This window comes from Puma concolor, chromosome A1 (assembly GCF_028749965.1).
Source record: "Puma concolor isolate L17-30 chromosome A1, mPumCon1.1.hap2, whole genome shotgun sequence".
NCBI lineage: Eukaryota > Metazoa > Chordata > Mammalia > Carnivora > Felidae > Puma > Puma concolor.
In genome coordinates, this window is record NC_141667.1 from 188,481,737 (window position 1) to 188,625,915 (window position 144,179).

Below are 144,179 nucleotides of genomic sequence, written 5' to 3' on the forward strand. Positions count from 1 at the left end.
TAGGTTGCCTTTTCATTTCACTGATCATTTCTTTTGCTAGCAAAAGCTTTTAGTTTGATGTAATCTCACTTGTTGATTTTTGTTTTTGTTGCTTTCACTTTTGGTGTCATATCCAAAAAACCTTTCACAAGACCAATGTCAAGATCTTTTCCCCTAAGTTTTCTTGTAGGGGTTTTACAGTTTCAGGTCTTATAGACCTTAAGTCCTTAATCTATTTCAGTTTAGTTTTTGTGAGTGGTTTAAGATGGGGGTCCAATTTCATTCATTGTTTTGCATGCTTTCCCAATACCATTTATTGAAGAGACTATCATTTTCTCATTGATTCTTGGCCCCCTTGTCAAATATTATTTGATCATATATGCATGGGTTTATTTCTGGGTTCTTAATTGTTTCATTGGTCTGTATGTCTGATTTTATGTCAGTACCATGCTGTTTTGATTACTATAAGTTTGTAACAGAATTTGAAATCAGGAAGTGTAATGCCTCCAGCTTTGTTTTTTCTCAGTATTGTTTTGGCTACTTGGGGTCTTTTGTGATTCCATACTAATTTTAGGCTTACCTTTTCTATTTATGTGAAAAATGCCATTGGAATTTTTATAAGGATTGCACTGGACCTGTAGATAGCTTAGGGTAGTATTTTAACAATAATTTTAACAATATTAACTTTTCCAATTCAGAAAACTGGAACATTGTTCCATTTGTTTGTGTCTTCTTCAATTTTTTTCTTATAGTTTTCAGTGTATAGATCTTTACCTACCTTGGTTAAATTTATTCCTAAGTATTTTATTATTTTTGATACTATTGCAAATGGGACTGTTTTGTTTCTTTTTGTTGTGTATAGAAATGCAACTAATATTTGTATGTTGATTTTGTATCCTGCAAATTTACTGAATTCATTTATTAGTTGCCATGATTTTTTGGTGAAGTCATTAGGATGCTATACTCTATTGGCAGTCTTGGAACATTTTGCTACCCATCTGGAAAAATGAAGTTGGTTCCATAATTCACATTGTACTTCAGAATACAGTTCAAATCCAAAAATCGATTAAAAAAAAAAAACCCATAAAATTATTGGAAGAAAACATGGGAGAATTCTTTATAACCTGGGAGTGGGTATGGATTTTCTAATTGTGACTCAAAATCTAAAAGGCTGTAAACAAGATTGATAAATTTGACTATGTAAATATGGAAATTTCTGCATGCTAAATATATACCATAAATCAAAAGACAACAAAGTGGCAACACATATCACAAAGGGCTAATTGCCCTAATAAGAAGAGAATGCAATGTAATAAGGACCAACAAACCAACAGAAAAATGAGCAAAAGATTATGAACAGTAAGGTCATGAGAAAGAAATACAAATGGCTCTGGCACTGATGTTCTATTCACTCATAATAAGAGAAATGTACATTATACCTAGATACATGTCATCTATCAGATTGGCAAAATTCAGAAGTTTGATAACATTCAGTTGACAAATATTGTTATGAAATAGGTACACTGGTCCTGAGAGAATATAAATTGATAAAAATCTTCATATATGGTAACTTGGCAATATCCATCAATATAATAAACTCATATGTCCTTTTACCTAGCAATCCCATTTTTGGGATTTTATCCTTCAGGTATACTCTTTACATATACAACTTGGTACATGTATATAAGGTTATTATTGAATAATTATTTGCAATAGAAAAATATCAGAACCAACTCAAAATGTTCCACCAAATGGGAACATATAAATAAATTGTGATATATTCATAAAACGCTTGCTATCCACTATACAAATGTTTTAAAAAATGATTAAGTTCTCAATTGTAGACTATGGAAAGGTTTCCAAGATATATTAGTGATAAAACCAAGATACAGAATAGGGTGTATGAAATGCTACTTATTGGGGCGCCTGGGTGGCGCAGTTGGTTAAGCGTCCGACTTCAGCCAGGTCACGATCTCGCGGTCCGTGAGTTCGAGCCCCGCGTCGGGCTTTGGGCTGATGGCTCAGAGCCTGGAGCCTGTTTCCGATTCTGTGTCTCCCTCTCTCTCTGCCCCTCCCCCGTTCATGCTCTGTCTCTCTCTGTCCCAAAAATAAATAAACGTTGAAAAAAAAAAAAATTAAAAAAAAAAAAAAAAGAAAGAAATGCTACTTATTGTATAGGAAAAAGTGCATTAGAATGAGACTTTATATTCATATGTGTCTGTGTATTCATAAATAAATTCTGGAAGGATACTTACAAAAATAATAACGAATGGTGTTTATGTATGTGGAGGAGCTGAGAAATGAGTGAATGGGAATATGTTCCTGTTTTATTACATATACAAGAATTAAAATGTGTCATATTTTATCTACCATGTTTAATGTTTATAGCTGGAAAGTTTCCATTTTAGTTTCGTCCACCTTACCAGAACCAGAAATCTTGGTTAGAAAAATTTTTTGGAAGTGCAGGCTATTGGAAAAAGTAAATGGAAAGAATGTAATTTCAATTGCCTGACATTTCTAAATAAACTAAGTGATATTGATGTCTTCTATGTGAATATATTTTTAACTGAAAGACTTTTTATGAACACATTTTATTATTTAAATGATAACTACATATTTTTGAGAATCTAACACCTTTTAAAAGAGAAAATATTTTCAATAGTAAGTTAAAAAACATAGCAAAAATGTTTGAGCTCCCTCTGCCGGCTCTGTAGTAGCATATCAGAGTGTATTTTGGTTTTATTTAGAAACAGACTAGCACATGGTTAATGCCATTAATTCATTTGCCAATATTAAAGAGAGTAGTTTTAAACTGTGTGTTTTCCATAATCTTATATACGTTAAGTTCTGCTAATATACCACTAATATTAGCAAGTAAGATGAGCATTTCAACATAAATATTAAAGTTTTATTCAATATGTCCCTGTTCCTCTTAATACATCTTTAAATATGGTACCACATAAGTGGATTGTACAACAAAAAATCTCTACATGCACAATATATACACGAAGGAGTATTTTAGCTTTTTAATTTATTATGGCTTTCAAACTACAGTGAACATAAATGTTACTGTTGTGTTAGTATATTAATGTTTAATAGATTAAAAATATCATATGCATATTTTGAAGCTAAGAGGAATATAAAATATTTGCATAGCTAAAAAATAATTTACATGACAATTCTGAGTATCTATAGTTTTTTGTCATGGCAGCACAATCAATGATGTACTAAACTACGATGTGCTTTGCAAAATTACAAGTTACCTCTTCTCTTTTTATGATTTCTATTTTTATCTTCCAGATCATTGATTAATGTCTCAGTGGTGACCATCTTATCCTTCTCTTTATCTACTAAATTCTTTAATTTTGAGAGGGGTTGAACTGAAATCTCTTTAAGGATGCGTTTTAGAAAAAACAATTCAGGGGGAGCCCGGGTGGCTCAGTCGGTTGAGCATCCAATTTCAGCTTAGGTCATGATCTCACAGCTTGTGAGTTCAAGCCCTGCGTGGGGCACTGTGCTGATAGCTCGGAGCCTGGAGCCTGCTTCAGATACTGTGTCTCCCTCTCTCTGCCCCTAACCCACTTTCTCTGTCTCTCTCAAAGATAAATAAACATTAAAAAAAATTTTTTTAATAAAACAAAAAAAAATTCAGGTTTTCATCCCTCTTTTTTATCAGTTTCATTTTTCTCTTGTTTGTTCTGACCGATATTACTCTCTTAAACTACTTGTGCTTCTTGTTTCATGTGTTCAATTCTGGTTGCTGAAAAATTGAGAATACCTCATGTAGTGGAAGGTAAAGGTGTTTCCAGTCAATGGTGTGCTGGAGCTGGCTGTTAGCACCCTGTAAGAGCTTATTTTCAAGAATTTTACAAGCTAGAGGTTTATACAACTTGTATTAAAAACTAAGCTTAAAATTACATCAGTTGTATTTTAAAAGGCAATAAATACTAAAAATTTATCACTTCTTATTTACTCTATTTTATTATTATTTGTACACCTTAGGTTATTTACAGCTATTGTATCTTCATGGTAGAAATACTACTGTATAATGATGTGTTCCTGTGAATCTCTTTCTAACTCTGCATTCAGTGATATGTTGATAACCCAAAATTGGCTATTTTGGGAGCATTTACACCATGGAAATTGGCAATTGCTACAGAGCTGGGCTTGATTTTTTGTTTCGTTGATTGTCTAGATGTAAAAAAATGATGCATAAAATGTTACAGATACAAGCATTTGGTAAAAATCAGCAAAAACATGGTCAGAACTGATTTGTTATATGGAATTCATAATAAAGAGTATTATATATTTTATCATTTGTTGTGTGCTACATATCTTTTACAGCAGTAAAACTTATATACATACATATGTATCCATATATTCTATTTTCTAGAAAGCCAGTTGCTAAATATTAACCAGCACACCACCAGTCTCTATCTGCAAAGGTAGTATACGCAGGCAAACAGTCAATTCTCTGCCAGGGTTCCTGGAGGAATCACTGATGTCCTACTCACCCAGCCTCATTAGAAGTGCTGTGGTTTTCAAATATGTCCACACATTCTTTGATGCACCTCCTTTCTAAAGATGAGGCCTAATTCTCCTCCCCACCAAATGTGGGCTGTATGGTGACTCTAAAGAATGGAATGTGGTGAAAGTGACAGTGTTAGATTTCCCATCCTAATTCATAAAAGACACTGTGACTTCTGACTTGCTCTCTCTTGCATTGCCTGTCTTGGGGAAAACCCACTGCCATATGATAGAGGACACTTAAACATCTATGCAAAGAGGCCCATGTGGTGTAGAACTTAAGACTCCTACCAACAACCATTTTGGAAGAAGATTCTTCAGCCCCAGTCAAGGTTTCAAAGACTGAGGCCCCAGTAGCCATCCTGACTGCAACTTCATGAGAGACCCTGAGCCAGAACCTATCAGCTAAGCAGCTCTCATTGATCATTACTACTTCTTCAGCTCCAAGAATAGAAATTTCTATTGGTTTTGTTTGGGGGTATTTGTGAGCCTGAGTGTTTTATTTGTGATTTGAATTTGCCTTTTGGACATCAGCTCTCAAATTAAATTAATATCCACCTTCTGGAAAATTATATGCAAAGAAGATCATTTATTGAAGGAAAAGACTCAGAATTTTAATCTTGTTAGTGTTACTGTTTTAAAGTTGCAACTTTTAACATGCCAACTGTGATAACATGCTTTGTTCTACAACTTACGTTGGAAGTAAAATCGCTCATTGGGTGAAAAGATAGGAATATAATCAAGCTAAGTCAATTAGCTTCTCTATACCTATTATTCGTGTCTTGAACAGAGAAGCTCAGAGTGGGTGGTTGTTATTGTGTCATTGGAATGCAGGAGCATTCAATAGAAAAGGTCCAAGAAGGAACAAATTGGCTGGTACGATTCTTAGAGGTGTGCTGGTTCTGTTGCTTGGGAGGCTTGTTGTTAAACATTTTTTGATGCCATGAGTTACCTTAATTTTGTTTTAAAAAATCTCCTTGATATACATAAATCAACTATGAATATTGGTTGAATGAATGATGGAATGAAAGTTAAGTCTGTGTCAAAAGAAGAGTATATGTTGATAGAGAGTATAGGCCTCAGTGTACATTGGCGTTTGTAACAATTAATGTTTATATAACTAGCCAACTCAAACTAACCACCACCTAGTGGCTTAAAGGCATTTATTATTTCTCATCATTCTGTGAGTTGCAACTCACATTATGAGCATGATACCATGATAATTACCACGCAGAAGACCACCAAAAAACAATAAATGACAATTTTAAAATGTATCATCTTATTACTCCCATTTTAGAAATGAAGAATGTAAGTTGCAGAAAGCTTAAGTAACTTGTCCAAAATAAGCCAAGGCATCATGATTCAGACTCTGGTGGCCTAACTACAATTCAGGCTCTCATTGGCCACACTATATACCACTGCCCCTAGTAGGAACAAATATAGGGCAAAGGGACCAGGTCATTCTTAGGTTAAGTTAACCAGTTGATACAACTAATCCACAAGCACACTCTATAGAAAAAAAAAAAGATAGTTTCCTTCATTTTCAAAATGTGCAGTTGAGGGCTCATTAGCTGTTGCCACCACTTTTCCCTGATGCTGTGAAGACCCTGAATGCCATAACAAAAATTGACACAGATCATCACTTGTCCAGAGTCTGCAAAGATCTTTCTGTGGTCACAGCTCCTGATTGAGAGCACCTGTCATTAGTTAAATAAGCAAATCACTAGGTTGTAACAAAAAGGTCAATACAAATATATCTGCTAACTGGTTGATGCACCCATGTTCCAACAAACCTGATTGAAGCTCCGCCGCCCAAGCGCAATCAGCATTTCGGTTCTTAGCTTTTTGGATTATCTCTTGCTGTCCAAGGAGTAACACTGGCTGAGGACACTATTTTAAACCAATGAATCCCAGTGATGCATGCAAACAGGGGCAGGTCTGATGCAGAAAGGGGCAGGGATGGATAAAGCTCTGTCAAGTCCCCTCCTCTTGGCCCTGGCACTGCCCTCTCTCTCTACACTGCTAGCTCTCCAGACATCTGACTGCCTGCTCTGTTTGGGATGTTCTGTACTTCCACAAGCTAAAAGATCTCAGACTCCTTAAGGCCATGTGGTAGAACAGGCTCTGAAATCAGGCAAATTGGGTTGAAAATTTGGCTCTACCACCTCCCACTGTGCTATGGGCCCAAATCCCTGCAGTCCTCTCTGCCTTGGTTTCCTCATCTCTACAGTTGAGGAATGAATAGTATCTACCTTATGGGATTGATGTGAAGAATAAATGCGTGTCAGCTCCCAGAACCCCATAAATAAAAGCTCCTATTCAGGAACCTGGATTGATTGAAGATGATGACATATTTTTTCTTTAATTTACAAGGACATAGACATTCAAATGGGCCTTATGCTCTACAAAGCAATTGCTTTAAGAATATCTCTAAGCAGCATTTTTTCCCTAAAGGTCTCTTTGCTTAACACATTCTTGGAACTTTTCTTCTGAAGTTGCCTCCAGCATGAATATCTTTACTGGTGACAAATCTCTTTCCTTTGGGGATGCATTATGACCAGAATGGTCAATCAGAACCAAGTTCAGTATTTTTTTTTTTATTTTATTTATTTTATTTTTTTTTTCAACGTTTATTTATTTTTGGGACAGAGAGAGACAGAGCATGAACGGGCGAGGGGCAGAGAGAGAGGGAGACACAGAATCGGAAACAGGCTCCAGGCTCCGAGCCATTAGCCCAGAGCCCGACGCGGGGCTCGAACTCACGGACCGCGAGATCGTGACCTGGCTGAAGTCGGACGCTTAACCGACTGCGCCACCCAGGCGCCCCCAAGTTCAGTATTAAGAGGGGAATCCTTTTGGTTAAATGGGGGCAGGGGACGGGCAACTGTAAAGTCCTAATCTGGTCCCAATACATGTGTCCAGCTCTATTCAGCTGCCACAACTCCTCACTCAAGGCACTCAGAATTTCTCAAACCTCACCATTTCCTGAACAAGCGGAGCTTTCCTGCTCCCAGGGCTCCACACCAGCTATTCTTCCTGAATAAAATGGCATAGCCTTCTCTCTCTGATCCATCTGGAAGTATCCTGCTTAAAACTGTCCTGCTCCAGCCCACAGTCAACTCTTTTGTAAAGCTTCTCCTCTACCAATGAGGCACATCAGCACAGCGGTTAAGTAAAAAGATGTGAGAGCCCAAGAACAGGGCTCAAGAGAAGCAGCAAAGTGGCCTGGGCTTGAATCCTGCCTCTACAATGTAGTCACAAGCTCTGTGATCTTAGATGAGTTACTTTATTTCCTCATGAATCAGTTTCGTCAACAGTGAAATAGGATAAAGAGTGGTAGCTACTTCAAAGGTCTGTTTTGGAGATTAGATAAGCACCTAGAACAGTTCCAGCAAATATTTGTCTAATGAAGTCCTAGATCTATAACATCTTAGCTAGGTTAACCATTTTGCATCTCAATTTCTTGACTTTAAAATGAGGATAAGAGAAATAACATCAATTTCATAGGATTTTTGAGGATTAAATAATGTATGTAACTTGCCTAGTACATTATCATATATAGAGCTTTACATATGGCAGGATTTCAATAAATGGTAGTTAAAAAAAAAAAAAGTTGGCTGTTTCTTCTGAACTCCATAATGCTTTATTCATATCTCTATTATATCAAGTTATAATAGCCTAGACTGGGAACTTCTTTAGAGGACAGGAGCTTTGTCATTATTCTTTAGATAAAGGGAAAAACTAGTTAAGCTGGCAACCAGGATGTGAAAAGGGAACTAAAAGTTGAAACAGAAACCACAACTTGCAAAACTGTATTGTCACTCACAAAATAGCAAAACTGTATAAATCCATGACATGCACCACAAACTATCTTCGGACCCTTAATACCAACTCATTAGACCCATGGTATTCTGAATAAGACCACAGGCAAACAAACTAACCTAACAAAGTCATGTGTCCTAAAGATAAGACCACTGATGGTTCTAGCAACTTTCTAATTTACAAATTTTGACCAATTCCTGCCAAGGCCATCCTGACTAATTCTGGTTCTTCAAACTCTATAGGTATTCTTTCATAACTGCCACCTGTTGAAATTTGAACTCTCCATGGTGTACACTCTCCCTTGCAGCAGCCAACTAGTAAACCTAAATATGAAGAAAAATAAAGGAAAGGAAAGGAGAGGAAAGAAAGGAAAGAAAAAAGAAAAATACTGTCTATTATACATTAGATATTTGGAATAAAACAGTGAATGGTAAAAAAGCTTTTGCCTTCAAGGAACATAATCCTTCAATGTGGTAGACAGACAACTATTAACCATACAAGGTGATATAATTATAACAGGAATAAATACTGTGAACACTCAGCCCAGTCAGAAAAGGTATCCCAGAGGCAGTGGTTTTTAAGTTAAACACTGAAGTGTGATTAGGAGCTAAATACAGAATAGAGTTGGGCATGGTAAATGCTCTAAACAGCAGGGGCTCCTTGTGCAAAGGACAGAATAAAGGGCAGTGTGTTTTGGAACAGAATAAAGGACAGCTAGGAATAGACTGAGGATTTTATAGGCCCAATGCATCAAGAATATTATAATGCTTTGCCATTTGAAATTCAAAATAAAAATAATGCTAATGATAAAATACATGCAGAAAATTCCTTCTGTCTGGTTTTTCTTATCATGTTCAGTTTGATACTTTAAAAGAAATCCCTTGGATGCCTGAGTGGCTCAGTCGGTTGAGTGTCTAACTCTTGATTTCAGCTTGAGTCATGATCTCACGGTTTGTGGGTTCAAGCCCTGCATCAGGCTCTATGCTGACGTTGTGGAGCCTGCTTGGGATTCTCTCTCCCTCTTTCTCTCTCTGCCCCTCCCCCATGTTTTCTCACTTGTGCTCTCTTTCAAAATAAACATTAAAAGAAAGAAAAGAAATTCCAAATTCTCTAAAAAATATATTCATGTTCCTGTTTTGATGTTTTCTTCAGAATATACCAGTTCATTTATTGCAGAATGCAGTATTGTTTATTTGGGGAACTACAAATACTTTGGTAAGGCAGTACTGTAGAGTGTGAAAGGTGAAGAAGTGAGATGAAGCTGGAGAGCTAGACAGATACCAATTAATGAAAAATTTAGTAAAATGTGGTTAAAGATGTGGTCTTTGTTGTTTAGTGATCTGAGTTCAAGCTCTACCATGCTTGAGCACTCACTGAATATATTTAGGCAACTCAAGACTTTAATTTCATCAGCTATAAAATGGGAATGCTCAATTGTGAGGATTAACATTCTCTCTCCCTCTCCCTCTTTCTCCCTCTGATATTCTGTCTCTCACACACTCTGCCTCTCTATGGCACTTAGCATGGTGTTTAATACCATAAAACACGCTAAATTTCAATTAGGTATTATTATGAATAAATTTGTACTTCAGCCTGGTAAATGGGGAGTCAATAAAGGATTTTAAGTAGTAACATGATTAGCATGGGTTTTTATGGATTTCTTTGGCTTCGGTGTATAGCCTGGGTTGAATGACAATGAGTAGATTCTAGGTGTACTTATGAGGAAGACTCAATAAATACTAAAGATTGATTGGATGGAGAGTGAAGAGATATATGCAGACATGCAGGTATATACATTACATATTCATACACACATAAGCACACATTTACAAAGTTCTTGTACAAACTGCTATAGATGATGACAGGTATAAATCTCCAGTATCCAGACGGGGAAAATGTGTAATATTAAAACCATCTGTCAAGGAAATCATATGATATGATGTTTACGCTATCAAAATAATTTGAAATGGAGTAAGAGGAGAGGATGGAGTATCAATGAAATAAGATTGATCATGAGTTGATTATTGTTGAAACTGAATAAGAAAGATTATACTCTTTTCTGCTTCTGTGTATGTTTAATTTTTTCCAAAATAAAAATAAAAAGCATTAAAAAAAATCTATTGAGGTAGGGACCTCACCTGTCTTGTTTATATCTATATTTCCAGGACCTTGATATATATATATATATATATATATATGATGAATATATATTTGTTGAATGAATTAACACTGGAGAACAATTCCTATAACCTAAGTGAGAGTCTGACAACTTAGGTTGACAGCCAAGACTCCTGGGGTTCCCTTTATCTTCATGCTACATATAGCATTCCATTAGCTATTGTAAAGATGAATGCCTGAAAACAAACAAACAAACAAACAAACAAACAAACAAAAACATCCAAAGAGAAAGCAAAGCAGATCGACAAAGTTCATTTTGGAATTCCATGAGAAGTAGGTATTTACATGCTTATATGCATAAGATCCCCAGAGAGCTTCTGTGGGGACTCTGCCATATCATTTCATTTCATTGCTTTTTATCCAACAAATATTTACTGTGGAGATGTGTTTGTCCTTCAAGCCAAGAATCAGAAGAAAATTGTATATACTCTATTGTCCCTTCCCTTCTCATTCTCCACCTGAAATAAGGGGAGGAACAGTCTTTTGGAGAAAGTTCACCTAGATGCTTTGTTTTTGTTTCCATAGTAGCCCTAGGACAAAATTGTCTATTATAAAAGTAATGATGTAGAACCTTAATTAGGGCTTTTGAAATTCAAGCCCACTTTTATTGAAGGCCAGTACCTGACCAGAGGAAAATGACCAATGACACTGAAACAACAGACATCAGCCACAATTAAATACCCACATGAGACACTCTCTAAAGTTTGAAAGCTGCGCTGTCCAATAGAGAGCCACTAGCAATGTGTGGCTATTGAGCACTTGTGATGTGGCGTTGAGGTGAGCTGTAATTGTAAAGTATACACTAGATATCAAAGACTTAGTAAACAAAAGAAGTAAAATATCAATAAATTTTATATTAATCACACATTGAAATGACACTATTTTAGACACTATAGGTAAAATAATATATATTAAAATTAATTTCACCATTCTTTTAACTTTTAAAAAAATATGGCCACCAGGAAATGTAAAATTACACATGTGGCTCCTATTATATTTTTATTGGATAGTGCTTGTCTAAAATGGAAGAACTTTTCCTCTTCTTTTAAAAAAATCTTTTTATGTTTATTCATTTTTGTGAAACAGAGACAGAGTGCAAGCAGAGAGAGAGGGAGACACAGAATCTGAAGCAGGCTCCAGGCTCTGAGCTGTCAGAACAGAGCCCAATGCAGGGCTTGAACCCACTAGCCATGAATTCATGACCTGAGCTGAAGTCAGACATTCAACCAACTAAGCCACCCAGGCACCCCTGGTTGTTTGTTTGTTTGTTTGTTTGTTTTTTAAGTGGAGAGAGGAGGTAGAGAAAAAGAATTATACAGAAAAGATCCTGAGCAATGGTAAGAAGGTGAGAGAAAACAATATATGTCAAAACTCAAGGAATTTCAACACAGGGCTCTAACCTACAACCCATGACATCATGACCTGAGCCGTAGTTGGATGCTTAACCGACTGAGCCACCAGGGGCCCCTCCTCTTCTTACAAAGAGTTCAGTGTACTAGTAGCACAACTTCTAGTCCTCTTACTCTGTACTGCTCTGCTAGGTTTTAGATCCGTTCCATTAAAGTACTGCTATAGGGAGTCATTATAATCAATTATGGGTATAAATGGAGTGTCCACTAAAGAATTGGTGATTGTCCTTCAAATTCTTTTATTGTCACCAGAAGTACTCTGATCTTATTAAGGGGGAAATGATAGTATGTCCTCTGCTCCTAGTTTACACTATTAGCAACTGCTGAAGGGTTTCCTCTTGAATTACCTAAGGACATACTTCACCACGGCACAAAGCATTATTTCTCTTTCCAAGTTATTGGTTTCTAGTCTCAGATGAGAAAACCATATTCCCTTTATTAACATGATCTTGATTCTACTTCCAGGGAAATAAAAATCCTAGCATTACATTAAAAGTGATTTGCCTCCTTGTTTTTATTTAAAACTCCAAAATTTGAAAGGGGACCCCCTCTTGCACTGTTGGGGATGCAAACCATTCAGTGCTGGAAAACACTGTGGAGGTTCCTCAAAATATTAAAAGTAGAACTACCCTATGACCCAACAATAGCACTACTAGGAATTTATCCAAAGGATACAGGAGTGTTGATTCATAGGGCACATGTACCCTAATGTTTATAGCAGAGCTTTCAACAATAGCCAAATTATGGAAAGAGCCTAAATGTCCATGAACTGATGAATGGATAAAGAAGATGTGGTTCATATATACAATAGAATATTACTTGGCAATGAGAAAGAATGAAATCCTGCCATTTGCAGCAATGTGGGTGGAACTGGAGGGTATTATCCTAAGTGAAATAAGTCAGAGAAAGAGAGATATCATATGTTTTCACTCATATGTGGAACTTGAGAAAACAGAAGATGATGGGGGAAGGGTGGGGGAAAAATAGTTACAGAGAGGGAGGTAGACAAACCATAAGAGACTCGTAAATACATAGAACAAACTGAGGGTTGATGGAGAGGTGCGGGGGTAAGGGGAAAATGGATGATGGGCATTGAGGAGGGCACTTGTTGGGATGAGCACTGTGTTGTATGTAAGCGATGAATCATGGGAATCTACCCCCAAAACCAAGAGTACACACAATAAATAATATTAAAAAAATAAGTTAAATTAAAAAAATAGATTAAAAAACTCCAAAATTTAATTAAGCTTTCTCTTATGAGATGTTCAAGTTTTCAATTCATCCTGCCACATTGAAACCTTCTCAATGGCTTCTCGTCATATTTTAAATGAAATCTTGTTTAAAAATCTTAACCTAATTTACCTAATTTGACCCACAGCTATGTTTACCTAATTTGTTTACCTAATTTGACCCACAGCTATGTTTCCTCCTCATTCAACATGCTTTCACCTCTCTGGCCTTTAAGATGCTGGCCCTTCCTTACCTTGAACATCCCACAAGCTATCATGTAGGCTTGGAATGTTCATCTCTATTTTGTTTTACATGGCTAACCTGTATTCATAATTCACTTTCCTAAACCATTTAAATAACATACCCTCAGAGAAGCCATGTTTGAGCATTTCCAGTCTAAATTGCTCAAATGGTTCATATTTCCCTCCTTATAATACCTAACATAACTTGTAAGTATAAGTTTTTTCTTATATGATTATTTGTTAGAAGTCTGCCTTCTTTATTAACTTGTAAGCTCCTTAGGGCATGTATCATGTCTTTTTTATCTACCACTATATTCTCAGCAAGTAATGGCATGATGATATGGTATTGTCAGCAAGTAGAGCAGACCTTCAGGAAACGTTTGTTGAACATTGCCATTAGAAAGGCCCAGTAGAGTACAAGGGTTGAACACAGGAGATAAGGAAGTAACTGATCAAAGTACTCAAGGAGGCCACTGGGGATTACATTCAGAGCATTTGATGGAGGATAAAGTATATGTACACTAAAAAAATAAAATGACAGGTACTAAATCAATGATGGACAGAGCAAGTCAAAGGCTTGTTAGAATGTATGTTTTGGGAGACAGTGTATTTTTTTTTAATGTTTATTTATTCTTGAGCGAGCGAGAGAAAGACAGACAGAGCATAAGTGGGGGAAGAGCAGAGAGAGAAGGAGACACAGAATCCAAAGCAGGCTCTAGGCTCTGAGCTGTCAGCACAGAGCCCAGTGTGGGGCTGGAACTCATGAACCGTGAATCATGACCTGAGCCGAAGTCAGATGCTTAACCAACTGAGCCACCCAGGAGCCCCGGGAGAAAGTGTATTAAATTGAGTCAGGTAGGGATGGTTTCAAAGAAGTAATTGAGCCAGATAGTATGGTTAGATTTTGTTATTAACTATGAATGTTTTTACTTTATGAAAACAGAAATAGATGACTTAAGTTGTATCATAAGTTGGGCTCTCTGGGGAGATGCTGAGATGAGTTAGAAGTACAAAACATTTATTGCAGAGTGGCACTCGTGAAAGGGAGAGAACAGAAGCAGGACTGGGCAGGGGGAGCCATGTGACTGCCATGCAGGTCTGACAAAGCTTGTCTTCCTAATGTTGAGTAGGTCTTTATAATATGCTTGACTCAGTCTTTGGCTGAGGATGGGCATGGGGGAAGGGGCTGCCCTGAGAATAGTGTAACTTAAGCTTGAAATCTGAGGCAAACTCAAAGTTAACAGCCGGAGGCTATCAGCTAAGTACATGCCTTCAGCTGGGCAGTGAGTCCTTTCTCGAGGCAGAGCTGAAGTGTACCTGCGACTGCCATACATTATAGGATGCCAATTCAACCCAAATTAATCTATAAATTCAATAAAGGATTTTTTATTAATAAGCTCAACAATCTTCTTGTAGAAAGTATTTGGAAAAAGAAAGGTTTATGTTTAGCTAAGTAAAATTTCAGGGGAAAAAAGAGCAAAAAGGAGGGATTTGCTCTGTTAAGATAGTCTGTAAGATGATGGTAAATATAAACAACATGGCACTGGCGTAGTCATAGACAAAGAGACCAACTAAGTTCAGAACCAGAGCCATATATAAATAGAAATATGATATATGATAAAAGTGGCATCAAAAATAAGTGAGGAAGGGACAGACTATTGTGTATAATTACAGAGAAAAATTGGCTTGCCATCTGGAGAAAAAGAAGCTAGATCCCCACCTTACACCAAATAAAGGAATATATTCCAGAGAGAGTAACAATCTAAATGTGATTCTCTGGAGAGTAATGACAATAAAGAAATGGAAAATGTAGGCTATGTTTGTGAAGTCAAAATGCAGGCTGAGTTTTTAAATTTTTTTTTTTCAACGTTTATTTATTTTTGGGACAGAGAGAGACAGAGCATGAACGGGGGAGGGGCAGAGAGAGAGGGAGACACAGAATCGGAAACAGGCTCCAGGCTCTGAGCCATCAGCCCAGAGCCTGATGCGGGGCTGGAACTCACGGACCGCGAGATCGTGACCTGGTTGAAGTCGGACGCTTAACCGACTGCGCCACCCAGGCGCCCCTGGGCTGAGTTTTTAAACAAGAGCCCAAAGGCAACACTGAGAGTGATAAGATTGTATCCATCAGCTAGGAGAGAGAACTGGAAGAACCCAAGGAGGAGTTATGTACACTATACAGAATATTCCTAGGATGAGGGCAGCTAAGGAAACCACAAGGAGATATAAGTCTGTTAGGAAGTGTCATTATGACTTGCCTGTCCAAAATATTTTCCCCTGCCTCTACCTCTTTCCTATTTAAAATTAAGCACATATCCTTCAATAAACGTTTTTAAGCTCCAGACACTGTTAAGTATAGGAAGTACAAAGACGAATATGCTTGAGTTCTAGTCCTTAAAAAGTTCATAATCTAGTCAGGGAGACAGAGCAGAAAACTGAATGTTTTAACTCCTATCCTACAGGTAGAAACCAAGAGGCATCTACCTTCACCTAGGACATCAGTGAGAAGCTGTTTTGTTTTTTTTTTTTTTTAATTTTTAAAAAAATATTTTTTTATTTTTGAGAGAGAGACACACACAGAGTGAGAATAGGGGATGAGCAGAGAGGGAGACAGAATCCGAAGCAGGCTCCAGGCTCTGAGCTGTCAGCACAGATGTGGGGCTTGAACTCACAAGCCACAAGATGATGACCTGAGCTGAAGTTGGACGCTTAACCAACTGAGCCACCCAGGGACCCCGAAAAGCTGGTTTTTGAGCAATGAGGAAAGTCATTCCAGGCAACATCACTAACAAAGAAACAGGACTTTGAAAGTTTATTGGAAAATGTTAAGTACGTAACCTAATAATGGACATTCTGAAATGTTTGTTATTGAATGCAGAAAGTACTTTATGGAGGTTATTTTAGTCTTCCCTTAGCAGCACTGATAATCACACTAGCTAATTATCACCTTTGAAGGCACAGCCAAAGAAGTACTAAAGTGATAAGGGGTAAATGTTAATGGTTAAGAAAGAGAAGCATGCTGCAAAGCACTGCCGACTAAGTGTGGAGTAGTAACAACTGTATAATGGATTTAGAGGAGGAAGAGGTTGCTGTCAGCTTCATTGGTTAGGGAAGATCTCATGGAAGTGGCAAAGCTTCACTTAATCATTCAAGAATTGAGAACTGACTGTATATATCAGGAGCTGTGCTTGGAGCAGGAACTTCAAAACTCAAAACTATAGTTACTGAAGGACAGATAATCAGATGCTTGCAAAAAATAAAGCAATGAGTGTTATGACAGAGGCAAGCATAGGCTGATGTGAGAAAACCTCAGAGGGACTCTTGCTTTAGAGCAGGGAGGTCAGGGATGGCTTTCCAAAGGTGATGCTGTATGCACTGAATTATGATGGATGAGTAGGATTTCATCAAGTGAAAGGGAAGGAAAACCATTCCATTTAGTGAGAGTGGCTCCATTTAGTGAGAGAACACACCTCCCTCAAGGAACATGGAATAATAGCTCAAAGTAATGGCTGAAAGGCAGTGAAGGAAGTTTCTTTTCTTTTTTTTTTTTAATATTTATTTCTGAGAGGAGGGGAGGGGCAGACACACACACACAGAATCCAAAGCAGGCTCCAAGCTCTGAGCTGTCAGCACAGAGCCCCTTGCAGGGCTAGCTCAAACTTGTGAACTGTGAGATCATGACCTGAGCCCAAGTTGGATGCCCAACCAATTGAGCCACCCAGGCGCCCCTGTGAAGGAAATTTCTAAGGCAAATAGGTAGAGATTTGATTATGAAAGGCCTTTTATAGAATGTTAAAGAATTTGGAATTCTATCCTGAAGACAACGTGGGAGTTGATGAAGATTGTAAGCAGGGAAGTGACATGATTAGATTCAAGTTTTACAATGATTACTATTAAAGGCAATGATGATAAAGGCAATTGAAGATGAACTGATAATGGGGGCAGTCTAAGAGGCAGGGAGATTAAAAGGCTGTTGCTATTATTTATGGAAAATAAAAAAAGACTTCAAACATATACTAGCAGTGGTACTAAGAATGGGTAAGGTTTGAGCAGCCAGAGAAGGAAGTAGAGGCATTCCTCGTAGAAATGATAGGTATAAATGTTTGGAGAAGGGAAGGGTGAGCAGATCAGTTTGCGTGGAGTATACAGTATTTGACAGAAGAAAAATGATTGGAAGGCTGGAGCAGAAGGCCAGGTACGGAACAGTTGGTGATGAAGTTGAAAACAATGTTGGAGTCAGCCCGTGACAAACCTATCAAACAGGCTAAACAATTAGGATTTTGCTTTTCCCGTAGCAACATTAAATTAAAAAAATCACTTTTATTGTGGTAAAATATACATAAAATTTATGACTTTTATCATTTTTAAATGTACAATTCAATGACATTCAGTACATTTACATTGTTGTGCAACCATCAACAATGTTCCTCTCCAGAACTTTTTCCACATCCCAAACTGAAACATTTTACTCATTACAGAATAACTCCCCTACCCGCCCAGCACTGGCAACTACCATTCTACTTTGTATCTCTGAGAGTTTGGCTACTCTAGGTACCTCATAAGTGGAATCATACAATATTTGTCCTTTCGTTTCTGGCTTATTTCACTCCGCTAAATCACTTTAATCAACACTCTGATTATTCAGTGGTTGAATTCTAATTTCATTCTACTCTACATGCTATATTTTAAAACAAATGTCTAGCTTTCTTGATAATCTTTCCCACTTATTGCTTAAGGACACTTCAATCTAGCAAATTATAAAAAAGGGCTCCTAAGGGCAATTTTACTCTACCACTATCTATCAATAAAGAGCTTTTCATTGTCTACTTACTCTAAGCGTCTTTATATTGCAAATTATTTTCATTTCATTACAGTTTTACAGGTACTAGACCTTTTGCAAAATCCCACCTAGTACCTTTTTTTAAATTTTCTTTTATTTATTATTTTGAGAGAGAGCGCGTGCGGGAGCAGGGAAGGGGCAGGGAGAGAGACAGACAGACAGACAGACAGACACAGAATCTGAAGTAGGTTCTAGGCTCTGAGCTGTGAGCGCAAAACCCAACAGAGGCCTTAACTCGTGAACCGGGAGATCACGACGTGAGCCAAAGTCGGAGGCTCAACGACTGAGCCACCCAGGCGCCTCCTACCCCGTCCCCGCCCCCACCTCCACCTAGCACCTTAATGATAGAAAATAATAGCAAATAGACCAACTCAGGCAGGATCCAAACTTCCTCAGAAGGGAAGTTAATTTAGGATGCTGATATGAAGGCTCTGTCTTTTGATACTATTTATTTTCCCTGTGACTGAATCGGCTCTACATAAAGAGAATTAAAAACACACTGTTCTTATCTTTAGCCAGGGAAAAGTCTGAAGTTTCAGATGCTTGAAAACTATTAGAGAACTAATAAGATTATCTCACCTTTCTTTTGGGGCATCCCTAGATCATTACTGTTCTACCATCAAGTTGAGTAATTCTGGACAAAACACTAATCCTCTGGAAGTTTCACTGGGTTAGATTATACCAGCCTGTGCTTCCCAACCTTGTCCACACCACAGCACACACTATACGGTATTGCAGGACACTGAGATAAACGGAGGAGGCAGTACAGCACACCTGGAACCCACTGGCCGCCGTGCGTCCTCGCACAACGTGTAGACGCTCTCAAGGAGCGCTCCAGTCCGCAGGTTCGTTCCGGCTGATGCGCCACAGCCGTCTATACACAGGACGAGTGGGGCTCCCGCTGTTTCTGAAGTCAGAGGCCTTTCCCTCCGTGCATAAAAATAAAGTCTTTATTCCATAAGCGGACCAAAGCGTAAAAAGGCACAAAGGCCTCAAACGAGGTAAATACGCAAAATATCAAAGTACCGCACTCGCCCAGCGCGCTCTCCGCCGAGCTTACGTCTCCTCCCAGCAGGCTCCGGGAATCACCGCGAGACTTCATCAATTCTCGCGAGATTTATCGGCAGCCATCTTCTTGGGGGTGCTGGGAGCCGGGAAGACCCCCCGAATCGTTTCCATTGAGCTGCCCTTCGTTTTCGCTTTCTTCACTTTTGCCTGTTCTGCGTTGCCAACACCACCTGGTTCCGAGGCTGAGAGAAAGCTCGGATCTAGGCGCGTGTCGACCTCCCGGTCCAAGAAGATTTGCTTGGGTGGAGGGGAAGGGGAGGGCTCGGGCAAACCGTTGCTGCCTCAGCCCGGGCCGGGGTCCGGGGACGGAGAGCTCCTGGCACCCCGTGGATTCGCGGCCTGCGACGGTACCCGCAGAGCTGTTCGCCGATCCGGGCTCGCGGGAACCTGCCACCGGCGCCTCCCACCGCGGCCCACGCGGGCGGCGCGCGGAGGAGGGGGCGGGGGCAGCGGCGGCTGTAGCGGCCGAGACCTGGGCGGGCGGAGGAGTGTGACGGGCCTCGGGGCCGCTGTGGATGGTTTCTAAAATGATCATTGAAAACTTCGAGGCACTCAAGTCCTGGCTCAGCAAGACTCTCGAGCCCATGTGAGTATCCGGGGGCTATCTCCTTGCAGGGATGGAAGTGGGAGATAGGCGGACACATAGATCTGTGCAGTTTCCCCCAAGTGCCTGTGATGGAGGCCGAAGCGGTGAACGGAGGTCCCAGGGTTTTTTTGTTTTCTCCTTCTTTTCCACCGTCACTCCCAGGTTTAGGAGAGCCTGAGCTGACCTTTATCTTATCACCGAGTTGGTCCTTGAACTGGTATCTTCTCTTGTTTTCCCGTTATGTGTAGATCGACCCCAAGCCGCACACACATTAGACGAGGGCCCCCAAATCCGTTTCCTTTCGTTTAATGAATCCAATCATAACGTCTTGCCCACAGACTAATATACCTTGTTTCTTTAAGTGAAGTGAAATGGCCCTTATTAGGGATTAGGGCAGTTGTAGTGCAGGCCACTCACGTTTTACATAAATACAGTCCCTGAAAGAAAGGCCACGTTTCCCATGTGCTGTCTGGCTCATCCGCACCTCTTCTAACTGATTGAAGATGTAACAGGTGCTAAGGTACCCAGTAAGATTCCCTTTTCCCACCTACACGTTTGTTAAGTTGGAGAGGAGGAAGAAAATGTTATCTATCCATATGGAATATTTAGCAGTTTTAAGTGGGTTGCTGTAGATGGATTGTGTGTGTGTGTGTGTGTGTGTGTGTGTGTGTGGAGGTTTGTGTGTTCAGGGTGCCGGAATGTTTTAGATTGAAAAAATGAGTGTTTTAAGGATTTGTCTTTACAGTAATACATACAAAATATATCTTGATCCAGGTGCTTTATCAAGATTGGTTGATTTACAGTAAACAACTTAAAATATGGAAAATCCACTCATTTAATGAGTTTATCCAGTGCCTGCTATGTACTCTGGGAGGCTTTGGTAGAGCTTTTAAATTCCGAAGTTGACAAGACAATAATAAAGGAGTATTAAATAAGATAACTTCAGATAAAAATAGGAATGGCGGTTGTAATAATACAGGATCATATAAAAGGGTGATTAGAAGACTTCTCACAGGAGTTAGCGTTTGAACAACACTTAGGAGAAAACCATCTGTGTCAGAGTCTGGAGAAAGACTTTTCCTTGCAGAAGGAACAGCAGGTGCAAAGGCCCTTTAGCAGATATGATCACAGTGTGTTCCAGGAAGACAAAGAAGGCAATGTGACTGCAAGGAACCTTGTGATGGGGGTGGGAGAGAATGGAAGGACATGAAATTGGAGAAGTTGTTAGGGCAAATTATGTAGGATTTTCTAGGCCATGGTCAAGAGCTAGGATTTCATTTAAAATGAGAAGACCTTAGATACTTTAAAGCAGGCAGGGACTGGTTTGAACTCTTTTTTTTTTTTTTTAAATATGTTTATTTATTTTTGAGAGAGAGACAGAGCGTGAGCAAGGGAGGGAGGGTAGAGAGGGAGACACAGAATCTGAAGCAGGCTCCAGGCTCAGAACTGTCAGCACAAAGCCTGACGGGATCCTGACCTGAGCCACGAGATCATGACCTGAGCTGAAGTCAGATGCTTAACCAACTGAGCAACCCATGTGCCCCTCATTTGATCTTGTTTTTTTTTTTTTTTAATTTTAATTTAATTTTAATTTATTTTATTCTTGAGAGAGAGAGGGAGATACAGAATCCGAAGCAGGCTCCAGGCTCTGAGCTGTCAGCACAGAGCCCGATGTGGGGCTTGAACTCACAAACTGTGAGATCATGATCTGAGCCGAAGTCGGACGCTTAATGGACTGAGCCACCCAGGCCTGTTCTTGTTTTAATGCTGCCTGCTTTGTGGAGATTAAGGGGGCAGGCATTAATGTGAGGAGACTGTTCTGAGGGCATTGTAGGCAGAAATGTGAGTAGTTTGTATTAGAGTGGTAGTGGAAACAACAAAATATGTTTTATAAGTGGATCTGATAGAACTTGCTGATATTGATTGGATGTGGGAGATGAGGGAAAGGGAAATCAAGGATGATGACCAAGAAGTTAGCAACTGGATGGGTGATGATAGAGAATGGTGGGAGAACACATTGAGGGGAGGAGGAAAGATAGTTGGTTTTGATCAGTAAATATAAAGTGTTATACATCTGAGTTAGATGTCAAGTAAGTTGTTGGGTTATGAGTCTAGAACTCAGGTGAAGACTAGAGAAATTTGGAGTCATGCAGATAGTATTTGAAACTATGGAGTTGTGGGAGATTTCCTAATTAAGAATGTGTTGATAGGGAAGAAAGGAGGGCCAAGGTCTGAGGTAGAAGTTTGAGATTTATGTTACTAAAGAAACAAAAGAGGTGAGTTGTCAACTTGATGGGATGTTACATAATGGCCGAAAAGGATGAAGGCAGATAAGTGGCCCTTAAGTTTGGAATGGTAGAAGTCATTGGTAGCCTTAGCAAAACAGCTTCATTGAAGTGGGGTGCTCTAGATCCCTTATTTCAGCAAATGGAGAGAAAATACGCAGCAGTGTAGTGTGGTAGTTGAGAGGACAAACTCTGGAACCAGAATGGCTGGCTTTGAATATCGTCTCTGCCACTTTGCCAGCTGCTTAAAATTGGGTAAATTACTTAACTCAGTGCCTCCTGTTTCCTCATCTGTATGGGGGAAATAATGAATATGTATTAATCTTTGAACACTGCCTGGCTTGTAATTAGTGTTCAATAAGTACTAGGTGAACAGAAAACTTAAAATGTTTTAAGTTGAAATAGCATTCCTTTTTAAAAAAAACTTTTTTGAATATAGTTTACACATAATGTTACATTAGCTTTAGGTATACAATATGGTGATCCAGTATCTTTATATTTTATGCCATAATCTAAAAGAAGGTTATTTATAGTTACTTCATGTGTATGCTTGTGTTTTTATTCAGTTTTAATAAAGCATATAGTTACTTCATGTGTATGCTTGTGTTTTTATTCAGTTTCAGGTATCATATAGCTTACTCAGATGACTGTAGCACTGCAGTCATTACTGGTAGAGTAAATAAGGCACTGCTAGCTAGAGTACAGCCTAAACCCTGGTAGGAATTGGAATTGGTCCTTTCATAATGTACATTGCTGTGGTAAAATTGAGCCCTTATCCAAGTTCCTGTCCCTTTAATTGCATTTCAGATGAATTCTTGTAACTTTGAAAGCTAATTCCAATTATTTAAGATTTGTGGTTTCTAACCTTGGTTTTGTGAAACTTTAAGGTGTATTTGTTATCTGAAAGGATTTTTTTTTTTTTACTTTAAAACTATAATTGCCAAATAGCACCTGTTTGAAGGAGAACATTTGAAGGACCAAGGGTAAGATGCAACTCAGAACTTGTATGGAACTATCTAGCTACTCATGCTAGTAAAGCATCTCATGGTTTTGGACTTCCTCTGCATTTTGAGTATGTTAATTCAGCAAACATTGAGTACTTAATCTACTTTGTACTGAGCGGTGTGTTAGATATTGGGGATAGTGGGAAATGAGCAGAGAGGACTATCTTCGTATTGTTTACCGCTTAGCAGGGAAGACGTGTTGAACAAGTAATTACAAGGCCAGTGAGTGTTACTAAGCCCAGAATGCTGTCAAAATATATGTCTGGGAGGTCAGGAAAGGCTTTGCTGATATGGTAACATTTGATCTTAGCCTGCAAGGATGAAGAGCAGTTTGCTAGGCCAAAAAGATGGGAATGGAGAACTGTGAAAGCATCCTAGATTTTGAAAAACAGATTGTATGAAAGCCCAAAAATGGAAGAAAAAAAGTGTCTTGGGGAAATTGAAACAAGTTGGAAAAAATAAAAAAAAGCAAAGGGAAGAATAGCAGTGGATAGCTCAGAGAGAGAAGCAGGAACATTCAAGACTTTGTTGAGTCATGTTAAGGATTTTGGATGTTAATTGAAGGATAGTGGGAAGCCAGTGAAGGGTTTTAGAAGCCAGAGAGCTTTCAGATTGACATAAAAACAAACACGAAATCCAGCCTGGTTGCACTGTTTTGGCATGAAATGAAAGTTGGCAGATCTGCATTTAATGATTGTAAGGTCTGTAGATATGTCAGGGTTTTGAGTTTTGTGGGTTTTTCACATAAATTATTGAAAATGTAGGTGTTAAAATTGGCATCTTAAAATACTTAAGATTGATGCTATATTCTCAAACATTTGCTTAGTCATGCTTGCTAATAATAAAATGAAATTAGATGTTGGTCTTTAACATTCATTTCTTTTTGCTAATTTGAAGTCCTGGAAAAAATTTTAAGCTTTTTTTTTTTTTTTTTTGATGTTCGGTTTTTCTGTTTTTGTTTTCTAAACAGAAAAGATTTTCTGCTGTATTCAAAGACGTTTTTATGAGTTTACACATCACCAAGTGTGGTAATTTAATAAAATCATGGACTTTTTTTAGCTGGAGGGAAGCCTTAAAATCAAGTAAAAATAAAAAAAAAAACTCCTTAATTTTTCAAAAAATGGAGAGGCAGATAGACTTAATGATGTACCCTTATTTTGTGACCTTAGTAGTAAAGAACACAATGCCGCGTTTTGTCCTCCTGCTGCTGTGTAGTGCTGTGGAGGTAATGTGTAGTGGAAAGAAGCCAAGCTTTGATCCACGTGGACTGGTGTTCACATCTCAGTTCTGCCACTTAGTGAGTAATCTAAGCAAATGAACCTCCTCTTTCCTTACTGGTGTAATAGTAGAATTATACTTCTGTAGTTGAAAGAATTGAGACACATTTTTAAGAGTTTACCCCTTCGACCTTCCTTAAATACTGCTTGGTTAAACACAAATAGGTTACATTACTTGCTACTGTTACTATTATCACTACCACTGCTGCTGGCTACCCACCTGTATTTGCATATATTGTTGAAAGGTTTTGTATTACTTCCAAGTTCTATGAGGTAAGCACTGTTACCTCCATTTTGCAAGTGATGCCACTGGGGCACTGAAGCAGGAAGTTAAGGTACTTGTCCAGAGTCACACAGCTAGCTATAGCATGTGACTAAACAGTAATTTAAACTCAGACTTTTTTGATTGTAGAGCCATGTTCTTAATTTACTACTACACAATACCATGTATTCTTTCTTGTAACTGTATGCACTTTTTACTGTTACATTTTCATACTACTAGCTGCAATTATAAAGGAATAAAGTTCTAAAGTGTCATGGTTATCAGTGCTTTACAGTGTAAGAAAGAAACCTCTTCGGGAACTTTTGTAGTCTTTCTCCCTTCACTCACACTTGTTAACTATACCTTTCTCACCACGTTACAATTATTTTTGTTCCTGTTTTACAGGAAGAACTGAAAGGTGGTCTTTTTACTCCTGAACTTTATTCCTGTTTCCCTCCTTTGATCTTTCTCTTTTTACAGACCCTTTTGGGCTTAGAAACTCATTTTCCTGGTCTTTAAGGAAGAAAAACTCAGCAACAGTAGTAGTGAAAACAAAAAAATAAAATCATACTTCTAGTTACTTTCATACTAGCTTTAGCTTTCTTTTCCTTTTACTAGTAAATCTAGAAATAGTAGTCTTTATTTTTTCATTCCTTTGCCCCAACTATTTACTTCTTAATCCCTTGTCATGTAGTTTCTTTCTGTTTATATTCAAACCAAATTGCATATTTCAGTGTTACCAATTTATGCTAATGAAATGTAGAGATTTTTATATAAATTTTATATTCTTTGTCCTATATGTATAACATTTAACAATGTTGATGCTGCCTTTTTAACATCACATATCTTGAATCCCTAATGCATTGCTTCTCTTTCTTCGCAAATCAGCCCTACCCTTTTTAGTTATTTTTCTTGCCTTTTAATTGTATTTTTTCAAGTTCTGTTTCCATGCCTTTTTTTCCTCAACTGTTTCTACTCCTGTCCTCTCTTGCACATTCATTTCCATGGATGGTTTCTATTATAATCTGTGCCAGTGGTTCTTAAAAACCGTGTGTGTGTGTGTGTGTGTGTGTGTGTGTGTGTGTGTGTGTGTGTTGTAGAGTCTTTGAAAGTTTGATTAAAGACTTCCTTCCTTAGGATATTGCATATGCTATATACACATTTGCATTGAATTTCAGAGCTTTTCCAAGAGAACTTCTAGTTTCTGCATTACTTTTTCACATATGTACCTTTAGACTTGATCACTCTTCAAAGCCTTAACCTCTTATACCAGTTGCTAGCTAAATACCCACCTGGTTCTCCCATGAACTTCAAATTACATTTCTGAGAATAAATGTTCTCTGAATTCACTGATTTTCATTTCATTTCCTCAGATTTTCCAGGCTTGGAATTTTATTTTTTGGCTTTTCCTTACTTCATTCCTTTCCTGCATCAGTTAATCATTAGGTCTGTCTTTTTCTTTCCTGTTTTTTTTTTTCAACGTTTTTTCATTTTTTAGAAACAGAGCGAGACAGAGGGCACATGGGAGAGGGGCAGAGAGAGAGGAAGACGCAGAATCCAAAGCAGGCTCCAGGCTCTGAGTGGTCAGCACAGAGCCCAGTGCAGGGCTCGAACTCACGAACCGTGAGATCATGACCTGAGCTGAAGGTGCCCCGTCTCTTTCTTTTAATAATTCTTAATAATGACATTGCTCAGTAGGGGGCCTCGCACTCCTTACCTAAACTTTTGGGTTTTTTCTCCCCTCTAGTTCCATCCTGGATGCCCAGCCTTGTTTATATCTTCTTGTTCGATCAAAATCTTTAGCACTCGTAAATAAGTTGCGTACATTTAGACTTGGCTTTCAAACATATACAGTAATCTGCTTACCTTTCCAGTTTGTATCTTCCTATTTTTTGTGTGTGTCTTAATTTCAGCAAGGCTGAACTTTCATTGTGATTCTGTATCATCACATTTGTATCATGTGTACATTTGTGATACATTTGTGATACATTTGTATCATGTGTATCATGTATATCATGTATATGTGATTCTGTATCATCACATACTGTCCCCTTTTCCCAACTTTTAGAAGGTAACATTGAGCGCTTATCTTATGCTAATCATTGTGTATTCATTGAGTGTGAGCTAGATTCTGTTATCTCAGTTTTAAATATGAGGAGATTGGTCTTAGGAAGATTAAGTAATATGCTTCATTCATAGCTAATAAATGATGGAGACAAGATTTGAAACAAGACATTTTGATATCAGAGCCTTGTAGATTATGATATACTGCCTTTCTCTGTTTCACTTCTATATAAATTGAAATCAAAGGTCAAGGGTGATTCTAGTTCTTCCAGAAAGTTATTTATAAGATCCATCCATTTGGAAGGCATGACATGATTCTCCGCCTAGAACTAGTTTGTGTCGATTGTGACAGTCATCACTTGCACACTTGTTTAGTAATCCTTACTTATTTTAGCTTCATTATTAGAATCTCAGGTTCTTGAAAGTAGACTCCAAGTCTTAAATTTTAAATGTCTTCCTGTTGTCTACAGCACCCAGTACAATACCTTGTGTGTGGTATGTTTAAATGCACTGGTTGATATTTGTAGTTTATATAACTATAACCTAAGCAGAAACGAGTGTAAACTATAAAATCTGCCATACGTTAGGGGCACCTCGGCTTTCTCAGTTGATTAATGTTCCCGCTTAGAGGTCGTGATCTCACGGTTTGTCAATTCAAGCCCTGAATCGGGCTCTGTGCTGACAGTGCAGAGCCTCCTTGGGATTATCTCCCTCCCTCTCTCTGTGCCCCTCCCCCGCTTATTCTCATTCTCTCACTCTCTGTCTCAAAATAATAAATAAATAAACTTAAAAAAAAAGAATCTACCGTACTTTAGAATTTTATTTTAGAGCAGCAGATATATGAGCAGTTTGAAAAGTTATTAATTCCTGGGTCTCTTTCTCTTTATTTTTACTTCACAGCATCTTCAGATTATGTAAAGCTTAAGTGATTTTTTTTTTAGGGGGAAAGGACAGTGAAGAGTATTAATGACATTTACTCAAAGCATTTTTGAATACTGTTAGTGCAAGCTGCTGGCCTCCATGGAGCTGCCCGGAAAAGAATTAATATATGGTAATTCTAGTCTAATGAATTTTACAGCTGGTAGAAGAGTTTTTCTATAATTAATTATTGGCTAAAATATTTTTCATTGCCTTCTTCATCCCTTTAACATTTGTTGAGTTGACTCATCACCACATTTCACTGCTGCATAGCAACTTGGCTTTTCCATGTGAACGCTGACTAGTTAAAATGGATTTAGCATTTTCTATATGTTTTAGCACTTTCTTATCTTGGGCTTATAATGTTTTCAAATAAAATTATTCTATATGCATAAATCAAGAGACAGGGATAGTATTATTAGCAAAACAAAAAATAAGATATTCCAGTGTTTGGTGTCTAACATCTAGAATGACTAATTCAGGCGTGAGCTAAATGGTTTCTAGGAATTTTTTGTCTTCCTCCTGCTTCCTTAGCCCCAGAAACTAGAAAATGAGAGAAATGAGTGGACGGTATAAGCCCTCCCCTACCAGACTTACTTACTCCCATTACCTCTTCTCAGTGGAAAAATCTCAGTGGAAGAATCCTCAGTTAGTCTACAAATAATAACCTCAAATTGGTAAAAGTTTATTTTTAACTTGGGGTCATATTTACTATTGTATATGTGTATGAAATAATGAAATTCACTTGAAATCTGGTACTCAGTGATTCTTGAGCTATTTTACCAACATACAAGCAAATAAGTTAATGTATTCTTTCTGCTTCTTATATAATTAGTATCATATTTGGATGTCATTCTGTATAATACATAAAAGTGTTGTCTTTTGTTTAAGGCTGCATAGTATTTCAGTGGATATGCCATAATTTAACCATCTGTATTGATGAACTGAACAAATACTATTGTAGTGTGTACATTTATCACATGACGCACCCATATGTACCCATCACTTAGGTTCTGCTGTTAACATTTTAGTGTACGTGCCACTATCCTTTGATTTATTTCAAAGTAAATTGCAAATGTCAGTGAATTTACCCCTAAATACTTATCATGCATATCATAAGAGTTCAGTATTTGTAATTTTAAAAAAGTTGATATAATTTATATACAGATCTTAAAGTGTACTCTTTGATAACTTTGACAAATGCATACATCTTTGTAACTCAATTCCCTATTAAAATAAAGAACATTACCCTCATTCTGGAAAGTTTCCTCATTCTCTTCCCCATACTCCCATCTATCCATACAAACAATCACTATTCTGATTTTTTTAATTTACTATATATTAGTTTTGCCTATTATGGAACTTCATATAAATGGAATTTTAAAATGGGTACTCTTGAACAAGACTTGTTTTTACTACTCAAGATGTTCTTGAGATTTATCCATATTGTTGCATATATCTGTAGCTCCTTTTTATTGCTGTGTGGTATTCCATTGTCCAATGCGTGCTGTGTAGTTACAATAATGCCCATGCTATTTTTAGTTTTGACTAGTTAATTGGACACAGTTTTTGTTTTTAATTAAAAATAATACATATTTGTAATAAAATGTGAACAGTATAGAAATATAAACTAAAAGTGAGTCTTCCTAGCCCCTTCTTGATCCCTGTACATAAACACATAATTGTATATATATATATAAATATACATGTATTATGTTTATTTAGGTGTGTACAGTTGACCCTTGAACAACCCTGGTTTAAATTGCATGGGTCCATTTATACATGGATATTTTACAGCATTTTGGATGTATTTTCATAATAACTCAACATTTTCTTTTATCTAGCTTTATTGTAAGAATACAGTATGTAATCATATATAACATACAAAATGTGTGCTAAATGACTGTTTCTGCTCAGGTCATGATCTCACTGTCACATCCGTGGGTGGCTCATTCAGTTAAGTGTCCAATTCAGGTCAGGTCTTGAACTCAGGGTCATGAGTTCAAGCCCCACATTGGGCTTTTCCTGTGCATGGAGCCTACTTTAAAAAAAAAAAAAAAAAAAGAAGAAGAAGAAACAAAGATGTTTGCAGGAGTCAAAAGTTATACACAGATTTTTGACTGTGTGGGGTTGGTGCTTCTAACCCTTGTTAGTTCAAGAGCTGACTGTAATTTTTTAACATAGGATAATTTTATTCATTTTTACTGTAACTGATATTACAGGTAACAGACGTGCTACATATCCTCTCATATAAGTATATTCTTAAGTAGTTTCCTGTTTTTTTTTTTTCCCCCAGTGGTTCCATAGTATTATGTTATGGGAATATACTATAATTTGCTTTTTTTTTTTTTAATTTTTAATGTTTATTTTTGAGAGAGACAGAGTATGAGAGGGGGAGGGGAAGAGAGAGAGGAAGACACAGAATCTCAAGCAGGCTCCAGGTTCTGAGCTTTCAGCACAGAGCCCAATGTGGGGCTCAAACTCATGAACCGGAAGATCATGACTGGAGCTGAAGTCAGACACTTAACTGCCTGAGCCACCCAGGAACCCCTATAGTTTGTTTTAATAGTGCTTTATGTAAGACATGGTCATTACTTTTTAGGAAAAAAAAACACCTTAGTGGGGTGCCCTGGTGGCTCAGTCGGTTCAGTGTCTGACTTCACCTCAGGTCATGATCTCACGGTTTGTGAGTTGGAGCCCCTGCTTGGGATTCTCACTCTCCTCTCTCTCTGCCCCTTCCCCACTTGCACTTTCTGTCTCAAAATGAATAAACAAACTTAAAAAAAAAAAAGGAAGAAAAACATTAACTTATTTTCTTAAAGTATTAAATTCCTGCACATAGTTACAAGAAGGAAAACTTCCCAGAAGGCTTTGACATGAAAAGTTAAAGTCCTCTTCATATTTCCTACCCTAGCATTGTTAATATGTAGTGTTTATACTTTTAAAACAGCTGATTCCAGTTTTATTGAGTGATTCTTCCATAGTTTACTTAGCCATATTCTTGTCATTTAGTTCATGTCCTAGGTTTTTTTTACTTTATAAATAACTGCAATGAACATCTTCCTGTATTTAGTTTCTTTTCTCTTTCTCTCCCTTATTCTTTCCTTCCTTTCCCTCCCTCTCTTTCATTCTATATCTCTCTCCCCTTCCCTCCCTTCTCTTTTTTCTTTGTTTCTCCTCCTCACCCCCACTCCCAGTCTCATTAGAGAAGAATTCTTTTCCAAATGTCACCTAATGCTGCTGTTGGAGGCCTTTTTAACATTAAGAGATGTGTATTTGAAAGCTTAACCAGGTGTACTTTTGGTGGTGGTGGTTTAAATCCAGTAGTTCAGATGAACTTGTTTTATGAAGTTGCGTACCGCGTTGTGGCAAGTAATTTCTCTAGTTTTCTTGCCTCAGCCATTTAAAAAGTGACAGAAGGAGAGATAATATGTCTGTATAAATTCTGGTCTGTTTTTGCTTTGTAACTTTCTGTGTCCTGCTATTCCTACACTCCCTGCTTCTATGCCCATTCCCCAGTTACTACTTTTCCATTGCTTATGCAATTTCCATTGCTGGCAATTAAAAAGTTGTTATGAAAAAACTTCTATACAAACCTTAAATTTAAGATTCATACAAATCTTAAAAAGTTACTGCAAATGATAAATAATTGAATGATTACAAATTATGCATATAAGCATTAAAATATGCAGTTCAGCAGGTCATTTGTTGCTCTTTGTTAATAGTTTCTTTTAATTGAATAAATTTGCTGGGTAACTATGTAAGTTTAAGGTATAAAGCATGTTATTTTGATACATTTATATATTTTCATATGTATGATTGCCAGTGTAGTGATACTTATCACATAATTATAATACAATATTATTGTCAGTGTCCATTATGTTGTGAATCAGGTCTCCATGACCTATTTACTATTCATTACGAGTTGTACCCTTAAACACCATCACTCTTATCTCCCTTCTCCCCCCACCCCCACCCATTCCCTGGTAAGTATCATTTTACTCTGTCTTTAATAGAGTTAACTTTTTTAGAAACAGTGTAAATTTCAGTGTAATGTGCTAAAGGTCCATCCATGTTGTCAAAAAGGGAAGATATCTTCCTTTCTTGTGGCTGAATAATATTCCATTGTGTATATGTACCATATCTTTTTTATCCTTTTATCTGTGCACGGACATTTGAGTTCTTTTCCCATCTTGGCCATTGTGAATAGTGTTATGATTAAAATGGGAATTCATATATCTCATCAAAATCCTGTTTTCGTTTTCTTTGGGTATATACCCAGAAGTGGAATCATTGGCTTGAATGATAGATCTTTTAAAATTTTTTGAGGAACCTCCGTGTTACTTTTTGTAGTGGTTGGGCCAGTTTATGTTCCCACCAATAATGTAGAAGGGTTCTCTTTTCACTACATCCCTACCAGCATCTGTCATTTCTTGTCTTCTCAGTGGTAGCTATTCCAATATGTGTGAGGCAGTATCTTGTTGTTTCTGCATTTCCCTGATGATTAGTGCTATTTAGCATCTTTTCCATGTGTCTGTTGACCATTTTGATGTCCACTTTGGGCAAATGGCTGTTTAGTTCTCATTTTTTTTTTTTTTTTTTTTTAATTTTTTTTTTCAACGTTTATTTATTTTTGGGACAGAGAGAGACAGAGCATGAACGGGGGAGGGGCAGAGAGAGAGGGAGACACAGAATCAGAAACAGGCTCCAGGCTCCGAGCCATCAGCCCAGAGCCCGACGCGGGGCTCGAACTCACGGACCGCAAGATCGTGACCTGGCTGAAGTCGGACGCTTAACCGACTGCGCCACCCAGGCGCCCCTAGTTCTCATTTTTTAATTGGAATGTTTGGTTTTGTTTGTGTTTGAGTGACGGTGTTCTTATATCTTTTGGATATTAACTGCTTCCAATTTATGCTTTACAAAAATCTTCTCCCTTACTGCAGGTTGTCTTCATTTTGTTGACAGTTTTGGGGGCGCCTGGGTGGCGCAGTCGGTTAAGCGTCCGACTTCAGCCAGGTCACGATCTTGCGGTCCGTGAGTTCGAGCCCCGCGTCGGGCTCTGGGCTGATGGCTCGGAGCCTGGAGCCTGTTTCTGATTCTGTGTCTCCCTCTCTCTCTGCCCCTCCCCCGTTCATGCTCTGTCTCTCTCTGTCCGAAAAATAATAAACGTTAAAAAAAAATTAAAAAAAAAAAAAAAAAAAAAAGAATTCAACAGATTTGTAATTAGGAGCCTTCATTTTGTTTTCCAGAAGGTGGCACTATAGCACAAGTCTTTCGTTTCTCTTACCAGAACTAACTCATATTAAGGTTGTAAGCAGATGCATTAAAAGGAAAAAGAAAAAGGAGCAAAGGTGGCTGCAGAGCTTGAGGAGAGGTGTATATTTAGCACTTGGGGCTTTGGGTATGCCAGGGGCCTGCTGGGGAATCTTCAAGGTGGGGTGGGTACCAGACGTCCATGAGTTATTCTCTTACTCCCCCTTTCCCCCTCCTCCCCCTGGCAGATAGCAAGAGACACTTTCCTTCAGTTTTCTTTGCCTACTTCCCTTTCCTTCTGCTGTTCGCAGGCACTATGGTCTCTCTTCAGAGAGAGCAGCTGGGTTTTGCCGCTACTGCATGCATGGTCAGGTAGACAGACTCCTGGTCTCCCGCCTTTACCTTCCACCTCCTGTGCCAGAAAGGCTTGCTGGCTTGCTCCTGGACCAGCCAACACCTTCTTTGCTCTTGTTGCAGCCTCTCTGGTTCAGTCCACTGCTTTAAGGTGCACAGATGGATAGATCTCTCAGGTGTCCTGGTATCCCGTGTGGAGGTACTTTTTTTTCTCCTTTGGTTATGGATGTCCAATTAGTTGTAAAGCAAAGAGGAGAGAAAAAGGGAATGACTCAGGCCACTGTGATGCTGATGATTGTAATACAGTTTAAAATGTAATAAGTACTTTAAGATACGTAATTTAGGACTTCTTTGGGGCATTTTATAAGAAATTGTCTATGTGTTATGTGTTTGTACTATCTTTTAAATGATATCTCCAATTCTTTAAAAAAATTTTTTTTAATGTTTTTATTTATTTTTGAGACAGAGAGAGACAGAGCATGAGCAGGGGAGGTGCAGAGAGAGAGGGAGACACAGAATCTCAAACAGGCTCCAGGCTCTGAGCTGTCATTACAGAGCCTGACGCGGGCCTCGAACTCATGGACTGTGAGATCATGACCTGAGCCGAAGTCGGATGTTTAACCGACTGAGCCACCCAGGTTCCCCATGATATCTCTGTTTCTTATTTTACTTTTTCTTTTTTTTTTAATGTTTATTTATAATTGAGACAGAGAGAGACAGAGCATGAATGGGGGAGGGTCAGAGAGAGGGAGACACAGAATCCGAAGCAGGCTCCAGGCTCCAAGCTGTCAGCACAGAGCCAGACGCAGGGCTCGGACTCACGGACCGTGAGATCATGACCTGAGCCAAAGTCGGAAGCTCAACTGACTGAGCCACCCAGGCACCCCCTTATTTTACTTTTCATAAAGTTTAATTCTTTATAATAGGAGACAGTGCAAGACACAGATCTCATTTTGAAAACTGTTCATAAACTTTCAGTGACCTGTCTGTGAAGTTTTTCATGCACCTTCTCAAATTGGATTGTGTTAAAGTTTGATCTTCTGGTTACATTAAATAGCCAAAATTGGAAAAACCATTCTGCGAGGAATTATAACTATTCATTTTGGTTAGGAAGAGTCTTTTGAATCTAGCTAGCATTTGTTGGTTTCAGAGTAAAGAATAGGTTTTATTGCCGTGCTGAAATGTTTGGACATTTGGGGGACTAGGTTTTGGAATACTGGGGAAGATCAAGCTGGGGAGTAACTTAGTTAGATCTTTTTTTTAAAGAATGATACTGTGGTGTGTAGAGATTTGATTAGATTGTAGCATTTTGGAGACATAATATTAGTTAGCAGTTTTTTTCTTGTAGCTTTAAGAGTGAGTTGTGAATGCCTGAACTTGGACTTTGGCAGGAGGTACAAAGAGAGATGGTGATATTCTTGGGAGTTTCTGTACTAAATGTATATGAAGACCATATCAGCGGTGAGGGTATAGGAGGAAAAGGCAATGAGGAAGGACTTGTCAGTGTGCTAGGAGATGTTTTATTGACTTTTTTTGTATCTGTGACAGATCTTTAAACTTGTTAGTACACCTTTATATGTGTCATAATTGGTCTCGACCTAAACTGAGAGTTGTTTTTTGTGAGTTTTTGTTGATAATGCTCTCAATTTAGTATACCCTTACATAATGTGATAATCAGTAGATATTTCTCAACACATTGTGGTCGGGTCTGGGGTAAAGGTAGACATAGTTACCTAGAATCTCTGTAGGGGAAACAGACAAGCATACCAAGAGTAACAATTTAATAGTGATAGAAATATGTGTAGATCTTAAGGTCTGGCAATTTATAAAATGTTTCTACTTGGTTGAATTTTGTTATTACTTATCTCTCCCAAGGTGTTAAAATTTGCTCATGAGTGTTCAGAAAGGGGGATTCTATGACTGCTATTTCTATTGGATAATTCTGCTGCTTCTTGGTCATGAGAGAAAACACTTCCTAGCTTCTTCCTTCCTTAGTAACTGAAGGAATGAAGTACCTCAGATTTGGTTTATAAGTAGGTAGAATGTGAATGAGTAACTGAAGGGGATGCCTTTGGAGGCCAGAGTCCTTTCCCAGAAAACTCAACTTTTCCGTGAATTGGAATGTAAAACATGTACTGAAATGTGGGGTTTTATTGTGGGCTGCCGTATCAGCACCTCACTTCCGGTCCCCACTTTTCTTTTAAGAAAGAGTTCTGTGACAACATGCTATAACCACACGTGTCTGTGCTCAGTTTGCCATTTGGGTTATTTATTACTCTTTGCACTGAACAATATAGAGGTTTGTTTATTTTTTATTTTTTCTTTTTTTAAATCCAAGTTAGTTAACATATAGTGTAATAATGATTGCAGGAATAGAATTTAGTGGATTCATCGCTTACATGTGTTTATGTATAATACCTAGTGCTCATCCCAACAAGTGCCCTCCATAATGTCCATTGCCAGTTTAGCCCATCCCCCCACCCAATACCTCACCAGCAACCCTCAGTTCTCTGCATTTTAAGAGTCTCTTATGGTTTGTCTCCCTCTCTGTTTTTAACTTCTTTTTGCTACCCTTCACCTATGTTCATCTGTTTTGTTTCTTAAATTCCACATATGAGTGAAATTCTGTGATATTTATCTTTCGCTTATTTCGCATAGCATAATCCACTCTAGTTCCATCCACATTGTTGCAGATGGTAAGATTTCATTCTTTTTGATCGCTGAGTAATGGTTCCATGAACAATACAGTTTTACAATCTGAGTTAGTGGGTCTTATCTTTGAGAAGCTGAGGACTGACTTTGTCTTTGAATTAGATACTTAACAGATATTTTCTTTTTTTTTTTTTTATTTAAAAAATTTTTTTTTCAACGTTTATTTATTTTTGGGACAGAGAGAGAGCATGAATGGGGGAGGGGCAGAGAGAGAGGGAGACACAGAATCGGAAACAGGCTCCAGGCTCTGAGCCATCAGCCCAGAGCCCGACGCGGGGCTCGAACTCACGGACCGCGAGATCGTGACCTGGCTGAAGTCGGACGCCCAACCGACTGCGCCACCCAGGCGCCCCAACGGATACTTTCTAAATGAATTTTAAAGTTTATTTATTTTGAGAGAGAGGGAGAGAGTGCATGCGCAATAGCGTGAGCAGGGGGAGGAGCAGAGAAAGGGGGAAGGAGAGAATCCCAGGCAGGCTCCGTGCCCAGCACAGAGCCCTACTCAAGGTGGGCCCAATCTCAAGACTGAGACCATGACCTGAGCTGAAACCAAGAGTCAGATGCTCAGCTGACTGAGCCACCCAAGTGCCCCTCTAAATGAATTTTAAAACAGTGGTTCTCAAGTGTGGTGGGAGGACTCCTGGGCTTTCCTGAGACTAAGGTCTGTGAAGTCCTCACTTTTCCAACTACTCATCTGTTTGAGGTCAGATTTCTCTATGTATTTCAACCAGAATAGCATATCCCAACAGATTGAATATAAAAGTAGATATTAGAATTGGTCTGTTTTCTTTTAAGCCATACATTTAATGATGTTTCCAAAAATTGTGAAACATCATCAGTCCTCTCACTACATTTTTATTTTGTTGTGGAAATATAATTATCTTTTCATACAAAAATACCAAAAAAACAAAAACAGGGTATTTAGTTTCAGAGGAGGCTATTAGTCATGGAACTCTGCCCATCCCTGCCTTGTGTAGGGATAGGACCCAAACTGGAGAAGATTAGTTATTTTCAAGGACCAGGGGCAGCTGCCTTTCTCTGGATTCACTAGCTATCAGAATGCATAAGCCTGGAACTGCTTAGGGTCATCTCTGTTGCCACCTGGAGAGGGCCTGCCTTAAAATGAAGTGAATTCTGGGCAAAACAGAATGGAAAAGAGGGTCCTGGTGACATCATTTCAACTCCTGGATCCAGCTATGCCTACAGTTAGCTTTAGCTTTACACTTCCCATTTATTAAATTCCTCCTTTTGATTACCCCGCCCAAAGGGCTATTTATGTTAAATTGTAGATTTGTTATTTTTTGACTTATATTTATATAAATAATTGTTATACCTATTTTATGATTTGTTATTTTATACTAAATAATTTAAATTATTTTCAGTTTTAATTTCTAATTTGGTAAATACTGATAGATGTAACCCTTTTATTTTTTAAGTTTATTTATTTATTTTGAGAGAGAAAGGAAGTGCATGTACACACGAGCAGGGAAGGAGGGGCAGAGAGAGGGAGAGAGAGCCCAAGCAGGCTTGTGTGGCTTGAACCTACAAAACATAAGATCCAAAATCAAGAGTTAGACGCTCAACCAGCTGAACCACCCAGCAGCCCCAGATAGATGTACCCCTTTTAAATAAAAGCTCTTTGGAGTTCTCTATAATTTGTAACATGTAAAGGAATCCTGAGACCAAAATGTTTGAAAACTACCATTGTTAAGGTATTGCTGCTATTTCTTGGGGGTAATATAGGGAATGAAAGAACTGACTGAACAGTTTTCAGTGTTGTAATTATATATATTGTGATAAGTGTTTGCAGTGATAAGTGATTTGTATGATGCTCATGGATCGATCATGTTTAGATATGCTTATATTTTATATTGTAGAATGAAGTGGTGTGATAATTCTAAAGAATAACCTTTCTTTAGAGATTTTTTTCTCTGAAGGTTTTTGCGGTAGCTCATTACTGCATACAAATAATCTATTTTTGCCTCCTTACTTGAATTGAATGAAGCTGTATAATAAACTATGGCAATTGAGTTTTTCAATATATGCATTATGTTTGTTGCAATGGATTTGGATTTCTAAATGATAATCCTAAGCATAGAATAATAGAACTATGACTTTGATGCAAATTAGATATTTTTCTTGAATATAAAGTGAAAATTTGGTAGGAACAGATGTGGGTGTATATCCGTGTTCTAAAGTTACTGAGTTAACATATTTAAATTTAATTTTTAATTTCCACTGCCACCTCCAGCTACACCTTCTCAAGATTACCGAAAATGGAAGCTTGGGTTCAGTTCCTTCATTTATCTTCCACTGAGTTTCTAAAGCCTTGCTTGAGAAACTTGAGTAAAACAAAACAAACTTCTTTTTGAAAAAATGTACTAGAAGGGTACCTTTTTTAATTTTAATGTGCCATTACTATTTTGAAACTCCTAAATTAAAAGGTAAAAACTAATACGAAAAGTGTGTTAGGAGGATTAATTTACAATCATTGTAACTAGGGGCAATTTGATTCATGCTGTTTAAAGTATTACTTAATAAAAGTCTCTTCCTCTGGGGTATTTTATTACTTTTTTTAATGTTTATTTTGAGAGAGAGTGAGCCTGTGCCCACAGGAGAGGGGCAGAAAGAGGGAGAGAGAATCTCAAGCAGGCTCCATGCCCAGCACAGAGCCTGACATGGGGCTCCATCCCACAAACCGTGAGATCATGACCTGAGCCAAAACCAAGAGTTGGGATGCTCAACTAACTGAGCCACCCAGGCGCCCCTGGGAGATTTTATTTTAGCATTTGACTTTCTGAATTGCTTTGGCTTCTCCAACTTACTTAGTGTATGTACTTCCCTCCCCAGATACTGTTGGAAGAGAATGACCTTAGATGGTCACCCGTGCTAATGCTTTTCACTATTATTACTCTATCCTTAACAGAAATTCAAAGATTGTTAAAATTTTACTTTTATGTCTTTACAATTTTTGGTTTAAATGACTTCATAGTGATTTGGACTTTTAATTTGTCAAAGCTCACTGAAAGAGTTAATTTTAAATCTTTACAGAAGTGAGAGGTTAGAAATCCAGCTGTTCATGAATGCTGTCTTTGCTCCATTCCACTAGACTTCTGTGCCTCAAGTGTCAAATAAGCATCCACTCCAGGCCTTTTCTCTTGAGTTCCCTTGGTCTAGGCTGTCCTTTTTCCAGATAGCCCAAAGCTGGTTTGTACTCCATTTTGATCCCCGTTTAGATTCAGTTTAATGTTACTTCATCAGGGTCCTTCCCTGATGATCTTATCTAATATGTATTCATTCATTCCTCTCCTCTTTCCTGTTTCTTCCTCCTTCCTTTGCTTCATTCCTTTTACTCTGTTTTATCCCCATACTTTACCTCAGAGCACTTGTCTACATGACAGTATGTTGTGTATATCTATGTGTGTATTGTGTCTCCTCACTATACCCCTAATGTAAATTCTGTGAGAACAGGAACTTAAGTTTTTTCAAAGTTGTATCCTCAAGATCTAGAATAGCGCCTTACGTAGTACATGCTTAAATATTTTCAAAAGATGAATGTGATATTTGGAAGATAATCAGTAAATCATGTTATTTTCGGTACTTTATGAAGATGAAAAAGAAAGGATCCCTGAGAAAAGTGAGCGGTTGATCTAGTGAGATAGATTTGAATATATTTTCTTTCTCTGTCTCAGTATTTTGTCTTAGATGCTGTGTTAGGCCCAGAGGCTACATATGTGAGTAAGAAGTTTTATTTTTGGATTTTTGTATGTTTTTGGTAAAATTCTCTTATATAATAGTGTATATTTTGTTTATAATGCCAGGTAACTTAATTTTTCTTATTACTAATATTTACAAGTCCATAATTATAAACAATACTGTATTATCTTATATTTCATATATCTGCATGAACAAAATTAAACCTAAGGGATTAAACTCTTACAGTTTTGTGAGCAATTTACTATCCATTCCAGTGCTTATCTGCCAGGGGCTGTTCAGCTTATGCTCAAAACCATTCTGATGATGGAAAACTCCCTTTCTTCTAAGCAGTTTATTCTGCCTTTGGGAGGCTTCTGGTTATTAAAAAAAGTTCATCTCTATTTTAAGCCAAAATCTGTTGCTTCCACTTACTGGTTCTAATTATATCCCATGGAGGATGTATTGAATACGTGTAATCTTTTTTGTGATAGCCCTTCAATTATTTGAAAACTCACCAAGTTTTCTCTGACATTTCAATTTTCCAGGCTGAGAATCCCTAGTAAGCTATCTGGTAATGATAACCATTTACTATTCTGGTCATTTCCCAGGAATCCGTTTGAGTTTGCTTATGTAGTTATAAAAGGTGGTACCTAGAAATGAAAGCTTTGGCTCTCTTTACTGTATAGGAGAGCTGCACTGTCCTCTTTAGTACTTAGTTTTTTATTTTATTGCATCTTTATGATTTAAGTTTTTCCCCAAGCACTTCACACTTTATCTCATATGACTTAATAACTAAAATACCTAGTTGTTCCTCTTCCACTCCATCTTTCACAAGTGCTGTTGGCAAATCATGTCTTATGCCTGCTTTATTTTGTAGTTTATGGTTTCTTTGTGTTTTGCCCACCCAGCCCTCTTCAACCCCCCCCCCCCCCCCACACACACACACGCACGCACGCACGCACGCACAAGGGTAATTGGAGTTGGGGCACTCTGATGTTTTATTGGCAGATTATGTACTTGCTTGGTTGAGAAGTACTTAATGGAACTTAGATTCAGGGAATTTGGCCTGTTTTCTAAGGTAGGGATGAAGTTGGTCACTAAGTGTTCTTTGTACTGAAACTATTTTCAAAATCTGTTCTTTCTTTCGCTGTCTCTGGTGTGAAAGGAGATTTCAGTCTCATTTTTCTTTCACTGTTTCTAGAATGCTAGTAACATAGCATAGGGTAAAGTCTAGCTCTGACAAGATATATTCATTCAGTCTACAAACCCCTCATCAACAGTGGCAACTGGTGCAGTAAAGTACCACATGAACAATCTTGCTTGCCTTGGAGACTTTTTTAAATAGCCCCTTACTATTTTAATATGATTTTCTTTGGTTAGGTGATTTAAACGTTTTTACTGCATTAATTTTGCATAGCAGGTTATTGCAAGGTGTTCAGGTAATGTAGCATTGGCACATTTAATTAAGATAGAAAAGAGAATACATATTTTGCCTTCTTGATTTATGACATTGGGGCATATTACTTCTGTAGTTCAGATTTTTTTTACTGAACTGTAATTTTCAAGTACATACCTTTTTTATTTTTAAAAATAAATATGAAATCTTATAAGATTTAAGAAAAATTGCCTCTCAAGTATAAATTTACCCATTTTTCTGTTAAATGTGAAATTATAAACCTTGCTTCTACCATATAATTTACAGCCTAACAGATTTTAGAAAGTAATTTGCCCTTTCAGACAATTTCAAGCATTAAGAATATTTGTGTATGGTAGTTGATTTGCTGTGGTGGTTGTTATTTTTATTGGTTTTTGATTTGATTCAGTTGCTTCCTGTAGAAGATGTTGAGTAATCATTGTTCAGAAATGATTCCGTCTTGCTGTTTTATATAATTATAGTCTGTAAACCATATTATTACAGAAATCGCAAGGGGTTTTTTTCTAGATTTTTAGCTGGTAAAATTTTAATTGACTTACAGTGTCCTGTTTAGAAAAATAATGCAGCAACAATGAGATAGATTTGGTGTTTAGTTAAGAGAAATATAAAGTCACAGTTAAGTCATTAGAAAAGCCATTACTAAGTTGAAAATTCACCACAACAGTCAGACCAGTGTTGAATTAAATTGTAGCATTTGGACTCAGTGTAGAGAGTCTGAATTGGTTTATTAACAGCAGTGCAATAAAACAGTATAACAGTGATAGTATTATGTATCACAGTGATTTCCAACAAATTGAAGTTTGTTTAGCTTGATGTCTGGTGAAGTAAGTGTTTAGTCGACTGTGTTTATTCAGGTTACCTAACATGAATAGGTATTGTTTCAGGGTCTCTCATGCAGTATTACCAGATTGCTGGATCTAAGTAAAGCTATAGGTACATCATGAGATCATATTTGTCCCATTTCTTCATGCTTATTTTTATCACAGATGTAAATATTTCTATGCCCATTATGATAAAACATGAAAAAAATTGCCATAAATCATTTTGTCTCTTTTCTTTAAAGTGTGGGTTTAAGTACGTATATTGAAATAAATTTCAAAGGAAAAGTCTTAAAAAATTTTTTTCATGTACCGTTGGAACAGATTTCTTTTTTATTCTTGTTTAGGTAATAGCCCATTTCAAGTCTTTGTAAATAAATGGAAATAGATCTATGAGGAAAGTTGACTTATGATTACTAACAAATTACCCTGAAACTTAATTTAGTAGCACAGCAGACATTTATCACCTCATGACCTTTATCATTCCTGTGTCAGGAATTTAGAAGCAGGTTAGCTGAGTATTTCTGCCTTGGAATCACGAGATTGCAGTTAAGCTGTTGATCAGTTCTGTAGTCTTCTCAAGGTTCTACTGAGACTGTAGAATCGGCTTCCAAGCTCACTCACATGTGGTTATTGGCAAGAGACTCAGTCGTCTGGCTGTTGGCTAGAGCTCTCATTTCATTGCCACATGGTGCTTTCCATAAGGCTACTTGAGTGTCCTTGGAACATGGCAGCTGATTTCTCTAGAAGTGAATCCAGAAAGAGAGCATTCTTCTGCTGTTCTGTTTAGTTAAGCACCTAAATTGAGCCCTCTCTCAAAGGGTGGGGAATCAGGCTGTACCTTCTGAAGAGAAGAGTGAAGAATTTGAAGACAATACTTATCACAGCAATGTAGACTAGGAAGTCTTACAGTATATGATAAATGCTATATACTATTTTCTTAATAGAGTAGTTGTCAATTCTGACACTGTATTAGTTAGACTTAACCTGCAGCCTTTATGAAACATTGAAGCAAAACATAGATGGTTGTATTAGGCCTGTTGATTGACTTGCATTCAGGTTTTTCCATAGGTGTTTCTATTGTACAACCAAAGCTGTTCACTGTCTTTTTTTAAGATGTACTTTTTGATTCAGTGACATAGGTTATCGCTATACTTTTGTAGAACTGTTACAGAATAGAGCTAAATACAGTATGTACAGTTCATAGCACAAACTAGATTAGTAGATATTAATGCTTGGCTATTGCTAGTATTTTATTGTTATTCACCCTGACTTGTAAAATGGTCATTAATTAAATACGTAACAATCTTAGCTTAGTTGAAAAAGAGTTATCTGACTTTTTGTTAGGGTGGGCATGGCCCAGGCATCAAAAACTTTCTCCCCTCACTCTGTTCCTCCTTCACTTGTCCCCACTACCTGCTCCCCCCACTCAAAAAAAAGAAAAAAAAGAAAAAAAAAGAAAAAGAAAAAAACAACCAATAACCATAATTATTTGTTTATACTTTCACATATTTGTTACTCAAACATAAGCCAATCCAAATATATAATTTCTTCTCTTTTTCCCACACAAATGGTAACATACCTGGTTTTCTCTACCTTTTTAAACTTGCCTCTTAAATTTAACAAATTCATAGGGAACATTTCTGTAGTAGGAAAACTTCTTCATTCTTTTTTGCATTTTTTTGGTGTATCCCATTCCTTGTGTAGATTTACTATACTATAATTGCTTTTTCCAGTCCTCTGTAAATGGACATTTGCATTTTTATTTTCAATCAGTGTGACAGTGAATGACTTGTACATGTGTCATTTTGAGTATGTAAGTATGTCTGTGAGGCAACTTCAGAGAAGTAGAACTGCTGTCCGTTGTACTTGGGATTGTAAGCTGCCATACCTTAGGGGCTACTGCTTTCCTCACAGCAGCCACGGTGTTTGAGAAAAACTGCTTGTATGCTCATAGCCTTATCTCCAGAATATATTTTCATCTTTTTTAGATTTTTGCCAATTTTATAACCAAAAAAATAGAATTTCAGTATAGCTTAAGTTTGAATTTATCTTATGGATGAGGGTGTATTTTTACTCATATTCAGACTGACTTTTCTTTTTCTGTTCAGCATCTATTTGTATTCTTTGTCTTTTTTCTTTTATGGTTTTGGTCTTACTAATTGATAGAAACTCTGCATATTAGGAGAATTCACCTTTTGCAAAAAACAATTTGAGCTTTTTTTATTTGTCTTTTGACTCTTCATTCTGAAGTTTTGCCTTTTTTTTGTACAATCAAATTACTCTTGTGATAACTTGCCATAACTCAAAAAGTCTTCATTATTCCAGAGTTCTAAAGTAACTGTCTTATTTTTTTCCGGATACTTTAATGCCCTTTATAAAAGCTAAAGTTTCTGTTGTTAATGTACTATGTAGTGGGTTTTCAGGTTTTATTTTAGTGCCCTCTCTGTCTGGATTTTCTTAGCTAATTTAGTTATTGGGATGGAGGGGAAGCCTTTTTGGATTTTTATTGGTGCCGCACTAATACTACGTTTTTGATGTTTTGATACTGTTTTTACTTTGTTAAAACTTCTCTTTTAAATAATAGTAAAGCCTGCTGAGTTTTTAATACATATGTTAGTATATATGTGGAAGGATACTGAGTAATGGCCACATATATCATGTAAAATACATTACTATAAGAGAGAACTTCGATTTCTTCATTGCTTTATGGGCTAGGTGCTTTTTACATATATTAACTCACTTAACTACCATACTGACTGAGTCAGTTTTATAACTGGAGTTTTTAGAATGTGTAATTGCTTATGGTTAAATTTCCTTCAACATTGTTTTTTTCTTCAGCTGTGATGCAGATCCATCAGCCCTAGCAAAATATGTTCTCGCTTTGGTAAAGAAAGATAAAAGTGAAAAAGAGTTAAAGGCATTATGTATTGATCAACTGGATGTATTTCTTCAAAAAGGTAAAAAAAATCTTTGGTTTAAAAATACTAGTTTATTTCAATAAATCATTTAAAGGAAGATTTTCCACAATATGAAAGAAACTCAGAGAACAGGCTCTAATTGTCATAAACAGTATTATTACTGATGTTAGCCATATATGGAAGCTTTTTTTCCCTTAACATCTTTATTCTCTCTTTTAAAGCATGCTGATACTTTTCCTTAAAAGATTAAATGACTGAATGCTTGTTTATTTAAAAATAGTACTGCTTAAGAAACTGCTTTGAATGTTGTCTAGATAGTGCTTCTAACTTTTTTCATGTTGCCACCATCTAGATAATGATGATATTTATGTTTGGCACACAGGGCACGGGGTACATGGAGACAAGTCATGGCTGGAAGCAACTGGCCTAGAAGCCCTGGCCATCCTAGTCCCTCTACCCTGAAATTGAATGGATTAGTATTACCATAGGATTTGTGCCATGGCACACTGGTTGGAAAGCTCTTGGTGTTATAGTGTTCTAGATTTATGAAAGTCAGTGTATATTCCATCATATTGAACTCTGATGTGTAGAGGGGAAGAATTGATGTCTTAGCAAATCTCTTTAATCTGTGTTTTTTTTTTTTTTTTTTGGTTTTATTTGTAGAGACACAGATATTTGTGGAAAAACTTTTTGATGCTGTGAATACAAAGAGTTATCTACCTCCTCCAGAGCAGCCATCATCAGGAAGCTTAAAGGTAGAATTTTTTCAGCACCAAGAAAAAGATATAAAAAAAGAAGAGGTAAGGATTTGTGTTAAACCTTGGATGTTCTTTAAAAGCATATAAGGAGGGGCGCCTGGGTGGCTCAGTCGGTTAAGCGTCCGACTTCAGCTCAGGTCACAATCTCACGGTCCGTGAGTTCGAGCCCCGTGTCGGGCTCTGGGCTGATAGCTCAGAGCCTGGATCCTGCTTCCGATTCTGTGTCTCCCTCTCTCTCTGCCCCTCCCCCGTTCATGCTCTGTCTCTCTCTGTCTCAAAAATAAATAAATGTTTAAAAAAATTTTTTTTAAAGCATATAAGGAATTAGGGGTGCCTGGGTGGCTTAGTTGGTTAAATGTCCGACTTCGACTCAGGTCATGACCTTACGGTTCATGAACAAGTTTGAACCTTTCATCGGGTTCTGTGCTGACTGCTCAGAGCCTGGAGCCAACTTTAGATTCTTTGTCTCCCTGTCTCTCTCTCTCTCTGCTCCTCCCCCCACTCATGGTCTGTCTGTCTGTCTCTCTCTCTCTCAAAAATAAACATTAAAAAAATTTTTTTAAACATACATGGAATAATTAAACTGAATTTTACTTTTTGTATTTGTATTGAGATTTCTCAAGAACATCCCTTGGAGCAGTCATAGGATTTAGCCTGTTGTCATACTCACGGCTGTGATTTCTTACAGCAGAATCAGCATAGGGAAAAGGAAAAAGTGGGTGTTGCAAAGTCTGGGGGAAAATAGGCACAAGCTTCCATAGGCTTCTCCCAGTGGAATCACAGAAGATCTTAACAAGTAGTTCAACACATGTGAACCAGGGAAGCTCTTAGCGACTCAGTGCCCAGGGTTTCAATTTAGGGCTGGTCACACATGAACCTTCGGCCTAATATGTACCAACATTTCAAACTCCCAGAGGAGAGCATGTGTTCAGCCTAAAACCATATTGTTTACACAAACAATTCAGGCATATAGTGAGCTATTATTGTCAGGGAATGATGGGAACCCTTCAGAAATCAAAGTTCACAGATGCAAGCCAAGAGCTTACCTTACAAGAAGCAGGCCTTTCTGAGGCTAACAGTCTCAGGTTTACTTTTAACTCTTTTATGCATAGTATCTTACACTATGGACTCGCATTAAAAAAGGCTTTTAAGCAGTGTTTCTCGAAGTTTGGCCTAGTGATAGGATTTCCATTTTTCATCCAACATAGAACACTTTTGACAGTGAGAGGCTCCTCCCAGAGGGATATTGGAACAACTGGCATAAATGGACACAGTTATATTATCCTGTAGACTGCCTGCATCAGAATATCTTAGACTTCTTGTTAAAAATGGAAACTTCTTGTTAAAAAAGATATCAGAAATATCTTAGACTTCTTGAGCCCTGTCATATTTACAGAAGCCACATGTTCAATATTTCCTCTATTTGTTTATCCTCTAAATCCTGTTTTTCCTGGTAACACCTGTTAATGTCTTATGTAACCTGTGTTCTAGACAGTACAGCATGGAAAATTCTGGCCTCAGAAAAGTAGCATTGGTAAAGGGAATATTTTCCAGGGGTGCTTTCTATTAATAATGTAATATGAATGGAGGCCCCTTGTAGAAAGGAGGAATGTATAGCTGCTGTACTGCTATGAGAAACTTGAAGAACTGTTTCACCTTGTTTATTGTTTTTTCATATGTCTCTCTTTCTGACTTGGTTAGTTTTTTGTTTATTTTTGAAAAAAAATTTTTTAAATTGTTTTAAATGTTTATTTACTTTTGAGAGAGAGAGAGAGAGCGCGCACACACGCACACACAAGTGGGGAGGGACAGAAAGAGATAAGGAGACACGGAATCCGAAGTAGGCTCCAGGCTCTGAGCTGTCAGCACAGAGCCCAATGCGGGGTTCAAACTCAGGAACTGTGAGATCATGATCTGAGCGGAAGTCGGACGCTTACCCAAATGAGTCACCTAGTTGCCCTTTGACTTGGTTAGTTCTAATGCATTCTCCTATATTTATTAATGTGTTTGGTGCCAGACCAAATTCATGAAACCAAAACATGAATGTATGTTGGAATTTTGAAAGAAGGAATAAAAGTGGCTTTAGACTAATAATGTTAAAATGAGAACACTTGTCTAAATGTTTTTTCACAGCTGTTACTATCTAAGGTAAACATTTTTGAGTCTTGTTTGAATTTAACTTTCAACAAGCCTTTTTTCTATTGTTAAATGAAATGATTGTACTTCGAAATGTATATTTTTAATGCTTTTAGAAGAAAACACTTTTCTGTTTTAATATCAGTTAAGTCACTGAAATAGTAATATGGCAAGGAATAACTTGCTAAACTTAGCAAATTTTTCTTTGTATATCAGATCACAAAGGAGGAAGAGCGAGAGAAGAAGTTTTCCAGAAGGCTAAATCATAGTCCTCCCCAGTCAAGTTCCCGATACAGAGAAAATAGGTGATCGATTTATTGAACCATGTTCACTGTTCAGACATTGGATATCTTTTATATGAATGCTTAGACTGATTATCTTTTGTTTAGGGGCAAGTAGTGTGTACTCTTCTATTGGTCTAGGACAGTGCAACTCAGTCCTTTCTTACCAAGAGTATTTGTGTCAGATTTGTAGGTTCTGGAAGTGATGTTTAGAAAAGTGCTTGGCATGCATTAATTATTGCTGTTGTTTTTATTTCCATCTTCAAATTCCAGTGAAATCTTAGTGTGAGAACGTTTTCTGCATGAATTTTTCCCTTTAGTGTGAATAAATTATTTTTCCCCACTAAGGCTTCAAAAGCATTTAGAGGCCAATTATATGTGATACATGCCTGTAAGTATGAGTTATATGTACAAGATTGTATGTTCTATACGACAGGATGTACAGATGCTAAATATAAAAATGTCTTTGTGTATAAGACAAAGGACTGAGTTATTTGGGAGGTTTTTTTTTTCCTTTAAAGGGTTTTAGAGTTCTTGAGCAGATCATGTTCAGTTTTTTCAGTTTGAGTTTCCTATATTTGCGGTAGGTTAAAGAATCATAACATTATAAGAATTAAATAATACTTTTGCATTTAGTGATTCTTTTCCTGTATCCACTTAAAAATTATTTTCCTAAAAGCGATCATTTATTTCTTTAGAAGTCGTGATGAGAGGAAAAAAGATGATCGTTCTCGCAAAAGAGATTATGATCGAAACCCTCCTCGAAGAGATTCATACAGAGATCGGTACAATAGAAGACGAGGCCGAAGTCGCAGTTACAGCAGGAGTCGTAGTCGAAGTTGGAGTAAAGAGAGACTTCGTGACAGGGATAGGGATAGAAGTAGGACTAGAAGCAGAAGCAGAACACGAAGCCGGGGTAAATAATTCATATATATGTATATTCTGATTAGCATTCTTCTATTGTGAAAAAACTGTATTTGAGTGTTTTAAAAACAGTTTTAATTTTTGTTAGTGTTGTCTTCATTTTTTCCATTTTGATGTATTTTGTGGTCCAAGTGAATGGTTTTTTAAAAATTTCTTCTAAAATTTTTATTTCATGCACATTTTAACCACAGTGAATCACCACTGCATGCCTTTCAGAATGACTGAAAGTGAAAAGGCTGACTCTATCTAGTATTAGTAAGGATGGAGATAAACTGAACTCTTTGGAACATACTTTTATAGTATCTTAAAAATTAAATCTATACATACTGAATGACCCAGCTATCCTAACGCCTGAGTATTTATGTAAGAGAAACAGAAGTGTATTTCTACGGAGACTGTACGTGAGTGATCATGGTACGTTCGTTTGCAGCAGCCAAACAGTAGAAACAACTCGGATGTCATGTGAATGGATAAACTGATGCATCCGTACAGTGGATGAAAAGAACAGAACTTTGGATAATGTGTGTGACACAAGGATGGATCTCAAAATAATACTGCTGAGTGAAAGAAGCTAGACGAGAAAGAATATATTTATATATAAAATTTTAGAAAATGCAAATTAATCTATGGTGATAGGAAACAAATCCGTGGTCACCAGGCATGGAGTAAAGGACAGATGACTTATTAAGGAGCAAAGGGTACTTTTGGGGGGTGATGATTATGTATTAGTGTGTATATTATTTTGGTTACAGTGTTTGGTTTCACATGTGTATACATAGATATGATTCATTAAATTGTATAAATGTATTCAGTTTATACCTTAAAATTAAGAAAACAATTAAATTTCTCATTTCAGATGTGTGTATTTGCAAGAGCATGTCATTTCCAACATGTATAATTTTTCTTCCAGTGTGTGTTATTGAAAGGAAGAAACCATAGGAGATAAAAACAACTAAAACACCTTCAAATGAAACACCTTTACTCAAGCTTAGATTTTTTGCTACTCTTTCAGCCTATATTGTACAGTCACCTTTAGTTATTGGGAAACAATATTTATTTCTATTATACCAAGTCTGCGTATAAGCTTTATACTTCTCTGTTACTTTTTTCTTAGTGTTTTCCTCCTCTGTGATCTAGGTGTACTAGGCCTTTCCACATATCGCTTTACGTAACTAGTCTCCTTAATCCTTTTCTCTTTCCTTGGGACCATAGACAGCCTAGCTAATGTTTTTGTTCATGTTTAATATGAACTTTTTTTCCTTCCTCTTCGCTCATCCATTTCTATCTTCAATAAATAGCTTTCACCATTAATATTATTAATAATGTATGGTATTTATTAAAAAGGCATGCTAGGAACTTTAGGTAGATGACAAATGTTCATCACAGAAAAAATAACCATATTTTAGTTGTATGTTTTGTGGGCTGAAGTTATGCATACTAAGACTGTAGTGAAGAAAATAAATCTCTTTTTTTCTGTAAACAGAAAAAATGTTCATTAAGTATAGCAACATGATATGTAATTTTATAGTATAGGTCATATTGAAAAGAAACCGCTGATCTTGGAACATTGTATATTCATTTAGTAGTTTTCAAAAGAAAAGGAGGACTGTGTAAAATATGAACATTTTTTTCTGTTCAGCAAAATTACCACTGTTTTGTAGATCTGGGACTTCTTTTTAATAGAGTATAATTTTATAAGTCATTTATATTTTGTTGCAGAAAGGGATCTAGTAAAACCTAAATACGACCTGGATAGAACAGATCCACTAGAAAACAATTATACTCCAGTCTCTTCGGTACCCAATATATCATCTGGTCACTACCCTGTACCTACTTTGAGCAGCACTATTACGGTAATTGCTCCTACTCATCATGGTAATAACACTACCGAAAGTTGGTCTGAATTTCATGAAGACCAAGTGGACCATAACTCATATGTAAGACCACCCATGCCAAAGAAACGGTGTAGAGACTATGATGGTAAGTCTTTCTAATGTTTCATGATGTTCTGAGTCAGTATTTCCAGTTGACAGCATTCCATGAGTCTAGATTTTATAGTTACTCAAAGATAATTAATGTATTGGAAATGGTGGTAAATTAGTCTTAGGCACTTCTTGAATTCCTCATATTATTTAAACCTTCATTAGTCACCACTGACTGTTGTATACCAATTTAAAGATATTGCTTATTTACACATAAATCTTAATATATTTTTGAAGTTTACCAAACAAAAATATTTACTGAGTTATTTGAGAAGCTGCTACTGAAACATTCTTGACAAAACTTACTTCTTTAGAAGTAAATAGTTATTGGCATGTAAGCAGAACCTAGACATGTGACTCTCACCTGTATAAGAATTTTATTAATGAAGACTCTTAAAGTTTTACTGTAAAAGTTTTATAATTTGTATTAAGGCTGTAGTTGCAATAGTCTTAAAGTTTTTGGTGAGATTTAAATGAAATATTTCTAGTGACAAAAAGTATATGTACTATATAATATGTATATTATGTTATAAAAGTTATATATTATGTCTTGCTAGCTAAGTAGACTTATTTTAATTTGGTGATGTATTTTTTAATGTGTGTGTTAGCTATATTATCTACTTCAAAATTATATTACTGGAAATTAGCTCTTATATAGTTAAACTGGCCCAATATTAAAATTTTTTTATTTTTAAAGGTCTTGCCTTTGATAACTTATAGAAAATTTATATATCCAGCACTTAACCATATTTTTAATTATTCTTCCTTACAGAAAAAGGTTTCTGTATGAGAGGAGACATGTGCCCTTTTGACCACGGAAGTGACCCCGTAGTTGTAGAAGATGTGAATCTTCCTGGCATGCTGCCTTTCCCAGCACAGCCTCCAGTTGTTGAAGGACCGCCTCCTCCTGGACTTCCCCCACCTCCACCAATTCTTACACCCCCACCTGTGAATCTGAGACCCCCAGTGCCACCACCAGGCCCATTACCACCCAGCCTTCCACCTGTCACAGGTAAGTAACTACATTTGCTTGCTGGTGACTAATATCTGTTTCTTCATAGTCTTTACAAAGTTAATGGTTTGATGCTTGCTTTTGTTAAAAAATATCTAAAGTAATCCTATAGTTGCCTGCTAAAAACTAAGAGCAAGGTACTCTTACTTAGAATATACTCTGACTTCGCAGGCTTTGCCAGACCTATGGTTTACTGTGGTTTGGAGTGGCCCTGACTTAATGCATGTCCCTGATGAATCCCAGCTGCCAGTAGTCCTTTATAGCTTATAAGACAAACCTGTTTTTGGTATACATTAACAGGATATCTTACCTTAGAAAACTAATACAGTTGTAAGAACTTGGGAGTTTGTAGATATTATAATTGTGCTGATAAATGAGAATATCATGTTTGGATATATAGTAACTTATTTTATTTGTTTGCTTTCAGATGATATTTCTTATTCTTTGGTTTTGACAGGACCACCACCTCCACTTCCTCCTTTGCAGCCATCTGGCATGGATGCTCCCCCAAACTCTGCAACCAGTTCTGTTCCTACCGTAGTAACGACTGGCATCCATCACCAGCCTCCTCCTGCTCCACCCTCTCTTTTTACTGCAGGTGCAGTTTTGCCCCTCTTTGTATTCATAATGTAATGAAGTTTTAGAGCAGAGTTTTACGTAGGAATATAAAAACGTCTAGAGACTGACTAGCTCTATTAGGTTTATTTTTCTCACTAAAATCCTATAGAATAAGATGTAGATATAGCGAATGGATGTTAAATGCAAGTCCTCATTTATGATTTGTTTTAAAAACTGAGTTATATTTTGTTTAATAACATTTGCATTTTTATAAAACTAAATTTTCTTTTTGATACATACAGCATGTTAGCTGTATATTAGAATATGTTGTGTAATGTACTTTTTTTATGATCAATGTAAAAATATTACCAAGTGGCGTTTTATAATTGTTTTTTAATTACAGTTTTTGTATTACCAGATACATATGACACAGACGGCTACAATCCTGAAGCCCCCAGCATAACAAACACTTCCAGACCTATGTATAGACACAGAGTGCACGCACAGAGGCCTAACTTGATAGGACTGACATCAGGGGATATGGATTTGCCACCCAGAGGTACCCCGGTTAATCTTCTCTTCTTATCATTTTCATATCATGAATGGCAAGACATTTGTAAAGATTGTGGTCTTGCATTTATTGGGGTTGAGAAAGGGATGGTGATTAAGTTTATTCCTCTGATGCTTTGGTCTCTCTTAAGAGAAAAGGTAGTGTGTGATTCTCTATTTCTGTTACTGGTGCCACTTTATTCTGCCACCTAAGGGGAAAGGAATTTCCCAAAAGTACATATTTTCTAAGGTAGCTTTTTGGGGTATTTTCTATCATTTGCAGTCTTAATTGGTTCATTTAAACTCTTGAAAATAATGCTTAATTCCTGAAAATAGATACTTTTTTCATAGATTGAATAATGAAATCAGCTTTACAAACTTGTGGTTGATACGCATTTTACATGTGTTGAATTTGTTACGTTAAGCAAAAGGAATTATTTTTTAGGAAGTGACTCATTAGCTTCTAAAATTCTCTTAGAGGAGACAGACTATATGATAAGATTTCTAAATGAGAGAAGACGATAAGAGTTTTGATGATAAAGTCAGAAGCTGGGGGGACCTGTGTATAGACTGCTGGGAGCAAAACTGCTGTCCTGGGGGTGCAAACTGATAGGAAGGTTCAGAGGAGGGAGAGCACTGGTATTTGTTTGAAAGAGGGAGCGTTTGCTACAGATAGTATTTGACATCAGGGGATGAGGGATTGTTAGACATAATGGAAAATATTATGCAGGCCAATACTTATAGATCTTTTTCCTTAATTCAACTAATTTTTAAATCCCGTTTTCTTTCTAGTCTTGCCTTGCTGTCTTTTTTTTCTAGTCAAAAAAAAAAAAAAGTCATGCCTCATTAATCACAAATAAAATAACCCAACTTGTTAATTAACAGTCAATACCTAATGTGGTTTAGTAAGCTTGTGATTACTATACTTTGCATTTTTTGATTTGTTTGTTGAAACTATCGGATTCTGAGCATCTAACTTCAGTGTTCAAAGCACTTTTTATAATAGAGAGATGAGGAACATTATAATTTATATCCAGTTTAATTTATATCGTCTTTGACATCAGAGGAAAGCATTTCATGTGGATGCCACCTTTCCCTTCATACCTTTTAAATTCTCATTGAGGAATTCTAATAGCTATCATTAACAACTAGAGAAGAAAAGATTTTTTAACAGTTTTATATAAGGGACATAAGATTTCTCATAAATGAAAGTTATAAGCCACTTAAGATTGTGGCTCTTTATCCCTCAAATCTCTTACTTGACTAGTTCAGAGAAAACCCTTTTTTTCTTTGGTCACTCACTACTTAGCACGTATTTTCTTTTCATCATGCCAGTCAACACTTCTTGCTCTTACTGGAACCTCCCACGTGAAGTCATCTCTTAACTTGCTGCTTTGGAATGTCATAAATATATGCTACTACAGATCAGTCTTCACTAGACCCATTCCAATGCCAGGCAAACTTTTTTGTTGGTTATTAAGGAAAGGAAGAAGGACCACACTCCCTGCAAACAATCTTGCAACAATGTAGAAGTTGCACTGAGGGTAGTTTCAGCTCCACATGCATGTAGTTACAAGTTACAGGAAGTGGCCCTGTTGAGAGAGAAATGTCTAGTATATATGGTTAGAAATTTAAATGCCCTTTCCTATAGAATCATTGTACGTAGTGATTATTTTAGTACTGTTCTTCAGATACACCCTGTACTATTTTTGTGACCTGGTTTAGGAATATATTTTCCAGTAATAACATTGTTTCTCGGTACCACAGAACTGATTTAGCAGCCCATTTAAATTGAGTAGTACTTATACTTCTATTTTCTCAACTCTTGTCATTCTTTCTCCCCTTAAGAAGTTTTCATCTTTTGCCTATTTGGTTTGAAATTTATTGTCCTGGATGCATAATTAAAAGTTTTTAATATTGTTTATTATATAATACTGTATGTACATTTCTTATAGTCTGTAGATGGCCTTAATTTAAATTTGTCACAGACTATTATGTGATAATTATACCATTATGTTTCATACTTTAAACTTATGAGGAATTCTCATTATTAAACAAATGAAAAAATATAGGCGCATTGATGCCTTAGAATTCCTAGTATAAAAGGGACCGAGGGGCTCTGAGAATTGTTCTTTTCAGGTTTCTAAGGTGGTAGAGAATTTGATGGATGTTCCCTTCACTGGATATATATAGAAATAAGGGCTGAGTGGTTTTTCATTTGCTGTCGGCAAAAAAAAACCAATTCATTAAAAGGATATTGGGGGAAAAACTCAGTACATATAACTAATAGACACGTTTGCTAATTATATACCAAGAAGAATTTGCTTTTGTTTAACAGTCTTAAATAAATAACAATGAAAGAGAATCTGATAGAGAACATAGATGAGTTGGAACAAACACATCACAGTGTCTGGGGGGAAAACTTACTACTGTCTCTCTTAGTGAACCTTCAAGTAAAGAACATAATAAAGTAAAAAAGGATATTAGATAGCTCAAAGACTTCAAAAAATCTAGTGAGCCAGGCTTGGGAGACAGGAGTAAGGTCAAAAATCCTGTTGCAGAGTCCTGCAAATCGAGAGAAGATAGGAGAAGAAGGTGATCAACAGCATTTAATACTCTTGAGAGGTCAAATAAGAGAAGGATTGGGATTTATTTATAAGCTTAAGCAACAAGTTAGGACATCAGGGAATTTAGGATGAACAAGTTCAGTTCAGTAATGGAAGCAGCTGCCAATTTCCAGAGGAAATTGGTGGTAGGGAAGCAAGTTAGCAAATGTAGGCAGACACCTCTTAGGAAATAGCTGGGGGGGGGGGGGAGGGGGGGTTGGGAGGGAGGGGGAGAAAGAGAGAGAGGGAGAGAGAGAGCGGGAGACACCTGTGTCTGGAGAGGAAGTAGTTTTATGCAGTTTCTTTTAAAAATGGAGTAATTTGGGGGGCCTGGGTGGCTCAGTCGGTTGAACATCCAACTTCGGCTCAGGTCATGATCTCGCGGTTCGTAAGTTTGAGCCCCATGTTGGGCTCTGTGCTAAAAGCTCAGGGCCTGGAGCCTGCTTTGGATTCTGTGTCTCCCTCTTTCTCTGCTCCTCCCCTGCTCTCACTCTGTCTCTCTCTCAAAAATAAATAAAGATTAAAATAAATAAATAAATAAATAAATAAATATGGAGTAATTTGAGCTTGCTTCAATTTTTTTTTTTTAATGTTTTTATTTATTTATGAGAGAGACAGAGACAGAATGCAAGTGGGTTAGGGGCAGAGAGAGAGGGAGACACAGAATCCAAAGCAGGCTCCAGGTTCTGAGCTGTCAGCACACAGCCCAACGCGGGGCTCGAACTCACGAGCTGTGCGATCATGACCTGAGCCGAAGTCGGCCACTCAACCGACTGAGCCACCCAGGCGCCCCGAGCTTGCTTCAATGTTAATGGGAGGGAAGTGTCAGTTTAGAGGAAGAGGCTGAAGAGGGAGGAAGGCAGCAGAGCGGTGGGGCACTGATTTTGCCAGTTCTTTACGTAGGATAAATTTCTGGAAGGAGAATCCAGAAGCAGAAATCCAGTTAGTACAGTAGATTACGTGAAAAGTAATGCAAGTTTGTACTAAGATTGTCTCAGTGAGAAATGGGAGGGAATATATGCAAGATGAATTGAAGGGATATGGGCAGAGTCAGAAATCAATATGATTAGGAGAATGTTAGTTTCATTGATAGTAATGTTTAACAAAGATTTTAAAACATACATTTGATATAAAGATAATTTGTATTTTGTATATATTGTAGTGATTTTTGAGAAACCTGTAGGATTCCCAGAAGATGGCCAAAGAAAACCAACAAATTAAAAATTTAGGACTTATTCTTAGAGCAGAGCTTGTGTGTGGTAGAAAGATTGATACGATCTCCTGTGTGGAGATCATAGTTGTAGCCATCCACGAGAGAGATTGTGCTGAAAAATCCTCAGTTCCTTTGGTTAGCTATTTGTTCAAAAATACTAAGAATAGGATATATGCAATCAATGTATCCATTATATTTTTCTGTGTGGATTAAGGTTTGCATGTTTTAAGCTTTAGGCTCATTTGGGAATAACAGGTTAAATGTACTGTGCTTGTCAAATTCCAACAAAGTAAATGTAAAGTGTTGAAAGTAGCAGATATATATAGCTCTTCTGCACTGTATTTCAGTCTTGAATATTTACTTTTTAAAGTCAAGAATACTTTGTGTTACTATGTTGATACTTAAATAGACAACTCACTTCAGTCGCAACTCTGAGTTATCAGTTCTTAAAGAAAGGTCATTGGATTAATATTAAATTTTGAATCTTTTAGGTTGTGCATTTGATTTCAAAACTATGAACTCAAAGCCTCAAGATAGTTTATTTGTTGTTTATTTGTACATTTACTTATTTATGGCGAGGGTGATGGCAAATGGAAACAGTGATATGGATTTTACCCTCCACACCCCCAAAAAGTAGCTTACAAAGTCATATTTAACTTGACATGTAAGAATTACTGAGTCTTCTTTACTTATGTATGACATGAACTCAAAATAAGTTAAAATCCCTTAAATTACTATATGTGAACATACATTTAACTATTTCTTCCAAGAATGTATATTTGGACAAAAGCCAGAACTTTGTTTTCACTCTGCATTTAAGGAAATAGCTATGATAAACAGAAAATATTAATCTGTGCTCTCTTTTCTCTTCAAACAGAAAAGCCTCCTAATAAAAGCAGTATGAGGATAGTAGTGGATTCTGAATCAAGGAAAAGAACCATTGGTTCCGGGGAGCCTGGAGCGCCTACAAAGAAGACCTGGTTTGATAAGTAAGCTGGCAGGGAAAATTGAGGAATTTTATTATGCAGTGATTTTTAGAATACTGGAATATTATTATGACAGTATAGTATTCTCTTTTAAAATGACTCTCTCTAACTTTGTTCTATAGGCGATGCCACACTAGTGTGTACATTGGTTTCCAAAAGTTTTTTTTTTTTTTTTTTTTTTTTTTTTTTAAATTTTTTTTTTTTTTTTTTCAACGTTTATTTATTTTTGGGACAGAGAGAGACAGAGCATGAACGGGCGAGGGGCAGAGAGAGAGGGAGACACAGAATCGGAAAGAGGCTCCAGGCTCTGAGCCATCAGCCCAGAGCCCGACGCGGGGCTCGAACTCACAGACCGCGAGATCGCGACCTGGCTGAAGTCGGACGCTTAACCAACTGCGCCACCCAGGCGCCCCAAAAAAAGTTTTTAAGTTAATTGGCACTTGGGAGGCATTTTCAAATGGAATTGGTGTGGTAGTTGAGGACACAGTTTTTCCTCTTTCTGTCATCCTGCATCTCCCCAAAAAACACCCGTTCACTTAGAGATGTCACTGAAAACTACCTATATAAAGGATAGTCATGAGCCCATTAAGGAAGGAGGTTGGGTCTGGTTTGGGAGGAGGCTTTAGCATGTAGGGCAGTCCTGTTAAGAGCCAGAAAGTGATCTTTTGGGGAGCAGGGGAGGCTGGATAGACACAAATTGTCAGGGAAGGGCTTCAGAGAAAGAGGTAAGGAATCTGAATTTTGGGGTGCGTGTGATGATTCTCTTATGAATATTTGCAAGTTAAAGTAAAGGATCACACTTTCATACTTTAATATCATTTAATAATGGCTAATACCTAGTTCTGGCTCTGCCTGTAATTCTGTGATTTAAGGCAAGCAGTGTAACTTCCCTGGGCCACAGTTTTGTCCTTTATTCAATAGTCAAATTTATGGGCTATAGTTTTGACATTTTTTCTGAGTTGGAAAGTGGTTGAAACAGTCATTTCTTGTTTTTAATCAGTGTTTTAGAATAGGATACATTTCAGTAAGCTAGCTTTTGCAGAAGTACAACAAAAATTATATATGCAAATTTATTGAAAGAGGGTGCTGGATCTTTCCTGCTAAGAATTTTAAGTAGGAATGGATTTAAAGTGGAACATGATAAATGACAAGAACCCTTCTCATTTGGCTTCTATGAAAGATACATATACTACTAATGGAAATTTCAGTTTTTGGAAGAAATTTGAATTTTCTTTATCAACCAGTAATTTCAGTTTTGAAAAAAAAATTAAGCTTAAGTTGTAAAACCTCATTAATCTGTACTTGATAGGGGTCACGATTTACAAATGAATGTATTAATCAGCTTGATTTTTGTTACAGGCCAAATTTTAATAGAACAAACAGCCCAGGCTTCCAGAAAAAGGTTCAGTTTGGAAATGAAAATACCAAACTTGAACTTAGAAAAGTTCCTCCAGAATTAAATAATATCAGCAAACTTAATGAACATTTTAGTCGATTTGGAACCTTGGTTAACTTACAGGTAAGAGCTATGAAGTAATTTTGTGGTTTTTGCTTATTTTAGGAGGAAACTTAATACAGTAGAAGAATACTTTTATAAAGGAATATGGAAAATTTGCTTATGTTCTAAATTTGGAAAATTGGAAATGAAATGAAACTATATTTTTGAAATATTGTGTGATTTTGAGTAAGTTTTTTTACTTTCAAAAAGCAGGAGTTTGATCACATTTTATGTACTGTTTACCTGATAGAAGTTATCATAGAATTATAAAAACTTTAAATCGTGAAACTAGGAAAATCTAGTCTTTATAGTAGTGTTCATTTCCTTAGTTTCTCCACATTATTACTGCAGAAAGTTTCAGTCTGATTATTTTTGCTGCCTGTATGTGTTGGGAAGCATGTAACAGATACCTTTGGGGCCCAAATACCATGTAATCCATAATTAGTTTAAACATTTACTTTTTCCCCTATCACTTTTGAATGTCCTTCAAGATTAAATATCAATGTAATTTGTATTTGACTTCACCTAAAATCAGACCTTGGCTGGAGTGTATGTTAACTTGTAAGGTTATTCAGTATTAAGTTTACATTATTAGGTATACTGAAAGTGTTAAATAATGTAGGGCCTTTTTTCCCCCCATTTTTGTCAGCTAAAATAATTCTTTCCATTAATCTGATGAAAATAAGAATAAATTTTAGTACAGCTGATGTTATTTGGAAAATTTTGCTTTCTTGACATTTAAATTTTTCTTTTTTTAGTGTTTATTCATTTTTGAGAGAGAGAGAGAGAGAGAGAGAGAGCGTGAGCGGAGGAGGGGCAGAGTGAGGGAGACACAGAATCCGAAGCAGGCTCCAGGCTCTGAGTTGTCAGCACAGAGCCCAATGCGCGGGGCTTGAACCCACGAACCTCAAGGTCATGACTTGAGTCGAAGTTGGACACTTAATCAACTGAGCCACCCAGGCGCCCCTCTTAACATTTAAAAAATAATATAAAAGTAACATGAAAAAAATGAATGCTTTCTTGGTATGGGGCAATAGAGATTTATATAGAATATAAAGAAAGTGTTTCTCCTTCAGCTGTGTGTCCTTCTCAGTTCCCCTTACCATATATCCCCATAATTACATTATTAACAATTTATCATGTATTATTTTAGATTTTTTTTGTATTTCTGTGTCTACTTATCATTCAATCAGTACATCAAAAACATATATATATTAAAAAATATATGATCTCACACTTTGTGAGTCTGAGCCCCAGCTCAGAGCGTGGAGCCTGCTTCGGATTCTGTGTCTCCCTCTCTCTGTGCCATGCTTTGTCTCTCAAAAATGAATAAATGTTCGGAAAAAAATTTTTTAATAAATAAAAAATATATAGGCCCGTGGTATACGTATTACCCTGTAATTATCTAATCTTGAATGTCTCTGAATATCTTTTTACAGCAATACAATTGTATCTCCCACATTTAGATCCAGACACAAAAAGTTTTCAGAAGATTCTTTTCCTTGTGCAATTTAACTGCCCTGGTAAAATTAAATTTAAGAAATTTTTCAAAGCTGAGGAGCAAAACACGGTATCTCACTGTTGTTTCAGTTTGCATTTCCTCAGTTACTAGTGAGGTTAATATCTCATCTCTTTACTAGGCCTTTTGCTGTGTATGCATACGACCTGTATTATTATATGCAAAACATGTTTTTAAAAATCATTTAAAAATTAACTTTATTCTGATTAGGCCTATGGGTAAAATTGAAGTTTTAAATTCCAGTAAATGTATGATTATTAACATGCTACCTAAAATCACCCTTGTAAAAGTAAATATTTATTGAATACTTACTATATATTCTCTGTTCTATATAAATTATTATTTGATTCTTAACACTACAGAGTAAGGTATTGTTATCCCATTTTTGAAGAGGAAACAGTCACAGGTTAAATAACTTGCTCATGGTCTCCCATGAACATAGCAGTCAAGGTTTGAGTCATGCAATTTGATTTAGAGTCTGTGCTCTTAGTCCCTATTTTGTATTGCTTCACTACCAATGACTTGTGTACCACACTTTAGAAAACACTACTATTACTGAGAGAACAAGAAATTTGAAGTGAAAAGCCTTGGATCTGTTACCTGTTATTTGTATGGATCTGCAGACTCACATACTCTGAATCTCATTTTCTTTATGTGTAAAGTGTAATTGCTATTGTTATGTAAATCCCTTCCCCCCCTTAAATTTTCTCACACTCTTGGAAATATTTTTTGACAGCTGCGAATATGGAAATTTTTACAAATGGATTTTTCTGTAATTTTTAGTTAGAGTCACCTCTTTCAAGGTAGTTTACTGGCTTCTCCTGACTCTGGATCTTGGCCTCATCACTCATTGATATAGGGATTATTTCTCAGTATTAATATTGGGGGTAAAAAATGAAACGTTTTGATTGCTTGTATATAACATTTGTGCAATGAGCGTTCTTTACAAAGTATTACATAGAGGAGGCTCTGGTTCTATTCTGAACAGTATTCAGTTTACCTTTCTTCTGGAGTGAAAGTAAACCATGGTAAATAATCTAGCTTTAAAGAAAGGGTAAACAAAGAATAGTACCGGGAAGGACCAGAATCTCATCTCTTGAGGAATTTTATTGGATGAAGCACTGGATTCATTTGTAATTCAGTGTTCTTCATATTTTAAATCTTAGGTTGCTTATAATGGGGATCCTGAAGGTGCCCTTATCCAATTTGCAACATATGAAGAAGCAAAGAAAGCAATATCAAGTACAGAAGCAGTACTAAACAATCGCTTTATTAAGGTTTATTGGCACAGAGAAGGAAGTACCCAGCAGTTACAAACTACTTCTCCAAAGGTAGGAGAGAGATTTGTGTGAAATTCAGTGCTTTCCTTAGAAAGCTCTTAGCATAGTGTTTAAGAACAGAGTTACTGCAGTCAGGTAGACTTGAGTTCAGATTCTGGCTCTTCCACTGCTGGCTGTAGAGACTAAAGGAAGTTACTTAATGTCTCCAACCTGTTCTCTCATTTTATTATGAAGTGAATTCCTAGTTTAGACAATTATAGGATGCTAAGTTAGAGAAAGGTCCCTGGTAGGCAGTAGACACTCAGTATATGGCAGCTATACATTTTCCAGAAACTCAGACTGTGCGTTCATCTTGGAAATCCTTCCCTTCCTCTCTCCCTCCTTCCTTCCCTCTTTCTGTTTTTCAGTCATTGAGCCAATCAGTCTGTAAAGTTAGATCAATTGCTTGTAGGAGAGTTTTATAGCAATTTGTTTCTCGATTTAACTTTCTCCTTTTCATTTAAAAGATACAAAAGATACAGCGAAGGGTAGATTTTTAATTTTTTTCCCCTACTTTACAAATAATTTATGCAAAGAAAAGCGTTTATGGGTATGTTTGAAGGAATTTGGAAGACAGGTTTTGATTGTAAGCTGTGCTTTTAAAACTGTATCTGTGTGGGCAATTTAATAACAAACTAGCAAAAGTTACTTTCCAAGTTCATGAACTAATCCTCTTGGTTAACGTTTTTTTCTTGTTCTGAGGTAATGCAGCCCTTAGTCCAGCAGCCCATTTTGCCTGTTGTGAAGCAGTCAGTCAAAGAGCGGTTGGGTCCAGTACCTTCAAGTACTGTTGAACCGGCAGAAGCCCAAAGTGCCAGTTCAGACCTTCCTCAGGTAAATGAAAAGTCTTAACATTGTGTCTGTCACATAGCAGGTTCTCAGTAAATTAGTTTCCCTTGTGATTTGAATTATAGTTAATTGTATATATTTCATACAGAAATATCATAGTCTGTACATATTTGAACTCCACCTGTAAATTTTCTTTTTACCATTACCATAACATTTTCATATTCTACTTTTTCCTGTAGTATTCGAATTTTAAATTCCTCTCTCTCATTAATACTTATTTTTCTTTCACTTTGTGGAGGAGGTACTTTTCAAGCAAAACTGCCTGAAAAATGAAGTTCAGTGTAGTAAATCTTATTTTTCCTGTCATCTTTTACTTAACTAGAATTTTATTCCAGAGAAAATTGTACACCAAACTCAACCAAAAGCTTCTGGGAAGGGAAGGGATAAACCATCAAGTTTAAGCACGCTTTGATACTATCCTGTTTCCAGTTATATATGCAGCAGTCTCCGAACTTTGCATCACTTATTCCTAACTTTCAGATTTTCTTCTCCACATGTCATTCCCTTCCCCTCCCTTCCACACTTGAGTGGCAGTTTCTTGTTTCTACACCCTAAGCGTCTGAAACTTAGCTTTCTTTTGTCTCTAGATGTTTAAGCATTTGCTAGTAGGATGTTGATAGGATGCCACTTCCTTAAAATAGTGTTCCTAGATAATTCCTGAAGCATGAGGTATTGAGATTCTATGAAAACATGCAGAATGGAAATTGATAAATTCTTAGTTACTAAAAAAAAAAAAAAAAAAAAAAAAAAAAAAGCCCAGTCCTGTGATCTCAAATCATCACCAGATCCAGTATATTTGGCTACAAACCAAACATACTTTAGGAAAGAATGGCATTTACTTTTAAGCTCGAGAAGCAGTCATATATTTTAATTACTCATACTCACATCTAATATTTACAATGTTCAAACTTCCTACTTGTCAACATAGGATTCTAAGAATTTATGATTCTGTATTGATGGAGGGGGCTTTTAGTAAGTACCTTACTGCATCATTTTTTATGATTGAGTAATACTGCATACTGTTTGTTTTTCCATACACATTTTCTTTCTGTCACTTTGAAAATGGCCCAAGTTTTTGTTATTAACATCAAAATACTTAAAAGAGTCCGTATAAATTAGTAGAATCAGAATGTTCAAAATCCCAACAGACCTATATGTATGGGGAAACACTGAATATGTCCATTTTAATTTTTTTAGAATGTAACTAAATTATCTGTGAAGGACAGGTTGGGTTTTGTATCAAAGCCATCTGTTTCAGCAACTGAAAAGGTAAGAAGAATAGCATGATGTGTTTGTCTTGGCTTCGTAAATGTTTTCAGGTGGCATCTTAAGTTTTTAATTTTTTTCATAGTTCCAAACTCTTGCTTCTTAATAGTATCTGTACCTCTTACTCCTACCCTTTTGCTTTTCATTTGCTGAAAAAGAAAACTATTTGCCCGCCTTTGTTTACTTTTTGCATTAGCATTTTAATATCTGCCTTTCAGTATGTGTCCATGTGCTTCCTTCTTTTTGTTTTTTCTTTTTATTTACTATATTTTCTTTAGAGATATTGTGCATTTTGATTTGAAAACTCTGGCAGCCTAATAGAAAAGGCCACAAAGTAGGAATTTACCTGAGTTTGAGTTTCTGGCTCTTCACATACTAACAGCATGACATTGGGCAGTGCTCCTAACCTTTCTGATTCTTCTTCCTCATTGGTAAAATGATGATTGTAATATTTGTCTTGCTCATGGGGTTTGTGAGGATTAAATAAAATGATTGATTTAAAAGTATTTAACTGGACAGGATGATGTAAATGCAAGTTTTTTATTTATTACTAACAGCTATTGTGCATAGCCTGACAGTTTGTCATTTCTTTTTTTAAATGAGGATATAAACACTGATTAAATTAAGACTATTTATGTACCTAACAGTTCGGTGTAGATGTGTTGTTATTTTTTTATTTTTTTATTTTTTCTATTTAGGTATGAGTGAATGCTTTTGTTCTTTAGTCTTATTTGAGGTATGTGGAATTACAGAATAGAATTAGGTAGTCTTTCTCATTTCTATGTCCTCACCTTAAAAGGAAGGTAAGGCTCAGATAGATACATTAGGAATTTTGAGGCAGGACTGGAATGTGGGTCTCCTATTTCACATCCGTGGCTCTTTCCATTATTAAGATTATGTAGGAAGTTGACTTCATGTGTCCATAGACCAGCATCCCATGAGATGGCTGACTTTCTTTCTCCACTGGTTCTTCAGTGTATTCTTTTCCTTATTTACCATGTTAAACTAAGGCAATTGTAGAAATTTGAATCTGAATCTAATTTTGTATATCCGATTTTCATCTTGGGCACCTCAGCAATACTTCAGGCATGATGTGCCTGAAATGACCATTTCCCACATAAATGAATTTCTGGTACCCCAACCTGTGGAAGTTACATCAGCATTTTCTAAGTTGTACTGTCTCAAAAGCCCAAGAGTCATTCACTTGTGTTTGTCACCCACTTCTCTTTTTCTGCCACCCTCAGTTTCCAGCCTTTAGCTGTGGTGTCCTAGCTGCATGTTCCTCCTGTACTTTCTACTACCACCATCCTGCTCGGAGACTCACTTCAGTGTTAACTCTTGCAGAAACTTTCATTTCCCCGGCTAAATAACTGCTTGATTTATACTTCATCAGACCTCAGTTATTCTGGCGCAGTTACCTCTGCTCTAGTCCTTCCTTTCTACCTTAATGCTCCCTTTTCTGCTCATTGTTTCTCAGTCTTGCCTGCCTTTTTTTCCTTTTTTTGGTGGTGATTTTCCTGGATTGCATTTTCCTCTTAAGTGGATTCACATCATTCTTTTAAAGATTGAAAATCTCTTTATTCTATGAAGTCTTCAATTTTTTTCCATATCATGCCTCCTTATTTCTGTGAATTTGTCCATGTATTAATCTATTGTACTGAATTTAGCTGTATCTAAATATTTACTTTGATTAGGTTTATTTTCCTTGATAATAAGTAACTAAGGAATAAAGAAAATAAAGTCTGTTATACTTTGTGTAGTACTGAGCAATTCTGGAGAGGCCTAAAAACCTTATGCTTAACATCTGTTTATGTTAAGATTTCAACTCTGAAGTTGATGTGTACTTATTATAGGTTTTACAGAATCTTTCTGGTATGTTTGCATCTGCTTTTGTTTTTTTAAATGTGTTTTGTATAGCTTTAGGATAAAAGGGATATAAACTTGGAATCAATAGTATACATTTACTAATATAGATACCAAAAACTAAATTTGTGAAAAATCGCTAATAGTAGTGGGCTGTTTGTGAAAAAGAATTACTTAGGAAATACTGTAAAGACTCTTTTGAGGAAAGCCATAATGTACAAATGTGTAACTTTCAGTCATCTTCAGGGAACCCGTTTATAGAATAGCGTTTTGTTTTTGCTTATTCTTGGTTGTTCCTGTTCCCCAAGTCTATAGGGGTTTTCTCTGAAGAATCCTTAGAGGTTAGTATTTCAGAGAAGTCTTAGGAAGGTTAGAAGAATGTTTCCCGTCATCAAATATTGTTTAAATTCTTTTTTTATTCTTCTTAATTGAAGGCTGGGTAGTACTCAAAGCTAGTATTTATACAGTATTTCTGTCGTTATTAAACCAAAGAAGTACACATATACACAGATTTTCCCCTTTCTATGAACAACACTAAGTAAACCCTTGAGTGATTCTTTATTCTAGAATTCCATTTTTGTGAGAGGGTTGAGAGAGGAAACTTAAAACCTAATTGATAACTGTTAAATCCTAAGGTATTGCAGTAGCTGTTAAATAGGTATTATTTGGAAAGAGTGATCAGTGAAATGATGTTTGAGTACCTGTCAAGAGATAGAGCAATTTATCAAGAATAAGGTGGCACTTGTGTGTATCCCATCCTGGTTAGTCTAGAAAAAAGACTTCTTAGACTGTCCAGATTATCTCCCAAAGCTCTTCTAAAGACTAAGAAGCAAGTGATTAATCACTTGAATATTTAATGTTTGTATGTCAGACCAGTTTTAGGTGTATCAGACTTTTGTGATACAGGATGTTGTTGTTCCTTAGCAGTACTTTTTTTTGTTGTTGTTGCAATCTGAAAATATATCTTGGTCTCTGTGTTATGACATGTTAACATATGTACTATGGAACCTTTGAAAGGGAAATTGTGTGGTATTCTGAAGGAACATTGCATGTCTCTTGGAGAGTTCAGCTGTTTAATTAGCAGCTGACAGTCTATATGATCCTGCACAAGTCTTACCCTCTGTTTCATGAGCTATAAAATGCAGTCATCTAAGTGACCCTTTGATTTTTTTAATTTGCATTTGTTGTATAATTTTGCTGTTGTAAATATAAAGGTTAAGGGAATGTATGATCATTTCCTACTTTTGATTTTTTTTTTTTTTTAATTTTTAACATTTATTCACCTTTGAGAGACAGAGAGTGAGCAGGGGAATGGCAGAGAGAGACACAGAATCAGAAGTAGGCTCCAGGCTCTGAGCTGTCAGCACAGAGCCCGACGAGGGGCTTGAACCTATGAACCGTGGGACCATGACCTGAGCTGAAGTCGGACACTTACCCGACTGAGCCACCCAGGTGCCCCTGATTTTTTTTTTTTTTAATGCATTAACCTCTCTCAGGATTATTACCTAGATTATTTAGTTAGAATTATTACGATTATTTTTCTTATGGAGAAATAGGATCTCTATAAAATTATTTGCTATGCTGGATTTATTGGAAATCAAGCTGTTGCAGCAGCAATTGATTACTGACTACACATTTTTTTCTTTGACATTAAAATGTTTTTTGTAAGCTCTTTAATCCCTTTGTCTCTTAAGCTGCTTATATTCTTGGGGGAAAAAACTTGTTAATCCCTGAAAATATTTTATAAATGTAACTTTATTTTTTTAATATTTTTTTGATGTTTATTTTTGAGAGAGGGAGACAGAGTGTGTTCAGGGGAGGGGCAAAGAGAGAGGGAGACACAGAATCTGAAGCAGGCCACAGGCTCCGAGCTGTCAGTACAGACCTGACCCGGGGCTTGAACCCACGAATCATGAGATCATGACCTCAGCCGAAGTCGGACGCTCAACCAACTGAGCCATCCAGGCGCCCCTTATAAATGTAACTTTAAAGTAAAATGCTATTCTCGTTAGAATTCCCAATTCAGGTTGGTTTTTGCTATAGAAAAAAACACATCAGTTTGCTGCTTTATGAGAATATCATATTAATGTTTAGATTTGTTAAAATAATTTACTTATAATAAAAGTTGACCATACAATAATTGTATTAATAAGCTATATACACATAACTCCTCACATATTCTCTTTTTATTACATTTAAACAAGGCATTTCTGCTGTAGAAACCTGTTAGAGCTAGCTTAGTTTGATTGTCACAGTGAACCATAGTAACTGTTCCTTTTATATTTGATTCCAACTTGGACATTAGTTATTACAAAAATAACACTGATGACTTTAATATATAAGTCTTCTATTTTTAGTAATTTTTACAAAACACTTTTTTTTTCCCTTCCACTCTTATCCATGAGAAAAATCTGTTTTTCTCTTTCTTTACAAGTACTAATGGTAGTTATGGCTGGTAATATTTTACATTGGAAATAAGATAAAGAGGTATTAATGGATTTCAACTTCTTTCTTATTAGGGAATTGTTTTTTGTCTTGAAGTAAGAGGTATGAGTGATGTACATTTTAATAACGAAGCATATACTTTTCAGCTCACCTTTTGAATTCAACAGACCTTTGACACCAACCCTGACAAATATATTACAAGGAAGGAAAATTACAAGCCAATAGCTCATGAATGTAGACATAAAGATCCTAAGCTAAATATTACCAAATGTTTAGTGATATGAAAAAAGATAATACATCCTGGCCAGGTAGGATTTATTCCAGAAATGCAAGTTTGAATTAACATTTGAAAATTGGTTTAATTCACCTAGGGGGGAGAAGGGTGGGAAGAACCTCTTATGATTATTTCAGTAGAAAAAGCATATGATAAAATTTATTAGTCATAATAAACAATGTGCAAAGTAGGAATAGAAGGAAACTTCCTTAATTTTATCTACTAACATACTGAATGGTGAATTATTGGATACTTTTCCTCTTGAGATCAGGAACGAGAAAGGATATCCATTCTCCACTTTATTCAGTAGAGGTGGGGCCTAACCAGTTCAGTAAGGCAAGAAAATGAAATAAACAGTATAAAGGTGGCAAAAGAAGAAACAAAATTATATTTACTCACAGATGACATGATAGTATATGTGAAAAATCCAAAAGAATTTACAAATCTTTGGAATTCACAGGTGAATGCAGCAAGTTCAATATATAAAAATATAGCACATGAAGAAACTCATTTGGAAAATAGAGACAGTGTGGTTGTTTGAAAGGCCACAGCCTATGCTTTGACTTTGTTCTTCGGAATTGCAGCATCTTCTTTTCTGTTGGATTTGTTACTTCATTCCACTGGTTTCATTTTTAACAGATTTTCTTCTCTTTTATCACAACTCTGTTCTTTTGAAAATACAGATGTCCCTTGCTATTCATACTCTTACTTTCTAAACTCTGGAATCAAATAGATTCAAATACTGAGCAGTATTTGGATTCATATAGTTCATTGTTTCTAAGACATTTTGCTTTCACTTTTTAACACTTGAATATCTTACGGTATTGGTGCTCATGGTTATAATTGGCACCCTTTTTGTCTTTAATAGCGGTTTATTATCATAATGTGTTTCATAGTGTTGTCTTGAGCTCAATGAAATATGTTAGCTGATGTTCTGTTTGTACAGAAGGAAGTTTCTAGATAAAACAAGGAAGTGGGATACTTTTAAAGGAGGCTTGTCATATATTTTTATTTACTTTGAATCACCACTTCTTACTTAGCCTGATATTAGTTAATAAGTATACTTTGAAAAAGGAGTATACTGAAATTAAGGAATGCTGAATTAAACAGATTGCATTACATGGGTTTCTTTACTTCAGGCTCTCTCACAACTTTTATGGTAATAGACATTTTGAAACTAGAAGATAGGGTTATGATATTTGTTACTTCCAACTTATTTGAGTATAGAAATCTTTTTGGTCACAACTTTTCAACTTGTCTTGGAACCCTCGTGAAGAAAAGTTTAGGAGACACTCAAACTCTGTCTTTAGCATATAATGTTGTGTTTCTCTCTTTATGAAGTTACTGTCTAATCCTTGTACAATCCTGCAGTTTAACATTGTGTAGTATGGTAAGGTAGCATGGAAGAAATTTGCCTCTAGTGTTACAGAGAACAGTGACTGAAGTCAGACTGCAAAGTAACTCTAGATTTACTCCATATTTTACTGAATGCAACAATTTCATTATTTGTTAGTGATGTCAGGGTATTACTTTTCATTATATAAGAAAATTACCAGATTTGATATATGTCAAGTATTATAAAGAACTTTTACTTTTAAACATCATCTGCCTTGCATGCAACCAGTATAATAGTATTCTAAGCTTTTTTTTTTTTTTTTAAAGTTTATTTATTTTGAGGGGAGGGGGAGGAGAGAACAAGGTATGGGGGCAGAGAGAGAAAGGGGGAGAGAGAGAGAACCCCACGCAGGCTCCACACTGCCTGCAGAGTCCGATGCAGGGCTCAAACTCATAACTGTGAGATCATGACCTGAGCCAAAATCAGGAGTTGGTCACTGAGCCACCCAGGCACCCCAACAGTATTCTAGATTTCTGTTTCACATGGAGGCTAAAACATTCTTGACTACTTAGAACAGTGATGAATTGCCTATTCTTTGTGATGTTCCCTAGTCTAACTGTATGATAGATGATTAGAAAATAGTGTCTGCTTGTTACTTCTCTAATAGACCTGGATGTTTACATTTTACTAGCTAAAATGGTGGGCTCTTTTTCTCATTGATAATCTTGTTTGTGTAGTTCCTTTAACCTCTTTTAGGTCATGAACTCCCTTAACTCTTTGGAAACTTCTTTTCCTCTGGAAAGTTATACTGTTCACACATATGGTTCCATGTTTAGTTTTTATAACATTCATGGATTTCCCTTAAGGGATCTCTAAACTCCTAAGAACCAGTAACTAACCACTCCATTGAACCTACAACTTTTTGCTTTTGAAGGATAAAAAAGGTAGCCTGTACAGTTTATTTTCTTGAGTTGACCCTTGTGTAGAAAAGATTGTCCATCTTGATCTATCATCATTTCAGTTTAATTTGGTGCAGAAGTGTTCATTGAGTATTGACTACGTGCCCTGGCACTGTTTTAGGCACTGAAGATAGAGTGATAAACCAAGCCAAACATCCCTACCCTCATGGAATGAATTTTTGAATTTGTAAGGACGTTAGATGCCATCAACTTAAACATTCTCATTTTAGAGATGAGCAAGCTGAGGCCCCAAAAAAGTGCCTAAAGTTAACCAGGGTCTCATAATTATTGGTAATAAGGTTTAGGTACTAGAAAAAGCACAAAGAGGAGAAAAACATGGTTTTGTAGACAGGGAGAGAGACACATAAATTAATATACCATCAGATGATTTTTATTAAATATTTGAGTAACTGTAGGAATAAAATTTCATGGAAGGATCTGGGTAGAAGAAATAAATGATTAGGGCTTTGTGACTATATCACGTCAGTGTTTTTTTCTTGATTTGAAGTTTTTGTATGTTCTTTTTTTTCTATAGGTATATTCTGTTAATTTTTTTATTTTATAGTTTAAGCCTCATTCATACCCTTCCTTTCAAATCACTAAATGTGCTTTAGTTATTATATGTATATAATACATTTATTTCAATGTACTGAATTTTGACAAAAGTGTTTTAAAATTGAGTTTTATAGAAAACAAGATAGGTAATCATGAATGCTTGGTACATTTTTTAAGAAACTGAATTTGTATTGGTAGGTGTTGTCTACATCTACTGGCCTAACTAAAACAGTATATAATCCAGCTGCTTTGAAGGCTGCACAGAAAACCTTACTTGTTTCCACCTCTGCAGTTGATAATAATGAAGCACAGAAAAAAAAACAGGTAAATACAGTTAGCAGTGTACAAAATTTGCATGTAGGAAAGCTTTTCTGTGTGTGTGTGTGTGTGTGTGTGTGTGTGTGTATTTTTTTTTAAGGCTTATCACAAAATAGAGCTAAAAGAAAAGTGTATGTTGGCTGCCACTGAACTTTTATTTTTCATTGTATAGCAGTAAATATTAATTTGGGAAGGGGGACAAAAGGTTCTCTTGATTGGTCTTAGAAACTTACATACATAGTTAACTTTTGCATACCAAAACTTTGCATTTAATTGTTACTGCCAAGCTTCTGCATCCACAACCATTTGTCTCCTCTGGAATATCTGTTTATCAGAACAATAAACAGTAAGTATACTGGTGATATTTTGATATCTTTCTCTAGGAGGCACTGAAACTTCAGCAGGATGTAAGGAAAAGGAAACAAGAAATTTTAGAAAAGCACATTGAAACACAGAAGGTAAAATATTTAAGCTAGATTTGGCAAAATATAGATGTTATAATTTTAAGTAAATTTAATCTCACACTATATAGTTACTTTTAAGAAACTTTAAATTGATAAGGGTAACACTGAAATGTATATAAATGATAATGTGTATGTCAGTTGATTAATGTGTATTGGGGATGAAGAGCATACATTAAATGGTGAACTGGGGATTATATTGATTTAAAGGAACTGTGGTGGCCGGCGAAGTAGAAATAAGGAATGTTTATCCAGATACGCTGCTGCATAGTAGTTTGTCAACAGATAGTGAATTGGAAACTTTTTCTCAGTGTTGAGATATGTACCTTTCTTTAATTTTCTTGGGATCCTCTACTTTTGTGTTGTCCAGTGGGGTAGTAATAGCTACAACCAACTTTTGAGAACTTGAAATGTTCCAAGTTCAAACTGATATGTGCTGTAAGTATATAAAATATAGGGGCGCCTGGGTGGCCCAGTCAGTTGAGTGTCCAACTTTGGCTCAGGTCGTGATCTCACGGTTCGTGGGTTTGAGCCCCGCGTTGGGCTCTGTGCTGACAGCTCAGAGCCTGGAGCCTGTTTCAAATTCTGTGTCTCCCTCTCTCTCTGCCCCTCCCCTGTTCATTCTCTGTCTCTCTCTGTCTCAAAAATAAATAAACATTAAAAAATTTTTTTTTAAAAAAATACATACCGGATTTCAAAGACATAATACAAAGAAGAAAAGTAAAATGTCTCAATAATTTTTGTTGAAGCTTATAACATTTTAGATATACTGAGTTTAATACAGTATTAATTAACTTTACTGGTTGGGTGTTTTTTGTTTTATGTTTTTTTATCTTTTTAATGTGGCTGCTAGAAAATGTAAAATTACTTATGTGGCTTACAGTATTTCTTTTGTACATTGTTGCTCTAGGTTATGACATTTAATTAGTGCCAGTTCCTGATTATGTCTCGTAATAAAGGTTATGGCATCTCAAAATATTAAAAACACAGAAACTTTTTACATATTGGCTTAAAATGTATCTTTTCTAATTTAAATTTGGGTATACAGTACTTGATAAAGAAATCACAGTACTTGACACCAAAACCTGCAGCTACCTTGACTCATAAAACCTATAATATGTGGTATCTTTCACCCCATATTACCTTGTTTATCTTTTGTTTCCTGTCCACGTTGGCGATACCATTTATACGTTAGCCAGTTCCTATTCCCTGTGACAAAGAAAGTAATTAATTGTTTTAAGATCTCATTATGTGAAGGGAACCATAAAACTTCTGTGCGTCTCTCTGGGTTGTAGACTACATTTGGAGTGGGAATACTTAGAGACCATAATACCCACAAATACATTAGAAAGTAAAAGTATTACTTTTTGAAGTATTGCTTCAAATTGACAGCTTTTCAGTTGAATTTCTTAAGGTTGTATTCGTTGAACTTACATTCTGAGAGACCAGTGGCAATATAATTCTTCACAAAATGTGCCAAGATTAAGGCTTGAGTTGAGATAGCATCACCAAATCTGTTCTGCTGTCTTAGTGGTTGTAAGCCTTGCCATGAATATGTAAACTAAAACTAGTAGTTACTTATTTTTATATTTATTTTGCTATGTTTACTTTGTGTATCTTAGTTTTTCTCTTTTTAAAAATTTGGCAGATGTTAATTTCAAAACTAGAGAAAAACAAAGCAATGAAGTCTGAAGATAAAGCAGAAATAATGAAAACCTTAGAAGTTTTGACAAAAAATATTACCAAGTTGAAAGATGAGGTCAAAGCTGCTTCTCCTGGACGTTGTCTTCCAAAGAGTATAAAAACCAAGACTCAGGTATTTTAATTTATGTTGTTATTCATATTACTACTTACTGAAAACATTACAGTGCTGCATTGTTTAACATTGTTTTCCTTTTAGGTAATAACCTTTGCTTAAAATCTGACTATTACATGCTAACATGTTTCCCTCCATTAATTAATAGTAAATATATACAAACAAAACTCTATTCATCTTTTAAACTTTTTAGATTTCAGTTGGAAAAGTCCATAATTAGAATATTTATGGATAATAATAATAATAATAATTAAAAAGATATCTTGAGGGCAAAGTGATACAGGTACTTGAATGCTTGATGAATACTTGACTGAAGAGTTTGAACTTTGTAAGTTCATAGTCTAAAAGGTTAATAAACAAAAGTAACATTTTGACAGCATTATATAGAATTGATTAAAAGGAGGGAAATTTAGACAGATCAATCCATTAGATATAAATAAGGAAGGAAGATAATTTCACCTGATAAGCGATTTTTTAAAAACTTCAGAGTTATATAGTATTTATATTTGGTGTTGTGTGTATGTACATACATGTGTAGAATCATGAGTTCATATTGATATTTCTGATTCTAATCCAACACCCCAGGGTTCTTTTCCTCCTTATTCCATATTTTATCTTCGTGTTCCGTTCCCATAATGACAACTTGCTTCCCACTAACACCAGTACGGTACTCATTTGCACAGTCATTTAATACATTCCAAATAGTTCCAGAATTGCTACAAGAAGCCCACTTCCAACGACTAAGTAAAAGATTCAAAATTTATTTGTATTCTTTAAAAGTTCACTGTATATTCGACTAAGGATATAGAGTCAGAACTGTAGCCTAGGATTACTTTTTTTGTTTGTTTCTGCGGTTATGTTATCAATTTGGTAAAGTTAGGTGTATTTCTAATGATAGTCTGTTTTGAACCCCTTCCCTTCATTCTTGCTGATTTAATATTATTTTGAATAAATAAAACATAAACATGATTGAAAAGTTAAACTATATAAAAAGGTATATATAGAAGACCGTTTCCCTTTGATTCCTGCCACTCTGTTCCCATTCTTCCCTCTCTCTTGGCGTGTATGTATTCTTTCCTACATAAAAGCATACTGTATAGCGCTCATTAACACTTTGGGTTTTTTTGTTTTTCTTTTCCCAGTTATTTCCTGAAAATTAGTTCATATGAGTCCATAGAAACCTCACTTTGGCTTCTGTACGGAAAATGAATTATAGGGAAATCAGCGGAAGTAGGAACAAATTAGGAAGCTATTGTAGGAGTGTAGACCAGACATGATTGATGGCTTGGACTAGGGCTGTAGGACTGGATGGAGATAGAGAAGGAATGTATGGATTAAATGGGAATGTATAAAAGTTCTTCGTAAAAAAAAAAAAAAAAAAAATATATATATATATATATATGTATATATATACATATATACATATATATATAAAAATACAGAAACTATTATATATATAAGTAATATATATATTAAACATTTTTTATTAAACATTTTATAAATGTAGGATATGAATTATTGTCATTTAAATTATTAATTACCATTTTCTAGATGCAGAAAGAATTGCTTGATACGGAACTGGATTTATATAAGAAGATGCAAGCTGGAGAAGAAGTCACTGAACTTAGGAGAAAGTATACAGAATTACAGCTGGAAGTACGTTTCACCACAACTACCCAGTATGCTAAAGATGAACAGATGTAGTAGGCATGGTGGTCAATTTGAAAATGTATCCCCTCATCCTAATCAGTAATTGTTGGTAGTCTCTGACAAATACAGGAAAGAGAGAAGAAGTTAGCAAATGTTTCAGACCTGGTAGATAAAATCGTTCATTTAATGAGGGGTGGCAGCAGTTCTACCTCTACACCCAAGTCCCTCTACTTCTAGTAAGTTTGGTTCCTTTCTAGCTCTCCTCCCTGAGAACAAAATCTATTAAAGCCTTTTCAGGTATTCTTACAAGAGATCTTCTGTACATATATAGGCATATTATATTAAATTGCTATAAGGCCCAGACTTTTACTGGAGAACTGTATTGAAAACATGCTTACTTAAGTTTTGCCTATAGATGGTGCTGTGGATGTTTATAAAGGAAAATAAACTACTTTCTTCTCTAGTTTAGCTATATGATTATTTTTTGTAAGAAAAATCTAGTGACATTATGAAATTATTACAAATTAGCATTTTGTAACATTTAGCAAAAAGATGTTTAAAATTAAATGTAAAAATGTTTACATTTTGAAGTACAGAGACATTAATGCCATCAATGTAATTGGTACTTGCCTATATTTATCATCGTTTGATGCCACAGCATTTTTTTACGGTTCAGGTTATTTTGCTTCATCTGAGAATTATGGGGTTTTTTCCCAAATTTGTTAGCACCCTGGTGATTTTTTTTTCTGACCTAGGACAAATCTGAATTTAGCACTGGCGTCCAGGTATTAACGTTAACAGACTTCACATTTAGCAGCCACTTTGCTTGTATTAAGGCTCTGTCTTGTTTGTCATAGGAAATCATAGGATGGCCTCTAACCCTGTGTACATCTTACGTTCTCTGGAAAGTTGGTAGGGCTGCCTGTACATCTTAGACAAGATAACAGGTTTTGAAAAAGATGTGTTTCTTTTATGTTAATATAGAAATTGTGTTTTCTTTATTATGGAGGATACTTGCTTGTGTTGATGGGACTTAAGCTACCACATAAAAAGTTTTGGCGCATAAAATTTTAGTAAATAATAGTTCTACCAGTATTCTTTATTAGTCCATGCTTTGGTTCTCTATCATGATCTAGCTAAACACTGAATGGCATTTTCTGCTTTTCTTTTATGATCGCTAAACTTTATAGTTTGTAGTTACTATTAGCATATGCAGATATTATAATGCAGTATGTCCCAGAGTGTGTCATTTAACATGCCAGTTCCATTCTTTGTTAACAGATCTTAGTGCAAAAACTTCTAAGGCCAAATAAATTTGGAAAAGGTTAAACATTCTTTTTGCCATAGGATTTCTTAGAGGTTTTTAATTTGTTAATCCCTAAATATACATAATCAGTATTCCATATTGCTCAAATTTATTTGTCCATGGACCCCCTTTTTCAGGCAACATTTTGAGAGAGTATTCCTCAGAGCATACTTTTGTATATGCTACTCCCATTATGAACATTAATCCTTGACCTGTGAAGTTTATTATTTCGATTTTAGGTTATTACTTTAGCTAATGTTAATTAAGATGAATTGTTTTGAGATGAAGAAACAAATATTAATACTTGAAAAGATCTGTCGTTGGTGCCTGCTTGACATTTCCACTTGGATATCTCACATCCTCAGACTCCCACTTGTTCAGAATTGAGCTTATCTTGCCCCTAAATTCCATCTACACAGTTACACAAACCAGAAATCTGGGAATCTTCATTGTTTCCTCACTTTCCTTTATTATCCATATCTAAGTAGTTACCAAGTGTTATACGTGTTACTTCCAGTATGTCATAAATATATTTTTGTCTCTCTTACTTGTATTGCCACCAGTGTAGACATAGCTTCCATCCTCAGTTGTTGGGGCTACGTTAGTAGCCTACCAACTGCTTTCCCAGCTTATTCTCATCTTTCTTCTACTATGTTCTTAAAACTAGCAAGAATAACATTTTAAATACTGATTTATTGTATCACTCTACTTCTCTACTTAAAATGTTTTAACTGGTTTTCATGGCTCTTAGGACAAAAATAAAAATCTTTAATTTAGTGATCCTTAAAATTTTTCATGATCTGGTTCTGCTTATCTCTCTGTAGCCTCATTTCTTCATCCCACGTGGTCCAGCTACACTGGATTTCCTGTATTTTTGAGTACGGTGTTTATTTTAGCCTTGATTCCTTTGTTCATGTTGTAGCCCCTACCCCTCACCCTTACCTTGCTTGTTCTTTGTTTCTTCTTTGAGTCATTCAACACATACTAAATATCTACAGTCTGCCAGCTGCCATTGTAAGTGCTAGGAATCAGGTGGAGAATAAAACAAGGAAAAAATATCCTCATGGATATTGTAGCATATTTATTGCAGATCTTGAATGTTCTGTTCAAGTCTTTAAGTAAAGCATTTCCTTACTTTTTTAATTACTTCTCATTAATATAATTAAATAACTTGGTTGCCAAATGTCTCTTTACCCCTCTAGGATTTGAGTTTCAGGAAGGTAAGGACTCGAGCATAGGAAGTGCTCTTTAAATATTTGTGGAATGAAGGAACGGTGTGCTTTTCATGTGGAGCACTGTGGCGGAATAGAAGTTAAACATGCTACATTGGTTGTATGATGATGTTAGTGTAAGTGACCAAAGTGATAATTTGAGATAATTATACCTACTGAAGCCACCAGGCAAATAAATAGACACACTGTATTCAAAGGTCCTAAGTGGAAAAATTAATTTATTGTATATTAATTATGTATCTATGTATTAAACTGGTGAAGTAACATTTTCATACCGTGTATTATTTGGAAATCAAGAATTGCTGGTCATCTAATGATACAATCTGAGATCTTGGAAAATAACGAACTTAGTAGAAAAAGGCACATTTAACAATTTTAAACATGACTTAAATATTACTTTGTTTGTTTTCTAAATGCATTAGCTACCTAAGTTTACGCTCACTTTAAAAACTAAAGCCTTAACTTAAATTATGATACCCTTTTCTAAGCCAGTATTTGAATATGATATCAGATTGTATAAAAGTTTGATAGAGTATATATAACGTGTGGCTTGTGTTAGAAATTGTGGCATTTAACTTGTGTGTCTATAATCTCTTCAAGGCTGCAAAACGAGGGATTCTTTCATCTGGTCGGGGTAGAGGAATTCACTCAAGAGGTCGAGGTGCAGCTCACGGCCGAGGCAGGGGTCGAGGTCGAGGTCGAGGTGTGCCTGGTCATGCTGTGGTGGATCATCGTCCCAGGGCATTGGAAATTTCTGCATTTACAGAGAGTGATAGAGAAGATCTTCTTCCTCATTTTGCGGTACTTTCTTACTGTCCAACAAAACAAGTACTGATAGTCATTGTTGGGGATAATGATTAAAGGAGAAATTATGAAAATGATGAGTAATTTAATCCCATTAATCTGACCAAAGGGTTTGATTAATCTATAATTATCTTTTGTTAATTATTTAAAAAGCAGACATATTTTTGTTTGTTTATTATCTGGAAGAAACATTACCATTCTTAACACCTAGTAGGCCTTCAGATACTGTGAAATGAATGATTTAAACTTTGCTATTGCAGAGGGAAAAGTTCAGTAGTTTAGTGTCATTTAATACTTTTAAGGGAAAAGTTAACATATGTAAGCCATCCAGATTTTTTAAATTACGATGGAATTTTATTTGTTAATACTGTATTCTTGATCTAGCTGACCTTAGAAATGAAACAAGATGGAATTTTGATATATGATCTTGAAGTTGCCTTAGTCAGTGCCAGGGTATACAGTCTAATACAGACTGACTGACTTATGAGAAAGGAGAATGAGATTCTAGTCCTGGCTAAGCCATTATTTAACTTGGACTTCCTGGGATCCATTTGGCTCATGTGCAGAATGGAAATTATATTTGTTTAAAGGCCGTTTCAACTTAAATGTTGTGATTAGTGGTATCCCAAAGGTTAGTTACTAAGCATCAGTCATGCCCTCAGGCCTATAGTAATTGCTCTGGAGATATGTAGGAAATAACCAGTTCTTTACCTTCCAAGAATTTTATATATATTATTTTAACAGATGAGTTAAAGTAAATTATAAACATAATTTATGGCATAATCAAGTTACATTTATTAAAAACTGTAAGTAGTAACTTAGAGAAGTATCTTTTACACAGGCATATGATCGAAAAAGGATAGTAGAAAATTTCATAAGGCAGTAAAACTGGAACTTAGATCTTGAAGGATCAATAAGCTTACAGAAAAGATTAAATCTTTTTGCAAATTCAGATTTATATGTTTGACAGTCACATTCTAAGCTGTTAACAGAAGTTACAAAGGTGAAACTATACTTTGTTGGGACATAGAGAGTTACTGAAAAAAGTGATATGTTTATGAAATTACTAAAATTAATATTTAAGGAAGAGGAGTCTGGAAAGTCCAAATTTAGTAGTGGTAATGCACATTTAAAAATGATCAGTCTTTAAGAATGCAGGTTTAAAGCGTAGTTCTCTGTCTCAACCTGGAATTTGAACCTGTGGCAAGTAACAGAAAAGAACCTACATTTTCATAGGACTGTTGACTGTTACAAATTGTGATTAACGAAATGCTTTCTTTAGTTTACCCACTGGGCCCGGTGGTGGTGGTGGTGATGGTAGTAGTAGTGGTAGTAGAAGTAATAAAAATCATAGAGCATTTATTTCGTGTCAGATATTATTCTGAGTGCCTTATATAATTCAATATATTATGAATTATTTCAACAACTCTCTGAGGTAGGTGCCTTTATTATGCCCACTTTAGAGATGAAGATGAAGCATGAAGAGATTATGTAACTTGTTCAAGTTCACACAGCTAGTACCTGACAGAACAGATTCTAGAGTCCATTATCTTTATAGAAATTTTCGATACAGAGTGTGTGCGTGTGTATTTAATGAGATTATAATTATAATTTTATTTTGGGGTAAAAAAGAAGAAAGGTATTAGTGACGATATATAAAGGGCTAGAAATTTATATGATAAAGGTTGTTTGTAGAAAAATCTTTCTACATACGGAAAAAATAAAATCCAGCAAACCAGAAGCAAGCATTGTTTAACCTGTTTAACTCTTTATAAGAGTGTGGTGTACAGGAGTATGTGTTAAGAGTGAAAGCAGGGTCAGTTTGAATGTTAAACTTAAAAGACCTGGACTCTCCTGGTATTTAACTAAATTACTTTGGGAAAATTATTTAAATTCTGACTCTTTTTATTTGCACCATCTTTAAATTGAGAACGGCACACACAAAAATATGAATTCTGAGGATTAAATATTCTGTTTTAGAAAGAAGGTAGCACGTTACGGGATTGGAATAACGAGTGTACAAGGAAAGGCAATAAGGAAACCCAGTGTTTGACACTCTTTCATTGATTTAAAGCACAGTTCAATCAAGTATAAGTTTCCCTAATTCTAAAAAGTGTAGAATTGTAAACAGGACCACTCTTTATCTTGTAACATCAAGTACTAAATGAATTATTCATCTTTTTTTCTGTTAATCACCATGAATTGTTATATATTCTGGGTTACATTTATTGGTGTTTTAAAAACCATTAGGATTTTGGATGTTTCAAAATATTTATTTGGAGAAAATACTTCTTTTTAATTTAAAGCAATATGGTGAAATTGAAGATTGTCAGATTGATGACTCTTCACTTCATGCAGTAATTACATTCAAGACAAGAGCAGAAGCTGAAGCAGTAAGTATTAGAAATCTAATTTATTGAAAATTCAGATTTAAATGTTTTATAAATATTTCTTTTAAGTTTTAATATAAAGGAAAACATTTTAATTACTAGATAACTGCACTTTGACAGTAGATAGGTCATATGAATTGGAATTCATGGCCACAAAGAATGTCCTAAAGCAGTTAGGCAATTCTGTTTATAACATGATAGAATAGTTACCAAGTTGAATGTTAAGTTGTATTGTCTTGAGACACCAGCATTTCTCCTTCCTTTCTCTTTCACCTGGGATAGGGCCATCCCACTTTCCATTACCCTTTTTCTCAGCTGGCCCAGAACAAAGTCTGCTTTGGGAGAATGAGTGATGAGAGATAAGGTAGAAGCTAAGATACAATCCTGATGGCAGTCCTTGTAAGCCATCTCTCATCCGCCACTTACTAGTCCCAGTAAGCTGAACTCTAAAGAAGTGTCCCTAGCTTAGCATACCCCCCAACTAGGCCTCTACAACTTTTTGCAATGTATGATATATAGCTCTAGCTTTTAGGGTCTTTATAGTAATCTTAAACTATGTGTCTTGAATTGTCTTTACAAAGAATGGCCAAGTATATGCAACCTTGTCTTTCATCTGGGTTTAAAGGATTAAAAAAAAGGAAAATGTATATGAGGTGTGGGAGATTTATAGGAAATGTTTTTAGCCTTGTGTGTTCTTTCTTCAGGATTATAGAGAGATACATGTACCATTTTGTCCTTGGAAAAATGCTGTAAGAGTTCCAAACAGTTAACCTAATGTGAATGGAAGAGTGGTATGCCTTTAAGAAGTTTTAACTTGATTGTGGTCTAAATTAAAGTTTAAAAACACTTTCTAAATTGATTTATCTTCTTTATAGTGAATACTCCCTGACAACACAATGATACCTTATTGGGGACCTAACCTGGTAGGAGTTGCTCTTGGGGCATTATAACCAGTAAAAGAGTGTGGGTCTGAAAAATCTTAGTTAAGCATTCAGCTGGGGCCCTGGAATAACCAGTTTTAAGATCAGTGATGTAGGAGGTGGATCATTTTATAGAATAGGAATGGATCCTAGAGTTATGTTGTTTTAAATCTCGTTTAAGTAATCTTTTCACTTAAAGATCGTTTGTGAGAGTATTATTGATGAGAGTTTAAAACTTCTTAAAACTTGTATGTATATATGTTACATTAAAAACTAAACCCTTTTTAAAATACTTTATAAATTTTTTTTTTTTTTTTTTTTTTTGAGAGAGAGAGGAAGGAGTCAGGTACTTAACCAAAGTAAATCTTTGATCAGGTTTTTTCAAAAAGTATTATTGAGTATAATTTAAGAATAAGCTTCCTTTAATTGATGCTTTAGTGACAATTTTCGGTGTAATGTTAGGTAGCTTGAGTATGTCTCTTTATGTTCTATTTTCTAGGCAGTAGTCATAAAACAATGGTAGCTGTCGTTGTTAAAACTTCTCCTTGCTTATGTGACTGAGGAATAAAAACCTCTTACCCCTGAAATAAGTATTGGAAGTTTTGCTCTTAGAAGATTTATTGACATATACCTTTTTTCTTGGGTGTTGCTTTTTCCACCTCACGTGTGTGTGTGTGTGTGTGTGTGTGTGTGTGTGTGTGTGTGTGTGTGTGTGTGTAAAATACAATTCATGTTTTCCAAATGAATAGCAATCAATTCAAAAGACTAGGGATTAATGCATAAACAAGACTTTAACGCTGAATTATATGGAGTTTGAATATGTGACAAAGTAAGTTCGATATAATAAAGAATTACCTTTTCAGAGTAAATACCATTTTAGTTGGAATTATTCAATAGGCTGAAACGAAGAACTACCATTGCCATGATACACATTTGAAATTAAGTTAGGCAAGTTGTTAAATCATAATCATTTGCTTAAACCAAAAAATTCTTAAAATTTTGTAACCTTCCTATTGTAGAAGAGAATAGAAAATTAAGTTGAAGCTGATCTTCTACAAGCAGGATATATAGGCTAAGGCATTGGTTTTCAAACTTCTGGATATCCTGGATCATTAACGTTTAGGAATTTAAAAATTAATGTGTTGACATAGAGGTATCAGTTTTTAATTTTATCAAGGAAAATGCGTTAAAAGTACAAACCAAATTTCATGCACCATCATCATCATTTTATAAAATGAATAAAATTTTAACACCAAAAATATAAGCGGATGTAAACTCAAGGTAAGTGATAAGTCTTCCCAAGGGGAAAAAAAAAATTGTCAACCTTTTTCGGTGTTTATTTCCAAATATATCATTGTTCTTACTGAACCATTGTCCTAGATGAGTGAATGAATGTCTCTGTATTTTCTATAATCAGTAGATGCACAATATTTCAAAGTGAAAGTACAAAATAAGGTACATGAGACATTCAAATACGACTGAAAAGTGAGAGATTGTCCCCAAATGGATATACCAAACATAATCAACCATGTTAATGGACTTTAAGTTGTTTTTATTCTTTTACAGTGTAGCAGTGAATATTCTTGGTGAATATTTCTCTATGTATGTATGTGAATATGACTATAAGATATATTCTTGATAACGTTATTGCTGGATGAAAGGATATATTCATTTAAAAGTTCTGAAATTGCCCACCACCCACCACCCATATAGGTTGTACCACATTTGCTTGCCCACCAAAGATGTATGAGAGTGCCTTTTTGCCATACACTTGCCATATGTGTGTACTCTGCATGGTGGTTTGCTTATGTAAAATACATGGGTACATAAGCCATCGTGAGATATCAGACAATTTTATTTTGGTAAAAATAGCAACTCATTTTTAATACACTTTTATGATTGAAGTTGAACATTTTCATGTTTAAATACTCTATTTCTGTTTCTGTCAACTATTTGTGTCATTTGCCTATTATTTTGCTGAGTTGTCTATTCTACTGATTTTTTTTTCTGAATGAATTATGGGAATTCTTTATATACTAGAAAATTAGCTCATGAGTTCTAAACATTTTTATGAAAATTCATAAGAATTTTATTTGATGTAAGGGATAAACTAGGTGTCTACTTGATTTCATTGAGTAAAGCTAGTTTTCCCATAATTTCACCTGTAGGATGTAAGGGTACTCTTACTTAGTACTGTTCTCTTCCATTGATCAGTTTTCTTTCCATGTGCTTCTTCCTCACCTTTAATTAAGCTAAACTTTATAATATATTTTAATAGCTTTTCAAGGCTGTTGTTTGAATTCCCTCTTATTATGCCCAGCTATTATTATTCATTTTCAGAATCTTCGTGGTAGATGTTTATGTGTTTATTTTTCATATAAACTTTAGAAATTACTTACCTGGTTCTAAAAGAAGAATACTTTATAGTAGAATTAACATCTTTATGATACTAAATACTCCTCTAGCATATCATTGTATGTCAATCCTTTTTTATCCTCTGAGAGCATTTAAAGATTTTCTTTATATAGATTAGATATATATATATTTGTATGTATTTTATTTATATGTAAGATATAGGTAATATACATGTGTTGCAGATTATATAATATAAAATATATATAAACAATATGTATAATTTCTTTGTATAGGTAAATATATTAGTAGTTCTCCCCAGTCATTTAAAGTTACTTTAAACGAGGTATTTTTTCCATTGTATTTTCTCTTGATTGTTTGTATGTAGAAAAACTATTTGTTTTTATTAAATATGTAACTGTCGTTTTACCAAATTATCTTTTGATAGTTTTATATTTTGTTCTTTTGGTTTTGTCAAGTATTCATTCAATCATAACACTAAGTAATGGTAGTTTTACCTTCGTCTTTCATGTTTATAACTTCTTACTTTGTGTTGTTTAATTGTTAGTACCTTCAGAAAAATGTTATCCAATAGGGCCACCTGGGTGGCTCAGTTGGTTAAGTGTCTGACTTCAGTTCAGGTCATAATCTCACAGTTCGTGAGTTTGAGCCCTGCGTTGGGCTCTGTGCTGACAGCTCAGAGCCTGGAGCCTGCTTCGGATTTTGTGTCTTCTCTCTCTCTGTCCCTCTCCTGCGCTCACTCTCTCTCTCTCTCTCTCTCTCTCTCTCAAAAATAAACATTAAAAAAAAAAACCTTAAATAAAAAAAGAAAAATGTTAAATAACAGTAGTAGTAGTTGTGTATTTACTCATTTACTCACTCATGAAGTGTCATTCGTTGTTCATGAAATGAATGAAAATGGTAAATGAATGAAAACATTTTTAATACTTTTAGTAATATATATGATGCTGACTTTTTAGGTGAAGGTAGCATGCAAATGATTCCCATTTTTGAATGCTGTAGAGATTTTTGGGTTTTTATCAAAAACAGATTTTACATCATAACTTTTGTGTATTTGTTAGAAATTTGAGGGTTTTTGTTTTCTTTCATCTATTTATATTGTTTCCTAAAATTGAACTATTTGCTTCTGGTATAAATTCCCACAGTATTGTATTTCTTTGATAATTCCCTGAAATCTGAAGTCTCTTCTTTGGTTTTTTGTTTTTTGTTTTTGTTTTTGGTTTTGTTTCACTTTTTAAAAAAAATTATTGAGATATAGTTGACATACAGTGTTATATTAGTTCCAGGTGTACAGCATAGTGATTTGATAATTCTCTACATTATTCAGTACTCACCACAAGTGTAGTCACCATCTATCACCATGTACATTATTACAGTTTTAATATTTCCTGTATTATACTGTTCATTTTTGTGACTTTTTATTTTTAACCAGAAGTTTACCTTTTAATCTCCTATGTGTATTTCGCCATTCCCCTACCCTTTTCCTGGACTTTGGCAACCACCAGTTTGTTCTCTGAATTTAAGAGTGTTTGTTTTTGTTTTTTTAGATTCTGTATGTAAGTGAAGTCATGTGGTATTTGTCTTTTTCTGACTTGACTTAGCATAATAGTCTCCAGATTCATCCATGATTTTGCAAATGACAAGGTTTTATTCTTGTATTTATTTTTACTTTTAATTCAGTTTTCAAAAGTAAAATTGGTTTGTAGGTTGGGGGAGCGGATATTATTTTTTATCATTTATCCGTTTTACCTGACTTCATAGAAACTACTTGAAAAGTTTCCATCTTTTGCTTTGAGTTAATTTTAAGTAGCATTGGAGATATATTTTCTCAAAAGTTTAATAGAATTTATCTGTGAAATTATCAGGGTTTACTGATTTTAGACCGTGTAATCTTTTTTTTTTTTTTAAACGTTTATTCATTTTTAAGAGACGGAGGAAGACTGCGTGAGTGGGGGAGGGGCAGAGAGAGGGAGACACAGAATCTGAAGCAGGCTCCAAACTCTGAGCTGTTAGCACAGGGCTCCAACTCACAGACTGCGAGATCACCACCTGAGCTGAAGTCGGACGCTTAACTGACTGAGCCACCCAGCGCCCCCTAGACCATGTATCTTTTTAAAACCTTTTTCTTTAGAAAAGATTTGTTTATATATATATTTTCCTTTTCTGGCTTTACTTTGGTACTTTGGTAATTTTTCATTTGGATTATCAACTGTTTACATTGAGATGAGCAAATTTAATTTCTTCCTCTGACTCTTCCTCATATCTTTCTCTGAAGTTACTTGCTCCCACTTTCCTTTCTTTTGTATATTTTTATGTTGAGCCCCACTTCCACCTTTATGACCACTGCCACCTTGCTCAGATAAGCATCCCCTGGAATATATTTAAACATGTTTTTTTAGTAACATTTTATAAGTAGTTATGAAGTTCATTTTTTAATGTACATTTTAATAAAATGGTGGCAGAACTCTTGAAGCAGATGCCACAGAAATGAAAAGCACTGATCTAGCTGATACTATATTATTAAGCATCAGTAACACAGTATGATACTAGACTTGGCCAAAAGATTCCACAGGTCATAGGACAAAATAATGTCAGAATAACCAAAAATATTCTGAAAAGCATACCAAATTCATTATGAAATAAAGAATATAGTAATGGTATGGATAGAGACTAGGACAAAATTGATCTAGAAAAGACATAATAAGTATATATAAAAATTATAGAGGATTACAAGGAAATGCTTTATTTAAGTCAGGGAATTTAAATTTACTGAATAATCTGTAAAGAGTGTTAGGACAATGGACGGTTAGGAAAAAAATAGTACATTATTATGTCTTTATTTTTGGTATCAAAATCAAGATGAATAAAAGTTTTTTTTCTTTTTTTAATACATGTGACTAGTAAAAAGCTGGGGGATCTCTGAAAATAATCCTAGGTAGAAAAGGCTTTTTAAAGGACTGGCACAACATAGATAAATTACAGAACATGAAAATTTAAGCTTCTTTATGACAAATACAACAGCAGTAAAAACATGCATTATAAACAAAAATCCAGATCCATTTGAGAAAAGAGTATTTTGCCAAATATGACAAAATTCCATTCAAGAAATTAGTTTAAATATGATGTAAAGTATGTTCCCATGTGCATATCATACATATGTATATACACAAACCCTTTTAGTATGTGTACAGGACTTTTTTTAGTGTATTGCAGAGCTTTTTCCCAAATTCTTCATGGAATGGTGGTTATCTCTTTGGGAAGGATTAATCATGAATTACAATTTTTTATATTATGTGACCTGAAATTTTTGAATTTTTTAAATAATAAAATGGGTGGGTTGCAGAACTTTTTTTTTTTAACTTTAAAGATTTTATGTTGCAGATTATCTAAAATAAATTTGCCTCTTCACAAAGCAAGGACTCCGTTATCTCAAAAATTTATACAGCCAAATAGTCAAAAGTTTCTATTGGAGAACATTGATAAATGTTCTAACTAGTTCATCTAATTTTGAAAATCATCCTGTAAAATGTTAAAATTAAAACTTCAGAGAGTTGTAGACTCACCTTATAAATTTGAAGATGTATGTGCTAAATATAGAGATTTATAATACTAGGTCATCAGAAATGTTTGTCAAGAACCTATAGAAAATGTCAGTGAAATTTTTGGCCTTTTTTAACTAGATGAAAAGATGGACTTTCTGAGTAGACATTTTGCATGAGTCTATTCGAATTCCTTACGGTAATATGTGTATATATATGTACATATATTACTGTAGTATATTTTTATGTAATAGTTACAGGTTTAAAAACTTGCAAGTTGTTAAGTGGGATATCATATATAAGTACTTAAAAATTCTTTCAGTTACGTGACACTGTGATGAAGCCATGGACTAAAAACTCCTCCTGAGCTGCATTTTAATAGGCACAGAATCTTTTAAATTTATCATAGATTTTTATGTGCAGATTTAAAATTTATACCTAGAGACTTTAATGTCATACAACTTACGATCAGTTGTCATTGAACATGTAATTGTATCTAGATTTCACATTATGCTATACTTTGAGGTTGTACTATAAATCTTTTGTGACTATGAGTTATTTCAGTATGTTGCTAACATTGATTTATATTATTAGTTCATGTTACTTTAATTTGAATGGACGATTTCTTCACCAGCCACTTAATGTAACAAATACTAAGTTTAACTTATATCCTATGCAGTTCTGAAAGCTTTGTAGGAAGTACTTTAGTTTCAATAGAAACATTCAGGGTTTCTTTTCTCATGGAGATACTTACGTTTTGTAACAGTGATATGTCATACATCGTAAATTTAAAAATAATGTGACACTTTAAACTACTGTAATTTTAAAATAATATGATACTTTACGCATGCAAAATTATTATATTTGTTAAAGGTTTCCAGTTTGTAGTTACTACATATGTCATTTGTAAATTAACAAGAATTAAAATGCATTAAGATACATTTAGCCTTGTATTCTCATTGAGACTTCAGTTCAGAACCTACAGCCAAGATCTTGAAATGGTTTGAGATTGTTGCTTGAATAGCAGTTATCATTGTATTATAAACATGTAGACATAGTTCTCTAGTCAGATACCGGCCAGTAGTAAAGTAGTTTCGTTGAAGTATGAGAAAGTGTTCTTGTTTCCTGTTTAAAGGTATTTCCAATCACAAGACTGATTTTAGAAGTAAATAACCATAAAAAGTAAATTATAAATATAATAATAAATATTAAATGGAGAAATAACCACAAAGTAAACGGATAGCTGTCTTCACTTTTGTTTTACTGATTTAAATATTAAGTACTGTAACATTTCATTGTTTTCTTCAGAAATTATTAATGTTCTACATTCTAATGTTCTTAATTGTTTTAGGCTGCAGTTCATGGAGCTCGTTTCAAAGGGCAGGATCTAAAACTGGCATGGAATAAACCAATAACTAATATTTCAGCTGTTGAAACAGAAGAAGTTGAACCTGATGAAGAGGAAGTATGTTTTTTTTTTTAATTTGTCTTTGCCCTCAAATGTTCACATTTTTTATGAAATGTGATTTTATGGCTGTGATTTTAACATAAAACTTTTATTCCTGAGCCATATTCCAGGCAGGGGATGTCAGATAAATGCAGACAACTTTAAATTTTCTGGATTAATGAGAACTGTGGATTGCTAATCCAAAGAAAGAAAAGAAAAAGAAAATCATATATATATATATATGTATATATATATACATATATATATACATATATATATACATATACACACACATACTCAGTTTTCATTTACTCTTAGAAAACAATAATTATTCATTAGATTTTTATCCACAGGAACTCTTGTAATATTTTAAGTTTAGAGTATATATCCTACTCATTTGCTTTATTAACATTTCAGGTTTCCTTTATTTTAATTCATATTGTTTTAGTTCATTAGAGTGAATGCCTGCTAAATGGTAGATACTGTGATAGGCACAAAAATGAATAAGACACGGTCCCTATCCTCAAGGAGCTTATAATCTGGAAAGGGGGGTGGTGACAGACACATAAAAAATTAATTCTAATGAAAGGCAGAGTGATATGCTCAATAAAGATTTGAACAATACGCTGTGGGAACCCACGGGAAGGAGTGATTATTTCTGTCCAGAAGAATCTTGAAGAAGGTGGTGACAGTGGAGCTGAACCCTGAAGGATAAGAAAGCTTTCCATAACCAAGAGCTGGGACTGCGAATATAGTTGAGAGAGGCATTTTAGGTGTGGAAGAGGAATAGGTATGGAAGAGTCCCTTTTTCTTGGGTACAGCAATTAGTATGGTGGCTTAGAGGTGTAAGCACAAGGAACAATGAAATGGGAGAGCACTTTGAAACCATACACTTAAAAATAAGCAACTCTATCTTAATCATGAAATAAGCTGTAGGAAAAAGTTGAGGAAGTTAATAAATAAAGGTAAGGTGGGGAACTGATTCCATGTTTTACCTTTGTTAGATTCTTGTAATGGCACTTCATTTTGTTTGAAGAGCATTCGAGGCTGTTATACATATCCGTAGTCAAATGCAAGAATAAAATGTGTATTTTGAAACTCATATACATGATTTGTCATTTTATATTTTAGATTATACCTTTGTCCTTCCATGAGTTTGAATTGAATGGGGAGAAAAGCAGGAGAGCTCCTGGTATTAGGTATTTTGAAAAGTTTGAAAAGCAGTCTGAGAAGCTTTTATGAAGGGAATGGGGAAAAGCAAGGAATTCTATAAAAGAAATGTTTGTTACATATAGCAGAAAAGAAGTATAAATCTTGATAGACTTTTCTACAAGTTAATTGGTTGATTTAGTGTCCAGGGTTAGGGTAAGTCAGAGAAGATTTATTGATGTTTTTCTTTCTTTCTTTCTTTTTTCTTTTTTTTTCTTTTTTTTTTTTTTTCCAACAAAAGGTATTGAGCAATGTTTTGTAGGTGTAGAAGATGGCATAATTTGATTGAGTGAGGCAGGAGAAATGGCATGTACAAAAAGCTTACTTAGATATTTTTTTAGTGCCTGTTTGATAGAAGCAATAGAATAGATACTGTAGAGAAACCATTGAGTGGATAAAGGTTGCTTTTCTTTGTTTCTTGAATATTGTAGCTATAGAAATACCTTTTGTATTCGACTCTGTTGAGAGAAATCAGTATTTAAAAGTGTCACCTTTTTTCTTTTCTTTTTTTTTTTGGGTAAATTCCTAAATGCATTTTAACCTAAAGTTTCAGGAAGAGTCTTTGGTGGATGACTCATTACTTCAAGATGATGATGAAGAAGAAGAGGACAATGAATCTCGTTCTTGGAGAAGATGATTTGACTGATCATTGATCTGCATATGCTAGAACTCTACCTGTGTTTCATTAGTATTATCTAATGTACTTTTACATATTTGTAAAAACAATTTTTTGGTAAAATGTGATGAAGATGGATTTCACAAATAGACAAAAGAGAAGAAAACTACCTTCTGATCCTGTATTTTGAAAGATTGATGTTTGCATTTTATTTCAGTAAACAATTGCTAAAGACATCACACTAGAAACATATGCAATGTTTTTATTACATACTTCTACTGAACATTACAGAATTCTTTGGGTTCTTTGTAATTTAATGAATAGGTCTAAAAACTTATGACCAATACTTGTTATAACTTAGAGGATTTTGTTTTACTCCAAATAAGGAATGAATTTGCATTTAAAATCTTAATGAATGTTTTCAAAAATGAATAGATAACATAGTACTCTAACTAAAGTCTCCAAGTTATGTATTCATAATATTACATAGTAGTATGCTTAGGCTTTACTATGTATTAGCCTTTTGTTGGACTTGTGTATGTATTTTACCATATGGGTTTTAATGATAACGGTGTATGACTGCTTTGCATATGAGTCCTTATACATTCAGATGTTAAAAATAAAGCGGAATGGTCTCTTGAAAAGAACAGAAAAGAGAAGAAAAGAAAATGACAAAAAAAAAAAAAACCCCACAAAGACCAAGACAATGTTCCTTGATTTTAAAAAAGAAAAAAAAAAAAAAAAAAAGAAAGAAAAGAAAAAAAATTAAAATAAATAGACCATTCCAGATGGTGATCTACCCTTCCCCCCAATTATCACAAAAGGAGCTATAATCACTAACTTATTAATAATGATTATTGGTACCTTTACAAATAATGTACAATCCAATGTTAAAAATTTATACCACTTCAGTTTGGTTTGATCCTATAAATTTTCAACAGCTGTCTTAAAATTTAAAAGCAGGCTGATTAGTTTGGAACCAGACTTCAAGTAGAGCTAACATTTGGTGAATAAGAAAACATCACATTACATTTTGGATGTATGAAAGAAAACTTGACCATTTGAAGATGTATGAATAAAGAAATGTACTATAGATACTACTTTAGGAAAACACTGTTTGGTAAGTGTTCCAGTCTGATATTTTAAGTGTGCATTTCCTATACTTTGTATAAAAATCTTTGACATTTGACACAATATTGTGATTTTTAAGTGGATTTCTCTGGCAAATGAACGTGATCATTGAAAGTTGATAAAACAGCAGTTTCAGGAAATAAATGCATTCTTTGTAGATTGAGGGGGTGGGAGATTACCTATTTATCTTTTAAAATTCATCGTTTCAGTTGCAAGTGTTCCTGCCCCTCCTGAGATTATAGTGATTATATTAAATGTCACATTAAAAAAAAAAAAATCACTTTCTTCCCATACTGGGATCCTCACAGTCACAACTGTAATTCCAAACACCATAATCTTCTGTCAGTGGGGTAAATAATGGATGCTTTTCCTCTTTTTTTTTTTTTTTTTTCCTCCCACACTTAGGGTTAAAGTTGTATATATGTTCCTGATGATAATGCTATTTCATAGGAATGTTTGGGCTTGCAGTTGGTACACGTGTTAATATTTAAAATTTCAAAATCAATTTCTTTTGTCAAAATAGTGACTTTACTCAAAAACTTCTTTACTTAGATCTGTGATATATTTTTATGTAGTCTCTTGTATGTTGACTATGTGCTATTCTGATTCATTAGGTAAGTTTGTTTTCTTTTCTTTTTAGTAGTCGTGAAAGGTGCCAAATTGGCAGAGGCTCACGTTTCTTCTCTTTACACCAAACAGGTATTATAAAGAAAGAAAATCTTTCAAAGGCCAGTTAAATCTCCATGCTGATTTTTGGCTTTATAATTTGATTAATACATTTTAGCCTGATATTTTAAAAATTATTGTAGAATAATTACTTCCTACTTATTTAAATCCATAAATAGCTTATCAGTTTCCCTAGTCTTAAATTCTCTAGTAACCCAAAATTAAAATGTTTTCTTAAGCCATATTGCTTTGAATGAATCAGAAAACAAGCGTTTCAGTTTGGTCCCAAAGTATGGGGATTAAACATTACACACATTCATTAGGGTCACAATTATTCTCATTAATAAGATCTTAGCTATAAATATTACTTAGTATTTAATGATTGGGTTTTTAAAATTAATGTTTGTAAATACTAGTACTCTGTATGTACTATCATGTTTCTGATTTAAAACTTAAGATATCCCTTTGAAGTAGTTGCTGATTCCCATTTTACAGATAAGGAAACTTAGGCTAATAGAGTTGGAGTGACTTGCCCAAAGTCACAGCTAGTGAGTGAAAGGACTAGATTTAAATGCCGGCATTCTGATTTCAGTGCCAATTTTTTTTTTTTTTTTTTACTTCTACATTGTTACTCCTTCCTAATTATTGATTGAGCATGAGATTGTGTTTGCAGTAAATGTGGTAGTTCTTGCACAAAATTAGTAGACTTCCTGGTCATTAGTTAGTTCATACCTTTACACTCCCTTCTAATACAGCACTTTGTTCATATCTCTGTTACAGTACTTATGTTGTAATATAATTTATCTGGTTTATATGTCTGTCTTCCCCACTAAATTACAAGCTCCTCTAGGAAGGGGACCATGTCTTATTCATCTTTTTATCTCTAGTGATTATCACAAAGCCTGGCTCATAGTGGGCACTCAGATGTTTGTTGGATGAATTAACGAATGAATGCATATTTAAATCTCCAATAATGGAGTGACAATTACCACCCTTGTTAATTCTTATCAATTTTTCAAAAGTCTCTCCTGAAGGTCTTCTCCGTTATTGAGACTATTTTGCTAAACAAGTGATACAGTTAAGTATTGCAACAGTGGGGTTACAAATACTGTTGGAGGAATGTACATGTAGTCTTAGTGGAATTTCCACAGCAATTAAGTAAGACATTAATAATTTGGAGTATTAAATGTTGTCAGTTTCAGGAGTAAAACAGCTTTTGGTTTCTGTCAGTGTATAAGAATAGAAATACCAAGAGCCACCAATCTAGTCCATCCCACTAATTTTCTTTATATCCAAAGATGACCTCGCATAGAGTACCAGATAAGAGATTTAGCTTATGGTCCCAGCTCTGCAACTAACTCTCTGGCCTTAAGCAAGTGTCAACCAGGAGTGTTTCCTTGTCTGTAAAATGAAAAGGCTTGGACTAGATGATCTGTAAGGTCCCTTGCACATCTACAGTTTCCTTGGTGGTATATTAGTATTTGATCTAAAACAATTTAATATATCTGTACCAGTTCTCCCTATCTGTTGCCATTATTTCTGTCATCAATGGAAGCAACTTAGATTTGGTTATGATAATCTGTATAACATGTCTTGGTACAGTTTTATATATAAGTCTTCCCAAATGCTCACCGTTGGTTGGTGCAAAATTCATTTAACCTTTAAAGTATAGATAAACTTCCAAATTCACTAGACTTTTCCTACCTATAACTTTTCCTTTTGCTTCTAAACTCAAAGGCTAAAACACTTTTGCTATTACAATATGCTACCTAAAACTTGAAACACATTTTAAATTCTACAGTTCTCCCAACAAGTTCTTTGTTTTAGTATAGATCTGGGCTGAATTTGAAGTCAAAAAGGATTGAGAACAATGTAGTAGTCACTGCTTACAGGAAAAAATTGAGAGAAATTATATATTATTGGTTAAAAGATTGATTAGGATTACTTCAAGGGATGGTTGAGTTGTCATTTTACATATTTCACTCAATATATTATGTCTACTTAAGCAGTGTTGTTTAAATGTTACTGGATAATTGTAAGATTTAAAAAATTAATTTTAGTATTTAACTGATGCCCAACCATTTAATGAAATCATGTTGCAGGAATGGGAGAGTATTCCATAGCTCTTGTTTTACTGTAATATGATCAAGTGTATCAACCAGTAGTTTACTATAAAGATGAGACTTTAGTGTTTTAGCTGATGACCTGTAGAAAGTATGGCTGAGCTTAAATGTAGGAAATTTCCTGTGACTAGAACTGTTTATGGGAACTGTATTTCCAATCTTACTTGGAACACTAATCATTGACTCTAAGGGTTACTTAAGAAAGCAAAAACAGTTGCTTGTTTGATATGTGGAAATATGAATGGTTATTTTAGAGTGTTATACAAACTTTATCAATCTATATATTCTTTTTTTTCCTTCCCCTTACACATGATGTGAACCAGTTGTAGAATATTAGTTTTAGTCCTTCTAGAATTTGTATAAATATTTGTAAGCTTTTTTCCTTCTCTTCCCTTCCCTTTTAGCCTTTTAAAACAAAGGCTGCATGAAATTCTGCATGAAATTCTGGCTAATTAAATTAGTTCACTTTTTGGTCTTTTCTCTCAGGGCTTCTCTTACTCTTCTAAAGCCCTATAAATAAAAATGAAAATTCAATCTAGGATTAAACCATCAGGGAATGATGTGTGTAAGGCAGAGAGGAAAATTTCCTTTTCCCAGATCTCAGGAACTACCTTGTTCTTGTTAACTTCCTGAACTGGCTAGTTATTCTAAGGTATGTATACAGGCTTTTAGAGAAGAGTAGTTTTTTTTTTTTTTTTTTTTCTCTCTCTCTCTGATCATTATACACCTATCAGATGACAGATTATCTTCCAGATTAGCTACCTAAAAGTTCTAAGAAAGAAATAAATCTTGGTGAAATGACTGCCATTCTCAGTAATTTCTAATTGAAAACGTCATACTTGGTTAGTAGAAAAATTCTTAATTTGGTAAATAACTTTCTTGCAGTTTATCAGTAATATGTACTCATTACTTAGTGTAACTGAAAGCATTTTTTGCATTTTTTTGTATCAATTTAAGATTACTTGTTTCTTTCTAATTACTCCTCCCTATTAACTTTATTTCATCCATCCACTTATCTTCCCATCATCCAAAGTTAGTCTTCTTTTGTATACCAAGCACTGTCTCATTCTGATGTGTTCTTTTTATTTTTGGTTGTTAATCATTGTGTTTAGTATAGAATTTTATGTCCTATATTAATTAAAGAATGAAGTCATTATCATATGGAGCTTAAGGAAAGTAGATCCAACTCACAATTACTTTGAAATCTTTGGGAAATTTAAGAAGATTGTTCTTTAATTTTTATATACAGTGTCTTGGAATTTGTTCATAATTTCTTAAAACTACTTTGCCTACCCATACTTCTATAACAGTTTACTATTTTGTCAGTTACTGCATTTCCTAAGCAGAAATTGTAGACCACAGCCATGCTGTAGTGCTGAGATCTTTGTGGCTTAATGTTTTAAGGAAGCATGATGCAGAGAGGTTTTGTTAAAATCATTAACCCAAAGCTGATTCTTTGTGGAATTTGTTTCAACTTTGATTTTGATTCCTTTCTGAAATAGATTTTTTTTTTTAATGTTTAGAAAAGTTGGCGATCAATTTATGGTGTGATTCAGTTTTTAGATTTACTTACTATTTTCAAAGTTTTTTTAATAGTCTTCTCTTTTTCCAGCAGAGAGAGATCATCATTGCCTGAATTTAGCTTTGTGACTACAACAGCAAGACCTGTTCCTGTCTGGAGACGACTGTTAAAATATCATCCTATCATTTTATGTTTGCTCTTTCTCAATTTGAATAGATGTTTACATGTACTATAATTGGCATTTTGTCTCTTCACAGTTCTCTAATTGGTACATCCGAGTCCAGAAGTATGTCTGAGTGTGTGCTTTGTCTGACCTTATTCTTAAACGTCTTCTCCCCTTACTTTATATCCATTTATTTTTTAAACACTAAGAAGGAAAAAGACCTTTTGGTTTCCTAATATGAGATAAGTTCAGTCTCAGCCACGTTGAAAATTGTGTCTAAGAAAGCTATAAAGCCATGATATTGTGTTCATTAGCATGAACAATTTAGAATGAAGAAAATGATTAAAAAGTTAAGCATGGGTTTGGTTTTAATTTTTCTGGGTTTTAGGATACATTTCTGGGGGTAAGGTAGTCACTTAAATGATTTTGAACAGATGCTAAAATACTTTTTTATACACTATAATAACTTGCCTATTTCTTCTAAATACACTTACTGAGGTTGTTGCCAAGGCCACTTACCCAAATAATATTTTTAAAAAATTTCTTAGCTCTTCAAAACCAACAAGGAGAATAATTTTCTTTCTTTTCAAGTAATACAGGATGATCTGTGGATTATAAATATTGAGAAATTTCTATTAAATGTCTGGTTTACACAGTTTGTCCATATTTTCCTCACTTGCAATCAAGACATCAAAGACAATCTTAAAAGCAAGGGGAAATTGTGTTGTGTGTCTAACATTGTTAAAGATTATAGTTTTCCTGTCTTAAAAGGTGTATGTCCATATTTATTTATAAGCAGTGTGGCTTAAAATTATTTATAAAGAGTGTGATTAAATCTTATCCTAAGTATTCACCCAAAATACCATTTTTTTGTAATGGGCACCATATAAAGAAGTTTTCAGAAAATTAATTTCTGAGTATTTCTTCATAGATTCTCATGAGGCATTTGAGAAGTTTGGAAGTTGTTCTTAGTAGCAGCTCTTTATTAGAAAAGTGGAAATTACACTTGATTCTATTTGCCCTTGTTTTTTTTTTAGTTTCATTCAGCCGTGCTCATATTTTCATATTTTTTGTGCCAAGTTGACTATTCTGCAAACACTTCTTTTTGAGTATTCAATGCATTTGTCTTCGTGAAAAATAAAAAGAATGAACACATCAATCATAATGTAAATTATCTATTTTGATCCACATTAGTTGACAACAGCTTCCTGAATATTAGGCTTGATTTAAGGGAAAAGTACATGTTTCAGAAAGTCTTCTAATATAATTATGACTTGGTAGCCTGCAGGGCATTTTTAAAATTAGACTTTTGTTTTAGTTCACATTTGCAAACTAGCATATAGCCACAAGGAGTTCAGAGATATTTTCCCAGATTAGTTCAGTATTTTTTCTTTTTAAGGAAAGAAAATTCTCTTCCCCTGTGATAGTGATTTACTTGCTAGGTTAGAAGCCCAAAGAACATAGTCTGAAGAGACCATACTTGTTAACAGTTTCAGTTGGTTTTTAGATGTGGACCACATACCAGCCCCCTCAACTTTACTTTGTCATCTTTCTTTTTTCTTTCCCTTGCTTTTAAATTAAAAACAAAATAAAGCAAAACAAAATTGAATATGCCATTGGGAATCAGAAAGGGAGATGATTTGATTCTCATTAAGATCATTGTGCTTTTTGAAACTTTCTGTGAGAGCCAATAGGTCATTACATATTTAAATTCTTATATGTTGATTAATTAAAGATGAGGATTTTCATTATTTCATTTTCCTAAATAGGATTCTCATGGAGCTATGTGTAGATAACTGTACAGAATCACTTTTGTGTAATTGATTGAAGCAGTTTACCTCTGCATGATTGCATTATGGAAGCCTTTTATATATCTTTATATTTTTCAATATTCTTAGATTTTACACTATTAGCGGCTCTAGTCATGCTATATTTGTTTTTTTTAAATAGAGTTTATAAATATTTATGCTCAAAATACAGATCAACTGAATATTTTTTGATCTTGTTTACAAGATAAATAATACTTTAAAGTGATGCAGCCCCTCAAGTGTCTTAGGAAAAAGTTATTGGTGCTACAAAACCTTTCAATATCATTTTTGAACCTGTTATCTAGACTTCGCTAGGCTTTAATGTATGATCACTTGTGACTTACTCTAATCTAGCAGCATAATTATAAAAGTGGTCTGTGGTGAGTCAGGAAAAGAGCCCAGTCCATTAGAAACACCCCATAATTTAAAGATACGATACAGAATGACAGTATGCTTATTTGTGCCCAGCTTCCAAAAAAGAAAATAGTCTCTTCAGTTTGTCATTAGCTCTTTTGATAAGAGGAATTTAATCTGGCTAGAATAAAAACAACAATACATTCAGCATGGCTCAGTTTTCCCATATTTCACATGGAAAATTTTTCTAATCCTAAATATGGTGTAATCCTGCTCTGCTTCAAATTCCCATCTATCTTTGCTGAACAGGAGGCAGGGTAATTCTTAAATATTTATAGAACATTTGATGAAAAGAGATGTATTATTTACATTGTACAAGTTTTGCGTTGGTTGTGTAGATTGTTTTCTACATCTATAAGACTCATTCCAGCACCTTAGTGAATGTTCTAAAGATACAATTTTTAAGTATCAGCAAAGCATTCATAGATACTTACTTTTGATTCTCAGAATCCTGAACCTGTTTTGGGTGTGTTATTACTTCAGAACATGTTATCTGGCACAAGATTTCCTTTAATAAGTGGTTTAGTTGTACTCAAGTTCTGTGGATTGTTGAACCTAAAAACACCAAAGGAGTCTTTTCTTGTCTGGAGACTGGGTTGTTCCAGTTTTTAATACCTGTGCCCATAAGTATCCCATTTCACGAATGTGTGTTGGCATGGGGAAAAAATTCCCTGCTCTTTGAGTGGAGCGAAAGTAATTGGTTAAGCTGTAGCAGCTTTTTTTTTGTTTATTTTTCAAAATGATAATAAAACTTGAACTGAAAAAGGTAAAACTTGAACTAGAAAACTACTCTTGTATGCTTAGAATGTTTATAGTGTTACATGTTTATGTGGGGTTGTCAACATTTTTATTATTTATAGTTGAATTATGTTGTTTTGTTTGTTAAATATCCATAATGTTTATTATTTTTATATTTTGAAAATTTTTAAATAAAATAGTCTTACTAAAAACAGTTGTTAACTTTTTAAAATTGTCCTGCATCTTGCATCAGTTATATGACCTAGTAGAAAGAAAAATTTGCAGCCCTCAGGCATTGTACAGTTGAGAATTCTGAAAATGTTTATGTATCTATACAAATGGCTCCAGGTTGCCTCTTCCCCTCTCTACCCTCCATTCCCACTTTAAATTGTTCTGTCACCTTTGGTACCTGTGTGTTGTTGGCCTGATGACTCCTTTTCTCAGACATCTACAAATCCTCCATACCCTTCTTCCAATTCCTGCCTCTTTTCTGCTAGAATTGATTTCTATTCTGTTTGAAGGCCACAGTGCTTCTCCTTATCATTATCATGAGTAATAACGGTAGAGTACTATTGTGATGTCAAAGAAAGACTGCCATATATTCTGAAGTGAAACTAGATGTAAAGTGCTTATACTGTCAGCCTCTAAAGCCATTGAAACTTTTTGGAACATCCCTCCGTAATGTTCAGTTTTCATCTCAACATTTATTCTCCTGGTCTGATTTGACCTGCTTTTCCAGCATTCAGCATGTTCATTTCATATTTAATTGCATTGAGTGATAAATATTGCCATATTCTTTTGTGTTCATTGCAGATAATACCTTCTATCACCTATAACGTGGGTTAAATAAGCTTGGTAATCATCTGTCTTACACTTGTGACACTGCTTCTACAAGAAAATACATTATCAATCTCAAAGTGCATAAGTCTCGATAAAAATCTAGTTAAAGAAGTCTGGTTATGCAATAGTAGAGGATTCTGGCTTGAAATAGTAGAGGACTTTGGTTAATAAATAATGATGTACTTAGTAAAATTGTTCTTAAAACATACTTTATGTAATATATACTTTACATATACAGCCCCTGTGGAATATTTGCAGATTGAGTGTGTTGTCAGCCTTCACTTAACCTGAAAAAATAGTTCTGCATGAAATATGAATTTGGTCTTTAAATTTTTTTTTAAATCACATGTCATACCTGTTAGGTAGAAAAGCTAGAAATTAAAAAGGATGATTGAAAGCCTGTTATTTATAAGTGATCACAGAGCATTTAAAAATGGGGTTATATAATGTATACTGTTTTGTAGTCTTTTTTCATTTATGATACTAGGTTTATACCATTTTTAAAGCCCTTCCAGTTTGTAGATAAAGCCTAATGTATTGAGTCAATCCTCATTTTAGGCATGTAAGGCCTTTCTTTTCATTTTTTATTTTAACATAAATGATACTGTATCCTTGAACATCTTTGATTATTCCTTCAAGATGATTCTCAAAACTTTTGGGCCAAAGTATACTTGTTTTTAAAACTCGTGAGACTTTGTCAGATGATCTTTTACAAAGGACATAATGTGTAAACGCCTAGATACTTTAGTATTCTAGCTTTGGAGAACTCTGTAAATTCAGTTCTTTGCACGTGTTAAAATTTCTTGAATTTATATTCATGTTTTAGCAGGAACCAAATTATGCCTGATACAGTAGTTCAGCTCGGATGCATTAGTTGACACTATTATTAGTATTTTCTACAATATGTCATTGCCAAGATTTTGTATACCATAGCAAATTTTTTTCCCTTAAATACAGATTTTTATAATTTTGTTATGGCATTTTATAAATTTTTAAGAACTTTTGCAGTCTTGTAACTAGTCTTTTGAAAGGTAGAATGATAATCTTTACTAAATAAGATTTTAAGAATGGCAGAATCAGGACTGGAATTTCCATTTCTCAATACCACATCCACTAGAATACACGAAGACCATGTAATTTATAGCAACAATAAACTCCCCATATTTTTTATCTCTCTAAATTCCTTTTCTCCAGAAAAAACAATTTTCCCCATGAAATTCATGAACATTTGTTTCTGAAACATAAAGCATGAAATAGGCTGAAAGAAAATTATAAAGAAGTGGGAGGATGAGTTCCATATGTATTTTATTTCTATGTCCTAAGCCAAAAAAAAAAAAAAAAAAAAAACCTTTTTGAAACGATAATCCAGATTCTTGAGAAAAATAAAAGTCCTTGCAAACCATGAACATTTTCCTGAGCTATTTATGTAATGATGTTTTATCTAATATTTAATATGCTGTATCATATGACATTAAATTCTAGTATTTGAGGGTTTGGAATGTGGCAGAGTTCTCTCGCCAGTATTTGATCCACTTTTTTTTAAAACCTAAAATGTGTTATGAAGTGTACAAGAATGCACTTTGTATTCAGTGCTAAAGAGAATCATGATTCTGATTATTTAAAATACAGTATGCAATGTATTTTGAAGATTTTGAATTTAGGATGTGGAATTAATGAAAAGACTTCTGACTTCAAGGAGGCTAGAGTGCAAATTGCAAAGTAAGCCTTTAAAGTCTTCCACATTTTGGAACATTTTTAATGTTGAAATGTTACTTATTCCAAAGGTCTTATTTAAATAAAATATTTTAGGGACATGACCATCCCCCGCCCCCCCCCCTTTTTTTTTTAGAAATTGGTGTTAGGAAGAAATAGAAATTGTAGAGGTATGATATTTTGGAGTAGAAATGGTTAGCAGTCATATTGGCACTAAGTTTAATGTAGTAGTATTTTTGTGTTCTAAGTCTAGTAGGTGATATGTCAATTTCACATTTTTTTTATCAAGTTAATATTCAGAGTTAACAAATTAAAGAAATGATAGAAAAGAAGATCTCTGGCGCTTAGCAATTGTCATGTCTGAATGAGGTAAGAATTTAAGCACCCAAACAGGTAACTTTTAACAAAAATATTCTTTGAGTACTGATCTGATTGTTAGCCATGACAGCCCTCACATATGTCATATTTGTAAATACTAAATGAATGAAAACTACATATATTAAAAATGAAATAGAATCATAACCAACCGTTCTTTGATTAACCTAGAGTGGGTTTTTAAATTTTGTTTTATCAAGATTTCCATTGAAAAATAGGAGAGACTCCTCAAATTGGCGGTACTCACAAAAGAACAGAGCCTTCTAAGGTGCTGAAGATGGGAAGACCAGATTTAATCTTGAATTTGCTAAAGTTCTAATGGAAGGAAAGCATCCTATAAGCAAGTAATACATTTTTATTTTTGTCCCCCCCACAACTGATAAACTTTACTGAGTACCAAATGTATAAAAATTACATTAACACGCATCCAAGAATACATTAATTCAGGGTTCCTCTTCCGTTCCTTATGGGAAGCACTCAATATAGGTGTGATGATAGCAACCTGAGTGAGTTCCAAGTTATCCCACCACCACCACCACCACCAAAAAAGACACCCTTTTAATCTGCCGCAAGAGCACCTCAGCACAATTTATATTCCCACATGAAGTCATAGGCCAAACCATTCAGATATAATGTCCAACCAACTTCAATTTCCTAAGATTTCCACGGCTATATTCTGTGCCATAATTGTGACCGCTCTTGCCTGGGAATTTTCCAAAATGTGAACACTTCAGGCCTTCCTATGTGCAGTTCTAGCTATGGCTTACTACAAATAAACATAAAAATTGTATTTTTATATACTAACATTGAGCACTTGGGAGAGTGAAATTAGATACACAATGGTAGGTACACCCATACATGGAAAAAAAAAGATCTACCTAAATGTAAATCTAACAAACCGTGGACAGGGCTTGTGTGCTGAAAACTACAGAATGCCCATAAAGAAGACCTCAGTAAACGGAGAGATGCTTCATGGATTGGGAAATCCAACATAATAAGTGTCAATTCTCCAAATTCATATGCAGGTTTAATGCTTATCAAAATCCCAAGAAGTGTGTGTGTGTGTGTGTGTAACAAGATTCTCCTAAAATTTATATGGAAAAGCACTAGAATACAATAATTTTGAAAAAGACAATGTGGAAGGAGTCCAATTCCAAGACTTACAGCTACAGTAATTGAGACTGTTTATGATGGATGGATCTTGATGGGAAGGATAAACACATGGATCAAGGAGACAGAACACAGATCTCATAAAGATGCACGCGAATATGCCCAACTGATTTTTGGCAAGGTAAAAACAATTGTAGAAAATAAACCTTTTCAAGTGATCCTGGAACAATCACCATTGGCAAAAAAACAAAATGCCCTGTTCCCAGACCTAAGACTCAATGGATTCAACAATTAACTCTAAATGGATCAATGACTTAAATGTAAAACTACAGAACTTGAAGGAAATAGGATAAAGGAGAAATTCTTTGGGATCTAGGACTAGGCAAAAGTTTAGACTTGATACCAAAAGTATGATCCATAACAGCATGATAAATTGGACTTAATCAAAATTTAAAAACTTGCTCTGTGAAAGAATCTGTTAAGAGGATAGATAGTAACATAGGCTACAAAAGTGGGAGAAATTATTTACAATCCACATCTAGTATGTGTCAGCACTGGATACAGAATATATAATTATTTTTTAATACATGTTTACTTTGAGAGAGCAAGCAAGGGAGGAGCAAAGAGAGGGAGAGAGAATCCCAAGCATGCTCCACATTGTCAGCACATAGCCTGATGCAGGGCTCGAACTCACGATCATGGCCTGAGCTGAAACCAAGAGTCAGATGCTCAACCGACTGCACCACACAGGTGCCCCAGAATATATAATTCTTAAAGTTCAACAATAAAAAGCAAACAATCCAACTAGAACATGGGCAAAAGACAAACATTTTACTGAAGGTAATGTTCAGGTGACAAGCACTGAAAAGATATTTGACATCTGCCATTAGGGAAGTGGAAATTAAAACCACAATGAGATATCCTTACATATTATCAGAATGGCCAAAGAAAAAATAGTGACAAAACCAAATGCTGGCAAGGATGCAGAGAAACTGGATCACTCGTAGATTGCTTGTGGGAACGTTAAATTGTATAGCCAGTCTGGAAAACAGTGTTTTCTTAAATAGCTAAACACTGCAGCTATCATATCCACCAATAATTGTACGCCTGGGCATTTAACTTTTTTTTTCACACAAATACCTGTACATAACTGTTCGTAATAAAAACCAGGAAACAACCCATATGACTTCCAATGAGTGAGTGATTAATCTGATACATTCATTCCATGAAGTACTACTCAGCAAAAAAAGAAATATTGATACATGCCACACCTGGATGAATTTCCAAATTCATTCAACTATGCTGAATGAAAAGAAGCCAATCCCCAAAGGTTACATAGTGTGTGGTTCCATTTATATAACATTCTTGAAATGACATAATTATAAAGATGGGAACATAGTAGTTGCCAGGGGATTATGGAGGTGGTGGGTGTGACAACCTGAGGGATCCTTAAGGTAATGGAAATGTTCTGTCTCTTGACTACCAATGTCAGTAAGCTGGTTGTGATCTTATACTATAGTTTTGCAAGATATTACCATGAGAGGAAATTTGGTAAAGGATACATGAGATCTTTATTTCTTGCAACTGCATGTGGATTTAAATTATCTCAAAAAGCTTAATTTGAGAAAAACATAAAGGCAGAGTAACATCTACTTCCATTTTAGGGCACAATCTGGGGAAATGTCTTGGAAAGATGTGTGTTCCTCATAAAGAATAAGGTCCGGAGAGCAAGTATTTGAGGTATATTTGTAAGAAGAGTCAATTGAGTTTGCATGCTTGAGAATTTCTGGAAGTACTGCAGATTTACTTCTCCCACTGGTTACACTACACCCAGTGCCAGTAAGTGAAGTAGTTCTACATACATGTTGACCTTTTATTCTTCCAGTCAGCACTGCTGCCTAAAAGAGACTTCATACTGAGGAAGGGCAGAGTTCGCCTATGCAAAGGTGGGTGAAGATGAAAACAACTGATACTTACCTTGCTTTTCCTGCCCTTTACCATAATTCAGGGGTTGGGGGGGTGGGCAGGGAGCACGTTGAAATCATTCAAAAGAGAAAAGAAACATAGAACAAAAGCAAAATTATAAATTAAATTCTCTGAAGGAAAGAAGCAGAGTTTTATGGAGTATAAAGTGAATGAACCTGACCTTTGATGTCAGGAAAGTCTTCCCACAAAAAGTGACCTTTTGGGGCGCCTGGGTGGCGCAGTCGGTTAAGCGTCCGACTTCAGCCAGGTCACGATCTCGCGGTCCGTGAGTTCGAGCCCCGCGTCAGGCTCTGGGCTGATGGCTCAGAGCCTGGAGCCTGTTTCCGATTCTGTGTCTCCCTCTCTCTCTGCCCCTCCCCCGTTCATGCTCTGTCTCTGTCCCAAAAATAAATAAACGTTGAAAAAAAAAAAATTAAAAAAAAAAAAAAAAAGTGACCTTTTAGTTGAGATCTGAAAGCTGAGTAGGAGCTTAATAGAGGGGGAGCATATTCTTGAAGAATGAACAATTTTGTACAAAAATACTATACAGGGACCAAGTATGGTATATTTGAAGAACAGAAGGAAGCCCAGTGTGACTGCAATGCAGAGATACACAATTTGAGAATTATTTAGCATAGAAATCTTAATCTATAAGATTGAGATTCCTAGAGATCACATATAGAATGAAGAACTTCTGTGATATAGGCAGATTCTGCAAAGAATTAGGACAGCCAAAGAGGTGGGAAGAAAACCAGGATGGTAATTACAAACAGGGGCCAAAACAACAACAAAAATTTGTTTTAGGGAGGAGGGAGTGATAAAAGTGTCAAATGTTACAAGGCAAAGTAAGATGAAATATGAAAAATGTCCATTGGATTTTTAGGATAAGGAAGTCATTAATGACTCTGGAATGTTTCTGTTTTGATTATTTTTTTAATGTTTATTTTTGAGAGCGTGAGTGGGGGAGGGACAGAGAGAGGGAGGGAGACACAGAATCCGAAGCAGGCTCCAGGCTCTGAGCTGTCAGCACAGAGCCCGACATGGGGCTCGAATTCACGAGCTGGGAGATCATGACCTGAGCCGAAGTCAGACACTTAACTGACTGAGCCACCCAGGTGCCCCTTGCTTATTTGCTTTTTAATGACGGATATGGGAGCCAAAATGAATAGGCTAAAGATTAAAAGGAAGATAAGGATATAGAAACAGAGTACAGGCAGGTTTTTTTTTTTTTTTTTTTTTTTTATTTATTTATTTATTTTTTTCAACGATTATTTATTTTTGGGACAGAGAGAGACAGAGCATGAACGGGGGAGGGGCAGAGAGAGAGAGGGAGACACAGAATCGGAAACAGGCTCCAGGCTCTGAGCCATCAGCCCAGAGCCCGACGCGGGGCTCGAACTCACGGACCGCGAGATCGTGACCTGGCTGAAGTCGGATGCTTAACCGACTGCGCCACCCAGGCGCCCCAAGGCAGGTTTTTAAAGAAGAGTTTTAAAGGTGGAAGAGAGAGAGATTAGTAGTTTGCAAGGCAGGTAGGATAATAGAAGGCCAGACAATCATGTTCAAAGCTTTACAGAGGGGCCCCTGGGTGACTCAGTAGGTTAAGCATTCGACTCTTGGTTTTGGCTCAGGTCATGATCTCATGAGTCGTGAGTTCGAGCCAGTGTGGAGCCTGCTTGGGATCCTCTCTCTCTCTCTCTCTCTCTCTCTCTCTGTCTCTCTCTCCCTCCTCTCTGCCCCTCCCCTGCTCATGCTTTCTCTGTCTCTCAAAAAACAAACAAACAAACAAACAAAAACAAGACAAAAAACACTTTAAGATCTTTACAGAAAGGAGTTCTAATAAGATAGAATGAACAATAATGGTAGTTTAAAAACATAGGATAAGAAAAGATCCAAAGCACATTTAGAAAGAGTGTCCTTAGATAGTAGTAGACACAAGTCCTCCATTTTAACTGGCAGCAAGGAGGGGAAGAAAATTTCGTGTTCTGGGAAAGTTTGGTAGTAGAACTCAGAGTTTCCGCTAGATGACTTCAGTTTTCTTTGCATCTGGTGGGAATATCATTTGCTGCATGGTCTCCCCACCCCCCGTACAACTGCTGAATAGTGCCCCCTCTGCTTTACCTTCTTTCCCAGTTACACCTGAGCATTCCCTGAATATCTGCCTTAACTAGTCCCCTCACATTCTTCCCCACCAGATTCAACTGGACCCTTCACCACAGCCTCTATGGCCAATCACAGTGGTCTCTGTTAAAACACTGCTTTACTGGGTGCACCCAGACTTCACAGTGCCTCTCCCCTACCCACACCACCCCTTCAGGGTGGCAGTGCTGCACTGCAGTCTGAAGAAGCCACTGACCCCTCTCCAGCTCCGTCAGTCTTTGTTCCTGGGACACAATGTGTAGCATCTGTTCTTTCTTGAACACAGCTCCTTTTACTTATTGCCCTAAACCTCTCAAGCCAGTGAGTCAACAAATATCTTGCCATCTCTTTTATAATCCTTTTCCGCTCTATCTACTCTCTTTCCTGATATGTAGGGGGAAAAATTCCCATAAATATCAATTTATGAAAATAAACTTTCATACATTGTGCTGGCAACTTGGAGCCTAGAGCCTGCTTCAGATTTTGTGTCTCCCTCTCTCTCTGTCCCTCCCCCGCTTGTGCTCTGTCTCTCTCCGTCTCAAAAAATAAACATTTAAAAATTAAAAAAAAGAAAAGTACTGAGAGAAGTGGCCAGGAGCATGAAGCAATTGGAATGTAAAGGGTTTTAAAAGAAATGGAAGCTAGAATAGAAAGAGTCTGGAAAGAAACATGGTTCAGAGCATGGTAAGAACATTGAATTTCACCATACTAAGGTGTCGGGGAGGCATGGACAGGTTTGAAAGTTTAGAAGAAAGAAGGGGATGGAGTGGAAGACAGAGATGAGGGCAGAGGAATGTGAAGTGATTATATTTGCAGTTCATTTTTTACAGTGATGAGGAGGATGTACTAGAAGCAAGGGAGACACTGGGCATAATAGGGGCAGGGAGACTCCTGGATTCTAGGCTGAGCAACAAAGTTTGGCTGTGTCATACCCTGAGATGGGCCTGTGGGATTGGGAGAAAGTTTGTAGAACAAGAAAAGGAGTTGAATTCATGTCTGACATGTTGAGCTTCAGGGCCTCATGGGATATCAAGACAGAAATATCCTGTAGGCAGATGTCTGCTATCCAAAGTATAGGAGAGAAGTCTGGGACGGAGATACAAGCCTAAGAACCAGAGACACTATATGAATGAGATTTCCCAGTTAGGACATGTAGCATGCAAAGCAGGAAAACTAGGGATGGTAAACCCCAATATGTGCAAGGGCCAGAGGAGTAGATGAAAATGAGTTGCTAGGAAAAAAAAGAAGACGTAATTGAAAGGATGTCACAAAAGCCAATGAAGACGAGAACATCACAAATGGGGGCTTGATAAAATAAGACGTAAGATCAGGACAGCAAGGACCCGTGGATTTGCCAATTCAAAAGGCCATGGGCAGTTTCATGGAAGGAGGAGTCAGACTGATGTTTGGTAGAGAATGAATGTAGGAAATTCAGAATGGAAGGCAAAATTTAGGATGGTAGCTTGAAGACTTTGCTGGGTAAAGGAAAGGAAAGGTCTGTATTTTACAGACTGAAGGAAGAGAGTCAATGGGAAGGAGGGAAGAATGTAAGAGAATTTGTAACTGATAGACATTTCAGGGTGCACGGTGGAAAGGATGGCAGAATGAGTTGTGAGAAGAGTGACAGAGCACATGAGAACATGGTCATCACAGCCCCATCATTTGAGGACTGCCCAAGTGTGATACGGCAGAAAGAAATGCATGGAACTAATGGAATTCTGTGTTTCAAGTCAGTTTGGATAGAAAGTTCTTTTGCTCAGAACTGAGGCAGCTGTGAGGTGTTAGGATATGTGGATTACTGTTTTCACCCAATCCCTAGAAATCTTAACATTGCTGGAATATTGTAATTGTCCATTACAAAATGTAAGTAACTTGCTGATAGTAATAAGCACCCAAATGTTTGTAAAATAAATGGATTAGGCTACCCTGGATTTTTCTGGGGAAAGGGAGAAGGGAAATTATATTTTATTTATTTAATTTTTTTTAGAGAGAGAAAGAGAGAGAGAGAGAACACAAGTAGGGGGGAGGGGCAAAGGCAGAGGAAAAGAAAATCTTGAGCAGGCTCCACACTCAGCATGGAACCCGAAGTGGGGCTCGATCCCATGAAGCTGGGATCATGACCTCAGCCTAAATCGAGTCCAGTGTTCAACCAACTGAGCCATTCAGGCCACTCAGAAGAAGGGAAATTATAAAATAAAAAAGGTGTAGGAAGGACTATTGAGGAGGGGGAGAATCCCAGGGAAGGAAGACAGAATAACAAGGCCTAGTGCCAGAATAAAAACACCCAGTGTAAGGGAAAAATGTGTTTGTTTATGCTTGCTGTGAGTAAAAGAAAAAGATTCCCTCCCACCCCCCTGAACTGTTTGCTTCTTTCAAGGACTGTATCTTGATGATTAGGGTAATGAAAATCTTTCCAGGGCAAGAGTTGGTACTTTGGTTCCTGCCACTACTTCCTAAAAACAACCGGTATAAGATGACTGGAGAATGGAGGTGGAACACCTGGGGTTTAGTCACTATGTGACCTCAAGCAACTAATTTACAGTGTCCATCTCAGTCTCCTCATATGTAAAATGGAAGTAAAAAAAATACCACCTTCTCACTGAACTATTGAGAAAATCTGACGAAATTATGTGGATTAAGGATTTTCTTGGAATATGGTAATGGCTTAATGTATTTTTACTTATCTGAAAGGCTCAGAGAATAGAAAATACTTCCTATGGGCTCCATGTCTTAGGGAAAAGGAAAGGCCCACATAGTTATAAGGAAAATGGATGCAGGCTAGTTCTACCATTTACTCCCAGTGCCTTATTCAGAAGGATGAATTGGATTTGCCCTCAGACCTGGTCTGCTTCAGATATAGAGAATGCTATGGAAAGTCTCATCATTTCTCTTTCTCCCCTCCATCTGCTTCTAATATACTCTGAAGCCCTGATCTTAGGAGGCTTGGAAGCTGTGGAATAGTGAGAGTTGAACTCTTTGTGTTGCAGAGAACTCAGGCTGCTTCAGGTACCTCTTGTGGGCTCAATGTCTTGGAGAAAACTGGCTTCAGAGGTATATATGACCTGGAATTCCAAAATTAGTCAAGGTTGGTAACATTACTCTGTGCCTCTTTTTCCATAATATCTCATCCTTTTCTGTGTCTCTACTCCATTCTGATCTTTCCACTAGCTAAAAACTCTTTTCTGTATTTTCCAATATACATTTTTGGAGGGATTTTCTAATTGGCTAAATGCACTCTGTTGTCCTACATCAATCAACAATTGCAAAAACAACAGCAACAATGACAACAAACAAAAAAACTACATATGTGTAGGAAAACATCCAAAAAAACCAGTAGCTTACAATAAGGCTTTATTCTTCTGCCTGTCTATAGGTTGACAGTGATTCAGCTGATCTAGAACTGGAGTCAACTGAGAAGCTTTGCTTGAGGCTACGGGTTGGCTTCAGTTATGTTTCATATATGTTCATTCTGGGGCATTCTCTTCTCATGGAAGATAATCGAATAAGTCATGCTTCTTGAGACATCAGTCTGGTACATTGTCACATCTACCCATATTGCATCAGCTCAAGCAAGGCACAGTCAAAGCCACCAATATGGTAAAAATATACTCTTCTTACTCTAATAAAGCAATGTCTCATGGGAAAGAGCATGGGTGTAAAATTCTAAAACAGGAAATTATGGAGAATTGTAAACAGTGACTCAAACTTTGTCCCAGACAACTGTAATCTATGTGTGTATCAGGTACCCACTCTCATGTAATCGTTGGCTGTGCTTAACAAAAGTCTGCTGAGTAGAGCATCCCAGTGAAAATAGGCCAATGGGCATGAGCCACCATGACTCATGTGTAGTGTGTGAACTCTAGGAAAGGTGTCAATAGAATGAGGGAATAAAGAATAGGAGGAAATGGATAACCCTCGTTTGAAAATTTTCCATGAATTTGCTTCAAAAGTAAACGTTAGTCAGGTCTGTTTGGAGGTACATTTGTTGAAATGGATAAATTGTGATTCAAAAGAAATTAAGTTATGAACCCCCAAATACTTGTCTTTTAAAAAAACTTTTTAATGATTGTTTATTTTTGAGAGAGAGAGAGTGCGAACACGGGAGGGGCAGAGAGAGAGGGAAACACAGAATCTGGAGCAGGCTCTAGGCTCTGAGCTGTAAGCATAGAGCCCTATGCAGGGCTGGAACTCAAGAACAATGAGATCATGACATGAGCTGACGTCAGACACTTAACCAACTGAGCCATTCAGGAGCCCCCAAATAGTTGAGTCTTAATACAAATAACTACAGGCAGTCTTTGCTCTAGACTACCCCAATGTACATGAATTTTACTTACCACAGTTTTAATAACACCAGTCCCACACACTACGATTCACAATCAGTTACCATAGTGTATTAACTGTGAGTGTTTAAAGTACTAACTTCATCACTATCTCCACAAATGACTGCGTAAATAAGAGATGTGCATCATGATCAGTAAACAATCATATTGCTTCTTTCTAAGTCTGTCTGTGATTGGTCACTGTACATCTTTTATTCAGTTCATGCATATATAGCATGTTGCCTTCTTGTCTCCCAGTGATAATCATGTAACAGTTTACAAAAATAGATAATGGAGTGTTAGTTACAAAAGCGTAAAAGTAATGGAGGCAGTCATTGTTCTTTCAACAGCAAAGAATAGAAGGGAACAGATAGCTGTCATGGAAGAGGACTGACTCACAGCTGGTGTTTGGACTTCTAAGGGGATCACACGCAGCTGAAAAAGATGCTGGAAGGATGCACATAAGACTGAAGTTGGTGGGGGGGGTGCGCCTGGGTGGCTCAGTCGGTTAAGTGGCTGATTTCGGCTCAGGTCATGATCTCGTGGTTCGTGAGTTCAAGCCCTGCATCAAATTCTGTGTCTCCCCGCCCCCCCTCAAAATAAATAAACATTAAAAAAAAAAAAAGACTGAAATGGGAGCGTCTCTTCTCCCCTTCTCCCTGTAAATCTTCCAGCAGTGCCTCCTATTGGCAGTTAGTCTGGCAAATGTAGTTTGGAGACACACAGTTAAAGCCAAATATAGAAGAGTCCGACTGGGTCTGAGAAGCAGTAGGTAAATAACTGTAACAATTGCCATCACAATTTCTCCTAGGTATTGTTGCAAAAATAGGATTGTTGATGCTTTCCTTTGCTACCTCAGATCTTTGAAGAGGCATTTCTACAGGGCCACTGTCATAAGTCTGCTACACCTGTAAGTCATGCATTGAAATAATGTTGCCCAAATATCAATCAGGGGTCAGTTATAAGCACTTTTTCTTGGTCCATAAAAGTCAGATACTTCTCCCCCGCAAAAAGCTATCATTGTTATTTGCTAATGGTTTATTTCATTTTTCCTCAAATGGCTAACCTTTGTGTGATTCCATGTCTAAGAACTTAGCTTGTCTTCTTTCATCTATTCTTGGGCTGTGGGGTTGCTTTTTCTTTACTGTCTTTCTTATTTGCCTCTCTACTTCTGGTAATGAGGTATCCTGGGCGTTGATTCTTTGAGAGTACTTTTCACTTTGCTACTCAAAGAAAAAGAGGCTAAGGAATCTGAGATTTTAATTTATTTCATCTTTCTCAGTTTCTTTCTTATACCCCTGCTGGCCCACTGGGAAGAAACAAGTCTACCTCTTTGGAGAATTTGAAGCTTATACTCTGGAAAAGAAAACAGTGGCTTACACTTACTTCTTAATATATTTTTGGTTTTCTTTTACATACATTCTTTTACACATAATCAGCATTTATGTATGATAAAGATAGATAACTACAGCATTTGAGCAGCTTAAAAAAATACTAATAAGAAGTTTTGGACTCCTACCTGACCCCACTTGTACTGGTGGCAGTGACACTGGAATGGAAGAGGAAAATGTGAAGAGAAAGTTTAAAGTTACTAATTGAACAACCAACTGAAACACTAACATAGGTGATAACTCTTGCTTATATTCTAATTTCAAATATGTCTTTGACATGATAAGAAGCTATAAAAAGGAGGGGTGCCTGAGTGGCTCAGTCAGTTAAGCACTGATTCTTGGTTTCAGCTCAGGTAATGATCTCATGGTTTGTGGGTTTGTCAGCACCCGCATTGGGCTCTGTGCTGACAGTATGAAGGCTGCTTGGGATTCTCTCTCTCCTTCTCTCTCTGCACCTCCCCTGCTCGCTCACTTGCTCGCTCTCAAAATCAATCAATCAATCAATCTTTTTTGAAAAGAAGCTCTAAGAAAGATACCAAACAGTTAAACTGACCAGTGCTTCTTTTTCATCGCATCCTTTTGTGTTTTACAACTTTTTATGGCAAACTTTTAGAGGCACTTCACTTTTGATTAAAAAAAAAAATTAGTGTTTGTTCCAGAGAGCTGGACTAAGCTATTGTTAGTTTTTTAAAAACTATGCCTCCATGGCTTTAAGGGAAGATTGGATTGGTATGACATACCAATGAGGTCTTTATGATACATTGGCCCGCTGACACAATTGGTTGAGAGATAGCAAGCGAAGGCTCTAAACCATTATCTATAACATATAATCTAGTATATAACACATATGTACATATAATAAACAAAACTAACATTTTCTATGAAGTATTCATTCCTATCAATCAAGTATAGAAATAAAAAGTGTGTTCTAGTGGAAAGGGTCTTAGGTGATAAGGGTTTGGTTCAGCCTCTACTACTAATTAGCTCTATGACCTGGGCAAAGCCATTTAACCTCTCTGGGACTCTGTTTGCTTATCTGTAATAAGAGAGAATAGACCAAGAGTGACAAGCAGAATTCATCGTGACCACTAACTCTAGAGAGCAGCCTGTTTGTTAAGTGCTGAGTGGAGAATTCTAAGGCTGAGTCTGGGCTTAATGAGAAGGAGTGCCATGATCGATTAGTGCTGTCTGCTATGGGTGCAGGAGGTTGAGAGCAGCACTGAGAGTGTCATATATTAGCTGTCTCCCTAGACTAGATTACCTCCAAGGCCACTTGTGCAATGCCATATAATTCAAGTTATTCATCACGTAAATTTACGTTTATAAACATAAAATAAACTTGGAAAAACAAACCTCAAGTTTCCCTGATCTAAATATGGATTTTGTAAGAACACACTTTTTCCTTTTGGATTTGAGAATGAAAAAGGAAGGTTCTGACAGAACTTTTTTGAAAGAGTTTTAAAAGAATGTAAATTTATCTCCCTTCACTCTTCCATTCTCTCATGAAATATTTATTAAGTACCAACTTTGAAATTGACACAGTGCTGCGTGCTGAATATTTGCTGAATTGAACTGAAATGGAGGATAGAAAGATGAACAGACACAGCCCTTGCTCTTGTGGAGTTCATGGCCCAGTGGAGATGGCATATATCCTAGCAGGTATAATTCCAACACAACATGCTAAATGCTGCAATGGTCTTATGAATCTCAAAAAATGAAATGACAGGGGCGCCTGGGTGGCGCAGTCGGTTAAGCGTCCGACTTCAGCCAGGTCACGATCTCGCGGTCCGTGAGTTCGAGCCCCGCATCAGGCTCTGGGCTGATGGCTCGGAGCCTGGAGCCTGTTTCCGATTCTGTGTCTCCCTCTCTCTCTGCCCCTCCCCCATTCATGCTCTGTCTCTCTCTGTCCCCAAAATAAATAAAAAAAAAAAAAAAATGAAATGACTAACTTTGTCTCAAGGAGTTGCTGCAGGTTCTACAGAGATGACATCTGAGCTGAGTGTTAACGGACGAATAAAAATGTGTCTGGTGGAGAAGGATAGTTTAGGTATGCTGGCACTTTTGAAAAATAATTTCTCCCCACAAATTATTTATATTTTTCATATTGTTTTGGTTGAGGTAGAGTGTAAAAAAATGAAATATAATAGTTAATGAGAATTCTGATGTTTGTTTAAGAAACTTGAGTCAAATGGTGGAAACATAATTTGAACTGCCTGGGAGAGGAAGGATGAGGCATTTCAGATGGAAGTTTAAATATCTCTTGATGCTAACACCAGGAAACAACCTGGTGGCAGAGATGACATAACCATGCTAATCAAGACTGGACATTCAGAGAGAATGGAAGAGGGCACGCTGACTGGGAAGGGGGTTGGGGATTGGAGGGGTTCATGAAGGAATTTGTGTGTGGATTTGGAAAGGGGTGGCCTGAAATCAAGGACATCCCAGGAAAGGACCTAGCTTCTCTAGGAAAATAGAGACATAAATAGTATCTTGTGCTGGGGAATGGCAGTGAGGTTAAATATGAAGTTATGAGAATGACAATCAAGATCACTTGGTCAGGTGAACAAGAGGAGTCAGCTGCCAGAAGAAAGGTGATGTGGAACCCAGGGGAAGATAAGCTGATTGCGTATAGTGGGTGAAGATTTCATTTCCAATGTGTGCGAACTACCCTCCACTCCAATAGAAAAAAACACCACAGACCACGACTGCTTCTGGGGAGAAAGTGGGGCAAAGTCTCAGATGAAGGGCCTTCTTGGAGGGAACAGATCCAGATCGCAGCTCCTCCTCCTTGTGAGCTATGGAAAGCTTGGGAAGAAGTGAGGGTGACCCAGACTGTAAATTTGCTGATATAAACTTGAATGTTGTTTGGAGGTTGCTGATGTTTTCAGTTGTGACCATGTCTTGGCATGCCTGGTAGATAGCGTTAGGAGTTGGATTTGCTTCTTAGGCTGTGTGGCTCCATTTCAGCAGCAGAGGAGCCTCATTAGTATCGTGATTGACTTACAGTGTCGTCCAAGCCCTCACCTGTATGAGACTGGCCATGAGACTGAACAGCGGGGGCTCTGTCCGTTTACCCACTGAAAAAACACATTTATAAATCAAACAACAGGCCTTTTGTTGTTCTAAAAGGATAAACCCAGATCTGTTAGATGAATAAAAATGTGGCTCATGTTCTGAATAACATAGTGTGGGTCCTGTATCTGCCACACGCAGTTGGGACTTGTGGGAACATACCTAGGTTTAGTCACACGGCACACTTTTGGGGAAACCACTCAATGAACTGATCATTTTCTAGTTCATTCAATGAGCTCTAAGCAGCCTGCGTCCAAGTTGCCAGCCATGACTACCACTCCTTTCTTCTCCTGGTGAGGCATAAATACTATCAGCAGAGCTAAGAGAAATCAATCCAGGTTTCAATTTAGGTGCATTATTTTCCGGCTGAGAATTGTGTCTGTGGCATGTGTATTTAATTTTGGTTAATTTTTTTCTTGCTAATTTTTTTGTAACCTAAAAGAAAATTTCACAGGGCATGGTGAGATTTCCCTACTATATAAAAAGTGTTTGTTCTCCTTTAGAAAGTTATTAGGCCAGATCAACTAAAGCCATGTATTCATATTAAAATATACATGCAGAGGCAATGACCCAGCAATCCCAGTCATAAATATGTACTCCATGGAAATGAAAATATATATGTCCCAAAGTGAATGTAAAGGAATGTTCAGCAACAAACCAAGTGTTTGTCGGAGTAGAATATTCTGTACATCCAATGGAATATTATGCAATGAAAAAGTATAAACTGCCCTTCCACAACAACATGGATAAATGTCCCAGATATAAAACTGCGTAAAGAAGTCGGACATTCCCACCTTCCTAAAAATGAGGTCAGACCAGAAGAGTAGATTTTGTATGGTTTGATCTGTATGAATTTCAAAAACAGAAAAAGAGATTTGTGCTGACGGAATTCAAAAGAGTGGTTACATTTGAAGGGTTAGTGGCTGAGAAGGAGCATATCAAGGGTTTCTGCAGTGCTGGTAATGCTCTATTTCTTGATCTTGATGGTGGCTACAGGTGTATTTACTCTGTAAAATGTCATCGATGTATATGATTTGAATGCTTTTCTGCATACATATTTTTACATTCATAAAAAATATTAAGAGGTTAGTTTAGTAGTGAATGTTTTATTTATATTATTCTAGTCTTGCAAAGATAGGCTTAATTATTTCTTACTCAGGAGCATATTAAGGTCAAGTCTTTTGCACAAGAATTGGTATTTTTATTCTGTTGTTTTTGTTAAATACGTTATGTATAGCAATTAATATTTTCTGAATTTTGTGACATTCTCTACAGTAGTTAATTTTGTGGTAAACCGTGATGAACTTTAAGAGGTAGACCGAGGTAACAAAATATGTTTCTTACAAAGAAATAAGTTTCTTACAAAGTAAAAATAATGTCGATTAGCTAATAGCATCAATTGATTGGGACAAATTATGTTTTAAATTTATGTATTTATTTTCTTCAGTATGAGTATTATGTAGCTCATTTAAACACGATTGCCTTTGTTACCATCTTTACTTTCTGTGTCTCTTCCTGTTGTATCGTATTGCTTGGTATTCTTCTGTTTGATGAAGAGAATTTAAGATTATATTTTCCCTTCATGTATGTATTTATCCACAGAGTACACAACCATGGGTTTTTCTGTCTTTTTGTCTTATATCATTGATGTCTTCCCAGAAAGGGATGTGTGTGTGTGTGTGTGTGTGTGTGTGTGTGTGTGCGCGTGCGCGCGCGTGCAGTGAAGTGATAATAGAGAAATTGTAGTCAGATGCTGAAAGAAACCGAGGATGATAGTTCATACCCCTGTTTTCAGATAGGAGAATCTACCTTCTGAGAAATTTAGTGTTATAGAACATTCTATTAGGAACTTGTAGAGACAATAAAATTATAAGACCTACATGAAGCAAATGAGACAATAAGCTCTAGTGTTTTCCAACCCTTCTGGCTTGATAGAATCATGGACTGTTAGTGCTGGTTGGGCAGAATGCAGACCGCCTACAACCTCATGAAAATGTCACTCAGGATCTCCTAGGTGCTGGTGACTGTGCTCTGAGGCTCCAGGCATGAAGGAGGTGCCACCCTGAACCTCCATCTCTTTGCAGAGAGACAGTGGAAGGTGAACTGACTGTACCCCCTTTGCAGAGAGGGCCTCTTCGCTGCTGGAGATAGAAGCCCTTTAAGGAGAGGGCTGCGACATGGATTTCCTTCCACCGTGCTCTGCTTTTAAATTTTTTAAACTTTGCTTCAGTCCCAAGGCCTGTGGTAGAAAAGCACAGCTTTCCAATCTTATCTATTTTCCAGGGTAGGATAAACATGTTGGGTTTAGTTAAATTATGAATGCTGATAATATTCATTTGGTACAATTTATATTCTTCTTTTATCTTTTTATTTTTGACAGTTTAGGCTGGGGCATAAAGCATAATTATATTCTTGGCATCCTCCCTTAGAAGTTTTAAATCAGTTCATGAGGCTTTCAGCTCCGCTCCTGTCATTTATCCATCAGCATTCAGTCCATTTAATCCCGGCCTCTCAGCTGAGCAGCCCCTCGCCCCTGTTGTGAGTGATTGGCCTGCTCCACTGCTCCCAGCTTCTCCTGTCACATCGCATTTGCATAAAAGAGGACAGATAACCAAATTTGAGCACACAAATGAAAATGCTAAGCGCTAAACCTGTCACAGTTGTTGTTCAACTAATTGTGAAAAATTTGATTTGCTCGCCTTTCACTGTTTGTCATGTGGACCCCCTTCTCAAATGTGCCTTGGCTTCTGCCTCTGTATATGTAGCTTTTAAACTCTTGAGCACAAGCAGCCCACCCTGGGGATTACTTACCTCTCCTACCAGCTTTTAATGTTGGCTCATCTTCTTGACTAAATTAGGCCACCATGGCAAACAAACACATAATTAAAAACCCAGGAAAGACAACTGCAGCTGTACTTCTTAAATTGATTTTTACAATGCTGCTGTATGCCTCGGTATGCTCTTCCATTTGATAATTTTATTTCTTTATATAACCTCTGGTAGGAGAAAATTGAGGATGGGTGCTGTGGCAAGCTTTGCTATTTTGAAACCTACGTTGGTATTTTGTTTCTTACTTTCTGTTCCTCCAATAACAAAAAATTGTATCATGGGTCTTAAAAAGCACATTTCTGTTCCCTAATACTTTACCTGACATGCCAGTATACATTTTTAATCAAGGTTTCAAATGATTCCATTTGAAACAGTATTAGAAACAATGGATAAAATTCCTTGGCTTACAACACTCAATCACATGAGCTCCTTTTAAATGGTATGTGATAGGAGTGTTTTGAAAATTTGTGTGTGTAATATATATGGTTTGCTTCAGTGTTCATAATGCAGAGGCTTTAACTATTCTCTTTTTATAGGTGTTAGGTTGATAATTTCTTGATGCCTATGAAAACAATACATATGGTGTGTCTATAAAGTGAAAAAAACTCGTTTTCCGGGAGTCACACGAGAAAAATGTCTCTTTTGTTGATAACAGAACCTCTGGTTGATTTACTACATTAATTTGTCCCTAATATTTTAGGTATGTAATGTCCAAGCAACAATGAAGATGGCATTAACTGAAGTTGAAACCTTTTAAAGTTGAGTACAGTTTAAATTACCTTTGAGAATTGGAGGGTTATAGTCTTGAAATTGGGTTGAAGTGAAATGTGACATTACAGTGACAGTTTGTGGTTTGCAGAAGTTAGATGTAACATCGCTTATTGCAGTAGTCCTTTGAGATTTATTTGTAGTAGGTCATAAGACATGGATTAATTGAAGAAATATTTAATTATATATCATTTTATACAGTCCTATCCTAAAGAAAACAATGTGGTTCTCTTTACCATAATCCCCCAAGATGCTGAGGGATTGAATCTAACTTGAAAATTTGAATGTTCACTAATCTCTTTACAATGTTTAATCATATTTTAGTTCAAAGAAATTAGATTATGGTATGAAATGCTCACTACTTTAAGACATACGTGATAAATTTAAGAGTTTAACTTTTTTTTTTTTTTTTGACGGAGCTGGGGGAATAACTTTATTCCTATTACTGGTTGTTTGTTTATACTTCACTATTTTTATGTCATTATAATGTTTTGTGGATGAAAGTTTCTGTGAGCCTGTATGTATAAATTTCAACTAGATGTGGCTAGTTACCTATGATCAGTATTAACTATGAGATTTTAATGTCTCTAAAACAAAAATGTGGAAAGGACCACAAGATTAATTTAACACTCCAGGAAGGATTGAATGAAACCATTACCAGAGAGCTCTCTTATTATGACAGTACAGGCCCTTACACAGATTAGGAACAAAATAAATTAATAAATCTACTCCATCGCCTACTTTCATCTTACTTCCAAGTTGTACTAATTCCTCTTCAGAAATATTTCTTAATATTTATCTATATATTTCACTTCCGCACTCATTAAATTGCAGATTTTGTAATTATGGAGGCAGCATTAACACTGTGGTTGTTAATTGTTTGGGCTTTAGAACCAAACCGCATGGGTTGGAAACCTGTCCCAAACTTTCAGTAGCTGTGTGACCTGGGGCACAAACCTGTTGTTAGTTACCTTCAGATTTCCCTTCTACATAATGGAGATGATAACACTTTCCTCATAGAAAAGAGTAGTTATTAGGTTTAAATGAGTTAATGCATGTGATGCTTTTAGATCAGAATTTGGCACATAGTAAGTACTCAAAAATAGTAGCCATTATTATAGTTGCAAAATGATTAATGCTTTTCTTTTTGCCTTCAGCCTATTTTAAGTACTTTTCTAAGGTTTCTAAGCAATCACATTTAGCACTTCAATGGCTTAAATAATATCCCATAGTTTACCAATATTTTCCCTCAAATTGGATATTCATATTATTACCAGTTTTTTGTTGTTTGTTTTTTTGTTTTTTGTTTTTGTTTTTGTTTTTGTTTGCATAGAAGCACAGCTATGTGCATTTCTCTTCATGCAGGCTCCTGTCTTCCCAGCACCCTACGTTTTGTATTATTTTTCTGAGTTAAGTTTCCAGAGGTGGAGATTTCTGTTTCACATAAGGCATGTAAATTTTAATGGATATCGAACTATATTGCAAAATCCTCATCCAAAAAATCTGAACCACTTTACAATGTCAACTTTAATTTCGGCCCTCACTAGTGTGGTCTTGCTAGAATTTCCTGCCTTTGTGTGTTCGTTATCTCCAAGTCCTGTCCCAGGTCGAGGACTCTCCAGATTGCTGCTTTGCTATGCCTGATGCCCACTTCTTATTCATTTCACATTAGAATAGTTCTTCTTAATCATGATTTTTCTTATGCCAGTGTTAGAATTTTTATTCTGGGGCTTCTACTTCTTTTCGAATAAAGTTGAAAGCTTTTATTAATTAATATAAATTTTTGGGCCAATTGTCATCTACTAAGCCAACTATTTTTATTTTATTTTATTAGGAGGCTGTGTAGCCAAGTTCCAAGAATGCAGGCTTCAAGTCAGACAGATCCAGGTTTGGGTCATGATGCTATTATTTACCGAGTTGTGTAGCCTCAGGTAAATTCTACAAAGGATCCTTACTGAGGATAAGAACAATCACATCAACCTTGTATGGTCACTATGATAGAAGGTGTGTGAAATCTTGGCGGGCATTAGATACTCAAAAATATTAGTTAATTTGCTCTTTCAATCACTACTATATTCCTATTTTTGCTCTTTTCTCAAAGTATTTCCTGTAAATATTTTTCCTCTTTTATTTCCAAGCCATTATAAACACTGAGATTACTTTTCCCCTCTCTGCTGAATTTCCATATTTTTTTTCTTTGAAATGATTTTTGCTCATTTCTTTATATTGGATCTACTCTCTCTAACAACTACTTGTCTTATACGGGCTTTGAAGAGCTCCCAAATGGATGCTTTTACATATAGATGTTTTTGTTTGAATATTAAATTGGGATCAAGGGCTGAAGAAATCTATGAATTAATACAAAAATAAAAGCTATCAGTTGGGTGGAGAAAGGAGAAAAGAAGAAAGAAGAGATTTATGGAACGATTTTTCTTCCCCAGTAATAAAACCATGTTGGTTCCTGAATGGCTTAAAGATGTCTCCTGGTGTTGGTGCTGGCAGAACTTGGGGTAAAAGAAACAGAACAGCCAACAACTCTTTGGCTAATTATGTTTATAAATGTTTTCTTATCTTGCCCTATTTAAAATTTTAATTGTATAGAAACATTTCTCTGACCTTAGGAAATGTACAAGTTGGAAAAATAAAGCATATGTTTAAAAATCACAGACAAAAATTATGAAATGATGCCACCAGCATGACACAGCATGGACCAGGGTTCTCAAACTCAAGTGGTAAGGAAGCTGAAGAGTATATGTAGTCCCTCAGAGTATTAAATTTTAAACAATAGCAACAGCAACAACAACAACAACACCATGTTGACTAAACAGAATATACCTGAGTGTCATGCAGTGGGATGCTGCTTTGGGATTACATAGTTGTATACAAATTAAGTTCTATTTACAGAGCCAACCATGGTTCAGGAAGAGTTTATGGATGAATTGGTTCTAGGTTTTAAATGACGAGTGCGATTTGAAGTGGGAGATAATATGCTAGGTAGGGACAATGGATGGGGAAAGGCAGAGAAAGAGAAATTAGGTGATCTTTCCTAAAATCAGTGAGTGCTTTGGTTTTGTTTGGGAGGGAGTCACGCCCCATGACAAAACTCCCAATGATGAAAAGGAGATGGTTGTTTATACTGTGTGCAGTGGTAGTTATAGAAGAGTCTTCCCCTTTCCTGGAGATTAACTTAATAAAAGTAATGTTTTGGAATGACTGTGCAGGTGGCATGCTGAAATCAGGAGATAGAAAAGCCTAGAGAAAGGGAGATTAGTTAGAAGATGATTTCAGTGGTCCAGGTATGAGTTACTAGGTATAATGATGATAAAGACCGGAGAGGGAGGAGTATGCAAAACAAAGATTTCATAAAAAGAATTAAGTAGGCCTGGGACCAGATAAAATTTAGAGTCAAGAAACATGAGGAAATCAGAGTTCATTGACAATTACAACTTGGGCAGAATATTAACTAAAATAATGAAACAGAGAGACCTGGCTTTGGAGGAAATTCTGGGTGCGATTCTAGATTTGTGGAGTAAGATATTCAAGTGATGTCACATCCATGTAGCTGGATGATTGAGATTGGAGGTGCTGATTTGGATCAAATTCAAAAGTTACATGGTAGGAGGAAATAGAGAATAATGAACAAGAGTCAGGAGATATAATTTGCTTTAGTAGTTTGACAGTGAAAGGAAAAAGAAAACTGGGGAGATAGCTTGAACAAGCAGGAGAATTATAAGAAAGTTATCATTTTTGAAGAAAGCGGAGGGAAACTGGAAGGAGCCAGTAAAATAGGGGCACCTCTTTCCTGTGTGAAGGTAATTGTTGGTTTTTTGCCTGCCCAATGCAAATCACACGACCCTATTGACTAAAATCCAAACCCACATTTCCTTGGACCTGAGAATTAGAACAGCCCTTTTTGCTGTTCTGTGGATAAGAAAAAGAGGAAACCCCCTTTTTTCTTGCATGAATTAAGATCAGAGTTTAGGGTGGGAAAATAAGCTACTATAAATCACAGAATTGTATGTGAATTAAATATGTTTTAGCAGGGTTTTTTTTTTTTTTTTTTTTGCAACCTTTAACATCTGCTTTGGAATTTTGTTAAGTGTTCTATTGGATTTATGATGTAATGACAGCTCTCTATTAAGAGTTTCAAGACATTATAACTGCCAAGACCTGGTCACCGCACAAGTGATTGTCATACTCACTCACAACTGTAGCAGGCATTAGACTCCTCTTCAGTGTCTGGTTCTCCTTTGCTTCCCGACAGTTGGGTGGACGGCTTTTCTCCACCTGCTTCCCTGAGGATAGGTATGCTCTACAGTTCGCTTTGGCCTAGGCCTGTGAGAGGGAGTAGAGTGTGTCAGTTACAGCTCAGCTACCCAGCCTGCTCATCCCTCCCATCAGCCATGCACATGCATGTTGAGGTAGAGATGCCTTCCGGCTCAAGCAGGTAAGAACGAAGGCTGCATGTGGAGATGAGCGACACTGGAGTGTCCTATTGTCTGTCATCTGGAAGAGTGAGAGAAACGTTTGTTGGACTTTTCTTTTTAAACCACAGCATAATCTAGTTTATCATTGTTAATAAAATGACTGAATTGAAAAAAAATATTTAAAAAAGCAGTTGTAGGGTGTCTAAAAGGTCTCTCCCTTCAGTTGCCTGAAATTTTTATTGTGATTCAAAGTATGAATCTTTATACTTTGTCAGATGTATAGTTTTATAATCACAATAATCATGTATACAAAGGATGGTAATAACAGCTAACATTTAATGAGCTCTTGCTGTGTGCCACGGCCTGTTCTAAACCCTTGTAAGCTTTGTGCATTTCTTTTCAGCCCTTTTGACAATCCTAAGAGGAGAGTCCTATTAATAGGGCCACTTACAGATGAGGAAACTAAGGACAGAAGGATTTGTGACTTGTCCATGGTGGGTTCAAAGTTCAAACCTAAGTCTCTGATTTTAGACGCTGTGTGCTTAGCCACTGCAAAATGGCCTCTGGATGTCTGCAGGAAGGGTGAGCTGTAATTTACACTCTAAATGTCTGAATGTCCTGGATCCTGTGGTTTCCCAGTGTAAAATCTGGCTTTTTCTTTTATTATAATTTATATATAATTACATAGTATAATTATAATTATTATAATTTATTATAATTACATCAAACTTTCAAACTTGAGATCCTTTTGCTACTAATTAGTAAACCATTGAGCTAAAAGACAAGATCTAGGTTATTTTGAAGAATGAAAGCAGTTTGTGAAGATGAGAGCCCTTGATTAGCCTATAGGTAGGAATCAGGCACAGCTTGGTTAAAGCGATTTACAGTTGAACCATGAGAAGTAACTTAATCGATTGGTTGATTCTATATGTACAGGGATGGAAAACAAAGGACAAATACCAGGTATATTGTCCTCCTCAGAAAAGGACAACACTAGGTATGAGGATTCAGAGATGAATAAGCATGATACCTTAATATCTATCTAATAGATAGATATCTTAATATCACTCTAGTGATATGAGATGCTGATAATAATAGCAATAAATCTAATATTTTTGACAATTAAAAATGAGCCAGTATACTAAAAACTGTTAAACTGTGCACTTAAAAATATGTGCTGGGGTGGGGTGCCTGGGTGGCTCAGTCGGTTAAGCGTCCGACTTCGGCTTTGGTCACGATCTCGTGGTCCATGAGTTCGAGCCCCGCGTCAGGCTCTGGGCTGATGGCTCAGAGCCTGGAGCCTGCTTCCGATTCTGTGTCTCCCTCTCTCTCTGCCCCTCCCCCGTTAATGCTCTGTCTCTCTCTGTCTTAAAAATAAATAAAGGTTAAAAAAAAATTAAAAAAAAATATGTGCTGGGAATTTCACAGACATTTCTCACTTAATCTTCAAATTAATCTTATGTAATCACTTTCCATGTTATAAAATCGATAAAATATCTGAGCTTCAGAGAGGTCAGTTAAGCTACATGAGGATACAGTGTGGGAAGTGGAGATGATGTCCAGTTAATTAGACGTCAAGGCTAATGCCTTTCTTTACTTTACTAGTATTTCTAAAAGTGTGTTAGATCCGTGTCAGTGGTACATTACCTATTTTAATGTAGTACCTAAATAAATACCTTATTTTAAGAGTTAATGTTTTTATAATTTCTACTTACTGGAAGTGATATTGATTTTCCGCTTACAATAGTAATACAGCAAAACCTTGGATGGTGAGTAACTTGTTCTGTGAGTGTTCCGCAAGATTGGCAAACATTTCTAATAAATTTTAACTTGCTAAAGACTGATGTCTAGCAATACCAGTAGTATGTGATGTCATACGTCACATGATCACAACTGAGCCGATGGTTCTTGAGTCTCTTTGATACACAAGTGCTTTGGATTACAAGCATGTTTCTGGAAGGAATTGTGCTTGCAAACCAAGGTTTTACTATATGTAGTTTTATTTTAAAATACATATTTTTAGATGGAAAAATTAAACTGATTTCAATAAAAATAGTATTCAGGGATGTAAAAAGTTGTGAACATGGAAGTCCAGGGCTGAAGTGTGGAAAGCAGTGTTCCAGGCCACACTGTACCTTGGCTGCCCAAGGGCTGACAGCTGAGGCTAGGCTACACTGTTGTAACAAACAACTCTTAAATCCAAGAGCTTCAGGAAAACAGTTTGTTTATTTATGGCTCACATTATATATCTAACAGGACTGGAAGAGACAGTGGTGGGGTGGAGGTGTTTCTGTTCCATGCAGTCTCTCAGGAAGCTAGACTGACAGAGGTCCCACTATTTTATGTCAGTCAACTGGAGGCTGGAGGATTAAGGGGAACCAGATCCATGAAAGGTTAAAGAGTTTGGACCTTATCCTGAGGGCAAGAGGGATTAGTGCTTTTAATGCCTTTTGTTCTATTCATTGCAAACAAGGCAGTGTCATGGCCTAAGAAGATAATACAGTATGTGGCCTGGGGAACCTATCACTAAGATTTTTGTGATTCAAACCTAATATATGAAAATCCAGGCTTATATTGCAAATACACATGGGGATTGTTCAAATTGCAAAAGGGTTCTTTGCTTAAATAAAGGATTAATTTTAAGATGCTCTTTAAGTATAAATATCCCTTAGTATGTACTGTTTGAAATATTGAAATGAACATTTATTTACTTCTGTGTAAACCCAACTTTTTTAGAAGCTCTTCTGGGGTGGGGAGTTCCGCCTGTTGCACAAGGAAGGTTAACAGTGTAACATTAAAATGTGAATGTTGTTTCCATTAACATTAACAGCAAAATGAATTTTCTTTTCTCCAGGTGAATGCAATGAAAGCAAGTGTAATTTAGGTGCTAAGCACTGTAACACATACAAATTTGATAGGCAGAGACATGTCTTTAGTGATTATTTGAGCTCCCAAACTCTTGGTTTATGTTTCTATAATAGCCCTTACCATGTTTTATTACCTGCTTACATGGTTGTCTTCTTCACTAGCTCCTTGATGGCAAGAGTCATTAACTTGGTCTTTCCAGCACATGACACAGATCCTGGCTCTTAGTAGGTGCTCAGTAAGTATTTGCTGAGGGACTAAATAAACACCTTGCATTTTTCAAACCAAGCTCTAATGCAGAATGCTTTCCCAACGGGTGTCACCTTTGCCAACCATAGTTTCTTTTTAATTTATCAGTCCTCACCTCCCTTGGGATTTCACCTTTGCTGGGGAGAACAGCTAAATCTTTAAGTAATCCGAGACAAATAAGAAATACACTTCAAGAGAGCCAGTGCATCCTTAAATTGTTGATTCCTGTGACTGAGTGAGAAAAATGAGTGTATCTGTGTAGTCAAGAAATAAATTCTAGGCAACCTTAGCATAGTTGTCTGGTTTTGAAACATTAAGCCCAATTTATCAGCCATTACACTCTAGTTAAGTACTAATCAAGTTTATGTTTCCCCTCCAAGCTAAGTAATAGAGAAGAACTCTGATTGCAGGGAACACTAGGGCCATCTATTACACAGTCTTGAAATGCTGGTGACTTTAATTTCTACAAAGAGCATATGCTTATTGTGTTTAAATGTCAGTTTCACAAAAGCCATACATCTCAAGTGGGATAATCAAGTAATAGGAAAATAATTTGCAAAAAATTGAGTTCTTGCTTTATCAGCTCCTACTATGCAAGAATTTTTTTTTTTCCTTTTAGGTAAATTTCCATTACAGTCTTTTTATGTCCAGAAGTGCATGCATTGATGCAGATACCAAAGTTTCTACCACTTGTGCCGTTGAGAGCTCTGGTTCCCAGATGATCTCCATTCCCTCTACTCTAGCTTCAGCATCATTTGTTATCCTTGAGATTTAAGTGACAAGCCAGAATTGTGGCCCTGTATGCGTTTGCTTCTGAGAGTGCAAAACTTCCAAAGCAAAGAGGTGGGAAGCAGATGCACTCAGGGCTCAGATCAGCACTTGAGCTCAGTAATAAGGGACCTGCCAGTAATGAAACCACCTCAGAATAATGAAATGGTTGCACACCGTACAGAGCAAGCCCCATCATTAGATTGACCACTACAGCTACAGGAAAGGAGGACCTGTGCTTTAAGAGAAGCATTGACTGGCAGATGTTTTCTTTTGATACTTCTGATAAACGGTATCGTTCAGAGGCATTTAAATCATGCATCTTTGTTTAGATGAGCTACAACGCTGGGACCACAATGTATCTATACATTATGTTTTAGAGCATCTAGGTCTAGGGACCAATTTTTTGGAGTTCTTTGTTAATCAGAGAGGCTCTATGTAAACCAGAAGGAATTTCCTCTGGTGGAGGTAGGGATGGGGATCAGCCATTGTCTGAGCCTCAGCTCATGTGATTATAGTTCCAGTTCAGAAAGCAACACTTAAAAGCTATTTAGATGGAGGGGAGTGAATAGGGATGAAGAGACCAATTAACCAATTTTTCTTGGCCTTTCCTCACACATAGACACATTCTGTACAACACCCCAGTTTTGATGTATTATTTTAATTAATCCCAGTCTTTTGATTCCTGCAGAAAGAAGGTTAGCAAATGTAACAATGCTCGGGAGTTTCTTTATCGTAAAAGACACATAATTTCAAGCATTTAATAAGGTAGATTTATTCTGGGTAGTTTAGCTTGCACATTCACTCAAACAGCCCTCCCCAAAGACAACATTAAAAATGTGATTAGTTAGCTGCCATCAATAACACAAAATAGGAAAATGCTCTCTGAAGGGACAGCTTTGCGGAGGGCACTGCACAGTGTGTAGTAAAAATATATGGCCTAATAAGTTTACATTTGCAGGCTCATTTGTTAAAACTCTTGAATTTCTAATTTGTGTCGGAAAGATAAATGGATGGAGCCACAGTAAAGTGTGAGATTAATACTGATGGATGGGGATTCAGTTTTTTGCTGGCCTCTTAGTTCCACACAACCCAGTAGGCAGTTTATAGGAAAGCCAAATGTAAATAAAAACAAGGACATTATTTACTCTGGTTGAGACCAATTGCCAGTTATTTTGTTCGTTTCAACCCTACTGTTAAGGAAATTTCTATGTAATTTAATTATTATACTTCAGTAATCAATGGGCCTACAATTCACAATTTGATGTTTCCAAGATCGGTCCCTAAAAGTGCTATTATGTAAGGGACAGCTAGGGATTGTCTTTCTTATTGTATTTCAAGAAAATATTTCCCAAGTCAGATGGTCCCTTAAAAAAAAAATTCTGAGCACAACATTAGAAGAAGACATGGGTTCTGAAGAAAGGGAGAAAAATAGTGGCTTTTTCACAGCCAAGGATTTAGGAAAACAAAATGAGATTCTGTAGTGAAGGAAATTGGTAGCAGAAGGTGACTTCCATGGTTCTCTTTGCCATCGTAAACACTCCTAACCAGGGCACAACACTCAAGGCCTTCAGCAGCCTCCTGGAATGGAGTTTCCTAATGCCTCAGGAATTTCCTGCCTCTGTGTCATTGATGACCATCAGATCACATATGGCAGCAATGGTCAGTGGCAGAGAGAAGGGGGAATCAATACCCCAAACACTTAGTTTGACAAAAATCTCTCTAAAATCAAGAGATGAATCTTCAACACGTTTGTAAACTCAGTTCCTTTGGCTGAAGCTAGACATATTTCTAATTATGAAACATAAGTTTTGTGTCAATGTATCAAAAGGTCTACTTGGAGGGATGGGAATCAGCAAGTTAAGCCTGCCCCCCTTCCCTCTATTCCTCTTCTCTTTCTCTCCCTCCCTCCTTTTCTTCTCTGTCTCCCTCTCCATCCCTCCTGTCTATCAAGCTTTGATCACACACCTGAATCTCCAGGAGAAAATCTCTAATCTTCTCTAATTTTCTCACTGATTACACTTGTCTCAGCAAGCCCCAAGAGTTAGTGTGGCACAGGGGAAAAAGCCTTGACCAAGGGAACAGAAAACTCCGGGAGGTGGCTCTGGTTCTACTGCTTAAAAGCTGTGTGATGCGCAAGTCACTTACCCTCCCAGAGACTCATTTTCATCATCTCTAGAATGGACACAATGTTTATTATAAGGGCTAGGTATGCTGTATGTATGGGATAAACATTTAACAGTGCTTTAGAAAGTAGTTTAATTCTCTATATTTAATTAAGCTGAAAAATAACCTTAAATATTAAAAATTATAAAGGAAAATTAAAAAAACCCAATATTTTGATTGAGTGATTGTGTGGCCATGTCTGTAGGTGTTAAAGGTACCCAAAGAGCACCTCCATCAACATGATGCCTGGGGTCATTGTTAACAGGTATTGATTAATTCAGAGGGGATGCATGGGGGATTCCAGTGTGGGGCAGGAGGTAGGCCCATTGCTCCCACTGCTTCCTCTGCAACGTAAGAAGCCCAGGCTGTCACTGTGACATGCACTGGCCTGAGGCCGTGGCGTCCAGGCTTGGACTGGCCTCTCCTGAGCCCCAGTAGCAACTTTTAGCCTGGGAATCTCTCGAGAGATTTCTGAATAAACTATATCTGTCCATCTGGCACTGTGCAGCTAGTTTCTTCAAAGAACTATCCCTAACTGGCAGTTCAGCTACCGCTAATTCTAGTGCTGATTGTTTTTGTGTTCTCTGGTTAGGTCAGTCCTGGGAATGTGGCCTTGTCTGGAGATCTGCCTCTGCTCTAATCTGCTTAGAAATTAGCAGGTGGTGCTTACAAGTCCAGAAGTCAGCATTTATTGAGCACTTACTTTGCCTTTCAGAAGGATCTCTTTTCATAGGAATGCAAGAAAATGGTGTTCATTTAAGTTGAAGAGGTGACCCAGAGTCAGATGTTTGGCTTCTGAGGTGGAATGCAAAGGAATGGAGGTACTGTCAGGACACATAACCACACACTAGTTTTAGGGAAAGAGCAAAAAAAATCCAAATATATTGACATTTTTTATAGGGAGACATTGATTCTAAAAAATGAAGCAATATGTAGAATGAAAATGAGATGTTTCTGAAAGTTTTCTTTGGTGAGTATCATTTGTAGAAGACTTGAAGCTGGAGATTACTTTGGGAAATTCTAGGAATAGATTTAGCATGCACTTAAGGCCCCCTTGCTTAGGGCTAAGCAGAATTAGAAGGGGTATAAAACACAGAGGAGTTGTATTCTCTCCTTTAATAGGCACTTGATCTAAGGCACTATGGGAATCTGTACTGGTGAATGAATCCTCTTTTCAACTCCAAAATGCAGATAAGAGCATTTTCAGGGTCTTCTTAGGTGAATTTGTGTTACAACATGAAGAAGCAGATTAACGCTGAAATGTATAGGACTGTATTCTCTTACTTAAACATTCTAAATGATTCCTTATTGCCTACAAGAGAAAAATTGAGGCATCTTAGCTCAGCGTACTAGACACCTTGTAATTTATTTCCAAAACTTATCTTTTCGACCTCATCTCTTATATTCTCTACCAGTGCATTCTGGTCTCATTTACATGGAATCCATTTATAGTTCCTGAAAACACCGTGTTTTCAGGCAATGCCTTTGTTTTCAGAAACTGTTCCTTGGACTGGAATGTTACTCTCAGCTTCTGGTGATGCCATCCCTCCCCTAACCTTCAAGGCCAAGCTTAAATGCTGCCTCAAATGGAGCCAGTAAGCACCTTCCTTCTCCCTGCTCCTCCCTCCTGCTTTTGTCTATCACTCAACCATTATCTGCAATGGTCTGTTTGGCTATTGTTTCTGCACATAAACTGTGACCCCTTCAAAGAGGCAAACCTATGCTATTGTCCCCAGACAGAGTGTAGGGACAAAGGCACAAGTAGTCTGGAGAAGAGCCATTATTCCCAATTAGTGCCTTGGAGTTTTGTGACTGGGATCAAGACAAGATGGTGGTTGCCAGAGTCAATACTCAAGTGTCATGGCTAAACACATTTATGGATATTTATGGATACTTTTTAAAGTGTGTGTACTTGGGGTAGGGTGAGGTTGGCTAAGCCAGAAAGCAAAGGCAAATTTAAATGCTTGAGAAAAGTTGATCGACATAGAAGTCTGGTATAACATTTCCCATCATTATTCTGAAAGGCCTATATATTTTTGAAAACCTTTTAGGCTCACTAATAAGCATGTTTGTGGCCTTTTGCTCTTTAATGTGATAAAAAGGAATACAGCTCTTCAGGTGACAGTTCTCAGTCTGTTAATAGATTGTAAGAGACTGTATAATATTAATTTCCATAAAGCACAGCCTAAGTGAATGTTCTTTAGAGGCCTCAGACTTTCCAATCTGAAATTCCATTCAGTCAGACAATAAGGAGCCCTATTTCCTGTCAGTAATCAATAACTCGAATCCCACAGAATCAAGCAACCTGTCAGTCCCTTGTTTAATCAGAATTTTAGGAAGGATTAGTTCTATAATGAATCCTTGTAAGTTTGCTTTCAATCTTCTCCATGTTGATGACATCCTTGCATATGTATATCCACATTTGCCTCTCAGTGGAAATGCATATTTGACATTTCAAAGACTACAAAATATGATCTAGAAAATAAACACTGCTGTAGTAATTTTGATGGTTGATCATCTGTTTAATGTAATGTCAGTTAACTTGGAGACTGTATATTAGGCTGGCTTGATTTATTATCAATTTTCAATGCTATTTAGCCATCCAAAACAAAAAACAAAACAAAACAAAAACCCCATAAGATCTTGGGAGGATGAAGGGTAAAGACGGATGTTTTTTCTTTGTGGGAAGATTTGGCAAGTATTTTCTAGCATCCGAATGTGGGTTATTTTGATTAATTGTAAGACACAGAAAGCATTTTATATTTTCAAATTTAAGGAAATGATATTCCAGGAGATGGACCTACTGGTTTATTCTTTATTTTATTTCATGATATTGGTGAACTCTCCTCTTCCTGCCCCCTATGAAGAGAACAAAGGCCTCTCTTCTTGGTTGTATTCTTTCATAACCTTCCATGGAATTCTGTAAGGAGGGGTTGGTGAATTTTGTGTTTATGACATTATTGCTTTTGTGAAAATGTTCCGGATTTTGTTTTGTTTTGTTTTGTTTTTTAAGTGAATGATCAAATGTCATGCAGACCTAGTTTTAGAATCGAACTTGTTACTATATTTTGGATCCTGATTATGTGAAAACCTTACATGGAATGTAGAAACTTTCATGTCTACCTAATTCCATCTTTTGAAAATAAAGATACGAATTTAAGTATCTCATATATGAAATCAATCTAAAAAGAGCAGATAATTCCCATTGCAGCTCAACAAACATTTGGCATATGCTACTGAAATAACCAATATGATGGTTGCCTCCCTGCCCTGTGTTGTCCATTACAATGGTACGTGTTTATGGGCATTTAGAACTTAAGAAAAAGAAAGGAGAAAGGAATGGAATGTTGAAAAGGAAAATGAATTCCAAAAAAGTATTTTCTATTTTTATCAAAATAACACACACACAATTTAAAATGTCAAGGCTTTTAGTGAAGGCTTACAATAGATACTGTAGCCCTCTACCATGTTCTTTCCTACGCCTTAGTCCTGTTCCCCAGAGACCACGACTGTGAAGCCTTTTAATTATTTTTTATGGTTTTTACCTCTGTATTTCTACATAATATGCTTCTATTGATATTTATTCAAATTAAGCTAATCAACTTTAAATTGATCTATCAATTTTGGAAATGTCTATTGACTTGGTATTGTGGTAGATGAAGATATATTTCTCTTCACCCTCCTCCCCATACCAATATAGTTATATTCCCCTCCTTCAGTATAGCTACATCATAATTTTTTATTTAAAAACTTTAGTGTTTACATTGTTCTGACAGTATAAATATTTTCTCACTTCTGGGCAAAATAGCATACTGTGGATCCATTTCTTTTCCAATTAAAGTTATTTTCTTGGTATTCATAATTGCCAGTTTTTCTCTTGCTAATTTTTCTGTGTTATTTTTATGAAGCTTCCTGATGCTACCAACACCCTTTAAAGTACATATCCGATGGTCTGGCAAGTCCTTCTCCCCCTTGCCTCACCTATAACATCCCTCCTGCAGCCCTTCATCCACCTACTTTAATCTAGGAATTCTCTCACCTGATGTAATGTCATCACTTCATGGGTCCTCCCTTTATTGTCTGCCTGAAATTATTTTTTATTTCTCCTGTGTTTGATCCCCTGATTCCTGGACCCCATGTCTTCTTTCCTGATATACTCTCTCATTTTGTGGAGAGTATATCAGTAATTTGAGGGAAAGGGTACATGGGAAAGAAATGATTTGGGGAGTTGCATGGCTGAAAATATTTTTCTCCTACCCTCACTCTTGCTGGATAATTTGAGTGGGTATAACATATGAGGTTGGAAATAACTGTGCCTTCGAATTTTAAATCTATTCCTCCATTTCTTTTGGTTTCTAACTTTGCTGTTGAGAAGTCCAATACATTTTGATGCTTGTTTATTCATATATACATGGTCTTCTTTCTGGAAACTTTTGGAATCTGCTCATTTCTCAGGTGTTCTGGAATTTAACAACCTGAGGGCCTTTTTCACTTATTGTGCTAGATTCTTGTTGACCCTTCCCATCTGAAAGTCCCTGTTTTTTCAGTTCTGAGAAATACCCTTTAATTATTTCTTTGATAATTTCCTTCTCTTCATTGTCTTTGTGTTTTTTTCTTCAGGACTTCATTGTTTGGTTGTGGGGCTTCCTAGCCTAATCTCTCAATTAAAAAAAAAAAATTATTTCTTTTGTCACAGTATCCACCACCTTGATTTTTGTCTTAGGTTTTTGAATGTTACTTCATCTTCCAATCCTTCTGTTGAGGTTTTTAAGACACAGTTTTATTATTACTATTACTATTACTATTACTATTTGTATTTTATTGAAGTATAGTTGTACCAAGGTATAGGTGTACCAAGGACTACCCCTGCAAAACCCACTGGATGATTCGCAGTGCTCATTTACTAGACCAGCAGAATTTTACTCTATTGGTTTCTGCCTTCTCCTGGAGACACTGTCTGCCTTTGGCTGTACCCTCATAGATTTTTCTTCCTTCTTTTGTGGGCTAGCCATTGTAGATTCCTTTCCCAGGTCATTCTCCTCTGCCTGACCTCCACAAACTGGACTTCTCCAGAGCTCAGTCCCTGGCCTTCTTTTCCTTTCTTTGAATTTTTATTTCCTAGATGATACATCCATTCCTGAGGCTTTAATATCATCGATATACTGATGATGCCAACATTTGTTTCTCCAGCTTGAACTTTTCTCTGAACCTCAGACTTGCATTTTTAACTACTTGCTCATCAGCTTGACCCTGTTGTTTATCAGGCTTCTGAAATTTAACACGGCCAATAAAACTCTTGACTTTTCCCCTTCTTACCCATTCTTCCATCAGTGTCCCTTTTTAAAAAATTTTTTTAAAATTTCATTTAAAAAACATTGTTTTAATGTTTTATTTATTTTTGAGACAGAGAGCCAGAGCATGAGCAGGGTAGGGGCAGAGAGAGAGGGAGACACAGAATCCGAAACAGGCTCCAGGTTCCGAGCTGTCAGCACAGAGCCCGATGTGGGCTCGAGCTCACAAACCGCGAGATCATGAACTGAGCTGAAGATGGACACTTAACCGACTGAGCCACCCAGGCGCCCCCCCCACTGCCTTTTAAAATAATTTTTTTAAAGTAAATTTAATATTTTTACTTTGTGTCCCTCATTTCTGTAAATGCTTTCTCTTGCACCCAGTATTTCTCAATCTCCAAATCTTGAAATCATCTGTGAGGCATCTCTTTTTCTCACACTCCACATCCAATCCATTAGCAAACCTGTTGCCTCTACCTTCAAAATAGATTTCACATATGACCCCGGCTTGTTGTGTGCATCACGAGCACTCAAATTCAGGTTGTCCTTAATTCTTGCTTTGTCTAAGATGATAGCATCCTAACTAGTCACTCTGCTTCCATAATTGTCTTAGTGCAGTTTATTCTTTCTGTGGTAGCCAGAATGATATGTCAAAGAGTCTAAATGAGGGGCGCCTGGGTGGCTTGGTTGGTTGGGCATCCGACTTCGGCTCAGGTCATGATCTCACGGCCCGTGAGTTCGAGCCCCGCGTCGGGCTCTGTGTTGACTGCTCAGAGCCTGCAGCCTGTTTCAGATTCTGTGTCTCCCTCTCTCTCTGCCCCTCCCCTGTTCATGCTCTGTCTCTGTCTCAAAAATAAATAAACGTTGAAAAAAAAATTAAAAAAAAAAAAAAAAAAAGAGTCTAAATGAGATAATGATATACTCTCATTAAAAGTATCCTATCTCTCTGTTCTCTTCTTCATAGCATTCAGCACTACAGGACATATATTACTATTTTGTAATTTGATTATTTACTTTCTTTCCTGCCAAAAGTAAACTTTAATGCCAAAATTTAAGGAACGTTGTTGGTCTTGTTCACCTCTGTCTTAGTCCATTTGGGCTGCTAAAAAAAATACCACAGACTGGGTGGCATTAAACAAGAAAAATTTATTTCTCACAGCTCTGGAGGCTGGAAAGTCCAAGACTAAGAGGCTAGCAGATTGAGTGTCTGGTGAGGATTTGTTTCCTGGTTCATTGATGGCCATTTTCTTGCTGTATCCTTACATGGCATAAGGGGTGAGGGAGCTTTTTGAAGTCTTTTTTATAAGGACACAAATCCAGTCATGAGGGCTCTGCCCCTATGACCTAATCACTTCCCAAAGGCCCCACCTCCTAATGCCATCATACTGGTGATTAGGTTTCAATATATGGATTTTGAGAGGATACAAACAGTCTATAGCAACCTCCTTATTGCCAATGTCTAGAAGAGTGCCGGGTACTTAGAGGAGGTGCTAGTCAACATTTAATGAATGAATGAGTAAATGATCTTGGAAGCAGCCCACTCCTGGGATCCTGTAATTGTTTCTTCAAATACCATTGCTTACTTCATCCTCCCGTCTCATCCTAAATAGCCACTATCCCATGGATCTCTTCAATATATAAAAATTTAATGTTACGCGATTTGTTCTATTACCCTATGCAATTTATTTAAATATTAGTTTAGAGTGCTGGATAATGGAATACAGTATATAATAAATAGATGATTAAGTGACATAAAATATGGATCTCATGGATTTTTCTATAAAACAGTCTGTTTATGAACAAAACTTTATTAAGACAGTTTTGCGGGGGATAAATTTGAGTGAAATTATTTCATCATACAGAGAATTTTCTTTAACCCTCAGCTGTCTGTTCTGTGCCTTTACTCTGAGCGTATGGGTGCACATCTGTCTTAGAAGCTGGGACAGTTGCATAGTGGAAGACACAATCTGCCCAACCCATTTAGCACATTTAATCGCTAAGCGTTATGATAAAGAATAATGTTTTATTACCTAATGGCCTTCATTTAAAACAGAGAACGTGGTCATTGTTGGAACATAATTAAAGACAAGCACAAAATATTTTTCATGACCCAGTTGGGTTGGGCACAAAGTTCGTTTGCTACTTTTGTGTGATACTTTTTTTCTTTTTCTTGGAATTGTTTGTGCGATGCGTTTTTACACATATTTACAACAAAATGATGAGTCCTTTACGGACAAGATTCTATCAGTTTAACTTAAGAGCATATGGCAATTTACATATAAACTGCTTTATGTTTGGAATAATAAAAATGTCAGGACAAACAGGAAACGTTAAACATGGTGATATTTTTATACCATGTAAATTTATTGCGCCATTTAAAAATTAAATTTATAAAGGAATGTGATTGATACTGTGCAATGTAGTTGCCAAAGAGACGACACAGGACCACTGGAGTTGTACGTTCATTTTCAGGCTGAGCACTGTTTTATTGGTAAATAATTTGCTGCAGTGCTTTCTTTCACCTTGTAATCCCTACCTAGAAAGCATAAAGAATATCTTGATATATTGACTTTTGCGTAAACAAGTTTCCTTGGCAGTCTTCCTCATAGAAATGGGAGTAAAATATCGGTCTGTTTCCTCACTCTAGTTGCCTCTCTCTGTGGAGTTTATTATGGTGTGGTGCTTCTGAGGTCCTGAAAGAATGCTGGTTTTCAGATCACTTTCCCAGGTTATGTAGAAGTACAAGGTCCTTAGTGAGCAGAAACTGAACAGACTTACACTGGCTTCTTCAAATGGAATAAAATAGACCAGGCAAGGAAAGAAACATGGGAAGGAGACATGTCTGAACAAAGGATGTGCCAGACAGACGGTAGATCTTGTATGATTTACTCAAGGCTCGTGTTTTTATTCCTTCTAAATTTTAAAGGAAATGAAAGATATGTGTGAACACCTGTGAGTATATATAAAAACAAATGTGTGCATAAAATTTCGTATCTAAACTGTCTGAAATAACTCAGGCCTGTCAGCTCGATTCCCTTGAAAAAAGAATTGGTGGAGAGAAATTCTTTAAAGTAGTTACAGACTCTTTTGGGATCAGAGAATGAATTTTGACTTGTGTTTAGAGACCACATTAATATGAGGAGTACAAAGATCTAGATAACATATCCTGGCCATAAAAAAAAAAAAAAAACAGATAAAACTAGAAAAATGGAAATTTTGCATCAACTCAAAACTTGGGCAGGGGTCAACAAGGAGTTGTTCCGCGGTGCTTTTTAAGCACAGATGTGTCTGCTGCTCTTTCTTGACGAGACGCTGGGATGGGAGGTAAATCGTGTGCATTTCATGCCTTTGGAGCAGACAGATAGGTGCCTAGTCCTACTGGCACTAATTCTAAATAATACTCTCCCACAGTGGCTCAGTACTTAAGTCTCAGCAATGACTCACGTGTGTGCTGTTCCTCATAGCCCAACTATGGGGATTTCAGAGTCTGCACCTCATGGCTGAGAGTTCCTTCAGGAGGAATTCAGTAGCGAATTTCTTCCAGCAGCCCTTACACTTGTTTACAGCCTTTTTGCCAAAATGGGGTAAAAGAGGTAGCCAGGGGGACAGGATGATCCAGACCCAAAGCCCTTTCTGGTTAATTCAAGTGTTTTCTAAAACCTTCTTTAAGGAAGCATTCAAGGCTGATCTGAACACGCCTTGACTCAATAGTCTTTATTGTCATACAGCACTTTATTGTCAAAAGCAGCTAGTCTTCATCTCCCCAACAGTTATACAAGGTAGGTGTTGTTACCATTTGAAAGAGGAGAAAAGAAAACCGAGGCTGGGAGATGTTGAGTAATCTGTCCAAGTCACACGGTACAGGGTAGAAATAAATTAAGAAGTAAATGGAATGATTCCAATGGCAGGTCCACTGTTGTGAGCATATAAGAGATATTTTGCTTTTGCCCAGCATTAGAATGATCTTCAGAAATCACAGAAATTACTTATCTCCCCAAGCATTCTGCCAATGCTAAATAACACCCTTTCAGAATAAAATAGCACTTAAAATTAGAGATACACTTTAAAAAGAGGTTTATCTCTGCATTACATATTTAATTCTTATGAGAATCTTGTGAGATAAACATTATTGTCCTTGTTTTATTTTAGTTTTTTTAAGTTTATTTATTTTAAGAGAGAGCGAGAGCACATGCAAGTGGATAGGGGCAGAGAGAGAGAGAGAGAGAGAGAGAGAGAGAGAATCCCAAGCAGGCTCCTTGCTGCCAGAGTAGAGCCTGATATGGGGCTCAATCTCATGAACTGTGAGGTCATGAGCTGAGCTGAACTCAAGAGTTGGATGCTTGACTGACTGAGCCACCCAGGTGCCCCTATTGTCCCTATTTTATAAAGCTATGGAGGCTCATGACTTGCCAACATTTGTCCACTACCAGTGGCTTTTGAATGGTAAGAAGTCAGGATCTTCTAATTTAAATTTCTTCCTCCTTTCTTCTTTTTCACTGGTCCAGTCAATTAATTGCTTAATCTCACATTAGGTATACAGCTGGGAGGTTATAAGATGTGCATTTTATGGCTGTCCTTCAAAACAAACAAACAAACAAACAAACAAACAAACAAACAAACAAACGGAAAGCATTTACCCATTGGTCCTTTTTCCCTGTTCTCCCTAAAATGTTTAGATTATGCCCGCATGTGTGGCTCCCCCAGAAGCTATCAGGCAGGAAGTGAGAAGCATATGCCACAGGGCTGAGACAATGTGCTGTTGTGTTGTACCTATGTGAAGCTCTTGGAATCCACATAGAAATGGTCACTGCAGCAGGAGCTGAAATAAGAGACAAGTAGTGCAAGAGACTTTGAAGCAATACATAAGACAGGTTCAATACAAAATAAGAAACAAACAAAAATGAACAAATTAAATAAATGCATCCCAGAGTCAAGAAGCATTAAAGGTGGGGCAAATAGAAATACAAAAAGATAGCAAGCCCAACTATATCAATAATGCAATTAAGAAAAATAGATTAAACATAATAGTTAAAGACGGGGGGATCAGATTAAAAATATTCCAGTTTACATCTAAAGTATAAAAGCATAGAATGGCTTAAAGGATGGAAAAAAAATATACGAAGCAAGTGTTAACCTGAACAAAAGTGACACAGACATATTATCAGACAAAATAGGTTTTAAGTAAGAAAGCAATATATATATATATATATATATATATATATATATAGTCACCAAATAATTATTAAATACTGACATTACCAGGAAGATTAGCAACTCTAAACTCATATACTCATATGGCTCTAACAAAACATCTTAAATATATAAAGCAAAAACTGATAGAACCAGAGGAAGACAGACTTCTAGTAATAGTTTATTGCACTGTCTCAATTACTGTCATATTCAACAAAAAATTTAATAAAGGTTTAGAAATTTGAACAACACAGTAAACAAGTTTGATCTAATAGATATCTGTACCAAATGCTTAAAGAATACACATTCTTTTTTAAAAAAGTGTTTATTCATTTTTTGAGAGAGATGGAGACAGAGCGCAAGCAGGGAAGGGACAGAGAGAGAAGGAGACACAGGATCTGAAGTAGGCTCCAGGCTCTGAGCTGTCAGCACAGAGCCTGATGTGGGGCTCAACTCCTGAACCATAAGATCATGACCTTAGCCAAAGTCAGACACATAACCAACTGAGCCCCCCAGGTGCCCCAAATACACATTCTTCTTAAGCACACATCAAACACTTACAAAAAATTATCATGAACTGGATTAAAAAGCAAGTCTCCACAAATTTCAAAGAATCAGTGTTATATACATGGACCTATAACCCATTATCTCCCAGATCTTCAGAAATACTGGAGCCTTCTAGTAAACTCTTGAGCAACAACAACTGTGTGGGTTAATTCCACTTGGAGAGACTCTGGTAGTGGCCAGATGGATCTACAACTTTGGGTTGGTGGTGTTGGGAAAGGGGATGAATAGGCTTTGTAGCAAATTTAATTATGAGGTGATACACTACTTCCAATGGTGCCTAGATATAAAGATACACACTTGTTTTCCAGAAAATGCAAAGAAACCAGGCAGCTAGGCAGGGGCTGAAAAGAAGTCAGCAGCTTCTAGCAAGGGTAGTTATTGGACATCTAGCTAAACCAAGATGAAGAGATGTTTAGTTTATTAGAGAGGAATGAAAAATTTTTAGGTGTTGAACTATGTCAAAGGAGGTCAGATAATATGAGTTAATGTGAAACTAACCTACTCTGCAATGGCTGTTTCATGCTGTGTCTACAATTTAAGGTCATTTCTTCCAGGTGGTATAAGCTATATGTATAGCCACATACAATTTTAATTTTCTGGATAATATTCTCATTTTGGTTCTTTTCCTACATTTTTCTCATTGCCTAATCTATATAGTTGATGGTACCCCTTTGATTCCCACTCCTTTACATTTGAGTTATTTACCTAGATGATATGAATTTAGATGCACGCATGCATGTACACACACACACACACGCGCACATGCACACACACACACATGCACACGCACACCAAATCTCTTTTGATTGTTCTTCCTTTGAGGAGTGTGGATAATTCTGGAGACATGGAATATTAAGTGCTGGTTGGGCACTAAACTTTACTACTGACATTACCTATTAAGTATCTCTAAAGGAAATAATAAAATGGCAGCTTTTTAGAGCCCATTAGTGACTCATAAAATATGGGTTAAATCCTCCCATTTTATTACACTTTTACTTCTGTAATTATTACTGTAAGTGATAGAACAGTGCAGGGTAATCAAGAAATCAACTCTCTCCATTCCTACAAAAGTCCACACAGGCTCTCTGAAAATGATACAGATCCTATACTTGAAGACTATTTACGTAAGTCTAAAGAACACCCTGATGAAATAAAAATAAACAAATCACATGAAAAGGAGACAAAAAACAAAAGCCAAACTCCAATAAAGTAAAGCAATAAAAATAATGCCAAACTCATAGATCCGTAGAACACTTGAGCCCGTACAAACCTGCTCACTCCCCGCTTCAACACTTAGGATGACCCTAGGTAAATTGTTCAATGTCTCCATACCTTAATTTGCTCATTCGGTAAATGAGGGATAATAATAGTTTTACATAATGAATTTTGTGTTGTGAAGACTAAGTGAGCTGAAGTATATAAATACATTAGTACCAGTTCTGACTTATAGCAAATCTTAGTTAATACTAATTAATATCATTATTATATTATAATTAATAGTGACAGTTTTATTGTATATGGCCCATTACATTGTCTTGTGGAATGTCTGATGTGATCTTTATGAAGCTATGTGACTGGTAGCCTGTTGTTTTTTTGTCCTTCCCTGATATGTGCTGGACCTAGTAATCACAATTGACTTATTGTAGTGAAAGTCTACACCCCGGGAGAAGGTGGAAAGAGAGTAAATCTAGCTATTAGTTTTGAATAATGCTGTGTGA

The 144,179-nt window shown here is 36.1% G+C and overlaps 1 protein-coding gene across 17 annotated transcripts; it reads left to right on the plus strand.

The window, feature by feature from the left end:
• Window positions 1-19,332: 19,332 nt before the first annotated feature.
• Window positions 19,333-100,628, plus strand: RBM26 (RNA binding motif protein 26). Of its 17 annotated transcripts, none has more exons than XM_086709757.1 (24): window positions 19,333-19,881; window positions 44,801-44,919; window positions 45,544-45,680; window positions 47,991-48,079; window positions 48,754-48,971; window positions 50,699-50,959; window positions 51,734-51,973; window positions 52,401-52,571; window positions 52,935-53,090; window positions 57,777-57,888; window positions 59,245-59,404; window positions 62,069-62,233; window positions 62,924-63,055; window positions 64,268-64,339; window positions 71,967-72,092; window positions 72,470-72,544; window positions 74,196-74,363; window positions 75,915-76,019; window positions 79,152-79,352; window positions 81,662-81,748; window positions 89,929-90,042; window positions 91,156-91,223; window positions 91,781-93,679; window positions 97,382-100,628. In XM_086709757.1, exons 1-23 carry the CDS (start codon window positions 19,811-19,813, stop codon window positions 91,884-91,886), a joined length of 3,153 nt encoding a protein of 1,050 aa, XP_086565883.1. In that variant the 5' UTR covers window positions 19,333-19,810; the 3' UTR covers window positions 91,887-93,679; window positions 97,382-100,628. The 17 variants fall into 17 exon arrangements, with proteins under 17 accessions (XP_086565883.1, XP_086565785.1, XP_086565797.1 ...); XM_086709659.1 differs by lacking the exon at window positions 91,156-91,223 and having other exon boundaries at window positions 19,334-19,881; window positions 91,781-92,969; window positions 93,621-93,679; XM_086709671.1 differs by lacking the exon at window positions 91,156-91,223 and having other exon boundaries at window positions 19,334-19,881; window positions 91,781-92,969; window positions 93,621-93,679; window positions 97,385-100,628.
• The last annotated feature ends 43,551 nt before the right edge of the window (window positions 100,629-144,179 follow it).

What these genes read in the sequence shown, in the direction of transcription:
- RBM26 (XM_086709757.1), top strand. Translation starts at nt 19,811, where the DNA reads ATGGTTTCTAAAATGATCATTGAAAACTTCGAGGCACTCAAGTCCTGG. An exon ending in GGATGTATTTCTTCAAAAAG is followed by an intron (nt 44,920 to 45,543) that starts GTAAAAAAAATC and finishes TTTTATTTGTAG; the next exon opens with AGACACAGATATTTGTGGAA. An exon ending in CAGCCTTCCACCTGTCACAG is followed by an intron (nt 51,974 to 52,400) that starts GTAAGTAACTAC and finishes GTTTGCTTTCAG; the next exon opens with ATGATATTTCTTATTCTTTG.